Raw genomic sequence first — 144,179 nt, forward strand, 5'->3', positions numbered from 1 at the left:
CTATATCTCCTTTATTTGCCTTGTTTCTAGAAGGAAATTAGATTGCCTTGGTAGTTGTTAACCCGCTCAAGTAATTGTAGACTTATACACTACATGTATTTTTGTAGAAAAATTACTAGTTTGGTACACTGTTCTGTTTTCGGTAATTAGAAGACTAAAAAGATTCTTTAAGAAAAACAATGATTTCCATATACTATACATAGCATTGGTAAGACACAAGATCAAAGAAGGTGGACTGTTCTGGTCAAACTAGAGCAATGTCAAAGATATTTATTAAACGTACAAAACATCTAGATAATTTTCTTTATTTTTATTGAAATATTCTTTAGAATTGATGATGAGATCTAATAAGAACTGGAAAGAAAAGACTTTTGGGAAGCTCAGTGGAGGTTTTTAAAAATCATAGAATATCTGGAAGTTACAAATTTAAATTTTGGTGAAACAATCCCATATTTCTTTAAGTGGATTCAGTAGCTGAGACTAGACTGTAGAAGTGTTTTGAGAGGGGCAGCGCTTTAGATGCATGTATTCTGATTCTTATGTTTATATTCATTAGTTTTAGGAGAAATAATATAAAGTACAGCAGAACAAAACCACAGACAAAAATGGGACAGGAAGTTGTCCCTGGAGAAGACAGTAAGGTAAAATGATATGATAGTACAAGTGTAGTACTTTACCACAGAAAAACTGAAGTATCGACAGGTTTTCAAAAAGACTTTTTAGTATAATAATTTCTGTCAGATCTCAAAACAGATAGTATTTTTCTGAATTCCAGCAGAAATTAACTGCTTAAAGATATCAAAGCTTTTCTTAAAGGAGGGAGGCGAGGGGAAGAGAAGCACTCTAGCCCTTGGCATTGTTGGGAAAAATGAAATATAACCTTACTTCAGAGTAAGACCTGAGAATTCAGGATAATAAAATGAAAGTCTAAGAAAGCGGGATAGAAACCAAGATGGTGCTTGACCTACTAATCTCTGAGGGTATAGGGAGTTATAATACTGAAATGTACTGCTAAACCTAAACATATTGTATAAGGGTAGCAGCACAAAAAAGACCAGACCATAGAGAGCCATATAGCAAACTGATGATATATATAGACTGATTAAAGAGAAGGTAATGTGGTATTGATCACTAAAAACCTCGTCCAACAAATCTAACTCAATCCTACTTAAAGTAAAGGCATAAATATTAAGGAGAATAAAAATCTAGTGTATAATGGTAACAGACCAAGAAGTAATAAGCATTATGAGCTGATAATGGAGGAAAAATCATGACAGATAAACTTGATTAATATTTTGGAGATTGAATTACAGATGGTTGCAATGGAACAGATGTAATTTGTATGGCTGTCAGATCCTGCTCCTATTTTTACAGATGAAAATTGTGACTGACTGTTGACATCCATAGAGGAGTTTTTGCTGACTGAACTCAGAGAACAGAGAATAACACATTGCCAGTATTCCCTGAAACAACATTTTCATATCCATTCAAATATTGCTATGTGCATTTGGATAGTCAGGTAGAAAGTGGATAAATACATAGCTCTATGGTTCTAAGGGAAGTAGGAAATGAGCTGTGGGTAATATGGCAAGCTTGTTTTGAAGTGAAAACAAGATCTAAATGTGAAGTTCCAAATCGACAGTGTGTTTACTGAGAGGACACAGTGCACTTGAGGAGCTTGTACCACATGTTTTATGGTCTGGGATGTGGTATGATGGTACACCAGGAGTGACGGAGAATATAAACCATGGTGGGACAATGCCAGAGGATTGTAAAGGCTGGAAGGAGACAAGCTTGTAACCTCATTCATCTTGCAGGAAGTGATCCTTAGGAGTGATCTTCCCTCAAAGTACTCCCCAGTTTTGAAGGGCACTAGCTGGAACACCTCAGAACAGAGCTTGCCTGTTCAGCAAGAGAGATGCATCCTGAATTGCAGAGTAATCCAAGACAATTTACTGAATGAACTCATGTCATGCTCACAGTTCCAAAGTGTGTGTAGTTTCCTCTTTGCAGTGGGAATTAAGATCCCCAGACAAAGTCTGAACTGCTGATAAAGTACATACTCAGATTATGAAGGATATTAAGGTGGGAGGTAGTGACAGGACAGTAATATTGCAGAAACTGAACAGATTAAAGTAGAAATATGGCTAAAAAAAGAAAATTGCTTTATCTAAAAGTAATTTTTTAATGCTAAGAAATATTAGGATTATTTTGAAACTGGTTTGGATAATGCTGGATTTCCATTGCAGATTCAAGTGGAATGTATGAGAGAGCAGTCAGTGTATGAACACAGGTCTTGAAGTAAGTTTGGCTCACTGACTTCCCATGTTGCTGCTGCCAGCCATGGCATACAGCTCTCTCTACAAAATGGAAACACAAGAGCTGATAAGCTTCAAAGTTACGAAGTTAGTACAATGGGATAGAATAATTGGAATTTAATAGATTTTACCATATAGGGATAGTTTTAAGTATACTCAGTGTGCAGTGTGACAAATATTGGGGAAAATGTAGTAGGATGGAGAACACATAGTTGTTGCTGGAAGGAATTGCTTGATTGCTACATTACTGCTTACCCTGAGAATGCTGCTAATTTGATGTTTACACATCAAGAGGTAATATTTTGGTACAAAGCAATTAAAGTGGCAGGAATCTTTCTCTTAGTCATCTCTGTTCTACTCTTTTCTCAGTCAGGCTCCTGAATTTTCACATCACATAGTGATTAGAAAAGCCAAGTTTTAACACAATATCTCTTTAACTCAGAGGACCATGCAGCCTTTGTTTCTCACTGCTGGATACTTAGAATAAGTACCGAGCATACAGACTTTCGGTAATGCTAGCTCTGAGAAGAAACAAACATGCTGTGGGTGAGGGAAATGGAGGGCTAATGAGGCTTTTGTCAGATGTTTTCCCCAGTTGTTGTATAGATCCCTTTCTCTAGGTTGGTGTTTAGCCTACAAGCCTCAGGGAAACAGATTGTCACAATATAAGTTTTTACAGTGCCTTGCTGATCACAGGAGCCTAACATCACAGAGTATTTGCTTTACTGATGACTCAAATACAGTGGGATATGCCTTCTTTGCAGCTTTTCCTTTCTGGTCTCCAGCAATAGCATAAGCCTAAGCAGAGAGAGGGTTAGCTTTTCCCACGGAGCAGGGAATCCTGAAGGAAAACTCTGAGCCTGCAGCAGTAGGGCTGTCTATCCAAGTCACAAGGGACGACACTGTGTCTTATCCACATGCTTTGTAACTGTATGTGTAGTGAATGCAGTAGAAAACTTACACATAGCATGTTCAGGAACTCAATATTTTCATCCCTCGTCAGGAAAGGTACTTATTGAACTGAGTTGGAACAAACAAAGACAGGGAGAATATGCCATTCTCTGGTGCCCAGGTTGAGAGGCAGTGACACTGGCTGCAGGGGACAGTGAGAATAAATATCCCCTCCCCACTCAGCTCTGGCAATGGAGTTCTTTTTATGCCCAGTCCCTGCTTACAGGACACTAGCTGATCAGCAGGTATAGGAATTTGTGCTTTAAGTCTGCTTTTGTTTTTCTCTAGCTCATCTCATCCTTTTCTTTGTCCCATTGGAAGGACACCCATAGCAAAGGTTTCCCTGCCTATTGCTGTAATCCCGGGACAGTTTAGTTTAAGGTTTTAAGTCCCTTTAAACCTTGCCATCTGCCTTTTTTCCCAAGAGAGTAAAAGTTAAAGTATTTTTCAGTGCTAAAAATAGGTAGAATTGTAAAGGGAATTCATGTGGAGCCTGGTTTTATGTGGCTTCTTCTAGCTGATGTAGCTGCTGACAGTCTGACTTATTGCTCTTCCCTGATAGTTTCTCCACCACTATTATGTCTTTCACAAATGAGTCCTTAAATGTCCTTTTAAATGAACAATACAGTTTTGTCATTGTTTGACCAGTCAGAATATAAGAAGGTGAGATGTATCACAGAGAACATTTATTTCCAGACATTTTTACTGTAAGAAACTGACTCTGCGAGCATAGCTCTGAATAATAACCCTTATAGGATAAAAGGGACATCTGTTCAGGTCTTCCACAAAGTGACAGTAATATCACCTTAATGGACAAAATTTCCAACAGGAGATTATTAAGCTTTCTTTAATAAATTAATGTTATGCAGTTTTAATGGAGGTCTGAAATAGATACAAGAATTAAAGAGAATACAAAAACTAGCTGTTCTGTGGAGTTTTACTTGATATAAAATTTTCTCTTTCAGATGATTGCATAAAGTCAACTGTATTTTTCAAGCTGTCTTTAATGTTCTATGTCAACTGCACTGTACTGCAGTAGGAGAGTTTTTAAATTATGAGCTTAACTGATGAGCAAAAATATTAGCCGTTCTATGAGGATGTTGCATTCAGCTGGACCAAGTGATCACCAAAAAGACCAGGGCTGAAAAGAGTTGGGGCCAAGTGGGTTTAGGACTTGTTCCTTATTTGCCCCATCCCATTATAAATTAACCTTGGATTGAATTTATGCAGGCAGGTTGTGATCTCTAATGGGTCTGCAGGTTGGGATTGGATGCAGGTGCTTAATTCCTGCCCCAGATTTGTGCCTGGTAAAATCAAGACCACACCTGTAGGGAAAGGAAACAGGTATAAAGGATTTGGCTGCTCTAGTTCTGTGTTTGCTGAGGCGGGTATCAGGTTGTTTTTTTTTCTCTTTCGCTCTAGAGCAATGTTTATTAATTTAGGTTCTCCTTTTTGCTGCTATATCATTCTAAAACTTCAGTTTGTTGTAGCAGCTTCAATATATTGGTGAGTACTTACTTTCAAGATCTTTTAATGATCATTGAGTGTTTTTCATCTCTTTGGAATTTCTTTCCAAGTGCATTTCTATAGATGTGGAAATGTTCTACAAAATCTGGTTTTGTGTATCTTTGGGTTGACCCTGGTATAATCATCTTTGTGTGCACTTTGTGTGACTACCTGATGTATTGCATACTAAGTAATTTAAGGAAGCAATTATTTCAGGGATATGTGCATACATAAATGCATTATTTTTTTCTTGCAAAGAATTGGATAGAAAATATGTGTGTTTGGTCTCCCCCCCCCTTTTTTTTTTTAATTTAGGAAAGCCTGTTCCCATAGAGGAAAAGGGAACTTACTTTACTTGGCCCTGAACAAAAGATCTCTGTTTAGGTGGTTTATGTGATATTATTGCTGTAGCTAATTGTGTCCCTGGGCTTTCAATTTCAAAAATGAACACTTATGTCACTTTAAGTAGTTGCCATGGAAATCCTCACAGCATGAACCTCTTCAGTGAACACCTTATGGCAGATAAATTATGCCTGTTATTTCCCTAAACACATCAGAAACTAGAATGAAAGGGGTTTTGTGTGTCTTTACAGCACAGGCACAAGAACTGATACTTGTTTGTTCTAGCACATGTTTTCCAACCTAACTTCATGTCAGATAAATCAATGTCAGATTAGGATAGTGTGCATTTACTTCAGAAGCCAATACAATGAATTGAAGAAATCTCCTTTTAGCTCCTAATCCCCTAAAATATTTTCAGATGATTTTTTTTTTTCTTTTGGTGTTCTCATTGCTTTCCATTGCTGTTTTCTCCAGGTATCTAGATGTTAACATCAACATTGGGAAGCTGTTCCTTTTCTTTAGAATGCAGCTAATAATTTCTGGGGTTTTAGCATTTCTGTAAAGACTAACTCATCTGTAATAAGGGTGTTTAAAACACCAAAAGTTTTGTTCTATTATCTTGAATAAGGTACATTATTAGGGTTAAGCTATAACCTGCAGATTAGAAGTGTAATATTGGAGTATGCTGTGTGCTAAGCAACCTTCATATGCTGATAAACTTCTACCATTGTGTCAGGTTTTAGGTATAATGCCTGTGTAGACATCGAACCAAATTGTCCCCTGTTGTAGTGCTGTGAGATCAGGGCTATTCCATTAGCTGTGTATTTACACAAGTACTGCTGAGAATAGCATGTCTCAATATAGACATATAAAGAAATTAATAAAATGGGTTCACTGCAAAATGTTATGAAATAAAAATGGAAAATATCATTTAATGACAAAAAAATAGAGGTTGTATAAAATAATCAGTAACAGGAACTTTAAAAAATATTTTCTTCTGTTTCTATGTGCCTTGTTTCTAAGCAAGATGAATGTTACTACTTTGCACAAAGAGTATTTTTATTAGTCCTGTAGGGCAAGGAACTTGAAGACACCTGTTCCTACAAGCTGTATTTATCTCTGTCCAGTTCCCACTGCCCTCATGTTAATGTCCTGGAAGTAGCATCTGTGACTAGTTTGGTGTCAGCTGCAGCAAAGGCCGGTCTCAAATATGAGTGGAGATGGCACTTATGGTGGGTTAAAGCACACGGGCGAGCAAGAAGAGAAAAGAAGTTTGCTTTGCCACTTAACAGCTCCCCCCCAGTGAATAAAAGGAGTACATTCTCCTGAGCTTTCAGTCTGTCTCTCCATTCACTACGTTCCCTTTTAAAATTGAGTCTGTTTTGCTTCCAGTGCCAGACACTCTGGCACAGTTCCTCAAGCACTTAAATATCATTGCGGATTTGGGCTTCTGAGCCTACATCTTATTTCCCTCTGAGGGGGAGGAAGCTTTGCAAGCAGAGTTAATTCTGCTATAGAGGAAATAAATGCCATGAAACCTTTCTATTAGATTAAAATGGATAATAAAGAACAGCCTTTGGCTCTCCATGAGGAACGTCTGTGAGCTGCACAGCCTGGGATGTTGTGAAAAGGCTGGGTTAGGTGGAGCGTTTAGTGTAGCTGGCTTCCAATGGAGCCCAGGATAGTGCTTCCCTCTTGTATGATCTGCTTTTTCTGTCCTCCAGCAGTAGGTATGGAGTGGATCCAACTGACAGAGAGCACAGATGTAGCTGTTCCATAAAAGCTTCTGAAACATCCTCTGTCTGACATAAACAAAAATGACCTTTAGTATCTATCTCTCTGACTGCCAATAATGGGCTAGTTGTGTTACAAACCTCCAAGCACACATGATATGCTTGGCACAAATTTCACCAGTATGGGTAAGATACAACTAATTACTGCATAAAAATACTCAGAAGGCATACATATATGTATGTTTGTGTATAATGTGTATGTATACATGCAATATAAGCTATGCAACTATGCAATGGTATTTGGGGTGATGCAGTATGCAGCACAGCAACATTTGCATTATTTTAGTGTAGCAGTCTGATTCTGTTAACAAACTGGCATAAATCAGAGCAGCTGCATCTAAAATGGCAAGGATTGAGGTAGTGACAAATTACTTCAGTGAAGAATTGGGTGCAAATGGCCTCGCTTACATCCAAAAAATGGAAGAAATAGCTTTAGGCAGCTGAATATTGTCATCCATATTGGAAATAGAAGCCAGAGTTGGTTGATGAGGCCTGATAGCATATGGCAATCTGATTCCCCATTCCAGTGTTTGAATACAGTTTTCTGTCTTGATTTAATAGTAAGCTAGTCTGGTAGGTTTTGGTAGATAAATAATTAAATGTATTCTTGTCTTTTTTGTGATGCTTTTACTTGGTTTCATTCAATAGTTGCCATTTTCCTCTTGGAGAGAATAACAAGCTATTGTCTGATGAGCAGACCTGCTCATTGAACGTTTATTTGCCACCCAATAATAAAGCATACAAGGTTTGAACCATGTGGGTTATTAGTCACCAATATGAGGAAACAACCAGTAACTGTTAACACTCTTCTCAGGTTGGCATAAACAAAGCTGATCTATTTGTGGTTCAACAATCTGGTGCTGTTTTTTTCCCCTAGTCAAAATGCATTGTTCACCTTCTTTCTGTAATGTACGCCAAGACACTATAGACAGCTCAGGTCACAAGTGTTTTCAGGCAAATAATTGTCTCTGGAACAGCGGCTTTGTAATTATGTGTGCTTTCTGTCAGTACTTGCTTCTATTTTATAGAGTAATACTATCTGTAGCTGTATTTAGGGAGTAGGAATTATCCTCTGGCTCATTAGAAACACTGTCGTGCTTCTTGCATGGCTCAGTCGAGCTGTACTAAGCGGGGGTAGAAATTCCCCTAATAGCAAACCCTATGACTGGGATGTTCCTGCAGGACAGCAAAGATTTGACTTCCTTCCCCTGTGCACAGGTGGAGCTGTTCCTGGTGCTTCTGCTGTTTGTGAAACTGTGCTTTTGCTGGGACTACTGAGTAAAATGAGGCTGTAGATCTCTGGCCGTGATTTACATGAACAGAATGAGCTTTGCTTGGGTTTTGGAAAAAGTACAGGGCCCTGTGGCTCTTTGAGCACCTTGAGTGTATCAGGTTGGCATATAAATAACCCTCCAGGTACTTCCTTGTGGTTCAGCTGTGGACAGCTGCATTGTGTGTGCAGTTCTCTGCTCAGCCCAGCAATTATTGTGGAGCCTATTTGGAGGTGCCCAAATTTCCCTTCTGCATGGAATCTAGATGCTGCCCTGGGGTCTTTTTGGAAGAAGAGAGAGTTATCAAAAAGCTAGGTAAGGTGAGATGACTGTATTTCAATATCACACTCCAGTAATATTTGGAAATTGCATGTAGAAGATTTCAAGCTTCAGTTCTACACATCAGCATGTGTTTACTTGATTTACACATTTGCATTGTCAAGTTTGTTTTCAAATCATAAAGTCTATGGTTTGAACTTATGGGCAATATCATATAGAAAAGTTTGTCTGCTATGAGTGAAATACAAACTTCATCAACTACATGCCTTCTAAACAAACTAGTTTTCCTCAGGAGGAAAAACATTAAAACATGTTTAAATAATATTTTTGCTTTAGTTATACAGCACTGCAGAAGTTCTATTTTTCTCTGACATAATAAAGATGTACCCAAATTCCTCACTGAAGCTCCAAATGTGCTTATGCTTAGTCTACTTTGTCATAGTCATGGCATCTTTCTCTAGGGCTTGTAAGATTATATAATGTTTTTTTAGAACCCAAATATTTTTACTCCAGTATCTGTGTAATTTATGTCCAAAAAAAAAAGGGGACTTAATTTTTTATTTAGCACTGTAGTGGCCATGCATATGTGCCTATTTAGCAAATCTAAAAATACAAAGTAGTGTTCAAATCTTTCAATATGTGGTTCTGATGCAACTTATACTGAATTACCAGGCCAAGGGTCTTGGAGGTGTATTAGACCTAGAGCAACAGAAGTTCAGAAAAAATTGTAGTGTGATTTTTAGACCTCCAGCAGGGGAGCTGCCTGCAGAAGGGAATCTCATGTATGTGTTGGGATTGATTGTCCTAATGACTACACAATTTCAGGGCTTATTTCTGGATTACAAACTATCTGACTTTGTGTGCATGTAAACATCACCCTAGCTGTCAAGCTTCAATCAAAATTCTAATGACATAAAAAGGAAGAGGTTTTATGCACTTCCACATTTTCTGGACAATTACTGAATATATTACTGACTGGATCTAGCATAAGATCTTTCTGTATCACACAGTGCTAAGACCTCTAAGTCAAGTATTTACTTTGAGCTGAAGGGCTGATATTAACTTTGTCTTCTTCATTATTACATTTAAATCAACCATTTTACTTTAGGTCCAATCAGGTGTTATTCTGCACACTTTGATATTGAAGAGCAGCTCTACAAGTATGTATGTATTCAATTGGAAACAGAGCAGAAGGTGATGACCTTCATGAGTTTGAAGTGTTCATTCAAGTGCACTCTACATTATTAACTGAAAATAAAATAAATAAAAAAATCCAAAGCCCTGAAATGTCCATTATGAACACAAGCTGGTTATGTAGGAATTTGTTAAACAGCTTAAGTAATTTTTCTTTCTTTCCTTATATGCAATGATGGCGGGAAGGTTGCTTTTTCTGCATCTGTTCTATTAGATGTGGCTGGAGAGTTGAAATCAGTACAATAAATGTTTTAACAACACAGAATATTCTGAGTTGGAAAAGACCCACATGGGCCACTGAGTCCAGCCCATACAGGCGATTGAACATGTGACCTTGGTGTTATTAGCACCAAGTTTTAACCAACTAAGCTAATTTCAAGGTCACACTGCAAGCATTTATCTTCATGTGGTAAGATAAGATTGGTTTACAGGTGTGAGTAAATGCTGAGTGGGTCCAAGGAAAAAGCTTACTACGACAGAAGAAGGGTTCCTCTGCTGACTTTTATAAGCTGTCCATTTATGTATTGTGAACTGAAATGTAGTTACCATTCAATCATTGTTGTCTTAACTGTTCTGTGTTTTTTAGTTTGGTTTCTTGTTTTTTAATTGGACAATCTTGAGATCTACTGTTGATCTCAGATATGTTTACTACGTGATCTGTGAAGGTCAGTGTTTTCTTTTGTAGTTCTCTCATAACCACAAGCATACATGTTTTGCATGAACTTGCTTTTTGTAGGTCTTATTTCAGGATAATAGAAAGCGCTGGTGAAGACTGAAGCTTTATTTACTGTACCAGGATTATTTAATTTTTAAGTTACTTCAAGCAGTACTATTTGTTTTGAATGGGTGCTGATGTATAATGTAACCTTGCTAATCATGTTAAAATGGGAGACCATAATAAGGAGGAATACAGTGAAACATACCAATTTATTTCCATAATTCATGTAAGTCAGCATAGCTCAAAATAAGTACTCCATTGGGTCAAGCCTGCCTAGCCTAGTGGCAATAGGAGACTTCAAATATCTTTGATCTATATTGCTGATTTACATGAACTGAAAGACTGACTGCAAGATGTAAGTTACTTGCTCAATTTGAAATACTTATAATAATGCTTATATCACTCTTTTATATAATTTAAATGCTATAATAATAGAAACAAAAATCTATCCACAGCTGAAAAGGAGTCATTTAGCTTTCTCTTTACAGAGCTTACCAGTGATTTCATAAGGATTAAATATTTTAAAGGCATTGAAAAACCACAGCATCTCTTGCTACTTTAATCAACAACTGGCAGGATTGGGCTGCATCACCTTTTTCTGTTTAAAGTGAAGGGAAAAATTACTGCAACTTCTAGAATCAGTGAGATTCAGCCTTGGAATAACTGTGGATGCTTGTAGGTAGATTCAAACACCTTTGTATGCATTTTTAAGCTTCCAAGTCAGCTCGAGCTTGTGATTCTGGACAATCCTGCATGTGTTTAAAGGTAATAATTAATTTAAAAAGTATGGTGCAGGTATGGCTTCATATCTGTGTAGGCTTTATTGTAATACTTCTTAGAATATATGTTTTTATAAAGGTTTAGCTTTTGAGTCTTGGAGAAACAGCAGCAGATGGACTGTCTATGCAATACTGTGCTAGTAAGGTTAGCACAATCCTTACAAAATGTACTAAGTTTAAGTATGAGGTGTCCCAATATCTGTATGATTCAGATAGAAAATGAGTATCCAAAATAGGGTGCAGATGTACCTTATGTGGGAAGAACTGTAAAGAAAAACAGTCAAGTAGATGCATAAATCATATGAAGTGTGTTATGTGTAAGTCATATGAGGAGTGGCTGAGATTGTTGAGCCTGGAGAAAAGGAGGCTCGGAGAGTCCTTCCAAAGCTGCCTGAAAGGAGGTCATCCTCTTTTCCCAGGCAACTAGCAATAGGACAAGAGGACAAGCTGCTCCAGGCGAGATTCAGGTTGGACATCAGGCAAAAATTTCTTCAAAGAAAGGCTGCCCAAGGAGGTGGTGGAGTCACCATTCCTGGAGATGTTCAAGAAATGATTGGATGTGACACTAAGTGCCATGGTTGAGTTGACAAGGTGGTGATTGGTCAAAGGCTGGACTTTATAATCTTGGAGGTCTTTTCAACCATAAATGATTCTTTAGGGCGTGGTTTTGTGCAGGTGTGTTTCATGGACATGCGAGAACAAGCACAATATCAATAGCAGTGCATTAGGGTACTCTGCAAACAGCATGCCTAACTAAGCCTTTGCCACTGACCTTAGTGTGAAATCCTTCTTTGAGACAAGATTAGCAGTGGAGTCTCCAGACCTTGATCCCAGCAACTTTGGTGCTAAAGTCATCTACTGAGGTGACTGCACATACACAGAAAGAGCACCTAACAGCTAAAAGGATTCCAGAAATAAAACTTGCACATGGCCAACTTCCACGTAAGCAGAGGAGCATGGATACATCTATTTATAAATGTACCATTGTTGGGGCAGTTTACAACATACATAAAATTCAGGAAGCACCTGAAAAAGATGCAGTGACTGATGAGGAGCTCTCTGGACCTATCTGAAGACTTGGAAAAGGGAAGTTGCAGGTTTCTGAATCACAGTGGTTAAGCACCTTTAAAGGAGTAAATGACAAGTTTTATCTATGCTCTCATTTGTGCTCTGGCTACAAATAACTATTGAATCGGAGAAGTGAGGGTGGGTGGTGAGGGAATGGGACATGAAAACAACTGAAGTAGTCATCAAGAGATGCTAGAAGACAAAATTCTCTTCTCCCTGGTACTTCATGATGGTTTGATCCTGATTCTTTGGCATATTTATGGGGCTTAACACATCTTACCTAGTTTTTAGATGATAGCAGGCCCTCAATAGAAGTTAGTTCATGACATGCTCAGTCCTGGTTTCTGATGGCAGGCTGTGGCAAACTGTGGGTGATGGAGGTCTGACTTAATGCTCCTGCTCTGGTTCTTGCTATGATTTGGGACACCTACAATGGGACTTGAATAGACAAGCACAAGTTGTTATAAAAGGGCTTCATCACAAATACGCTTTGAATGGAGTCTTAATTTTATATCATGGGAGGTATCTAATCTAGAGGCGCTTTAATTTTTATTCTGAAAGTTCCACACTGCTCAGTGCTTCTGGATGGATGAAGAGCTGTTGATTATTCTGGATGTTGTTCTACATGTGGCTGTGTTTTATTCACTTATTCAGCGTGAAATATGGAAATAATTCTGTGGTTACCCTCTAATTGGTGGACTAAAAGTATAACACTTTGTTATCCTAGGTGCCTCAATCATAGATGATCACTTGAGGAGTAGTCAATTCTGCCTGCACTTAGGCACACCAATACCAATGGTAATCAGAAAAATTACTCCCTTGTTCAGAGGGAATGTAATAGCTCCCTTTTGTGTGTGATAGCTCACACCTATAATAGCCCTAAGACGAGGTTCAATTTCTCAAAGTAGGTCTCCTGTTATTAGGAGGATGTAGGAAATTTTTGCTGTATGCTTTGCTAGAAAAGCTACTGATATTAAGTATAAGCCAAACCATCTGAGTCTTTCTCATCAGAAGATGAACGCTTGAAAAAGACACATATGACGTTTCAGTTTAATGAGCTTTGTAGGTGATAAAGAACTATTTTTCTGAACTTAATTAGAATTAAAAAAAAATCAAGAAATGATAACTTTTTTACTTTCTCAAATGTGTAATTGATAAGCAACTTGTTTTCTGATCTTAATAATGTGAAGGACAATTAAAAAAATCCAAACCCCAAACCAAACAAAAACCCCTCTGGAGAGTTCCTGGAATAAAAGCAGGAAAAAATAATTTGATATTTATTATTTCTGCAAGAAGCCTCCTTGTTCAAAAAGCAGCGGCAGCAGTTAATGGAAATTGATTACAACAATTTTTCTGCTCTTTTATTCCCCTAACACACTTCTTAAGGCTACTTTGGCTTGAGATTTCTGCTGCACAGGAACATGACTCAGAAGCTCCAATGTTGGTCCTATTGCAGTGCTATGTTCTCGATAGTGTAGTGTATCCACAGCATCCAGTGGCATGGTATGTGTGGTGTGCTGCTGTGCTTGACACTGCATTGCTGGCTTTGGTAAACTGCTAATAAGTTCCACCTGAAGCAGTGATGGTCTAAGTAATGCCTGATGTTCCAGGTATTGCTTCCCCCTTCACTAATGCACCTTCCTCTCTTTCACAAAGCACTGAGATCCTCAAGCAGTGCAGCAGATAGGATCTTTAAAAAAATGAGCCAAACTTTTAGCAAAGGATCTCAGAAGATCTGTGAACTACTGTCAATTAAAGCTCCCCTACTGTAGGCTGGGTAACAAATCCTTGTAGCTAATCTATAACAAATGACAAAATGAAGACTTCTACCTAAGTAGGTATAATATTATCAATCCCATCTCCTTTTCTACATCTTGTGGCAGAGACTTGCATTTGAAAAGCCTCTAACTTCTTCTAGATAGCAGGATTACTTATCTAATAACATATATGATACTACTTGGACCTGTTTTAATTTCCTTTCAGATAAAACCCAACAGAACAGTAGTTCTTAAAAAAAACAGTGATTGTAAATTTTGCTAAAACTTTATTTGGGGGAAAAGGTTTTAACTGGGCACAGGACTTGACTCCACTTAATTCATTGTGTTAAACTTGAAATTTCTGCCTAAAAGATCTTTAAGACTAAAGTAGGCTAAAACTTAGTTATCATCAAAGTCAACTGACACAGGAGCTAGGTATAAGGCTGCTTGCGTTTTGGATCCTGAGCGATGCAGAGAGCAATGCATTCTTCTGTTCTTTTCCAGCTATACCTGCAAGAATGAAGAGAGAGATGACCCCATGTGTATGGAGGGGAACTACACAGTCAACCATCAACTAAAATGTTGATGCTACCGAAAAGGAGGGGAAAACAAGCAGGTTCTGTTCTGATTGCATTTGTTCTCATTCCATATTGGTATATCTTGTGATATTTCAGGGAATAACTCTTCCCCATCACTAATATAAGTTGAACATCATGAAATGGTGAGGAAGAATATTTATCTACTTATGGATGAACCAATGAGGAAGGCATCTCTAATCTCAGTGACATGATTGGAAGAGAATCACCTCAGTACCATTGTTATTGTAATGAGATTAGTGTCTACAAATTTAATAGGTTTTTTTTTCCTGTGGTCATCACTTGTATTAGCTGAATCTGTGCCAGTTACAGAGTGGGACAGAGATCAGTCAGTGTTCATGCAGTAAAAGGTGTCTGCTGTACAAGTCTGATAAACGTCTTAATGCCATGTGAACTGTGCATGTGCATTGTGCCATGACTTTGAAAACACATGCTCACTGATTGGACTGCAGGGCTGGGAATTAATTTAAGTGATTTTACTGAAGTGATGGAAGTAATGGTGAAGGGAAGATATGGTTGTAAGTTGGAATCACAGGTGCAGAGAATAGTTCTGTGTACTGTTGAATGGTCTCAGCTCTTTCAGCAAATGTTTTCAGGGCTTTACAAAAGGTGCAGAAGTCAGCACTACTATTTATTAGATTTTTCCTGTAGGAAAGAAGGCCATTTTTATCGTTTGCCTATGACCTGCTGCAGTGAGTATAAACCATCCTTCATCTTCATGCTGGGCACTTTATCAGCTTCTGCCACTTTCTACATCTTCCTTTCTGTTCTTTCGGGAAGCTATTTTCACTGTCTTTTCCCTTTATGTGTATCATGATTATAAAACAGCTGTATGCATCCTATTCCAGGAAGAGAGCTGTGTTCTTAGCCTGAACCCCAAATCTTCCTACACTGATGTTGATTAAGCCTGGTCTGATGCTGAAAGGATCTGCTGTGAGTGCCAATTTGTCTATTCATGCCATCTATGTTTATGCATGGTCTTTTGCATGCTGGTTTTCTTGGTAGTGCTTAGCTTTTTTATTTTCCCCAGCTTTAATCATAAGAGGTGAACTAGAATGAATGTCTGGCTTTTCCTCCTGAAAACACTTTTGCCCTGAGGAATAATGGAGGCTATTGCAAATCCTGCATTCACAGATTTCTGTGAATATTTCTGCACCAGTGATACCCAGCCTGGTGAGGGTTGAATACATAGATTTTATGTTGCTAGAAGCTGGGAAATCATGCATTAAACCACTGTTCATCTCTACTCACATAGACTGGGCACGAACAAGCAGGCTGTCACCAGCAGATAGAGTCAGGGTCTTACCATCCATGGTAACAGTTGAGGTGCCCTCCTGAAGAGAAAGAACAGGTAACCAGCTTTTAATTTTCCATGTCCTGTCACTAGCAGAAAGAAAATGCTGCAAGAATGGAAATCTTTCCCACTGAAAGAGCACCTCAAGCCTGCTCTGTTTCATGAGGCCTAGTTAAATATTCAGTTGACCTTCCCTGTCCAACACTATTAGCATCAATAAAAACATGCTTCATGGTTCACTGTTCCCCATTGTAAAGCAGCAACCTGTTGCCTGATTCTTGGGGTACACTGTTACCTATCTAACCTAGCAGCCTGCAGATTGGTACAGCCCCATATATCACAGAGAGAATCTTCTGGAGTACTTGAAGCTCCTCTTCTACTTTTCTGATATTTTTCTAAGTCTTAAAAAGTAGAGACCTGACTGAAATTGCTAATAGTTCATTCCAGTCTGGATGGACTCCTAGTTATTATCTTGTCAAACAGAGGAGCCAGGTACTTGCCAGTCACAAGGTCTTGACTGCATTGGCTGCTGTAAGGTGCAGTGTAAACAAATGTCTTTCAAGATTATTATGTCTTTAATTAGTATTTGATAGTCCCTGTGAATTTCAACAGAACAGGAACTGATAGAAATACCTGCCTCTCAAGCTAGCCTGACTTGCGTAAGCAAAAACTATCTTTTCTTTGTTTTTCCCTTGGGTTGCAAAAGTTTTCTAGAAGTCAGTTGAATGAAGGACATGTGGATCACCTACCACTGTGGTTTAGTATAAACAAGTTCTCAGATTTTTTTTATTAGCTTATTCTACTTGATTCCAGTTTGACTTCAGTATGAGGACAAAGGCTTCAAGGTAGAACTAATAGGTGATGTTGTCTTATCACCTAGAGGCATTCTGATATATTTACAGGACATATCCTAGGTAGGGTGTATTAAAATCCTCAACAAGGATAGATGCCAGTCCTCAATGTACAAGATGAGGAAAAAGAGGCTATTTTTATGGTGGCAGTACTTTACAGTTATTTTTCCTTACAGTTTAAAGCTGAAAGGCAGTGCCTATGGGTGATCTTATCTACAAGAAGGAAGGTAATTGTTCCAGTTTCTGTTGCTAGAAGGTTTTACTACTGTTCAGTCTGAACTGAAACATGAACTCATCAGTTAACAAGCATGAATTGCCACATACCAGCTGCCATATCCAGATATCTGAATTCTTTTTACTTTTCTCAGTTGTTCCTGGTCCATAAGCTATAACCTTTAAAAAAAAGGAAGAAAAGTAATGGATTTATCCCAGTGACCAAAGTGTCCATATTCATCGTCCAAGAGCATTTAATACATTCTATTTTTACAGGACAATATTCATAGAAGATGACGTTATTTTTACAGACATTAAAATTCACACTATGTTTGGTATTCTCATATTGATTCCTACTGATAAAAAGGGAACTGATCACACCTGCCACTCCTTATGCTCCTCTGCATCCTCGCTTATCTATTCCTTCTGCTTCCTCCTACTCTCAGTTTTGCATCTACATGGTTCCTGCTTCTGTTCTTGGAACAAGCACTTCCTCCTCATGAACTCTGGGCCCTGTCAAGAGCCTGTTGAAGTAGGAAAGTTTCCTCTGTTAAATAAAAAAAGCTGAAAACCAGACTTTATCTCTCTCATTATCTGCCCTTTCATGACAGTCCCACATTGTCACTTTGCTGTCATATGTATTGGATTCTTCAGCATGACTCCAAGTAATTCAGGGGAAGAATATGTTTTGTAAACAACATGCATACAGCACAGATATCAAATGGTGACAGCTTCATTTAGACTCACACTAGACTGTGTTTGACTAATCTGAGAAGTGCAATGTTTTAATGCAGCCCAGGCTCTCTGGTGCTTTCCAGTTTTCCTTGTTTCCACTTTAATGTAGATTGAGGGGGAGAAAAAAAGTGTGTTTACACACCTGTATTAGACTTTGGCACCATGAATGCTCTTCAAACACGTAGGGAAGCTGAACACACTTCAGTAATATTTGCATCATGCTGGTGCTTCTGATTTGGGAAATATGGGGGGGAGGGTGGGGAGGAATGGAGTAAAGGAGCTGTTTTAATCCCAAAGGAAATTATTAGAAACAAGATTCAGGTTGATTCTGTGAATGGAAGTAATGAGCTAGGAAGCCCTTGCCCTAAGCTAATCAAATCAATGGACAAAGGTATTTCTGAAGGGCAGGGCAGACTAAAACTGAGTTCTGTCAGGGTGCATAACTTTCTCTGCTGACTATATATTGTTCTCAGGCCTGGATTCACTTGGTCTGGACAGCAGGTATGTATTATCTGTACCTTTAAAAATATTCCTCTCTTTTTAGAGAAATTAGACCCCCCTACCTCTGTTTCAAAATTATCTCCAAACATACTCAAGGATTTCTTCTGTTTTATTTCACCACGATGATCTTTTAACCAGCCTGGGAAGGAAAATGGCTCCATAACGGAAGTGGAATTTAGTGGGAAAGGTGTTTCTTTCAGGAGTTCATCTGTAAGCAAGGCAGAGAGATATCAGCGATACTTACTTCCCTTGATTTTTGCAAACATTTTACTTGAAGGGTTCAATTTACAGCTACTATCTAGTCAAAAGTCAGTTGAAACAGTAACCAGGTCATTATCAGGACTTCTTATTTGAGATTCTAAGATGCATGTGTTACCTGTGTATCTTTACGGAGTGGTTTCTTCAAAGATATTTTCAGAACTGCATATTCAAACAGTATGCAATAGACTAGTTTTGGCTGCATATTCATCATTCTCTTTCAGATCAGCATTTGCACTGGAAAAATGTGGTGTATAATTTTTGAGCCTTTGCTCATATCATATCCCCATATAAGTGGAGTTCAGCCTTTAGAACCAACTTGCTCTAGATCTCTCACATAGTTAGTACTGGCTTCTCCCTTATATGTTTTTAAACACATTGACCACAGTGAAGCAAACGGGTTATCACAACCTAAAATATAATTTTTTTTGTGCTGTTCCTGGAGTTGTAGCTGGATTTGATTTCCAGTAATTCTCCTTCGTAAATAATTTGATTTAAAATAGCTGGAGGACTAAATGTTATTTCAGTGTAGCTGGCAAAATTCAAGATCTGTGCTGCATGTTGCTGGTATATGAAATGAGCTTTAGTTATTTACCAGCTCACAATGAAGTGCAGAGACAGTGCAATTGCTTCAGTGATTCTAAGTGGTTTGTTCCAAGATGCCATGGGGGAACACCTCAAATAATAATGCCAACTAGATACCAGAAGAACTCACTAGATGTAGTGTTTGCATGTTTTGAATGTATCATGTCAGTTTTTCATTAAAGACCATTTTCTATGAAGTTTTTGAACGATGTGGAAAGGTCAGTGCATCCAAAGGATAGCAGTGTACTGAAGATGCTACTGCTGTTTATGGCATCATAGTAAGCACCGAGTACACTCATCTCCTGATAATCTGTGTGGAATGCTAGCCCTTTTGTTGTAGAAATAGTTTTTGCCATTCAAATTTCTTTTTCATTATATTGGGAAGTTGGACCAGATGACCCACTGCAGTCCCATCCAGCCTCACTCATTCTGTGATATTAAAATAATTGGGAGAAGTCAATATGTTTCTTGAAATAATTTCTCTTGGCAATGTCTCTTTCAGGAAATACTGAAAGCCATCTGAAGAAATCTGCAGCAAAAGAAGAAATTTTTATTTAAAGGGGGTTTTTTTCTGGACTTTTAAACATGAAAAAGATCTAGTCTCAAACATTCTATATTCTATTGTTTGATAACACTAAAATGCAGTGTTAAGGTAATTGGTGATTTATTTTCCACATATGTCTGGTTCTCTTGAGGTTTTTTTGCTTAATTTTCACAGGTTCATCAAACGTTTTGGAGGTAATTAAGAACACTTAAACACCTTGTCCTTAAATAATGCATATGCTCAATGAAACCTGCATTGGAAAATTGGGTTTTTTTAAAGGAGATATACAAAATAAAGCTCTAAATGCTATGATATAGCCAAGGGGAAAAAGAATATTTATCAGAAATTTTATCAGAAGATATTCAGTGCAATTAGTATTCCAAAAGTCTTTAAAATATTTTGTTCCGTTAATAGTAGGAATCTTTATCAGCTGGGTTTTTTTGTTTGGTTGGTTTTGTTATCAAAATAAAACTCATCTCTCTTGAATTTAGAAAAGTTTCTTGTAGTTTTGAAGTACAAGAAGGTTACCCATTGGTAACTTTCTGACAGGGCTTTCTGTCATGCGTGTCCTTGTTGAGATAGGTGTGGAGGGGTTTGGTGGATTCTTTTTTTTTTTTATTTGACAAATACTGAGATGTCATGAGTATCCTGCTCAACTCAGGGGGGCTATGTTTTCTCCATAGGTCAAGAATTCTAGCATCAAACTAACAAGTACGTTCAGACTTGATATGCTGCAGAATGGATAGCAAAAAGCCAAGTCTTGAGGAATGGCACTGTGGTGTTTTAGGCAAGCAGAACTATGAATGCTCCCCATGAGTTGCAAGGAATCTGAGGTACAAAAAAGCCAAAGTACTTGTTTGTGTTCTGACCATGAAGCAACACAAATCTAACAATGACAAGTAACTATAAACTCCTAAGTTTGTAGCTTAACTTCTGTCAATTATTCTCCACAAACATAATTTTGTTAGTTTTCCTCTTTCTAGTGATCTCTGGGCCCAGCTGCCCTGACCAACATGGGACACCACCATATGGTGGCCTATGCATAGTTGGGGTCAGTGTAAAGTGTAATACATCCTGCACTTACCATGGTGCAGTCCTTTCTTGCTTGTGATATACAGGCAATTTCTAGCAGTTTCATTTACTTTCATGTAAAGGTGGACTTTTGTTTATTTGGACTTTAAGTTCCTCAATTCAAGAGCTGTTTTTTTGACATTTGTCTTGTCAGCAGACCCTGGCCTGTGATGGGGTTTTGGCTTAATGCTACTTTTGATATTAATGACACTTTCCCAGTGACAGCACAAAGGCCTTTGAAAACTGCATCTGTATGAAATTAATCTATAGTGCAGTCCAGCACAATGATTCAATTATCTGTTACTGCGGAACAAATAAGACAGTGCTATGGTGATGAGGTATGTGACATATATGTGACATTATCTTGACTACTTGACTGAGTTCTTATTTAACCCTGATACTGATTCCTTGCATGATGCTAAAAGCTGCGTCCTAGTGCTTGTGAACTTGAGCTAACAAGCTATAATGAAGACAATCCAATCTTTTTCAGTCCCACACATATCAGAGTTGAAGCCTGGTGCTTCCAAAGGAACTGAGTGTTTCCTATCAGGCTAATGGCTTATATTTAGATATTGTTGCATATATTTCCGCTTAGCCTGTACATTAGCTTTCAACAGTATCTCAGGAAGTGTAAGTCTGTGTTTCTGGAGCTCTGTTCTAGCAATACTGTGGGACAAGGAGACATGTTTAATGATTGTAAAAGTAAAAATATGCCAGCAAAATACAAGAAGATGGCACTTCTAAGCTAATCAGCTAAAAGTCTTGTGTATGTTTTTCTAAGTAATATAACACTAAGTGGAACATCAAATCCAGTATTTTCTTATGTGTTCAGGACAACCATTTAAATAGTTCAATATCAAAGTCCATTTTTGTAGATAATTACTATTAAAAATTCATATCACAGTGATGTGTTATTTATGAGGATTATAGCTCTTTTCAGGTTTAAATTAGAATGTGATGATATCATGTTAAACTGAAAAATACATCATGTTTACTGAATGAGTTTGTAAACATTTAAAAAAAGAAATCACAGGTTTTAGAGGAAGTTGATTTCAGTTAAACAATAGAGACTGTACTGAGACTGAGCATATTAAACCAGGCAAAAAGTAGAGAACTGCTTGCAAGACAACAGCAAGTGAATGTATGGGTATTTACAGCCTCCACAGACACCATCTAAGGAAGAGGTTGAGCTTGTTGGGAGTACTGTACTTCTGATAGCAATAGAGAGGACAGGTAAAGGAGGACTGACACTGACTTAGCAGGTATATGGGGCTGTATTTGCTTACCCCAAACTCATGTTACATGGAAGGTCTCCCACCCCTACCCCTGTGATGTGCCTAAGCTTTCTTGTAAAAAAAATCAACATCTCATTCTCTGAGTGTTTCTTGAGCCCTATTATTCTCAAGCTCTTCCATAGCTCTCTTACAAACCTTATTTCTTCAGGATTTGTGCAAAGGAAAAGAGCAAAAAAGCATGTGAAATATACTGAAATAAGGTCAACTGTCAAAGTGATTATGTTGGCTTTCTGAAAAACTGTATTTTTCAGTGATGTGCCATCCTTTACTTCTAGACAGCACACTCTAGATGGAACAATCTTCAAATCTTTAAATCTCCTTATATATTCTTATTAATTATAAAAGCCCCTCCATCCTAAGGCACTGTGCTGCCTCAGAAACAATCTGCCCCTGCATGTTGTGGCCCCATCTCTATGCAAGGATGTGAGACAGTCCATTACAAATGGTGTCTCCCTCTGTAAAAGTAGAAGACATCCTTATCCAAAGTGGAGCCATTGAACCCTCTTTATTTTTTCAATGGTCCAGACTACGGATAAAGAGCTCATGAGTTATTTTTAAATTATGTATTCATTTATTTCTGTGCACTTTCTAATTATGATTTGCATCTCTTAAACACTATATATCATAATGAATAATTCTAATGTGAGGGTTTTGCAGCATTTCACATTTAATTGCCAATGTCAGCAATAATACATACCCTGGGATGTTTTTCCCATATGTGCCTACCTAATTTCTATGGAAAAATCTGCTTTATTCTCCATGTTAACAGAAATGTCAATGAGACTAGTAGGATTTTAATACCTCTGCAAATAAAACCTGTGAAATTAGGGATGTAATTTCAGACATCAAGGTTTGAAAAAACAAGTAGTTAGCTCATTCCATATAAAAAGCCAGAGTGAAAGCACTGACAGTGACTGATTACTTTGGGGGTTGTTTGTTCATGTCACTGTTGTTGAGTATAGATGCAAAAACATTTAGCTGAAAATACAGCACTCACTTGGAATAATCATACATTCCCTGTGTAACTGTATTTGTTTTTGTAGCATGCCCTGAGAATTGGCATGACTGCTAATTTATGACTTGTCTCTGTAATTATTTCTAGGCACATTTTTCTTTGTGTCATTAAATCTATGCTGGAAACTGAGCAACAATTCTTTTTTTCCTAATTGAAACAAAGAAGTTTGATGAGGAAAGCCTTGAAAATATTTCTGTAATAAAGAAATATAGCCTTTTCAAAAGGAGATATCATCAGCCATAAGGGAGGAAAGAAATTAGAAGAAAAAAAAATGCAATATTTAAGCCATAATTCTGTTTAAAGGTTCTTCATGATCTAGCTAGGTTATTGTAATTAAGAATGATAAACTGTATTGAGAAATACTGACTGCTTTCCCAATCCTAAAATCAGGAATCTTAATGTTGTTTCTGCATCTGCCTTTTATAAGTGTGGACATTTCATTAATCCTCTTTGTGTGTAACTTCAGTTTCTATAGAGAAGGCTATTTCATTATAACAAGTGTTGAGACCTCACTACATTTGTGAGACGAAGATTTGTATGTATGTGTCACATATTTTTATGTGAGCTATTACTACTAAATAGCCTTAGAAATGCAGTGAAGATGTTGGACTGACTCCATTCGTGAGTTTTCTGTTTCAGATGTTGCTGTCTGGGGAGCATTTAAGAGGGTAAGAAAGAAAGAAGCTACTTTATTAGAGAAGACACACCTGCTGAGCTTTAGAGCTCTTAAATATTTTTTCTTTTATTTCACAAAAGTCTGAACAGAGAAGAAAACAAGCTCTTAAGGCATTTCTTCCTATTTCCCTGATAGGTTTATTATATACATTATGCACCAGAAGTGCATCATGGCTTGGTGAAGCATTAGGAGATCTCCCAGAGACAACAGTTTATGTTCTGCTTTTCTTTGAGGAGGTTCAACTGAGAATATTGTGGGAGAAGTAGACTTCTTATGGGAGACTCTCTTGGGTTTTTGTTTGGCAACTGTTGTCTTTAGCAGTTCTGGACTCCGGGAGCCTAATGAACGTCTTGGAGCATTCCTGGCTCCAGAGAATGTGCAGCCTGTTTTGGATGATACACTGTAGTTTGGGATTAAAATATTTAGTAGAAGCTTTTATATGGAATATTATAGCAGCCATGCTCCAGACATTGTAATCCTACTTTATTTGTGTATTAAATATTGCTGACTTTGGTTGGTCTGTCAGAGCAGTTCATCTCCAGTATAAGCTCTATACTCCTTAGGGACTGGTATGGAGTGGAAAGTTGTTAAATATGAGGGGAGAGAAAATGGATGAAGCCAGTGAGAGGACGCATGTTTATAAGGATTGGAGGGTTATATTAGATGATTCTATTCCCTTCTTCCACCTACATATCCTTTGCAGTTTAGGTGGGCTTCAGAAGCAATATAAACATGACTTGGAAGTTACTTAAAGGATATAGGTATGACAAGATAAAGATGAATAGTGTATTTATGTGAGCATCTTTGCCAGAAGAGAGCAATGAGGATAATAGAACGAGAGAAATATATGAAAAAATAGAAGATTCAAATTGTTGATAAAAGTTACAGAGAGGATGATTTGGAGAATTGTACAATTATGATGGGTCTAGACAGTTTAAAATGATTGACTTGCTATTGGTTGGAATACTGTTCTGTCCTGAAGACCTTCTGGTGGTTGTTTGCAAAATAAATTCCCTAGAGGAACAATTCTTAATATCTAAAAGCTCATATGCTGTTTCTTTTAATACAAATACTCAAAGAAGAAGTAATGTATAGAAAAGGAGTGATCTGTCTAGGTATGTTGGAGATCCTTAAAAGATGAAAGAAAAGGGAATCAAATAGTTAATTTTCTAAACAGATATATAGCAATTAAAACTTATTTCCGAAATTATCATTCTTATTTAACAAAAAAACCTGCACAGTGACAGTATCTTTGGAATTATTTCAATGTTCTTAAAACAGAAAGGCACAAATATTTATAGTTATTTTAAGTTCAAAAGCATGCCCCTGTATTTGCTCTAATGTAAATATAGACAGAATATCTTTTTCCATATTTTTAGTTTTCTGAGGTTGTTTTAATTGAATTAATATTTCCCACCAGCCAGTAAACTGAAAATAAGAAAAAGTTGAAGAATAAATATCTATTTGTTTTTATATACTAGTGAAACAAGACTGAACAGCAAATACTTTCTACAGAGGTTGCATTGGATTAGCTACAGAGGATGACAGTACCGAAACTGATTTTTATAGTGCTGAGCTGACCCTTATAAGTGGCTTAATAGCAGTACTAAAACCACAAGGCATTTACAGACCATGCCCTATGTTGTATGGCATCCCTGCTCCACTAACTGAAGAAAGCACCTAATTTTTCATATTCATTCAGTTCCTTAGTGCTTGTCTGCTCTGAATCATAAGCATAAAACTATGATGTATTCTAACCATGCTGACTAGATTCTAAGTTCAGATTGTAAATTACCCTGGGTACACTGAGAATCAATGAAAGTGTTGCTAGTGAAGTCACTACAGCACTTTTTGTATTATATATATGTATGTTCACTGACAATAAAGCTTTTATGTGAAATAAAATTTCATTGATAATTAGAAGTAGATTAATTTGGATAAATATAAACCTGACATTCTACCCATACCATTAATGTTCATGAAGTTCATTTCTAAACAAGTCTAACTTGGGGAAAGTTTTTTCTTGCATTTTTTTTCCCCATCAAATTTCACTTGAAAGAACCCGGATTATTTCAGTGAGCATGGCAAGATAAGCTTTTGAGCTTCTGGTTAGTCTTGCAAAGAATATTCAGACATCAGTGTTTATTAGAACTGAGGTTTCTCCGTCTGAACTGTCTCTTGTCCTCCTGACTAGAAAATTGGGACGAAATAGAAATATTGAGAGAATCTTGCTTTCAGTCTGATTCAACTGAAAGTAGCAAGAGTTGTTTAGAGAACTGTGACTTCTCATGTCAAAAAATATGTAAAGTAAATCAAACCAACCCATCTTGAGTGTTCCATGTATAGACTATATCCTAAATATATTCATTTTTATTGGCAGAAGGTGGTGAGAGTGCTCTCAAATTTTATTTCTACACATGGAAACAAAAGAGGTTAGGAATAGAGCACAAAACAGTTCCAGGGAAGATGCCTTAAGTATGGATTGGATGCAATATGTTTCTAATTATATTTAACCTGATGGTACTTGAGTCCTTCTTCTGCTGTATTTTCATATATTCTGATTACCCGGCTTTCAGAAGGACTTTCCCTGATACTGGCTAAGTGAGAAATCCTAAATAAATCAAGAAAAAGTCTGGTCTTAGGTTTGGGGTTTTTTATGTGATGTTTTTTTAAAGGCAATTGGAGCTTGATTGATTCTATTTATAGCTTTCTTCTATGAGTGAGCTGCAATCAAGGATTTCTTTCAAGATGTTTTTCTTCAACTTTATTCCACTTCTCTCTAAGAAGGTGAGGCACTAGTTCAGGCTTATGTGGAGAGGAACCTGAGAGCACTTCAGCTGATGCTTTTAAACTGAGGGGATTCTGGATTTTCAGAAGAGAAAGTGAAACAAAGGCTGATTCTCTGTCCTCTGCATAGGCTAGCTCAAATAATGTTAAAATTTGTCTTGAGTGAAACATCATGAGAAACTTGTGGTAGCTTAGTATATGCTACGAGTGTCATGCTGGTTGCTGAATTCTACTTCTTAGGGGAAAAAAAAAAAAAGAGCTGCTGAGGGAATAACTCCAATTATTTCCATGTCAGTTGAGTATATGCCTCCAGAGTGAACATATTACCAGCTTACTTGTATCTCAGTCAAACTCTTTTTTGATTTTTTTTTTTTTTTTTTTAACACAAGTCTGACAGTTACAGGAGCTACAAGCTAAAACTTCTGTGACTAAAAGTGTGGGGTATTTTCCTCATGTATAAGAGATCACTGAGATGTTGAGCTGCTTATTGAAAATTGGAAAAAGGGAGCTGTTCCCCAGGTCGAAAGCCTGCCAGGTAACTTTGTTGACTGCCTTTTGCTAACAGCAGGAATTAAGACAAGAGAATTTAAAATACTTGTTGTCTTGACATTGTAGCTAATCCAAGCAGCAAATCCATTTTCCTCAGAGAATGATATACCGAGCTATGAACAAAATAACTATGTTTACTTGCCCTTTTTCTTGTCTTGAAAAGATTTCTTTCCAGTTTCATGGAAGTCTCTCACACTTTTTTGCCTTTTTATAGCTTTTGAATAAATTACAAGGAAAGAGCTTCTGTACTGGATTTATCAATCCAGTACAGAAACACAGTTTCTCAGAATTCTGTGTTTAAAAATAGTGTCATGATATATCATAGTTTCTGATTGATTGTCAGGGTTTTTTTCAGCTCTAATCTTTCGCAAAAATATTAGCAATATAAATCTTTAATGTTATTTTGTTTATGCACTGATATAATTAATTTTTTACTGACATAAACTTAGCCTGGTGAGGGATGCTTATTGGAAATCGCTGTATTGAAAAAGGACAGTATGTGAAATATATCTTTTTTATTACAGCAGCATCTAGAGGATTCATCTGAAATTTTATTTCCTCTGCTAAACACTGTATGAACACACAGTGATATACAGTACCTGCCCACCCCCCATGCAAAAAATCCCAAAAAACCCAAACAAACCACCAATACCTGAATACAGGCAACATGCTCAAATTAAAATCAACACATTTTGGTGGTGCATAAAAATAAATGTAAGATTTGGAGACAACAACATTTTATTTATAAAAAACATAGAGCCTTTTTCTGAGAAGTATATTCACTATTCAGTCAAAGAACCAACGCCAAAAGCTGGTTCAGCTGCCAAGTTTTTCAGACAAGGTTTCTGACTGGTTTACCATTTCCGAATTGCAAGGGCTTTAAGGTTGCTATCTCATACAGAGCTTTTCATTTGGGCAACAATGTTTTAGTTAACTATTTTTAAGAACCATAATGTTCATGCAAAAAACAACTTTTCCCAACTTTAGGATTCGAGTAAGAGCTTTGTTCTGTTATCGGCTGAGACTGCAGGCAGTGACTATCGAGCTGATAAATTGGATAGATGTGGAAATAATGGTTCACTAGAACTTTTGTCTCTATTAGAGTAATTCATAAGAATCATCTTAAGACATTTGGGAATTAATGCGGAGATTAAGGACAGCTGGTTTCAAAAACTTCTTAGAGAGTGAAACTAAAATTTATCTTTACGTTGTAAAAAGAGCTATGGAATTAAATTATGTCATCCACCACTTGAATGGTGGATGACATTCAAGTTAGTCATGTAGTTGTAAGAGTAGCATAGCTGGGTATTAGAGCAGTGCATGTGTGTACATTCAGTGCACCTAAACCATAAATTTCTTGGTTGGTGCAGAATGTCCCTTAGTCATCTGTCTGCAGAGATGAGGAAGTAGACAGACTTGAAAGAACAAACCTAGCTGAGCAATGGAATTGAAAGAACTGGTTAGCATTTGGCTAACTGGTGTAGGAATCTCAGGTTCTCCTGGAGATCCCATAGGCAGCTTCTCCTATTCTTATGCTGATTTTCCATGTGTCAGTTAAGAACCTGGCAATGTCATGGAAGACTATTCAGGTAGTTCTTGCAGCAGAACTGAGCAGGTTGTGCCTACGTAAAATACTTTGAAATAGAAAGGGACATAGAAACTGTTCCTGCAGGTGTGAAAAGTTGTATAGTGCAGTCTTTTGTACATAGTGAAAACACGAGGGTGGTATTTTGTGCATCATTTATGTTAATCAATAGCAATGGATCATGCATATGCTGGATGCCCATGTAAAGCCACGGGCCAACAGTATTTTTCAGTAAGATTTCAGCAAAACAAGTTTCCCACTGAAGGTGCTGTTGCAAGTATCCGTACAACAGAGACCTTAGTTGCCAGGCAGAAAGCAGCCATCATGTTTGAGAGACTATATTCCTAAAGTCAAAACTAATAAATTGGTTTTCTTGAACAGTCACTCTCTCTGCTATATGTCTCTGTCCAACAGAATCAAGTAAAGTTACAACTGGAGTATCTGCTTCAGTGTGAAAGTTGCAATCATTATCCATAGAGGCAAAATAAAAAATTTGGAACAGCACAGAAAGAAAATGTTAAATGGATAAAACCCTACAGGAACTACAAACATTTGTCTTTCTCTAGGTTTCCCAAGAGTAGGTCACAGTGTATAGTTATAGGTAAAGGAGTAGAAGTATGTATTGAGTGTATAGATTCAATTTGCAAAAATCTCATTATGCATCATCAGAAATGAAATTTTGTTAGTTTAAGACTTGAAAGGGGTGCAAGGATAGAGATAAGACTTCACACTGTATAGTTACCCAATAGATTGTTGTGAGGGCATCACATGAACAACCAAGATGCTGTAGGTAATCACGTAGATGGATTTTATTTGTGATTGTGATAATGAAAGGAATTACTTCCCAATGTAATTTTAATTTACACATTCAGAAAGAAAAATAGAAACTTAATCATTTTATGTTGCGAGAAACATTACTGTTCAATTGGTAATTGTTCTAATTCTGAAATTAATTTGCATTACCTGGATTTGGTTTTCCAGTTTGATATTGCCTTGAATTGAAAAACCTGGAATTTAAACACACGTTAAAAAAGTCACGCTCTCTAGGTTAACAAAGACTAGGCAGTAATACTGGCCATCAGTTTTTGTGCTGAAAATGGATGTGCCAGATCCTCAGGTACATGTATGCAACAGGACTATACCTATTTTATTGACAGAGGGTTTGTCTGACAGTCCAACAAAATTCATGTCACTAAACAATTCCCTTGTTCATCTTTAGCAAACATTTAACAAACTGATTAGTTAACTGATGACATTCACATATTTCCCAAAAAGGACCTCTCTACCAAATTTGCCATAGTTCTGATTATTCATAAATAATATTGATTAAAATACTTAGATTAAAGTCAGAGTAAAAGAAGTCCTAAGGCAATTTAGTGTTTTACCTGATTAACCTAGTATTAATCAGGATTTATTTTTCATTCTTTTAGCACTTTAGGAGTGGTGTGCTTTTACTGGTTCAAAAAAGCATGTTCCTGATCAATGTGCAAAACATTTGATTTTTCTTTTTTTTCCTTTTTTTTTTAAAATCTGATTTAATGAGTTTGGGGCATACAAAAAAACTTGTAGAGCAGCAACTAACTTCTAACAAGTCCATGTAAAACGCAGCATAAACGGTAAATTAACTAAGTAAGTCACAGACTGATGAAGATCTACCAGGTAATTTTAACCATTTTTTAAAAAAATTACAAATAAAAAACCTTACTCTTTAATTATTGGTATAAGTTGAATGCCGAGATCTTCACAGTGAAACCATTTTTCAAAGAGGACATTAGTTGATTCTCCAACATAGTATCTGCCAAAGCAAACACATTAGTCAATCCTTTTATTAACTTAACTCATCAGGCAGTTTCAGTCTTTTGAAGAAAATAGTTACTTGATGTTATGTAAGAGCATGGGCTGATAAGAAAGCAAAGTGGCTTATGGACTTGTTTGTGATAAATAGGTGGTTTTCAGCTGCATAGATTTGGGAAGTGTTTAGCTCAGCCCTCTGAAGAGGAACTTAGTGCTTCACTTGTATTATTTTATGTCTTAACAAATAAATTGTGGTGAGATCAACAGGTCATCATATGTAATGTATGGCATGACAAATATATAATTTATATTCAGATTTTAAAAAGACTGCATGGGCTGGCAAGGAGTGATGGGCTCCAGTACTGTCACTCACATCATGACTGGTTTTAAAAAGGTCCTCTGTGTCTTTTGGGTTAAAGTTACTGCGATGAGTTTCCAAAGTGGGCAACAAGGCTTATAGAATTATGCTGTGCATATTTGTATGTTCATATATGTCTGTCTTATGTATCTATATACATATTGTCCAGAAATTCTCAAAGAGCTCCCTGGCTCCTCAAGTTTTGCAAGAACAGGGTATGCTGAAGAGAATAACATTATCTATGCCTCCAATATGGGGAAAAACTGTGCTACAAGCACAAATTTTGAACACACAGAATCTACAGAGAAGGGAGATACTACAAATGTCTTTTTTGGTAAAAAGCTTTACAGCTGGGAAGGTGCAAAGGATCCAACAATATGAGTAACATCAAATTTAGGGTTTTTTGTACTTGTTCGCCATGGGATTAAGATTAGCTAAATAATTTTTCTTATAGCACAAGGCACGGAATCATTACTTATGCTGAAACACTGGGGCAGGCTACTTATTCTTTACTTGTATAGTAATCAGCATGCTGAGGGCTCTGATTCATGACTTAGTCCTGAAGTATGATAAATAGTGGAACAGTAACGTAATATTAGACCTTGAGTCAGCATACTTCAAAGTTCATTATGACTTCCTCTTGTACAGTCTTAGCTTCAGGTGGCTGGGAGTGAAAAAAGTTTGAGAAGATTAGAGGTTCTGGTTGTAAACTTCCATCTCTCTCAGGAGCACACAGAGTCAATGTAGGTTTAAAAGCATAACAAGATCACTTCCAAAACTTCAGGTGTCTTTTTTTCATATCAGTGTAAAAACACAGGCACTGAAACCCTCGAAGTCATCTTTTTGCAGGCACGTGATTGATATTTTTAATTGAGAATGTGCTTTGTTAATTTCCACCTGCAAACCATATGGTAGCTTTTAGTTTAATATCTCCACAGGAGCATGCCTACATGGGAGTGCCAATCTCTAGATCTGCCTGGAATCCCTAAAAAGCTATTCAGCATTTCTCTAACTCATAAAATTCACAGACCTCATGTACACAGTAGATTGTTTTACTTAAAGTTACCTAAAGCTACTTACATTCCTTTATTACATTAATAATAAACATTGTTATCTGAATCACTGGCCAGTTGTTTCTGGCTCACAATATCTTTTTATAATCTAAGTCCTCACAATCCACAGATGCAATGAAAAGAAAAAAGGGACAACTGTATAGATAAACAATGTTTTAAATGAACTGGACTTGTATTTAGCTTGGAATTTAATAGGGTGAGGTTTTTTTTGAATGGTCTCTTAGTTTCTTATTTCTTTCTGTAACCTTTTTCATTTGAATGAAAAAGTATGTCTTTCTAGCCCTGCATATCTGCAATCTTCCTGCTGTGACACTACCTATGCAACAATCAAAACTGTAGGCGAAATGACAGAAACAGTTCATTACAGGTATCGCTGCAGTTTTAAATCTTTACAAATTACATGAACAGCTGTAAACTCTACTTGGTCAGTCATATCTGGTTAATACTGAAACAGCTTTTCTAGGTTGGCTAATGTTACTGCTAATGTTACTGCTGTGACTTCCCTTAGATTTGTGAATTCTCTATGACCAGAACGCTTAATCCTGCTCCTAACTAGAATACAAAGTAACCCACTCCCTTACATGGAGATTATGCTCTTGTAAGGCAATAAAAGCTAGGCAGATGTGTGTATAATGTAGAGGGATTAGTGTTAAGAAAACTGACTTTTGTTTCCAGCTTCCCACACAGGTGCCAAGAAAGCTGCTCTTCATCTTTTTGCTTTCAGTGCTTGCAAAGTAACTAATATTCTGCTTGCCAGAGTTAATAAAAAAATCTTTTTTCATTTGTGTTATTAGTGAGCTCTGAGATTTTTTTAAAAGCTAAGGTGATAGCAGTAGGCAGTACATAAGTCGATAGCTATAACCAGAACACACAATTAAGACATTTCAACATGTTCCTTGTTTAACTAAATCAAATGCTAAATAAGATCTCTGTTTACGTGTATACAGATAAATAGATGTGTGGATAGAATTAGTATAAAATTGTCGGGAGAATCTGATATATCATCAGGAAAGTAAAAGACAGTATTTTATTGACAGGGGAAATTAGTTTATATTATGAATCCTAACATATTAGTCAACAGTTTATACTTCACCTTAGCCCATCAATTTCTGTTTTTAGTCTTTCCCTTTCAATCACAAGACCCACAGTGTTTGCATATCTCTGAGGAGAATGAGGTATCCTGGCAGGTAGGAGGAACATCTGTTCAAAGAAATGGGAAAGAATCAGTACAGGAAATCTTTGTTTTTCGCATTGTCCTTCCCCTGCCCCCAAACCTGCAAAATCTTCTGCTCCTTGCCCCACTTCTTCTCCTCTACTCTTTGTTGATCTTGTGTTGCTCCTTTGCAGCTTTACACACTTTGGTACCCAAGCCCTGCAGACACTGTTTCTTGCTTTCTGTGTGAATGATGACACAGTGACTCTGCAATCAGCACTGCCTTTATGGCAGTCAAGTTCTCTCCTCCTGATTTGATCATCATTCTTAGTCACAATTGAAGTGAAAATCTAACCAACCACTCATCTGGAAATTATAAATTAGTGCAATTTCTGAGTAACTGAAATGGAAATAAAAAGCAAGTTTTTGTCTAAACTAATAATCCGTGTGTACCCTTCCAACACAGTGAGCACCTGTGATTGCCTGATGAGGAGTGTTATTCTCCCCAGAAATAATTAACAAACATGAGGACTATTTATTCATGCAAGTGACAAAGGGAATAGGCAACATGTGGTTAGAAGTCTATTACTGAAGCTTGAGAAGAAGTGCTTTTTTAGCAGCTGTCTGACTGTGTAGGAAGGTGGTAAGCCTACACAGTGTTCTTCAGTGCTACAGATGTCTTTGCCAAGGGTGGGCAAGTCATTACAGTTTCTCTGTCTACAAAACAGAGCTAATGACAGTCCCTCACCAGTACTAGCGTCGTCTTTCCAGTAAAGATATTGTGTGCTCCTTTTCAATAATGCTTATGCTACATGCCAAGATCTCAGCTGGGTGTGCTTCTTCAGTCTGAAGTATATTACCAGAATCTCACAGTTTGAAAATGTAGTTCTGTGTCTTAATTGAAAAAGTTGTAATACTTTTATGACCTCAAGCTGTTGGGTTTAATACATGCCTTCCATTTTAAGGGCTGTCCCGACTAGAACTAATAATCCTTTCAAAGACTCGAGTGCAGTTCGAACTTGTGTCAATAGCAATGAGCGGCAGTTGTAGTATGTCTTACTTGTAGTAACACCAAGGAAAGCATCTACTCATGCTCTCAGTAAAAGCACTACAATCTATGCTTTAGCAAGTTTACTACAAGGAAAAATTGGATACATTTTATCCATAAATGTCTCTTTTAAAACTATTTTCGTATTGTGATGGTTGTAAAGGCTAGCTGTGAGGACTAAAGGAGGCTGAAAACAGCTGAACCGTTTAAATTTCTAAGTTTAGGCATTTTGCTTACTGGCATGTGGGTGTGTGTGCAGTATGTACCTAGCATTGTGTAAATAAATACTGATCCGCTTGAATTCACATGGAAGATTACATGGCATGCAGGGGAATAAGAACTTCTCTCAGTATATTCCTGACTATCTGAATAGGTATTCCAGATACTTAGAAATATTTTTATCTGTTATTGAAATAGTGAAATGTTGAACGCAGTGTGTTGTAGTTTGCTGTTAATGACATGGAATTTTCTATGCGCCATTCAAATTTGTTTTGTTTTGTTTTTTTTTTTTAAATCCTGATGCCATCTCTTGCACTGCAGGGATAAACTGATTTCTAAATACTACATAAAATATTAATTTAGCATACTTATGTATAACTATAATAGAAAGACAATCCTATTTTACCTCCCCTTCTCGGATGATAACATCTTTTTGTTTCCCATTTTCAATTATCTTCAAACACATATCTCCTTGAACCTGGTAAAAAAGCTAAAGGAATAGAAAAATAATATTAAGGCATCTACTCCAAAACATTCTGTACTTCATATTCTGTAAATAAGAGATACACATATAAATAAATTAAATCTGTAATTGCAAATATTTGCAGATTTTATCTAACAAGAAATAACACACTACCAACATTCGTTACTTTTGCAAATGTTACTAAATATGTATTATGTCTGTTATCTTACTAACAACTGACAATCTATCCAAGAGGTCTGTAGCTGCATGAAGCTACATATATACTAGGTTCTGTGAACCTAGTGGAATTCCATTGAACTGATTTTACCCTTGGAATTACTTCTTGTAGAGGTTGATATTATGGTTCAGGCATTTGTTAATTACATGATACATAAAGCTTCGTTTCAGATGTAGCAGGGTCTTCATTTACTCAAATTAAATGTCACTTTTCCAAATAAGCCCCAGATATGAATGCACAGATTTTTTGGGATGCTTTTTCAATTTTTTTAATGGAGCTTTCTCATTTGGGAAGAAGTGCCCATTTGGAAGCTGTTCTGCTATTTTTGTGGATAACTTCGAAGCCCAGCAACAGCTCCTACTCTTCCCATTGTGTATGTGAAAGGGTTACATTCAAAGTATGTATAAGGACAGAACCACTGAACCCATAATTCTGTCTTCAGTGATCTTTCCACAGCTGTTTTCAGATTAAAACCAGCTCTGGTTTGTGGGGCCTCTAAGGTGCTCAGATCTAGCCTCATGTTTCATGACAGAACTGTGCTATGATCTGTAGGTGGGTATCTTTGACCTGACATTTTCCCCTAATTTTTATATAGTACAGAGCAATAATGCTTCCCGAAGTCAACTTTTCTGCCATGTTTCTGTCTGTTTTCCATGTATCATTTACTGTATCTAGAACCTAAACAGATTAAGTCATATAATTGCTAGTACAGCTGAAAAAGTCTGAAACTTGATTCAAAGTTAGAATTATAATAAGAAAAACCTTATTTATATTAATTCACTACAATTTTAACAAAAATATAAAATAGATGAGGGAAAGAAGAAACAGCTGAAATACACAAACACCCAGAACTGAACCTTTTCCAACACTAGAAAAGCTTAATCAATTTTTCAATTGTGTTTATTTCTACAAGAGTTTTGAAATATTAATACATGCTACCTGGAATTGAAGAAACACCTCTGTGAACATGAGAAAGAATGAATATGCTGCCAAGGGAAAGAAACAATAGAGAGAATTGAAGAGCTACTGGAAAAGAGCTCATGCTGAGAGCTCTTACACGAGTGAAAAGTTCACCTTGTGCCAGGGATGTCACCACAGATAAATTACAACTCTTGTCTAGATGGCCACAGTGCCAAGGTTACATATCCTCCTTGCACTCCATTTCTCTGTGTTCTCTTCCTGTCATTTTCTTTGGTGTTACCAAATGACAGTACAAAATGCTGTAGCAGCCCTTGTTACAGAGGTTTAGAGTGTTACCTTCCCTATAACAACTGAGGGAGCTATTGCTGAACACGTGTAGGACGTGTAGATGAGGGAAAGGACAACAGAAGCAGAGTCTATCCTGCTTGTAACATAAATCATGCAGCTGAGCAACTTTTCTGGAAACGAAAGACTTGAGAGGGGATAGGGGCTGTCCAGTTCAGAAATCAAGCATCACAGTTATAAGGAGAGATTACGAACACTAAATTATGAATTAAAATAAATGTTTTGCAGCGGGAAAAGAGGAATGATGTGGGCTATACATTTTCAATGAAAGTGTTTTTCTGACTGAATTTAAATACTACCTTTCACTGTAAAATATGGTCTATTATTCAAAACATTTTTTTTAAATTACCTGAGTGCTTCAGTCATCCATAAATCACATGATGTAACTGTGATTAATACAAGTGGCAATAATTACTGAATCTACTATGTTGCTTATAATATAACCTGACCCTTTTATCAAGAAAACTGTCAACTATGTAATATCTCAGTGAGTTACAGTCCATGCCCATTTCACAGGACAGTTTGGCAATACAGTACTGTCTTTTTGCTGGAAAGTTATGTTTTCTAAATACTGACTGAGCTTTGTCTTTTGGGCAAATCTAATGTTTTCCTAAGTCTCTCCTGGAAAAATGTCAAAGCCTGAGTAAAAACTTTCTGTTGTATATGTATGTATATAAACAAATATATATGTCTTTATAGATAGAATAGTAAATCAATAGGTTTATGCCACCTGAAAATATAAGCTTTTCCAATTGTTCTGTTCTTATGGGAATTGTGTAGTATCCACTCTCTGCAGTAGTACCAAAAAGTGAGAAAAAGTGCAATATTTCCACTCCATAAGCACCTTATTAATGACAAGATCTCTTGTAACATGAAATATATTAATATCCTCATAGAAAAACCCAGATTTGTATATTGCTACTGCACAATGGGTCATAACTGGGTATGTATTTGTCTTTCTGAGTGAAAAATATATTTTAAGAGAGAAACAAAGATTGTTCACTAGTCTTTTTATCCTTTTTATTACTAACTGTGCTTATTTATTATTACATCTTCTTCCTTTCTTCCTTTTATTTTCCAAGTTTTTTGCCTTTTGTTTAGTTTTCCTGCTTATTATGTGGTGCCTTCTCATTAAGATTACACCAAAAACACCTCCTCTTAATTCTCACCTTACCTCCAGAAGTTATGAGCTACCTCAACATGCTTAACTGTAAATGTAACATTATTTAATAATATTCCTCAATATGATTATTAAAGCTGCAGATATACCTATGAAAACTAAACTGAAAACACCTTAAGACTGAGAGTTTGTTTTTAGACTTATTTAATTTTCCTTAAATTCTCTTCCTTAGTCTGCTTCACCCTTCTTGATCATGCTTCAAACCTGATAATATTGTGTTAAGCTTGCAGGTGAAGGCAGCATGACCAGTGCTGAATCACTCTCAAGTCTGTACAGGAATATTTCATTCAATTATGAATACTCATAAAATAAATTATGCTGGCATTTCTGGAGACATCAGGGGGAGATGCACAAAGATGAGAGTTCACTGTTGGCTTCACTGAACCTGCTTGTCTTGGTAGGAATTAATTTCAACAGCATGGTAAAACATGTATACTACCTTAAAAAGAGCACTATTATCCCCACCATAGTAACGTGGTGAGAATTGCTCCTTCATCCAGATATGTGTGTCCTAGCAGAGTAAAGAAGGAAGCATCTAGTAGGGAAAGAATACAGTATTTATGATTGATCTGTGTTTGCTAATTTAAAAAAAAACAAAACCACAAACCCAAGTCTTTTTTTATGTACAGCAATGTATGTAATTTAATTTAGCTCCACCTTTGATATCAAACTCTGCCTAAGCACAGGAGCCCAGAGCTATGTGAGGGCTTTTGTAGCTGACAGCTTATTTACAGACCTCTAAAGAGACCTGCAATTTGCAGTGTACTCTGAGTACTGACTTCTGAAAGTGGACTTTGGGATTGCTCAACCACTTCTGGGATTAGGCACTGACTTGGCATATCCTGGCTTATATTGCTTGTCATATTGCTAAGTACTAAATTAATTTGCAGAGCAAATCAAATTCTGATGTGGGAGTAGAGCCTGGGTGTTCTCCAGACTTCAGTGGTGACTGATCTATTTAAGCACAGAAAAACAATTTTCTCCCTCTCTCATCACAAGGGTTTTTCAGCCATCAGAAGTCTGGAAGGCAAACAGATGAGGAAGGTAGAGAAAACTATTTTGGTGTGGGTTTTTTTCCCCTCTGCTAATTTACATGTCATCTGTGAAACCTGAATACTAGCCGAACCCCATCCCAACAATCTTACGCAGCAGACTTATTTTTGAAGACATAATCTCCTTCTGATGCAAAAGGATGATCACTCTTACTACCTTGTAATCTGTTTGTTTCTTATTCAAATAGTCCAAGAGTCTTCACCAGATAAATGTGGGATTTTGTAAGGTAAAGAAGCAAAAATATTTTTCTTGTTTTGTTGTGACTCATGTTTCAGATTTATTTGGGATATAATCACCACAAAACTACCCACTGGAATGCTCACCTAGACCCTCTTTCCCCTCGTTTTCAGACATCTACTCTCCTCATAAAATGCAAAGGGTGGACTGATCTGATAGGGAGGAGTTTCTCAGAAGCATTCAGATTAGAAAGCAGCATACACTAGAAGGGGTCAGGCTTCATTTAAGCAGATAATTTGTCAGAAACTGGAGCCAAATCTTACTTGTGGTGTGAGAGGGAGAAAAAGAGAAATCAAAACTCAGGTTAGAAAACTCAGATGAACTGTGGCAGATGTGACCTCAAATCTGTATCATGTTTCAGAGCATAATGCTATACTGTGTCTCAATCAGACCATGTAAGTATGCTAAGAGAAGGCGAAGAGATATTTCTGTTCTGACAGTCCTCTTCAGGACTGCAGTGTAAGGGCTCTGATCTCTGGGGTTCTGTCAATACTTAGGTGTTCTATCAATAGGAAACAGCTAGATGCTGAGAGAAGAAACTCAGGGTAAAATACAGCACAATGAGAAGCGGGACTTTTAAACCAATATGTGCCAATGCAAATGTGTTGCAGGCAGTAGATGAAAGGGTGATTTTAATTTCTCTGCATGGAGCTGCACTGTTTTATATAGACTCAACATCAGAACATAAATTGTTAAGAAATCAGTCAGGTACTTGAGATTGTGTTTAAGTGGTGGACTGAAGCGGGTAAAGAGACAGAAGCCTAACTACTTTTGTGATCCTATGTTTAGCTGTTAGCATATCTCACTTTCCCCCAGAGCAGCCCACATGATGCAGTAAATAAAATCTGAAATTCTTTTACTATAGCTAGGCTTTGTTATGATTGTGGGGTTTGTCTGTCATTAACTTCCTGCAAAATATATGGTCCCCTTCTGTTTTCACTTTCTTTATTTCTTTGGAAGCTATATGATGAGCTTAAAAGTTCAGAAAGGGTTTTGTTCCACCCTCAGGTTTTACAAGTAAGGAAAAATGCAGTAAATACACCATGAAGTCTGTGAGCTGTGTTAACACCAAAACTCTTCTTGTCATAAATCCTACTGTATGATGAAAAATTCAAGAGACAAAGAAAGGTATGTTGAGAACTCTTCTCTGGTACCTGGAATGCACCTGCTACCCCATAGCTGTGAGGGATTGAGCACAAGAGGACACAGCCTCAAGTTGTGCCAGAGGAGGCTCAAGTTGGACATCTGTCAGAATTTCTTCATGGAAAGGGTTGTCAAGCATTGAAATAGGCTGCCCAGGGAGATGATGGAGTCACCATCCCTGGAGGTGTTCAGAAAACATAGACATGGCACTTAGTGCCATGGTCTAGTTGACAAGGTTTGATTGGTCAAAGGCTGGACTCAGTGATCTTGGAGGTCTTTTCCAACATAATGATCCTGTTATTCTGTGATCATGTCAGGCTGCCACAGAAGCTTTTGGTGGCCTCATCAAGTTGACTACACAAGAATTGTAGTTACTAGTCCATGTAATCCAAAATTCTCTTAACAAGTGAGGAATAATAATTCATTTGAAAACCTCACACCACTAGCGATATAGCAAAAACCAAGAAAGTTTTGTCTGTATGAGCTATATAGATGCATTCTCACAGCACCTTTTTTCCCTGTTTCAACATAAGATGCATTTTCAAAAGCCACTCAGTTTCATTTTGAATGAGTCTGATTTAGAGGCAGAGAATGTCCAAGTAGATGTTTGCTGACTCTATCTCTGTTCTGATGGAGAAGGGAGCAAAAGGGAACTTAACACTCACAAATAAGAAAAAGACTGAATATGACCTAGTGGTAAAGTCCAGCCAAAGACTCTGAATGGTTTACCTCTTGTACGGTGCAGCTTGATTTAGCTCTTTATAAAACCTGTCCAATGGAAAGCAATCTCAGGTATGAGGCAGTACTTTTGTGCAGAAAGGTGGCAAAGAAGCAGTATACAGAAATTTAAGAAGGAAGTGAAGCAATACAGAGAAAACTAAGAAGGAAGAAAAGAGAACAGTTACTCATTTAGGAAATGCCTGCTTGTTGAGAGGAGGAAAAAAAATTGTGCTAGACTAGCTGTCATTTTAGCCTAAATGACTGTTCAGAAGACAATTCTATAAGGCTTTGAAGAAAGTCCAAATCAAGCCTCCATTTTTTCTCCTAATTAGCCAGTCAGAACTAATCTTCCTGCTACACCTGCATGTTAACAGCACCAGCAGAGAACAGCTCAGGAGTAGGAGGATGCTCCTCTGCCCTTATCTCTGCATGTGAGCCCCTTGCTGCTATGAACTGCAGGCTAACAAGCACAAGTTGTGCCACAGGATGCACCATAAACTCTGGGATAACAGGCATAAGATATCAAGTGGACAGATAAAAACAATCCTAAATTTAACTTTCTCTCCAAAGCAACCCTTCTTTGCTATCAGAATACTACTACAGAATAGCATCAGCTAAATTGGCCTAAAGGATTTGTGGGGTTTCACATTCGTGATAGGCCTGTTGACAATATGCCTGTATAATCTGTCTTCGAATTATCACACAGAACTATAAATGACCTTTTTCTGCCAAAATAATGAGCTGAACATGGTTCTGAATGGTGTTTTTTTTAAAATCCAAAGTCTAATTTAGGAATATGCCCTTTTACTAGGATACTCTCTACCTCACAATTCTTCTCTAACAAGAAACACGGTTCTGAATTAGATCACAGGAAGGTGTAAATGTGTCTGATTATAAACCTATGGTAAAATGCAAAGAATAAATATAATGTACCTCCATAAAAGTGAACAAAATTGGCCCATATGTTAAACTGCTATGTAACTGATAATGCTTCTGATGTGTGTATTGTCAATTTTCCTATGTAATAGGAATTTTATGTTTCCATCTTTGCTTGCTGAGTAATTGTGAAAAGTTTTCTATGTAAATAAGGATGTATTGATAACAAAAAAAAATCTTGTTTCCAGTTGGATTAGCAATAATATATCACTATGCAACAGTATAATAAAAATTATGCCTTTATAGATACGGCTAAATTTTCATATTGTTGTAAAGTCATATAAAGAGTTTATTAAAGCTAGGCCAAGTCATTTTCAAACAGAGGAACATCTTGCAACATAAAAAAAATGAGGTAAGTTAAATTAATCTAACTTCCTTTTTAAGGGAAGGGGAGGAGGAGATAAAGTAAAACAAAAAAAACAGAAACAGCACAGGAATGGGTGGGAAACCAAGGATAATTTAGTATAAACTGGAAGGTGCAGGGAGAGACAAGACTGTAAATAAAAGGACAAAAAAATAAAGTTTAAAACTGTTGCACCAGTTAAACTTCAGCTCATTTTTGTGTATTCCTCTCTTAGTGTATAGCTCTAATGTATTATTCAGAGCAAGAAAATGAGCTAATTGTATAAAACCAAAACGGTTAAGTTAAGTGAAAAAAAAAAATTTGATATCATTAACCTTCACATGGTAACTTCACATACGTTCATTTTATACTTTTCCAAACCTTGGTAACAAATTTCACCGATTCTTTTTTAATCCAACACATAATACTTTACGATATACAGTAACAGCAGGACACAGATTAGATATTCTCCTTGGTGTTTCCTTAGCAGTCATGCTACAGCTGTGATGCTCCTTTCCCAGGGATGTAACTCTGTTGACGAAGCCAGATTTTTTTTTTCCCACAGCTAAGTATCTCTGTAATTTCCTTGTAAATATAGGATGGATACATGGACTGCCCTGAGACCTGGCTTGCTTCCTCACCAGCCCAAGCAACCTGACAGCGTGATCCTGGGTCTTGCCAGAGCTCCCCCTGCCCAGCCCATGAGAAGGGACATAATGGAGCGTGTTGGGTGACCTGGTATGTGACGGACATGCCTGTGCCCACAGCCACATGTGGGCTGTTGGGACTGTGGTGGCAATCCAAAGCAGGCAGAAGTCAGACAGTGGTAACTTGGCACCTGGTCTTTTAGAGCCTTATGGTTATAATGACTACAAACACCTCCACAGCACAGTTATAACAGAAAATTAATGAAGGCTGTTGTGAAATGCTTGGGGGCTGGTTTTTGGAGAAATGATTTGATGATAAGTAAACTAATTTTTCTTTCTGTTTTTACGGATTTTTTGAATTTGACCCACTTTTACCTTGAACTATGTAGATGCATAGGTTTGGGTTTCCAAAGGTACTTAAAATTAGGTGGCCAAATTTTATTGGAATTACATGAAAATAAATTTTTCTGCCGGGAAGCAAGGGAAGTTGTTCCCCATCATGACATCCTCACTGCTTGGCCTCTAGTGATCGTTTTCCCTTAGGGTTCTTTCAGAGCCAATTGTGGATCCAGAGAAGTCCTCAGGCCAAACAGACAATTCCAAAAAAAAGGCAGTAAACAGGGTAGGTGTAAATTGTTACAATTTTGATAGGATTCTACTCTTTTTTTCCTGTATTCTGCATTTGGCACAATGGCTACTCCCAATTCAAAGCAGTGGGATGGCTTAGTCTTAATACAGAAGATGTGCAGCAAAGGGGACTGATTTGAAAAATATTTAAAGACTCTAACTTTCCAAGCCTGAATGAAAGCTGAAATGCCGATAATTTTCACGAAGTCTAGAAAAAATATAATTTCTAGTGAATTAAAATATTTAATTTTGATTTTTGAATGTCAAACTTACTTTTGAAATATAGATTGACCTTCTGCAACAAAATATCACTTTAAAAATATCAATACCTTTCCAAAGTTTTGTTCCAAACTGTTGATGTGAGACACTTTGATGAGTCAGAATACTTTCTCTAATTTCCTGTTGGAAATGAATTATAGCAAAACAGATCTGATCTCATGTGCTTGTTTCAAAGGAAATGCACAGATGGTGTATGGTTCTGGTGAATGATTCTGTTGAAGTCTATGAATACATCTAATAAATACAACATCACTAAGTCTAGCATTGCTAACTTGAAGCTGTACCTTCAAAAGTAGATGCATTTTAGTCATTACAGATCAATTAAATCAGAAAAATATAAACAACCTATATGTTACCTCTTCTCCTTCTTCAATATGATAATCCTTCCTTTCATTTGGCCCTCCAACAAACATCACATTTAATTGATAGCGATGCCTAGAAAAGAAAGTGACATTTTAAAGCTACCTCTATTCATGATGTTATTTTTTTAACTTATTTTTAAAAATTCTATTAGGACAGTGAGTCAAGGAAACAATGCTGAGTGAAAAGCAACATCCAGAATGAGAATTCAAAAGAGCTTGGATGCATCTCTCTACTCTGTTACTGTCCTGTTGGGTGATTTGAGGCCAGCTACCTCCCTGATGGTGTTTTAGTGCCTCCAGATATGAAAAGAGGACAACAACAGCTACCAACTGTGGAAAGGACTATGAAATGTAAAGATAAAGAATGCTACCTAAGAGACAGGAAAGAGGAAAATGGATCTTTGCCTTGAGCTGATTATGTAAAGACAAAACTCTTTTAGAAGTTAATAAAGTAAAAACACATTTTTCCCCCATAGCGGTAGAATTACCAGAGATACTGATGGTAGCAATTATCAGTTAATTTCTCTTCTATTTGTACTGATTTTGCTAACCTGGAACAATGTTACAATAGTTTCAGTGGGGTTGTGGCTAATTCAGAAAGGAGATTCCAGGCCCCTTCTTAACTCTACCTCTTTAAGAGCCCCAGTGAGCCCTTCTCTCAGCTGTCACAAAGAATAGCTATCACCCCAATTACCTATCAGACCATTTACACTAATAAAGAGGTAAGGTAACAGGTTTTCCTTTGCTAAGAAAAACTCTAAATCAGGACTGTTAGCTGGGATTCAAAATTTGTTCTTATGTCTTATTATGGTAAGCATCATATTCTGAATCCAGAAGAAGAGCTTTAGAAATACCTGTAAAAATCAACTATGTCAAAAGTTTTGATTTTACGCTAACTTCTCTTTGTTGAGGTTAAAAAGCATTTAAACTTGTAAGATTAGTACAAATAATTAAAATACAACATAAGAGCCGCAATTTAATTAGATGTATCCTTTTCTTGACTTTGGTAAAACTCTAAACAGGCAGTGCTTCAGGAATTGAAGTTTTTTTTTGAAAACCCAAATCAGCATTCAAAAATTTTGATTTTCTCGAGTGTATGGAACATAACTTAATAAAAGCTTGAAAGCCATAATAACTTTAGACACTCAACTTAAGACACACTAGTGATTTGCCGTGAGACCTAGTTTTTAACTTTTAATTCTTTCTTAAAACATAGGATTTTAAGTTACTTAAATGTTTTGAGGTGGTTGCCTTCCAGTGAGGCAGTAGGTGGCAGTGAGAAGGTTGCCTTGCAAATCTTTACTCAGCACATAAAGGATGAAGCCTTTAAAAAAATGTTGGAAATCTATTAATTTCTTCTTGGAAAATTGCCCAAAACTTTTTGGAAAATCCTGAAAATATTAGGTAGCACCAGAAGCAGGTGATGAGAGACTCAGAATCCATGCAGTAGATGGTTTTTCTCTCCTCCTATATAGGCTAAGGTTATATTGGAAAAATGGATTTTTTTTTTAAAGCTATGCAATTTTTATCACAAAAAATGTTTCTTGTTTCACTGTGGCTTCTTGCAGTGCTTCTGGGGAAGGCTATTGATAGATGTCACATTCCAAAGCTACTTAAGGATTACACAGAACTTCTGGTAGGTGCTACAGTGCAGTAATAACAAAAAAGGTTCAACCTACTGATAAAGAAAGAAATTAAAATACTAAAATTTTACCACTGTCATTGGTAAGCTTTAGAAATGGATACGCTTTACAAAATCCTTCTAATCCATTTTGAAAATGAAAGGAATGAAAACACCCATAACAAGAAGATAATTTCCTCATTCTCTCCAATTGTGAAACTATTGCAGTGATTCAAGTTTCACAATTTTTCAGTTCAACATACAACTGTAGTCTCAACACAGACATGACAGTAGGGATGTGCCCCGTACCTTTTCTTTGCCTTGCAACCATTGCTTTGAAAAGTAACCCTTGCACCTGTGAATGGAAATTAATATCATCGCTACAGAATTGCCCATTCAGCTTTTCATTAAAGATAGCACTTCAGGGTAGGGCAAGAGGCATATTCTTTGATATTTCTTTAATGGTTAAAATTATAAAGCAGGATTATTATTTTAATTAGAGTTAAGAAAAATCCTTTTTAATTTCTTTATAAAATCTGAGTCTATATTACTCTTTACAGAGGATACTTTCTAATGAAGCCTCTTGTATACAGAGTTTTAGACAAAAGATGCCCTCAGCTTCACTGAAAAAAGAAATCCTTCCTAATGTTTTGACTAGAAGGTGCAATACAATGGACAATTTACACTGGAATTTATGCACAAGCTTTGACATTGAGAATATGCATAGTGTACAAGTGTGTAATACTCACACTTTTTCTCTTATATTACCTATCTCATTCAGAATACAGTCCATAGCTTTTAAACTGCCTCTTCAGCCTCCCCTACCCTCCTGACATTGCTGGAAATGCCTTGGAAACCTGCTCCTCCAGTGCCCTTACTGTTCCTTTCTCCTTGTTTTCAGCGATATATACCGATGGTTATGATTACTCCTGCAGCTTTGGCTCCTCTGTGATGTTGGAATGATTCTCAGCAGCTCTATCAGGTTATAACTTAGTAGCACTAATCTGTTAGCTATATCTTATTGTTTGTTGGATGTGATGCCATCTCCTCTGATTTCTAGTTTACTGTCACAGAGCCTGACACAAATGCTCTTAACTCAGTCTCACTGCCTACGAGAGACTTCGAGTTGAGGCAAGTAGCTTGTATTGAAGTTGATCTTTGCAGCTTCTGCTGAGTCACTACAAAACAGACTTCAGCCACTATCAGTTCTTCAAAACAGCATTCTGACTGCAGTCTGATGAGGAACTATGGTTCCTTAATAATCTTTACCATGTTATGCATTTTTGCCGCTTCCTCTTATAGCTAGAAATATTTATATATCTAATAACTTAGTAAAAGAAATCTTCATTTACTTACATAAGCTTATTGCAAACAGGTGGCAAAAAGGCAGTTTTGTTTTCTTCTATCCATTTGTTCACATTCACAAGAAGCTCCATGGTCCACCAGCTATGAAACTTTTGACTGAGATATTAGAGTTTGCAGAATGCTCTTCCTGTGAGCAAACAGCATGTGATTCCACCCCCAGTGCTTAGGGATTGGCTGGCAGTAGAGGTGTCTTCAGGCTTCAGTGTCAAAGGGGACAGGTCCATCAGCCAAAGGTTATTTTGTAGAGTACTAATTCTCCAGCAGCTTAGCTAATAATTGACTAGTGTTTCTAAAATATGTATTTTCATTGGAGACTGTTTTTTGCCCACAGGAGGTTTCTTGATTGTCTTTACTGCATCAACTGGGGTGTGTATGTTACCTCTCTACAAAAATTGCCTTGTTACACAGTGAGAAAAATGTGCAAAGCTTGGACCTCCCTGGGATCTTCTGCCAAATAACCAAAGTACAGATGTCTCCTGCATTTTTAAGACCAAAGGCAGCTGTCCATAAATGCTCATTTTAATTTGATCGCTCTGTGCCAATGTTGTAGCAGGACTTGTTGGAGAGCTGAACCTGGTTCTGTGATGCCCTTTGGGAAAGTGCAGCATATTGCCATCAAATTGTAAAGGCAAACAAGAAACTGAGAAGTACTGGGCATCTCATATCTGTATTAGTCTTTATTCCCTCACTAGTTTCTGTTCAATGCCTACACAGTTGCTACAGGACTGCTCACTGTGTTCCCCACCACCCAGAATTTTTTTAATAAGCAAATGTATAAACATTTTTTTCAAACTCCAAACATGTGAAATGGGTGGTAAACAAAAAACCCCAAGACATTACAATATTGTAGCACTTTGGTCTTGACATAGCTTAGTCTTCTGCTTATATCTACACTGTGCGTAGTGGGTGAATGTGTCTGGGTATATGGCTGTAATACGATTTGGTTAAAAGTGAGTGGTGCATCCTCCGTGGTTTGCACATATGGGCAGTACAGCTATGGGACTGAAGAGTCAGCATGCTGAACAGTACGAATCTGGGAGATCTTTACCTTACACCATAGTAATTTTGCATGGAAAAAAGCAAGGGAGTATAAATTTGAATTAATATTATGCACTTATTCAAGTATGTGATTCTGTTTTACCTTCATCTCTACCACTTCTTTGCAGGTTAGTTTAAACTCATCTTGTAACTGATAAAAAATACATTAATTTTGGGATAAAAAGATCCACATGTGGATTACAGTTCAACTGTATTAGTACAATCACAATGGGACTGGCAATAATTTCCTCTGAAATAAGCCCAAAGTAATTATTATTTCATTCAATTATAAAACACCACCACCACATTATTTATTTAAAACAAGAAATTTCTACCAACAGAATGGCTGTGGTGAGACACCAGCATACAAGAAACTCGTTAGGCCTGTTTCTGGACTTACAGATAGGTATATTTTGATATTTTTTGTTCTGTAGGCTGCTGGCAAACTATTTAGCTGTGACAGAAAGAGAGCTTATATTTAAAATGCACTTTCACTTAAAGGATTATGACCCAGCCTCATGGGACTGGAGAACTGAAGACACTCTATCTTAACGATCACGGTTTTGTAAGGTTTTACCTCATCATTAGTAACAGGTATCACAGAGCAGGACTTCATTTGTTGGGCATGAAAGCCAAGGTACTGTACAAAGTCACAATACGAAAACCTACAGATCCTGGAATTGATTGAGCTAATCCTTTATCACCACACTATTACTGTGCCAGTTTTAATGGTGGGCTATTGTCCACAACCCCTACTTTAATCCCTAGTCTCCACTTTTTTTCCACCAGGCAGAATACAAGCTACTATTACCTGCAGAGAAAACTTTCTCAGTCACAGGCTGATAAATCCATTTTGTGGCTGGAGTGAGGTAGGAAAACCTAGACCTACTCAGGAAGGAAACAACATGGACTTACAAAATTCACCATTAGCATGATGCTGAGGCTATTATTACAGGGTAGTATTTTCTGCAACATTCTGAAATCAATAGGTTTTGAAAAATGCAGTTAATGGCCTCTTCATGCATGTAACAGTGGGGCTAAGAAATTATCTGCATGGCAGGAAAGTACTGGGCCATGAAATGCTACTTCTGTGAAGTGTATTGGAGAGCCAAAGAAAAGAACCAGTGTTGCATCTCTGTGAGACCCGGGTAAATACACCTCATACGCTGCATGAACTGACTGGGGCCTGGATTTTTCTTGCTAGTCTGCTTCACAATGACTCTTCACATCCATCAAAGCCTGTTTCAGCTGCTGGGGTTTCTGTTCTACCATTTGGCTCAGATCCTTCCCTTTCTGTAAAGGTAAGGACTCTATTTGTCAGCTTTCACTGCCAGAGAATTGCAACAGTACTGAAGCACAAAACTGCTACATCAAAATAATCCATCTTTTGCATTGAGGGTGCAGGAAAGAAATGTTAAGTGAAAAAAACCCTGAGTTTAAGACAACACCTACTTTATTTTTCTACTTTCCTCAAACACCAGACCTACTAGAGACTTAAATTTACAAGTTGGTGTCCAGCAAGCAGGATATGTTAATAAAAAGCAAAATTAAATATTGTGTTTCTAGTTAGAAGGAGTATTAAGGCCAGGGGTCACTGGCCAGGATTTTTATCTGTATTAAAGTGGTATCTGGTCATATACTTTTTTTAACTATACTCCCTATACTAATTTTTTTTTGTTCACCTAAAGAAGGTGCTAAAGACCTAGAATTGTTTAGAGCCCCTGGGAACAGGAGGGGGAAACAGACCATAAAGCCAGCAAGTGTGGATACTGCCTCCTCCACTCAGCCCATTCTACTCTTGAGCAAACAGCATTGCGAAAATTGGCTCTTAAACCTTGTTTTTTTTCACACTTAGTGCAAAGAAGTATTCTGAAAAATCTTCACCAGGGGAGGTTTACATTTGCCAGCAATTTGAAGATAAAAATCCTTTCAGTATCGTTTCAACTTGGCCGTTCTGTCCCTGTGCAATACCAAGACTGATTTATCTATGCTGGTGTTAAAAAAATGGAGCTACACTGAAGTGATAATCTGGACATTCTGCAAGCAGTAGGAAGCAAGCAACTTTCTTCACCATTAAGACAGCTTTAACTTCTGTTTTTTATCTTTATTTTTTTTCCTTCTGTTAGTATTGCAAAGAAATGAAAAAGGAAGACATTTATATGACTAAATAATTATTTTCAGCCAGTTGAATACACTTCCTATTTTTGGTCAATTCTGTGCTTTTTTTGTTTGATCTTTGAGAACAAACACAAATTAAGTACTTAAAAATAAAATTATTTATATTAAAAAAATCCTATATAGTTGCTGAAAACAAAAATTCCAGTCAATAACAAATTTATTACTTGAACCCCTGTCCAGTTATGTTCCCACAAAGTGATACGGCTAAATTTCACTGCTATATTTGTAAACATACTACCAAGGGCCTCAGTTTGTGGGGACAAACATAAGAAACAAGTGATTCACGTAGGACAACAGAATAATTAAAGATCCCAGTAAAACTACTAGAATCTTCACCATTATCACTGTTACTTTTATGGGAAAGCTGATTAGTATACAACAAGCAATAATTATCATCTCTATAAATACTAAAATTAGAGTCTTTCTTGCCTAAGGTTAAATCTGCAATAAAGAGCTTCTCTGTATGTTCACAGCTTCAGCTTTGAGTCTTTCTGGCATTCTTGTATTTGCCAAAAAAGCCCTTGTTTGGATGAAATTATGTTCACAGCAATCTTTGTGTGGTATAGAACATTTTGTTAGTATAGTGATGCACTGTTAAGGGCAATGAAAGCTGCTGCAGTTTTCTGGTATGCCAACTAAATGTGATGATGGAAAATGTCTTTAAGAAATGAACTGTCGGTTTTCTCTTTTCTCCATGCCAGCCACCTTCATCAAGGGCCAGATACAGTAATTGCATGCTACTTCACCTGTCAGTGGTGCATACCACCGAAATATTACAAATATATTTTAGGTAATGCCCACAGTAATACCAACAGCAAAACAACTTTCTTGACAAGTGAGATACAACTCCTCTCCATTCAAAGCAGTCTTAAAAAAGTGTCAGCTCATTTATGGATTGTGGAGGGGAGGAGTTAACGGAGTCACACAAAACTGCTCAGTCTGCCAAAAGTACCTGGGAGATCCATGAAATTTACTTAAACTGGCTGAGTGCCTGACACCTCCTGCTGGGCCACCAATAGTTCATTTTTAGAAGCCATGGAAATCCAAGCCCTGTGTAGCACTTTCTACAACCATCCATCCTGTAATGAAATTCCCAGAGCTTGTTCCTTTGCCCACGGTAAAGTCACTGCAGAAAGGAAAACACTATGTAGTGCTTAAGTCAGTAACACAACAGAGCAGTCTAGGGAAGTAAATATGGCAGCAACGTAAATGTTTCCACGAGTGCAAAGAAAAATATGTCTGTCTCAACTGTGTGTTGGAGCATTGCTTGGATTTAATTATCTTCTGGTGCCAATTGTGTTTACCATCTTCTTGCCACATAAAGCTAACATAGATCTGACTGTAAAATAAATTCATGTTATATGTATACTTTGACAATAAACGTGTAGGGTTGAATAAACACTTGTTTTGAAAGTGCCAGGCATCCTTGGTGCCGCACACAGCACGCAGGCTGCAGAGCCCCGGAGCGCGCAGGCAGCGATGCTACAGATATCGTCATTTAGCTCCCTGGCAGTAGCCGGATGTTTTTCTCAGCTGCCCGGGCCTCAGCACGACGGACGGTGCATTTTCTCCCCACGGCTGCAGATGAGCGCGAGGCTGAACTGGGCTGACCCAGCGGCCAGTGCCTTTTGCCCAAGGGCGTCAGGAGTCCCGGACTCGCACCACCCGGGGCAGCGGCCTGTCTGCCTCGCCTCCGGAGCGCGGCACTGCGTGGGAGCGCCAGCAGCCCGGGGCTGGCAGGGGTCGGCCAGGTCACTGCCGCTGCCCCCCCGACACCTGCTGCCGCCACGGCCGCGTCAACCCCGACGAAGGACACCGCGCTCCCCGCCCCGCCCCGCTCGGCGGCCCCGCCCGCGCGGCGCAGGGGGCCGGGCTGTGCCCGCCGGCCCTGGGGCCGCCCTGTCCGCCCAGCGCGGAGCTCGGGGCGGAGGTGTTTTTCCGGAGCTGCAGCTTGTCTCCTCCCTGTCGTGCTCGGCGGCGCCGCCTGCCCCGAGCGGCGCAGCGCCCGACAGCTCCTCGCTCAGCTTTCCCCGCCGCTGTTCGGCCCCTAAGGACAGGAGCGCAGCCCGGGCAGGGCAGAGAGGTGCCCCAAGGCCGCCCCCCAGAACAGGGTGCGGGCGCGTGTGCGCCCTTCCCCCGCCGGGGCCCGGGGAGCCCTTGATAAAGCGTTCGGGAGGCGATGGTGTCAGGGCTCCAGTGGCGCAATCGGTTAGCGCGCGGTACTTATACAGCAGTACAAAGCCGAGCAATGCCGAGGTTGTGAGTTCGAGCCTCACCTGGAGCACACAGCTTTTTGGGAGGGAAAGCGGGCTTTTTTGGGACTTGGCGGCGCTCCGGAGGGAGGAAGACAAAGGCGAAGGGAAAAATTATGCAGCCGTGGCGGCAGCGAAGACCCGCTGGAGAGGGGCACTCAGCACCCTGGGAAGTGGCTGGGGCTGGTCCCGCCGCGAGCGACGGCGGGGGGCGCGCAATGGCAGCTTGGGCACGGGTGTGTTTGGCTTCAGGAACACGGCCTCACTGAGGCTTGTAGGTTTGGCTTGTTCAGAGCAGCGTGTAAAAAACGTGTTCCTGGTAAGAGCTGCTTGGGAGTGAGAACTCGCAGGAAACAGGGGTTATTTTATACGGTGTTGTTTAATACGGAGCGCAAGTAAACACTTGACTGGTGCGATCACTACAGCTGAAGGGTGACAACACCTCCCCCTTTTGCCTGCTTTGTCGATGACAGATCTTTTCTCATTACCTCAGTAATGCTTTACAAATGTGTGGGCAACAACAGGAAGGAAAATAATTAAAATAATTTCTGATTTCACCATATAAGAAAGGCAGCAGGGCCGTGGGAGAAAGGGCAGCTTCCTGACAGAGGTTGGGGAAAGCTGCCTGAATGTTTAGGCCCAGATCTTGTGAAGTCACCTCTATGTTAACATCTAGTTTGCTGCTTTTGCAGTGCAATTTATATCAAAAAGTTCAGTGAGGTTCTCAAGATCATGCAGCCAGAGGTGCCTTGATTGCCCAAATCAGCCCTTTAGCATCTGTACTGCAGGCGTTAAGTCCCTGAAGTGCCACTTTCAGGTTTTTAACTACCACTTCTCTGTTCTAGTTACGGTTTTATCCCTTTTGAATTTTGCATTAACTTCTCTGATTTCAGTGCCGGCGCAGTGATGCCTGAAGCGTGCACCATATCAAGATAAGGAAGTCTAAGTCAACAACAGAGATCTGTAATGTATCAAAGAGTGAATAAAGTCCATCTTCTGCTTGCAGGGTTTCGCATTTTCTTCATCCTGCAGGATATCCATTTCCCAGTGCTGAGGAGTACAGACAGTACAGAGGAGTATTTGCAGAGGTACTGGAAGTACTAGAAAATGAAAATGCTGCTTCTGTGTACCTGGAGGAAAAAAGTCCACAAAAACCCTTAGTAGAGGGAAATAGATTCCATTTCCTGGACAGAGACCTCTCAGGAAACTTGAGTAGGGACAGTGCTGCTTGCTTTCCCCCTTCCCTGTTGTGTCTCCAGGAACACACAGCAGCTCCTGCACTCTCTCACAAGGAGGAACTGCAAGTTTAGCATTTGGGGTCTTGCTGTGGCATGCTAGGTGGGTGATTGTTTAATCTTTGCCACATTTAAGGTGCATGAAGCAGATGTTGCCTGTTCCCTCCACAGCTGTTTTGCAACGGGCCTCTGCAGTGCCAGAGAGCAGCCAGGACATGCAGTGGGAGCACATGGTGCTATGGCCTTCTCCACAAGATCTCCTTCATCACACTGGTCCTTACCTAGGCTTTTATCTGCCTTTTATCATCTGCCTGCAAGATGATTTTTGTCTTAACTCTGGAAAAAAAGTAAAAAGGGACAAAAATCCCTATGTGAGGTGACACTTGTTTGCATCCTGCCCCTACTGGTGGCCTGCTGTGCCTGACACCTGAGGGAAACATTTCAAGATGGGCATTTGACACTGGAAATCATGCTAAATCAGAGCAATTTATAGGGATTTACGAGAAATCCCTGTAAAATGAGAATGTTATTTGTCTAATAGGTGTTTACGATATGAAGTGAATCGATGCTAAAGCACGAGGGATTTGTGAGGGAGGTGGGGCTGTCAAGTAAGATGAGATAAGCCCTGTTGGAGTGGCACAGCTGGCAGTGGGTGCCTGGGCAGGGGTGTGCTGGGGTCTCCTCCTGCCCCAGCACATGGCAGTGCTGCTGTGGGGCTGGTGATGGGGAGGCTCCACAGATGCTGGGGAGGAAGGGTGTCGTGCTGGGTTGAGGTCAATGACTCTGCCTCATTTCCTTGGGAGCTGCTGTGGAGAGGGAGAGGATGTGAGCCCGGGTGCCCCTATGAGAGCAGCTGTGCTCAGGGAGGGCATGAGGCTTAGGCCTGGGCAGGATTTCTCCAGGGTGTGTGGGAAGCCTGTCCTTGTGCGGTGCTGAACTGGGCAGCCATGGTGCTGCTGGCATAACCTGAGCAGCTCTGATCGGGTGAAATGTGGAGTGACTGGGCCTGTTACTTGCATTTGCAACTTTTTCTCAAAAATTAGGTGTCTTACAGGCTTATGGAAAGAAAGTTTATGTCTTTATTATGCTAAATTGACTTTTTTATTGGGCTTTTTGGTCTTGCATTGTTGGTTATTGCTTTAATGCTAGTTGGTAGTGGCTTATATATACAAATGTGTGTGTATGTATGTATATCAAATACATGTATGCATAAAGACACCTATACAGCATTATGGGAGAGCTCTCAATTGTCTGTGTGTTAGTGCTCTCTTACTTTCTAAAGCTTTAATGGAGGCACATAGATTTGGAAAACACCTGTGTGTGAGGGATGCAAAGTGCCAGCTGCACTAGTGTGATCTACTGAGAGGTAATCTCTCCTTCCTCCTCTCTCGTCTTCCCCAGATAGTAAAGTTGTTCACCTGTGCCTCGTTTTAGCCAACTGCCAGAGCTTGTTCTCCCTGTGAGTCACTTCCCAGTGTTTATCACTGTCCTTGTAGATGGTAGCTGGGGGAGATGTGGCTTTAGTCTGGGGACTGCTGCCAACTGGCAAGGGGCTTGGATGGGCTGTGGCTGCTCCTGGAAGTGCATTCAGAAGGAAGGGCTTCCCCATGGTGAGTCTTCCATGCTGCCTGATTTATCTAGGGGCCTGCTTCTTCTAGCCTGTGCCATGGTCTCTATTTCTGTGTTAATTTGACTGGTGTGGATGGCATGCCCAAAGGCCTTTATCTCCCTAACTCCGCTGGAATCCCTCCAGAGTTCTTTTTAAAAAGTACTCTCTTCTTAAAATTTGTGTTGCTCTTCCTTTAATGTTGAACATGGACCATGTCTACTCTATAGGCTTTTTCTGGCTGCTCTGAGTTCCCACTGACTGTGGAAAGAAAGAGGGCCTGCTTGTAGACACAGAGAAACTTGATGTGCACTGCTTATTGATGGAAAGAGTATTTACAAAATGTAGCTATTACCTGATCTTGGAGAATTAATAACAATCAGGTTAGGTACCAGGGTTTGTGTTTATCCCTATATGATCTTGCTAAAACAGGGAGTCCCACTGGGTTGGGAGATATAGGAAAAGGAAAGACAGGCTCATACAGCATAGGCCTTCGACTTTCGTTTCCAGTAGTGGCAACTTTTGTTCTGGCATGTTAATACAGTTTTGGTGTTTGTGAGGCCCTTAAGGGTTTGCTTAACTTAAGTTTCTTTGACTGTAACAATCTGGAACTTTCCATAATGTTTGGGCTTGCATATCGTAACAAATGTCTATAAAAGCCTACGATAAGGACTTGGACCACCTAACTGTTACAAAACCGAAGTAATAAATTCTTCTAGTCCTTGCAAATAGTAAACAACCCAAAAGAGCCTGCTTTTACCAGCTTTTTCCAATAGATGGCACTGTGGTCCCACAGAGCAAGAAAGAAAACCCAAAGCAAAACATTCCCAGACATCCTAAAAATAGAAACCACTTGCCAAATGCTCCGTTGTGCAGAGAGCGAAGCAGAGAACAGCACAGAACAATAGGCCAAAATTCCAAGGGTTGCTTAGAAAACAAAGCGCACTGGAGGTATAGATTCATTTTAGTTTTGTTTTGGGTTCCACCATCACCTCTGTATGCAACATCTTGAGGACCTTTCTGAAGTTAAAGTCTGTTGATATTGCTTGGAATACCAGAGGTGAATGGCCTGTGTCCTGTGTTTTAAGTTTGTATGAATTCAGTAGTGTGCCAAAGTGCCAGTGTAGCAGGCCTGACTTAGATTCTCTTAAATGAATTTTTTGAAGAATAGCTGGTGTTAAAGGCTTTTGTGCAGGTCTCCCTAAAGTCCAGGTGGCTGCTTTCCACTGCGGGTGCCCCTGCTATGGAGGTATTAGGCTTGGAAACAGTAGCTGGCAGGAGAGGAATGAAGTGTAGGTGTTTGCAGATTGTGTGGAAGAGCACTTTGAAGCCAAACAGAAATACACTACTTCTGTGAGGAGAAAGATAAGATAAGAATGGGGAGGAAAGGGGGGAAAAAAAAAAAAAAGAAGTCAGATGTTCAGAAGGAAACCTCCTTGGGGAAGAGAAGGGCTGAGAGATAAAGGGGACAGTGGGGCTGATACAAGCCGGCAGAAGGAGGACAAGTGGGAAGAACTTGTAAGGGGAGTAGAAAAGCAAGCTCACAAAAAGAAAGTAAAGGAGGGGACAGAGAGAGAGACAGCTAGAAAAACATAGCTAAGGAAGCTTTAAAAAAATTTAAAGAATCATTCTCTCTGGTTGTAACTGTATGAATGTGCTATTTATGAGTAAGTGAAAAATAAATGAGTAAGTATTAGCTAGTCAAGCCATCCTAAGATGAAGTTGCTGTAGAAAGCAAATTGGCCTTTATGTTTTGCTTGAGCAAAGAGAGATCTCAAGAGGCAGGTTTTTCTTCTGTGTGTTTTGAGTGGTTACTTTAGTGTGGCAATATAAGAGACCCCTTGGTCTCTCTAGGGTTTGAAGCTGGTGTTGGGAGGGTTAGAGAGCTCAGCTTTCTGGTTTGGAAAAGGAAGGAAATGGACAATCAGTACTGCATTTTGTGCCTATTTAATTTTCTTGCTTATGCTGAGTTTGCTGTTTTAGTCTCTGCTTTTAAGGTGGAAAAAGACTCTTGGTTTCTTGAAATAGTTTTGGTACAGCCTAAATATTTGAGACCTTGGAAAAGTCTCAAAATACAGCAAAACAAACTAAACGAAACCCAAAGGAAGAACAAGCTGGGGAAGTGGCTGAAATGGAAGGAGATAGTCAGAGAGTCTGTAATTACAAATTTTGAGGAAGAGATGCTCACTTGAAGTAGGCAATTGAGCCTGTAGTGACTACTTTAGTTCAGAGATCTCTATACATGGGGTAGCAGATTTATGGTATTGTGAAGAAATACTTCTACTACTTTTACTATGTGTATAATAATATATGCATATGAAGACTGTGGAAGAGGATAAAGCAGTAGCTTTAAAACGTTTGTCTTCTGAAAATTTGGTGTCAAATTTTTAAGAGGCAGTTGTGCTGGAGGTCGTGTGGCTGTATGGTGGTTTTCTGGTTTCGTGAAGGAAGGCTGTCAATCCATAAACATGAGCATTCAAAATCACTTGCAAGGTTTCAGAGTCAGTTGACTTCACTGCTTGCATTTATTTTCCATTTATCTTACCTATTGAAATGGGGATGAAAGTTGGTTAGCTGTACATCTTAAGTTTAGGCACTTCTAAACATGCTGATGAAAAAAAAAGTTTAAAGAAGGATATACATTATCTTTATGGAAAGTCACCTCATAGTTATGCCAGAACATTTAAAAGCCATTTAATATTAAAAAACTGTTAATAATGAAAGTTTATGTAGCTTTGTCAGTGAGCTGTAATTTTTTCTTTTGTACATTGTTGCATCACATGGAAGTTAAAATATGTCCATCTCAGGCTTTAGGGGAGTTTTGAGGGTGCTTTCAGCCAAGATGAGGTAGAGGGTGTCTGTACTAAGTACCTGGATCCAGGGTTGGGAAGTTAATTTCTTGTGTGCTCTGGGCTGCTCTGCATTTCTCTCTACTGACCTTGCTTCTGCCCCACCTTCCACCTCAAAAGATATTTCAAAAGATAAAGGGTTGCCTTGAAGCTGGCACCATTTTAGGGAAGGTGGGAAGAACCCATTCAGATGCTTCCCTCCCCACCTGCATTTCCACATCCTTCCAGCTGCCTCCTGAGGGTTTCAGCTTGTCTCCACTTTGGTCAAGTGGTGCTAAGGGTTTTACACTGCAACACAAGGTCCGCACCAGTCACCTTGTTTCAATGCAGCTGTAACTGTGCTCCTGTAAATCCCTGTTGAGTGGCAGGAGGTTGTTGCACTTCCTGGGGTGACTCAGGAGGGGCTGTGTGGACCAGAATGGCTATTGGGTGATAGTGGCTTGAGCCAACTCAGTGGCCAAATCGTTTCTTGGCCCTAACACCCTTTTTCCTACGTGAGACCTGTGAAGTCAGTTAAGCTTGGTGGCTGTGTCCCATTGAAATCTGTGCCAGTAAAATTTGCCTACATTCAGACCTGTTGAGATTTATAGGTGCTTGTATATGTATTTAATATTCTAATAGCTTTTAAAATATGACTTCTATTGCTGAACTGTTTGCAAGGCCTATAGTAGCCTAAATATATTTAAAATACTGCTGTGACTGATGTGTGTATCTGATTGTGTGTGTCATTGTCATTTAGCTGTTCTGCACTTGCAGTGTAACCTAGCCAAAAAAAAATGCTTACTGCTATTTATTATAATAAAGGAAATGCTTGATGTGGTTGTATAGTTATTTCTCAAATTTTTAACATATAGTATCTTTGAAAATCCATTTTTTTTTTTGAGTTGGAGACTTGTGTTTCATTGAGAGTACTAGGAGTGCTATGGTGTGTCTTTGTGTTTGAAGGCACATATCTTTCGTAGAAAAATAGGGTACTTGCCCCATTGTCTGTAGGTTCGTAGTAACCTTAGCCCTTTGACAGGATTCTTACAACACTTGGACAAATTTTTAGAGCTGTTTAGGGATGCCTAGCCTGATGCTGATGTTTTGCTGCCTGATTCTAAGCATCTGGCTGTTGTAAGGGATATCTAGCAAACAGACCTCCTATTGCAAGTGTAATATATTCGAAGTATTCTTGTAGGAGCTCCTCTGTAATCTGATTAACTCTGAAGGTAGATGCCAAACTGTCAACGAAGCTAAATTGAGGTGACTGTTTTTCAAGTGTAGTATTAACGTATAATGCAAGTGGGTGCATTTTCACTGATGTCAGTGAATTTGCTTCATGTTCTGTAAGAGGATTGGCACAAAGTAATGTGAAGCTTATGTCTGGCTGCAAGGAAACCAGGAAATTCATGGGGCTTTAAAGTATGACCCACAGCAATATTCAGTATGTGTGATTTTTGGCGTGATTCAGCAGTAAATACTAGTTGAAAACAGAAGCTCAAATTATAGGCTAAATAATTCAGACCAAAATGGGGCCTGCTTATGCATACATGATAAAGGAAATGGAAGTAGAGCCACAATATACAATTGCTGGGAAGAACAGCATCAGTTTGGAACAGTCACTGTTAAAACTGTGGAAATGATCCTCCTGGATGACACCTGAATTCAGAAGGGCATAATGATCTCCTTTGTATATGTATCTGTGTACACTGACTAGTAAATCACATGAAGACTGATGGCCTGACAGGCATAATTTTGGAGGGGCCTTTATGTTCTGTGGTCCCTGGGTGGGAGGATATAATCAGTATAATGCTCTACTAAAAACGTCTGACTTGACTTTTAAAAACTTTTATTTTTTTTTTTGGTTGTTGATAGAGGCATCGCACACTGGAAGAAAAGTTTGTACTTAATTGTTCTTCTCATCTTTCACTTTGCGTTTTATTTATTATTTAAATAGATAGCTTTGACTGCTGATATAAGGCAGTGCTTGTCTCCTACTCTAAACATAGAGAGCCACCTAAGCAATGTTCTTACATGCCATTTCATATGATAACATTTTACCTTCTGGAAAAAAAAATGTAGCCAAGGTAGTCCCAACAGATGTGTTTTGCTGGCACTATGGCTGAGTGATCTGGCTTCCATTTACTTTATTTAGAATGAGGAATACCTTCAGAAGTCAAACAGACCCTTTCCACAAGTGAGATGCAAATAAAGGTAAATAGCAGAATGAACCATTAGCACAGTAAATTTCATTGCTCGCACATCTTTAAATTACTCTTAGAGCATATATTGCCTTGGCTTATTGTATACCAGGCTTTTTGCAACTCCGATGGGGTATTACTGTTGTGTGACCTCTGCAGAGCCAGGAGCTAAGGAGGACAGCCAGCAGCACTGATCAGGTGTGACCCATGGGGAGCTGTTGCTTCAAGATTGCTTCCTTCTGTAGTGGGATAATTAGAAAACTACAATTCCTTGATGTCTCCAGTGAATACTGGTTTGAAATACACATTGGACTGTATTTAATTTTTATATGGAATATTTCTGCTTATTAAGTTGTTTGTTTTCTCTGGAAGCTAATTCATGGGATAATGGGGTGAAAATTCCTGTAACTTACTCCATTAAATGACTGCTGGACAATATAAGAAAGTGGGGTTTAAGGGTCAGTTTGGAAAGTAACTTAGACCAGAAGTTTCCAATAACAATTGTGGCTTGGATACAGTTGAAATAAGAACAACACATCTAAATTCAATCATACTTGCATTGGGTAAGTAATAATTGCAGTGTGGATGTGAACAATATGCATTGGAGACTAACAAGTCATATCCTGAAAGAAACTTTTAACTGATACAGACAAACTGGGTAAAAAACTCGTAGTGATCACAAACTATGAAAGTGCTGGTCTTAGCTGTCTCACTCAATAAATAATCCTGAAGGGTTATTAGCAGCATTAGTAGTAGCAGCATTTAGCCATCTGGCTCGGCTTCTGTGGGAGGTTTAATAAAAATAAAATACCGCTATTAGTGGAACTGCATCTATTGAAATCATAGGAGAACTTGGCCCTGCCTTTTCACATTCCCATTCATTGTGTGCTCTACGTCCTGTGCTTGGATCTCTTGTCATCATTTGATTGGACAGATGTTTCCTTGATGTTCGTGGACCACCAATGGCCTGTGAAGTTCTGGTCTGTGGTCAGTTCAAGTAACCATGCATCAGTCTAACCATGCTGGCAGTTTACAAGAAGCCTTTAGGTGACCTCAGACCTACAAACCTTTGTCCTGTAGTACTGGTGGCTGCAGCTTCAAGCTTGTGTTGCCCATTGCACTGTGAACAAAAAAAAAAAAAAAAAGGCTGTTTCTGTCTCTTGTGTAATCAAGTCTTCTGACTTTACTGTTCCTTGGCTTGGAATTGTAAACATGAATGTTGATCTGGCAAAAATGCTTTTTGCTCATTCCTTACTGAGTGGGTATTTATGAGATACTCGGACTAAATGAGTCTTTGCTGTAGCTGTGTCCCTGTGACTGTGTTTCCCACGCATGCTGTTTGTGTCTTGTTTTACTGATAAACTCTACTCATCTTGTGTTGGTGTAAAATTCACAAATTTTCAACTAAAATGTAAAAGGTCACCGTACTACATCTAATTTTTTTGGCTGACATTCCTAAAATTTTACTTTCTTCATCCCATAAGAAAATGAAGCTAAAGATGAATGTTTCATTCTCCTAGAAAGGCTTTTTTGCCTCTTCTTAGTGCTACTGCTAGAACTAAAACCGTCTTGAAATACGTAGTTGAAAGTATTTCTTGGTATGTGATTCATACCATAATCAAACTGACAGACATCAATGGAGCACTTACAAGTTTATGCTTGAATTAAGTCCAGTAAAATGCTTCTGGAATCTCCTGGTAATTTCCTTTTATCAATGTAAGTGATGCAGCATGAATTCATCATAATTACTGTGGAGCTGCACCAAATTAGGTGGTATGATTGAAGCTGAATTTGTCCAGTGGATTTTTTTTAAGAAATGAGAGATAAAAAAGAGGGACGCTGTGTAGCATTCATCATTTGATGAGTTTGTTTATCCTCTTGTATATAGAAGAGACCTGTTTATTCTGTACAGTGTTCCCCATTAGATGGCTTATAATCTTTTCAAAATGATTATGAACCCCCGTTCTAACAGAGCAGTGATATAATTCTGTTCTTGCTCCAGTACAAAGCATAGACAAATCAGTCCTTGTACTGTTAAGCATCTGTATGTGGTAAAGCCATGGGGGACTGAACTTGGTGCGCTGGCTCACATAGTTAATTTGTTTATGCTGATAGAAATTGAGATCAGTGTCCACTCAGCTAAGCAGAGTTATTTCACATTTATACTGGTGAAATGGGAACAAAAATATCTGGCATGCACTTTAAAGAGCTTATCCTACTACAACACTTTGGCTTGTTTACCTGAGAAGTGCTAATCAAACAGCAGAGCACAGGGCATGAATGTCAAACTGCTTCCTGGGTAACAGTTGTGCAAGACAGACTGTGCTACGTGAGAGCTCTGTACACCTACCTAAATTTAGTTACCACAGCTAATCTAGGTCACAGTGAAAATGACATTGTGGTACATTCACATGAGTTCTTGTGGTTTTGGGTTTTTTTTCTGTTCAGTAACTTTTGCTAGGCGAACAACTTTGGTTTGGCCCACAGACGAAAAATCTTGTCTCTTGGCAAACTGGATATGAATTTTGGCAGTTACAGCAGGCCATATGCATCACTTCGGAGAGAGGACAACTTTTTATTCTGGGACTAGATGTTGAGAAGTAAAAAAAAAATTAAAAATGTGGACTCCAGAGTTTTCCAACAAGTCTACCACCTGTGATTGTAGCCCTGGAACACCAGCCCACGCTGCTAAAGGGAATGGTGTCCACCCTGATGTGCAGCTTTCCTTTGTGCATAACCAGAGGAACCTGCAGGCTTGGATGTCCTATTTGAGAGTTGTTGCTATGCATTAAACATGACTTTTGGGGCTTGCTGTTGAGAGGGGCAACCTTCTGCAAAGCTACGGTGCTGCATTGTGCACAACATGTGGAAACATCGATTTATTACCTGGGGCTGGGTGGCCAGCCCTTTAGAGGGAAATGTAGCTACTGTACTTGAATACAGTTGATCTTGTATCTGTATGCACAAATGCTTGATTCAAAAATATTGGTCACTCATCCTCAAATTGGTCAGATTAAACACATCTAAATAGCTTTGAGTGCTCAAAAGCTTGTATGTAAGTCAATCTTTGGAAATAGCGATTAAGCCATTAAGACAAGCAACTTTCAGCAGATGGCAGCATTGCACTCTGTAACTTCATTTTTCCGGCAGTGGTTTTGCAACGCCTTACTACTTGGGCTGGTTGGAGGCTGCCAGCTAAGTAGTAATACAAAACCACTTCTAAAATGTTTTGAAATACAGGTTTTTGTGGATTATGATAAGCGGGTATTGTTTCATATGGAAAATACCACTGTGCTGCATAAGAAAATATTATAGTAAAAAGCAATGCAAGTACACCTAAATATCTTCTGTTAACTCTTTAAATAACTGCTTTGAGACAGAGGAAGGATGTTTGATAGAAGTATTCTTATTTGTAAAAATTTTAACAAATCCCTTAAGGGTGCAGGAGTTCAAAGTGGAACCATGAGTGGTAAGCTTGTGAATGACTTCCTGCATATTGTGTCTTTAAAACTACAACAGTCTTCCTCATTCCTTCTTTAGAAAAAACATGCTGACTTTCCTAATACTTTTTGTACTGTACCTTTTAAACAACATGCAGCCTGATCATGAGTCCTGAACTAGACAGTAGATATACCCTCATTAGAAGTTATCAACTCTTTGGCAGTGTTCAAGGTTCAGATGCAATAGCTAATTTTTGTCTGTGATTACTTAGTTAAGAATATTGCATTGCGTACAAAGCACATGTTTGATTGTACATTCAATCTGGTTGATTGGAGAGGTTGTTTCCGCCTGCCTCACCTTCCCTGATTCATGGGAGTTCCAGTGAAACTGTGGAGGAAGTTAAAGCTGTTCCTTCTGTGAAAGGAAAGGGCTGTGTTCAGAGACCTCTTCAGAAAAAAATCTTGTACTTCAAGATAGGTATCTATCTGTGATGTGCTGTTCTATACATAATCATAAACTGCTTAAGAGATTTATTTTGTGTGTGTATTCTCTTAGGGAGAATATAATGCTATTCTTAGATTTGGCGCAAGATTCAGTTTGAGAGTGCTGCATTGCAACCAGCTAGCACTGATGTAAATGGCAACACTAAACACAAAGCTATAATAAATAGAAACTAGGTCAACCACTGACCATTGAGAAAGAGGTTAAAAAACATACTTCTCTTACCCTTGGAACTGTTGTGTGGAAAAAAGTATATTGATATCAATTGAGTTAGTAGTCTCTTCAGGAAACTATGCACCTACTTCAGAGTTTGGCTTCAGGGTAAATGAAGAAACCTTTGTCCTTTCTCTCTCATTTCTTTTTTTTCCCCTGTAGAACAAAATAATAGTATAAGGAAGCAAAAGTTCAAATTGGCTCATTTGGGTTACACTCCAATAGAGTTCTGCCTTTTGTCATACCAGTTAACCACAATGATGATCTTGAATTATTCTGGTTTTTTTTTTTTGGGTTTTTTTTTTTAGTCAAAGTAGAATACTACAGGTACCAGAGTATTTTGCCAAACTGAATGTTTTTTTTCAGCTATGTGCTGTCTGGATGTGACTATCTCAGTATTCTGGAAGAAATTAAGCATATGCAAATCTCACTTGCTTGGGAGAACAGCATCATGGGAACTGGTATTTTGAAGTTAGGGGGCTCCTCATACTAATCACATCCTCAAAACATGATCTGGTGATCAGAATCAGCCTAATGCGCACTTGTTTTTTCCCCTCAAACAACATAAAGGCATTAGTGAACAAAGGTTTTGTGTTATGTACTAGAAATGTGTGGCAGGGGACTTTTTGGCCTACCTGGACTCCTGTTGCAACTTAAGCAGAGTAATAAGAGTTGGATTTAGTTTCCTGTATTCATCAACAGTTAAGTGGAGCTTGCAAAAGCCTGTTTAAAACAAAAAGTAAAACAAACAAACAAAAGCTATTAGTGAATGTAATATTTTATCTTTTAAGGTGCATTGAGATACTGGGATTCATTGTCATCTATGTATATACTGTGAAAGGGTATCACTAGTTACCTTTCATCTCGGTCACACTTTAAAGCTTTGGCATGACAATTTGGGATACTTTGAATAGAGTCATGCATTACTTTCTGCTCTCTACAGTTAAAGACATAGAATTGTTGTATTCAAGTGCAAGGGAGCAATGTGTGCTTTGTAAAAAGCAGTCAGTATTGTTTCTCTGGTGTAGTAACATCCCCCTCTCCAAAATGGGGAGGGGAGAGAGGTTCTTGACTATATCTGCCCTTCTAAAGGTCTTGCAGAAAGGCAAATAAATGTCAGGAGTTTTTTTGGTCTTGGTATTAAATCAGACAATCTGTCTCCTACATCTCTTTGGATATTAAGTTTGTGAGATAAGTCACTCTATGACAGCATTCACAGGTCACTTAAGAGTGTTGTATGATATTTTTTTTTTTAAATGAGACACAAAGACTTAAAAAAACAAACAAAATGGCAAACCCCACTAGCCACAGAAGTGAGGTCTCACTTTGACAGGATTGTCCTTCCAGCTGTGTGTTGCTGTGTTAGGACGAGCAGTTCTGGGGAAGGTTTCTACTCCTGGAATTTTATCTGTAAGAATGTCTTTCACTGTGTGCTGCTCTGGTTTTGCAACAGCATTTTATGTCATGAAAAGTTGCACCACAGTAAGAGTGGGCTTAATGTGCATTAATTTCTGGTGTCTCTTCAGTAACGCTATGGAGCTTATCCTGAATTTGAGATAAAAGCTTAAAGATTAAAATAATCTTCCTCATCTGTAATATGCACTTATATGTGCTTTTTCAGGATTGAATGACCATATTTTCATATTTAAAGGAAATGCTAGATTTTGTGACTCTGGTCTTAGAGAGGTTATTATAAATGGCTTAAATAATCTTGTTTGTCGTTGAGATAGTGTGCAACACTGACTGTGCAAATGAATAGAATGTGTGGATATCGAGAAGTTGATGTGGTTGATGTAGTAATCAAGGACTTATCCAGGTGATTTAGATGATATTTATCGTACCATGGTGGAAGTTCTGGGTGTGTAACTGAATGGGGAACTTGAATTCTGTGTGGAATGCTCAGCATTCAGGCATTATATCTGGAGGTGTCACCAGTTTCCTTCTCAATAGTCCTAATGAATTAATTTGTGGTCTTGGTGCCTGCAGTATTTTAGGTAACGAATTTGATGTTTGTTTGCCAAATACCTTATTTCTTAGTTGATTATGTCATTGTCGCCTGCATTTCTTGAGTACAAAGTAAGTGTTTTTCATTTACATGTTTGGCAAAACAGAATAAAAGATGGTTTTCTGTGTGTTACAGCTCTGTAATAGTTATTTGCATATTGTATACTTTGCACATTGTATATTTTAGAAGCAACCTATTCAAATAGATATCTAAACAATTCAGAAAGATTCTTTTGGGTTCTGTTTGCTTTTATATGCAGATAACTTAGGAATTGTTTCTTTTTAAAAGATTAACATCTTTAAGTACATGCTTTCTAAAGAGTTGCTTTTGTTTTCAAAGTGGGACAAAGTCGACTGGCAGAACGGGCTTTCAAAGCATCTCAGTTCTGGTGTACTTTGGAACATGCCTAAAGAAATGATTTCCTGACCTGTATAGCCAACATTTCTTCAAAATAAGACTTCTAAAAGCCTGCTAGGAAAACTCTCTCCAGTGTTTGGAAAAAGGAGAGAGCTTTATAGCTGCTAAAAGAGAGAACTGGGCTGGTAACTTTAAATATGATTAACATGCAGAAATTGGACAAAGTATCACAAAACTTAGAATGTGTTTTATCTTTCCAGAGAGAGTAAATTATAGTATTCTGGGATCTTTTTTTGTTGTGTATTTGTGTGCTGGTTTTGGCTGGGTTAGAGTTAATTGTCTTCACAGTGGCTGGTATGGGGCTATGCTTCGTTTTGGAAAAAATTAACAATTTAATTAATTTAACAAAAATTTAACCCAAAAAAATATGTTTTGGATAAAATAAATAGGTTTTTTGCAAAAAGTGTTTAAGGACACGAGGAGGAAAGACAAGGTTTGTGGACAGAGGTTATGTCCCAATAGTTGGATTGGTACAGCTGGTAAAAGCAGCCGAGTTTTCAGGTGCACAAGGCTGAGCATCCCACACCTGCATGTGCGTGGGAAGCGTAGGGTTACTAAGATAAATAGAAGGGGGAAGATGACTGGTTAGATCTTCTCTGTAAGGGGACCATCTCATAGATCTGGAGCAGGAATGACACTTGAGATAGAGTGGTGGCAGTGGGGTAGCTCTTTTGGTGTGGGAAAGTGTTCCAACACATGGAAAGGTGTTCGGTTTCTGTTTGTGAATGGGGCTGTAAAGCTGAGGAGACATACAGCACCTTAATTGAGTGGGATGTGTAGTATCCAGTCCAGCTGTGACTTTCACTTTCCAGGATTGCTGTTCAGTGGAATAGCATGAAATTGTGATGTAATATAATATATGAATCAATGTTATTTATATATTACAGAATGAGGAAATCTAAAGGTTTTTAAAAAATCTATATTCTACTCAGGTCTGATGGAATCAAGGAAATGACTTATTCTGTTTCGTCTGCACCAAGAAAACTATAATAATCGCTGATGGACAGGTCTCGTTGGGACTCTGGCACCATGTACAGGAATGATTTCTGTTTCACTCTCAATGAGAGATGAAGTATAGGAGTGTTTCATTTTTCAAACAGGAAAAACGATAACCACATGGAGAGGATCAACCTTCAAGTGTTAGCTTTCAACCAAAGCTGTAGGTCAAGCTTTTTTCTGTAGTCCTTCTCATCTTATCTGCAGACATTTTATGTGTGTTGGCTGTGTTAGCTCTCTGCTGTAACATCCCACAAATATTTCACAGATTTAGCTTATAGCATCCCTTCAAAATAATGACATAATATTCCTCTCTTGCTGATGGGGGTGAAAAAGCAAAGGGATCTTTGTTTCTTTGGAGTCAGATATTTAGCATAATAAACTCTTCTTGTTAAGAACAGAACAAGCATAAAACACAGTATTTGCCTTAATGCAGGATTTTTTTTTAATTACAGTTTAAAAATTAGTTTCATTATGCTGTAGTCTACAGTTATAAATAAAACTTGCAGTGGGAATAACAAGAGTAGAATTTATCATTCTAGAAATATAGGTTTTTAAAGTTGTACTTGGACAACTGTTTGTATCTTCTGAAAAATACTGGTTACCTGCAGGAAAGCGTCTTTATGGCAAACACTCAGCTTCTCAATGAGAAAATGGAGCACTCTGCTATCTCAGTTGTGTAGTACGAAAGCAAGGAGCGTGCATTTAAAGTCAGTTGCTATGGAATCTGTTTAGGCCTGTATTTTAATGTGGTGTTTTTAATATCTAGACTGTTTGTTTTAAAGTCTTAATAAAGCCACATGTCTCATGTCTAAATTCAGGCAATCTGAAACTCTTATCATTAGGACTCTGTAGAAATATGAGGCGATGCCTACACTGTTATCCTTTCAGGATATGAAAAATCAAAAGCTTAATAGTGAAATTGTAAATTGGGATAATGAATTTGTAATATTAGATACTAGTATGTGGCTGATTTTTCTTTTTTTTTTTCCTTTCCCTCCATTTTGTAGTTGCATCAGAGTAAATTGTTGCATATAGAACCTTATTATTATTATTGTACTACTTTCAATCCTCATTGCAATTCAAACCTATATTCCTTTGTCATTGAAATTTTAAACCATGGCCATCTGATCTTGGGGTAGGACCAATTTTACCCTTTCCTTTAACTGAAAACAACAAAACCCCTCCATAAACCTGAAGGAATATGTTTCCTGACAGAAAAAAGAGCATTATGCTGCCCCCAGGACTGTCTTAATATTTAACTCTGACATTTAATTCAGGAAGGGATGAGGGGAAGTGCTACTATGGAAAGTTATGCAGATCTGAAGACCCAACAAATCTTGTGGCTGCCCACAAGAACAGAGCCAAGGGTTTCTTGGAAATAAGAGTGGGGACTCTCTTCTGTTTAATAAACCTGGTGGATTCAGCTGGCCTTCGGGGAAGCTGTGGATTTGTTCTGTTCTGTGTTTTACTCTTTTCTCCCTCCCTGCAGTTAGAAATCAAAGTGGACACAACAGTGATTGCTGTGTAACTTCTGCATTTGCCACAGGCCTCTGCTGTAGATGGGGGAATGTATATAGGGGCTAACCTACTTCTTTGCTTTACAATATGTCTTCAGGAAGATAATTAGATCTTTATATTTGACTGGCATTATTGTTTTGCTTTTTTTCCCCAATAGAACTAAAGCAACAACCCAAGATTCCATTATTCTCTTGTTTCCAATTCATGTTTTTCCCTTCTTCTAGTAGAGAAAACAGAAAAGAACCCTTTTTATACTGTCAGTGCAGCTACTGGATGTGTCAAATCATGTGTTCTGCAACCTGGTGCATGGTGGTCTTAAGCCATGTCTCTTCTGTGTGCTTGCTTTGTTTTTTGGCCTTTTATTTTTAGTAATCCAGTTCAGGTATATTGATACATGGTTTGAAAATTCAGAAAATTCATAGAGCTGATGATTTAAATTCTATCGTCCCGTTTAATTTTAGTCTAAATCAGTAGGGGTGCAATATATATTTAATTCATATAGATTTCTCTGTGTGTGTGTGTGCCAGTCACCTTAGCAAAGAGCAGAATCCAACTGAAAAGTGAAACTCAATATTACACAGTTTTATTATTGTCAGTAACCCATAATATAGCTTTAGTAAATCTAATAGTTGCTCATCTATTCTATGAGCAGTGGTAACTCATTGCAATACTTATTACTCTACAATATTTAGTTTTATATTGCGATTTCATCAGTGTAAAAAGCTCTTAAAAAGCTAATAAATCACGATTTGAGGTAATGGTCTGTCCAAAAGATTAGAAGCGAAGTTCTCTGAGAACTGATAACCATTTATTTGACGCTATCTTGTATGCACTAGAAGATAATCTTTCAAAGGTCAGTTATCCTCTGGCAGAGGAGTTGATAAGATATAAAAATAGGCTAACATAAGCCAGGGCTGGCAGTGATTTAGGCTTGTGGTAGGTAATATTTATGAGAGTTCACAAATGTCTAAGCACCCCTGCCAACATATTACTTATCCTTTCAGTCTTTGCAAAATTAAAGTTGTTTCTTCAATGTTCTGGCATTTATGGCCTATACTGAAATGTTCATTTCTGTTTATTTTTACAGAAAGCAATTTCTCCTGCTTCTATGAGAGGGTAATCATGATGGGATTAGAATTTCTTTTCCAAATTGTTTTCTTTCCAGAATCCTCCAGTTACAATTACAGAATGTCCTGGTTTTTAGTCTTTTGGTTCCCCCCCTCCCTCTTCCCTTATATGACTCCAAGAAAAACTTATTTTTGCACTTCTGTTTCATGGTAATACCAATACTGTACAGTCTTTCTGGCGAGTATCTTTTCAGTAATGAGCCTAGTGATGTCTAAACCCAAATTCATGGAAAATTCTACTGGAAAGCCTGAGAAAGGTCATGTTTCTGCTTTCTGCATCCACTGGAGGTATTCTGTGGAAAGCTCGGCAGAGCATCTAAGCAGCTGCTTTTCTGAGATGAAGTAGAGGTAATAGGATGTTGGCCTTGCTAATAACAGTGTTTTCTTTATTTCCCTAAGCTATTAATTTGGATTTTATAAACTCTGCAAGCTAGTTAATGGTCCTGTGTTGAAGGCCTAAAGGTTGGCGAGAACTGCCACATGGCCACTTATACTGGCTTTGTGTTTCAATCCCCAGTGTTCCTACAAAACTGGTTTCCCTAGTATTGTATGTTTCAACAGCAGGGTTAAGTGTAACGTACTGATGATGTGCTGGTGGGTCTATGACCTACCAGTCAGATACCCTTAGACTGAGACCCAGTGGCTTAGGTGAATGCACATGGTTAACATTCTCAGCACCAGCTGGCTGCAAAGGGTGCTCCTTTGGTTTGTATTCTCCCTTTAGAATAGTCAAAGAGCAGTGGCACGCCTGGCGCAAGTCACCTCCCCAGACGTGAGGTGCTAGATCTTGCAAGTGAACCATCTTGTAGAGAATGGTCTGATACTGTGTTTTGATGCAATAAGGTAGTGAGTAACACCTCTGTACTTATTAAATACTTGTGTGTGTGTGTGTATATAAAAATAAAACCTGTAATGATACAGGCAAGAAAGAACTTTCTAACTTGAAGTGTTTCTCACCATGTTAGCTGTGTGTTGGATTAAGTTTCCAGTAATGCTGTACTGTATCTTTCTAGGGCTGGGAAGAAATGGAAGTGATGGTCTTTACAGACAACTTGGTCTAATCAAAAGAGAACAAGCTGTTTTAAGTTTTACTTCCTTATCTTCTTTCAGGGCATCATGTTCTGAAATAGACTGTATTTGTGCAAAACTGGTGCTTCTCTTTCTCTGGCAAAATCCCAATGACCATAATGCAGTTATCCCAGAGAAATTATGGACAATGCAGACTCTTTAACTCAGTCAGACTTACTGCTAATCTTGATGGAAAGCAGAAGGACAGACAATAAGCCCTTTCTTGGCCTGTAAGTTTAATTTTTGTATGTGTTTCAAAATAAAGAAAAGCTTTTCATTGGAGTGACTGGCTTTGCTACGAGAGTCAGACAAATTTGCAGTTATGTCTCTGTTTTACTTTAGAAAGTGTTGAAAATAAAGTTTTGCATTAATTTATGTCACAAGCACTACGTAAGTTTCTTTTGTAACATTTCTCTATATTGCATGCAGACCATAAAAGAGGAAGCAAAGTAGGGATCAAATATTTTAGCAACTTAGACATAGGATTGATGTAAGGAGGAGACTGGTCTGAGGTATTAGACCTGGGGGAATTAGAAGAAACAAAGTGACATCTAGTCAAAACTAAATGCTCAGATTAACTCCAGTGTTTGTTGTGATCAAACCAAAGGGAAATTAAATAATACAGGTATTTCTCAAGTCTTAGGCAAAGGGAGAAAACCCAGAATGTATTATTGGATTCTTCATTTTGCGATGCGTACACGCGCAAACGTCTCCTTAAATTTATTATACAGGAGGGTCACGAGTGGCACTTGAGCTGGATAGGAAGCAGTTTTCCTACTTCATGAAATTTTGAATCTGTAAATATTTAAATGTTTTGGTCTACTTCACTTACTCCCAAGTCCTTCTGTTTCAGTTAGTGATTTTTATCACTTAGATGTGTAAACTTAGAAGTTGTGTAAATGAGGATTTGTTTGAAGATTACATCAATTGCCAGAATTTTTTCCCAGTTTGATAAGGGAAACTTTTCACGTGCAGACTCTCTGGATGAAAATTATTTTATTCTACCTTGTAATAAATCAGCAGTTTGGGGAAGCGGAGAAAGAACCTTGTATTCACCTTAAACTATTAGATCTAATTTGGATAGTAGAGAACATTATTTAACACATCTATGAATTACAGGTTTCATTAGATTCCTTTTTTTTTCTTTCTTCCTTCTTGGCTGTAAAGTCATAATGACAAAGTGTTATTTCCCTTCTCGGCATATGCCACATGCTGCTGGAAAATATGCAACAAAATGTAACATTAACCTTTTCCTGAGACTTCTAAAATTAAACAAAACCTTCAGGGAAAGGAAGCTTCATGTTAATTTATGTATTCCTCAGCTCTCAGGCTAGGGAGTGAGGGTGGACGCCACCCATAGCCACTTCTTAAGCCAAAGTTATTTCTAGTTTACAGGTACAAAGTCAAATCTCATGAGCAGGAGACTTGAATGGTGATTTTTAAAATGTGGTGGACATGCATTTGTCTCCATGTATTGACCGTGTTCTGCAGGATTCTGTACTTTTAATATTGAGCTTCTCAAATTAGTGCTTTAAATGCTAGTAGTCTATGGATTATGAAGCATAAATCTCATCTGTACTTCCTCATGGGAACAACTGCCGGTGACTTTCTGGATACTCCTCAGCTACTTAGGCAACTTAAAGTTTCTAATTTTCTTTGTTCAGTTGGGGTGACTGTTTTGTATTTCCTCAGCCTCGGAGAGTGGAATTCCAGGTTTGCATCCTGCAGAGACATATAGTAGGTCAGCTTGAAAGTAGCCAGGAGAAAGTCTCAGAGCAGTTTGATCGGTGGTGTGGGGTTTTTTTTTAGTTTTGTTGGTTGTTTTGGGTTTTTGTTTTGGTTTTGTTTCAGGGTTTTTTTTGTGGTTTTTTTGTTTGTTTGTTTTTCCTGGGGTTTTTGTTTGGTTTGGTTTGGTTTAGTTTTTTGGGAGTTTTGTTTGTTTGTTTTTTTGCTTGTTGGGTTTTGGTTTTGGGTTTGTTTATTTTTTTTTTGGTGGAGGTATGTTGTCCGTTGCTGGAGTAGGTCTGTCCAGAAATTGATCTGCAGTTCATCTTGTACTTAGACCTTTTTACATGTTTGGACCAAAGGGCACGACAGAGCTGAAGCTTCATTTTCAAGATACTAGATAGGTGGAGAAAAGTAGTCATTTGACATAATAAATGTATGATTAGACTAATGGTAAACCCTTGGCTTTCATGTTTCACTCTGAGAAATATGCTGCTGTTTCAGTCCTTTGTACCAACCTCTACTGACATACATTCATTTCAAATGAAATTTAATGTTTTAGTGTGTCTTTTACATTAGCTGAAGACAGACTGGTGCATGAGCAAAAGTCAGGCTATGTCAGAATGCTGTTAATGTTCTTTCGTGATCTCTTCAGTTGAGGCCTGCTCTTTCTTGTGGTCTCAAACACTGACGTAATGGTGGTTGCAAGGTTTTCTGAAGAAGTGGTACTTCTCACTAGAATAGAACAAATATATCTTACCCCGCCCCTCCAGTAGCGTGTAGCTGCAAGAAACTAGGCTGTCTTGAGGGTAGAGAGGCTGTCCCCTGGATATACAGGCCAGTCACCATGGCAGAGTACAGGAATTTATAGACTTTGAGCAGCCCAGTTATTTGAAGTACTTTCAGATTTTACTCCTGTGAAATCTGTTAGCCTAAATGTTCTCTATAAGGAAAAAACTCCATGCTGCATACATTTCTTTGAGAACTTGGCACAAAGTTCCTCTGAGGATTTTACTACCATGTGCAGTAACATGACATCTGTATTCCCATTCTCTGACTTCTAATCCCCTTTCCAATGATTTTTCCCTTTTTTTTGATGTTGTGGTAGTCTTTAAATATATACTGCATGAAGGTAAGATCTAAAATATTTATTTTTGCTTCTCATGGCCAAACACATTTAGAAGGACCACCTTGAACTTCAAGTTTCTTCAAGTCTGCAGAGACATTCAAGGTAGTTTGTGTCACAGGTAGTATTCGTGTTTCATCTTTTCCTGCAGAATAAATTTAGTTTAGGCTGCACGTGTGTCTAGCATACTCTCCTTTAGGCATGGATTTCTTTGAAGATACAATCACAAGGTTTTGGGTACTCTTTGTGTAGAGATCATACCTAGTTGATGAGACGTTTAAATCTTCTGTGTTCTTCATAGTGCATGAAGGGAACCTTTGGCTTGTGAGATGGATAACCTAATGGTATATTTTGTGTCCTTAATTTCAGTTTTTCTACGGAGACTTATGATTCTTGGCTATTTCATAGCTTGTTCATTAACTCATTCATAAATTACCTCAGAGGAATCACAGAGCGTCATGGTACATCAAACTAATTTTCAGTTAACTGTCTCTTAGCACAAGTAATAATGGGTGTTTCCGGGATACTTTGTTCTAAATTTAGGGATATATTCTGTAATTGGTGTATGTGGAAATTTTTCATGTCATTTCTGTTAATGTTAACAGATGTCGTGTGGGGACTAGTAATTCTATGGCACAACTAAGAAAGAATAGATCCTTTTCAGATTCCTTATTTGGATTTTAGCAAAAGTCATTGCACACAGTGTCAGCCAGTTTCAGTGCCAATGTCACAGGTTTTCAGCCAAAGAGGTAGCCTTGAAGATGATTTTTCTGAAGTTCAAAGCTCCAGAAGTGTTGAAAGCAAATTTCCAAGCAAATTATAAGGTAATGGCAGCATTCCACTATCTCTTGTGTCATTTGCTAGTTACCCAAATGAAAGAGGAAGAGGGTGGCATAGAGACAACCACAGTCCTATAGCAGCACATGATGTGTCTTCCCATAACTTTCCCATCCTGAGTGGGAGTTTGCAATGTGCTAACAGTATGTGCTTCTGGCCTGGCATGCTTCATGAAGGGATGTGGCAGACGACCTCAGGGGAAGATTATTCTTTCTGCTAGAACTATTTGTGCCTTATGGGCTGCCAGGGAAGCAACTTGTGAAAGCAAGCCTCTGGTGAATGGGTACTGAGTCACGTAATGGCAGAATGCTCATGTGCCTCGTGATTCAGGTGTTTCAGGCAGACACGGGGAATGTCTGGCTGGCTCACTGAAATATGTGACAGTCCAGATACAGAGGTAGTCACATTTGGGAAAATTGGGGTTTGTGATGTTTAATATATTTGGGCAGTTGTCTAACATAAATGTGCTGCTCTAAGCTGCTCCATATCTCAGGAAGAGCGGTAGCGTGTGTGAATTTGCTCTATATCTAGGCCAGCAGTGCTGCTAAGGCTGTAAGAGCTCACCAAGTGCCATCACCATGGAATAAAAACACCAGAACAGTGTATACGCATGGGGAGGGACTTTCTGTTCTGTTTGTGAAAACCAGGCCCCTGTCCTCCCTATGCTGCATAAATGTGAACCTTTGAAGACAAGAATTAGGAAATGAATTCTAGAGAAGAAGAGAGACAGTAGTCAATGACTAAATTAACATAAGCCTCAGGGCTGTAAGAGATAGCATATGGAAAATCTGCCCATCAACTTTGCAAGAGCAAGCATAATTAAAAGGAGAGCGTTTGGTATGTTGCCCAAGCTTGATACAAAACTTTGGAAGAGGCTGCTACTGAACAGGGTGGATAGAGCAGTTAAATCTATATGTAGTAATAATTTTTTAACATATAATTCTGCAATTTACAGTGCAGATGTTCAATGTATTCAATTAAAGGACGAAGAAGAGGGTTAGTAGAACCAAATGAATGGGAAGAGCTGTGAAACAACTTCTGCAAAACATGCAAATAGCTTAAAAAATGAAGCACACAATCATGATGAAACATCTTCAGAATGTAGCCAGCGTATCTTTAAGTCTTGACATAAATACAAGATTTCTAACTGTAAATTTGCATAACTTGTATCATTTTAAAAGTGTTTACAGGCTGTCTGTGGCTCTAATTATTAACTTCAGTGTGAAATTAGCTTGTTTTTAATACTATATCATGGTCTAGACTAGGTCTTATATCAGCACACAGCAAATACTGTGGAGATCTTGATAAAATGGACCTTCAAAGTTACTCAGATATTATAATATTCATTTGTGTCTACAAATGAAAACTGAGTTTGGCTTGTGTAAGATTTGCTGAAGGCTTGCATGTTGGCACTCTCTCGGTACATTAACGTAAATACGTTTGCTGCCGTATTTTCAGTGTAAGATTACGGTTGCACAAATTATTTACAGACTCTGTGTCTACTGCAGGCAGTGTGTACATGAAAACCAGCAGTTGACAGTTTCAGTGTTCTTGCTCATGAGGCTTCATGTCATCAAGAGTATGATTTAATATGACTCCCACTGTAGCAATGTAGAATAAGATTAGAGACCCACACAAAACATGCTCAACATTATTGTTTTCACTTGAAAAGATGTTTTCCATGAGCTTGATCATACTTGTATGCAAAGTAATGAGGATGTTTCTGTTTTGTACCTGTGAACAATGCTTGGATTTCAGGGACTGCTTCGAGTTTTAAAATTAGTTAAAATTTAAATTAAATATTGACAGTGAAGGGAAGAATGACCTTTTATTAATGTAACTTCACTGACTTTGGGTCGGTCTCTTAGGAAATCTCTTATTCCTGCTGAAGTAATTACAATTTTGTTGGATAAATTTTTTGTTTCATATAAACCTATTAATAAGTCCCCTTGCTCACTCCACCTCCTGGAAACAAAGCACAGCTCAAACTGTAAGGCACACAATGAGCACCTGAAGATTTCTTTACTGAGTTGAATCTAATGTGGTTTTCAGTCTGTTTTTTTGCCAGTGTGCATGTGAGACAAGGACTTGACAAAAAGCCATTCTACAATAGGAGACTTTCAATAAAAATGTTTGATTACTGAAAGCAATGTGGTATTTAGAGATGCTGGCGAATACGGAGGTGAGAGAAATGCTGAAAGAAGGTTACAAAAGGGAGACAAAAATTTGGTGTGATGATGAAATCCTAGATACAGTCTTCAGTGGCTTCAACTGGGAAGGAGCACATTCAAATCTGACAGGTCAGGAAACTTGAAGGCTTCCAATGCTCATAGCATAGCTTTCCACCCTCCTCTTCCATTTCTAAGCCCTTTTCAATTCTATAGAAGGAAATTTCAAATGAGAGCACAAGGAATATTTTGCTCTGAAGCATGGTTGGGTTAGAGATTTCCATCTTAAACATGTCTTATGAGGAACAGCTGAGGAAGCTGAGTTTGTTTAGTCTAGAGAAGAGGAGGCTTGGGGGGAACCTCATTGCTCTCTACAGCTACCTGAAAGGAGGTTGAAGCGACGTGGGGGCTGGTCTCTTCTGCTGTGCCTGCAGTGAGAGTACAAAATGAAATGGCCTTAATCTGAGACAGGGGAGATTCAGATTAGATATTAGAATTTTTTTTTCAACTCTTAGTGTGACCAGGCATTGGGATAAGATGCCAAGGAAGGTGGTGATATGTCACCATCCCTGGAGGTGTTTAAAATGTGTTTAGATCTGGTGCTGGGTGATGTGGTTTAGGGGTTACAGTGCTAGTGCTGGGTGGACAGTTGGACTGGATGATCTTGTAGGTCTCTTCCAACCTTGATGATTCTGTGATCTTGTAGATCTTTTTGTGGAACTCGAATGGACATTTCTTTACCAGCTTGTCTGATCAAACTGAGAAGTTTCGTTCAGCTGAGGAATAGTTTGGAGCAATTATAAAATAATATTCTTTTTAAATGCAATAAGGAATTGGTTTGGTTTGGTTTGGTTTTTTTCTGTGTAGTTTTCCATAAGAGTGGCAGCTGGATTGTAGAGGGCATGTGCTTAGACTTAAGCAAGAGAAAAATCTGTATTTACCTGAGTACTTTGTGTTCATAAAGGCATATTTACCACACTTGAATTTTTTCATAGAGAGTGAACCAAGTACACAGATCAAACACTAATACTTAGGGGTGACCTGCAACACTATCTACATCTTCCATCTAACAATGAAAAGAGGTGGATGTGAAGTGTATAGGCATACCATGATTATAAGTAGGTTTAAGAATGAACTTAGTGGAAGCTGTGCAAATACATAACTGTATGATAGGTTTTTTTCTATTAAAAGAAATCAATTTACTGCTGTGTATTTAAACCAAGGTTCAATAGGATTTGTAAAGATACTTAACACTATAAAATCAGCAGCCTTTATAATTAGGGTCCTTAAAATGAAGTTGTTAATTCCTTTAGTTAATCTTCAATAGCATGAAATCTTTTGATGCTTGAAGGCATCCATCATCATGTTAGAGAAAAAATGGAAAGAAGTCGTCGTTTGTGAAATGTCCAACAAATCACTGCATTTGGAACTGATGGAGAAGGATAAATTTTAGGGTTTGAATTCTGACTGGGTTGTGTGCAATCTAAATTTCTGCGTATGGCTAGAATGGGATCAAACCTCTAGTTTTATACCTCTTCTACTGGAAATATTTACAAAAGGCATATGCTGCAAATTCATGACAGTTTAAAAACAAAGAAGCCTACTTATTATAGCTGTCTGAGTCATGTAATATTTGCAGAATATTTGGGTTACACTGAGAACTTTTAAAAAGGAAAAAAAATAAAAAATATTTACCACCTTTTTTGGTCAGAATTAAATTTCTGAGCTATCCTTGTGCACCAGGAAGTGTTATAAATCTTCCACTGATTGCTGACCAGTGTATCAAAGTTCTGCTGCTTTGGTAATTAATTACTTGCAAATATTTGTCTCGTATCAGTCTTTTTTGAGAGCAGGAGTGTTTTAAGGACTCTTTGAATAGCTGTGTTTCAGTTTGGATTGTGTGGTTCTAATATAGCAGACCTTTAAATCTAAATATAAGAAAAGCTGAAATGGAAACAGACTCCTCTACCTTTGCACCTCTTCTGTTGGAAATGTTTGAGATGCACTCCCCACCTTTTTTCTTTTTTTCCTTTGGCTAAAATTAGTCATGATATTTGTACTTCACTTTTTCAGCTCTTGTAACAAGGGAGATGGAGTAAAAAGATGGTGTAGTAGAGTAGGGAATTGATACAATAAATTTCTTTTAAAATAAAGTTTGGAAAAAGTATGCTTCCTAATTCACTGGGTAGAAACTGGTAAACAGTGATGATACTTGATTTTGTCTCCCTCTTTATTCTGAACAAGTGCACTTTGCAGAGTTCTTTGCGTCTTTCTGATTCTGTTCCAAAGTCCATCTAATGATTTCTTGCCAATATGGAAGCAAAACACCAGCTTTCAGTTTTGTTTCTTATGTAGAGTCCCAGTAATATAGAATTTTTACAAACAATAGGGGAAAGGCAAACACAGAGAGAAAGGAGTGCTGAACATGTGCTGAACTGTTCAGCAGGGAGTTACTTTGCTGTACAGACAGTGTGGCGCATCAGATGCGCTGTATGTGCCATCTAGGCTTGGTTTGCACGTTTACTGATGACTAACATGCACAATGAAATCTGTACAAAGCCTAACTAGAAGGAGCATATGGTGGGCACTCCCTGGCTGGCACCTTGTTTGTGACCTCTGCCCGGTCGTGTATTTTATTTGGAGGAAAGTGCTCTCTCTCTCTTTCTCTCCTCTTTCACGGTGGCCCTGAATCAGTTAATTATCCACTGAGAGGAAACAACCTAAGAAACTGAGATAAGAAGGTGTTCCAGGGAGTACCCTAGAGCAGATACTGAATACTACCATTTTGTTCTAATTTGCAGAATATGCAGAACCATTTCTAACTTTCTCCCAGTGGCCAGTGACTTGTTCTTGCCCGATTTAAAGTGCTTGTTAGCAAATCAGCCTGTATTAAGAATTTTCTGAAATTTGTTGAAGAGGAAGAAATGGCTCTGACTGTCACTTCTTAAGATGACAAAAGATGAATTGAAAGTTGTGCTTGGATTCTGAAGACTAACAAGATTATGTAGGGGGAAGGTGGCTCTCAGTTTCACCGTCCTGTAAAGCCATAATGCAGTATGTTAGTAAGGCAAAGGTATTACTATTTCTTAGCATCCTTGGAAAAAAGCACACCCATCTGTTAGACACGCATTAGTAGGTCTTGCTTGTGTGTCGAAGTAGGATGTTTTACAACTGATTTTAAATTGCAGTAATCGGCAGAGATCTGACTCGGTGGTAGGAAAGGTATCTAAGATGACAAAATTTTTTATGATAGGTGAGAGAATTCAATGATTGCTGGGAAACTCCCATGCAAAAAAAAAAAAAAAAAAAAAAAAAGAGTGAAACAGGAACAAAAAAATCCTCTTGGCATAATGAAATCTGTATTCTAAACACAGCTGAAACTAATTAAATAAAAAAACGAGCTAGGCAAGATTGATCAAGTTGGTCTGGAAAAGCTGTTACCTGTTTTATTGCAGGCTGTGATTCCCTAGAAGATTAAAATAGCAATAAAGTTTGAGGTGATAGATGAATTTTGTTTTCATTTTCTAGAGAAAAATTATTAAATTACTCTTAACTTTTTTTAAGATTTGGAAATTACTAGTTCTGTACTCAGTATAGTCACCCACACATGAATATAAAGATATATCATGAAATATATATGTGCTTTTAAATATGTTTTAAAAACTTCTTTATAAAGGAACAATTTGAGAACATTCCAAACACAACTTGTAACTAGTACACTACTTAAATTAGAAAGTAGACCAGACTTCATTTTTTTTTTTTAAATTTTATGTTTCTAGATACATCAAGAGTAACAAAACTGCTAGAGAAATTTCCCAGGTCATGGGCTTCCCCAATTTTTATCTGTACACTGTGGTATTAAAAACAAGTCAATTGTTGTGGAAAGGCACCATGCCTTGAAATCGATATGGGGATGGGAGTTTGAATAGTGGAGAAACAAAACACAATTACTTTTCATTTGGTATGTACATGTGTGGCTGCCAAGAGAAGTTTAGAAGGAGGAGCCCTTATGCTTTTATGAGCAAGATGGAAATTCCCTTGGTGTAAGAGTGTTATTGTTCAAATAAAATAGACCAAGTCATGTCAATATCGCCACCCGCTGTAGAGCATCTCGATTGAGAATTCATGAGTGATACAAAATAAAGGGGCTGTATTAGTGGGTCTGACACTCCCATAGCATGAACACACTGATTTCGTAAGATTTTTCTGATCTGTGGATTTATTGGGAACTCTTGTCATTTTGAGTCACTGAAGGAAGGAAGAGGTCAGTTCCCTAGGTTGAAAATGCTAATTTATCACAAAGTGTCCCCAACCCTCTGACATCTGAAGCATGGACAGGCATACAGAATGGCCCATGCTTTCTGGCAGGGGTTAAGGACCCTGTGATAAATCATTGTTCTTCATCTACTGAAATGATAGAACCAACCTCCTAATCATTTGTGCTGGTCTTTTAATAAGTATGTTAAAGAACCAAGTTCTGAAGAAAACAGCATTCCCTTCTAAATGTATTTATGTGTCTGTCTTTTTACATCTTCATTTCTTGTACTGGAATAAAGCTGTGACTGGGAATAGAGTTTAGATTGCAGAGTGTTGCAAGTATGCATACAATATATTCTTTTGAGTTGAAACCAAACTAGATCTTTTCTGTCTGCACAGATTGAGTATACGGGGGTCCAGATCAATGCATGGAATCCAACCAGGTAGAGTCCTGCAGCTTATCCTAAAAGTATTCACAAAGACAAGTTACTGATTTCATGTGACAACCTGAGAAGGCTACTTACGGTGTTAAAGGAGCCAAATGACATGGCAACTTCATACTTGCTATCAAATGACAGTCTTCTAGCAGCAGTTCTGCTGGTTTTTACATGTCTATAGTTTCACCTTTTATTTTTACTCTCACCTCCTGTTGTCCTTGCCCCTTGCCAAATCTTCTGAACCTTCTGTCTCAGGAATAGACAATTTTTAATTGTTCCCATTTCTGATTGTCCACTCAGGTCTTCAACATCTGGGCTTCCCAGAAAATCAACTGAGGGCACTGCTGCTCATCAACTTGTGCCATGAGAGGGACTGGAGCTGCTCTGGATAGGGTAGCGCAGCAGCAGGATCAGGAGGCTGCCAACCTCATTGGTACTCTGGGGTGTGAAGAGAGCAGCAATTAATGTGCATGATATTCAAGATGATGAACAGTATCTCCTTGAAGACCCAGAAACTGGGGAACACACAGAAGCTGTGTCCTCAGTGTAAAGATCCCAAACAAATCCTTGAACAGCCATACTTAAGGCTCCAGAGATATAGCATGTATGAGTTTTGAAGAGTGCTGGCTCAGCTGTGTTCCAGGATTCCTATTCTTGAAAAAAGATACTAAGGAGGCCACACTGACATCCAAGGATACCTATATTCAGTCTGAAAAAGTGCAGTGGTGAGAGCACATTAGTTACGCCTTCCCTGGTGGTTTTGTTTTGTATGGTTGATAATTGAGCTCAGCACTGGAGTGAGATTCAGTGTGGTGTCACTGCTTGATGTGCTGACACACAAGATGGTTTCACTCCTGAGTGAACAGGAGCAGGGATATGGTTTCCTTCCACAAAGGAAAGCAGTAATGTGCCGCGGGTTTTTTGCACGTGACAGCTGCCAAGATAGTGTGACACTGCAGAGTGCTCTGCTGAGGTCCCGGCAAAGCAGACAGCAAAGGCTTTTTGGATAGCTTTCCTTCAGACAGATTCAAAATGCAAATGCAGTCAGGATGCTAGGTTCAAGGAATCAAAATAAACCAAAATAGAAATCCAGGAAGCGTGTACAGTACAACATAGCCTACAGAACCAGCTGCTCTAAGCTGCTGATCTGCTACAGGGTGGTACCAGACCAAAATTGCCATTTCTCCTTGAAAATGAATGTGCTGAATTTGTGCTTGAGCTGTGTAAGAGTGTTTCTCTATCACTTGGGGTTTTTCGTTTAACTTTAACAGATTTTTTTGGCAAGTAAAGCTATTGTGCTTTTCAGAATAGTAGTCTGTCAGTTTGGTTTTCGAGTAATTAATTTTGTAATCAATGACAAAAGGGATAGGGGAACCTGAGGGAAGGGCTGCAACTGTAACCGATGGGCAAGGATTTTTATCCTTACCTGGCATTCCAACAAACTTCTTATATTGGAAATGATTTTACATGGAGGGAGAACTGGGTTCCTAAGGGCCTAACCAAGACTGTACTTCTATAGGTTACCTTGTGATATGTAGGTAGCTCATAACACTTCAAGGTGTGGTGCCTGGCTAGTGGAAAATTGGGCGTCTGAGAAGATCCTTTACCCAAAACAATAGTAAAATTCACAGTTACAAAAAGGTTGCGCATAAGTGCCTGCTGTTGGAACAGAAAAATTGTTCAGCAGCAGCTGCTGGTTTCTATAAGTTCCAAAATACACGGAGCTGGATCTTTAGGGCTGAATATCTCTGTGGTTTGTTTTTCATTGTGTGTGTGAGAGATAAGGTTTCATTATTCATTTTCTTTAAATGTTTATCCAGTATTATAACTCGTTCAGGTATTTTAGGGAATCTTGTAAACCGATGGTTTGTTTCATTGATTAAGTAAGAGTTCTGTGTAGGAAAGACTTTGTCATGACAATTGAAACTATACACATAATTGCATAGTTTCCACTCTATAAAAAGTGATATGCAAAGCTGGAAGATATCATTAGACTTGTGTTTATAACTCAGGATGGTCTCATTTCAGCAGCTTTTCTTGCAAATTAGTTCCCAGATGTCAGATATATTGTCTGGTTGCCAGCTATTGCGTAAGCTCCTGAAGTGTGAGATATGACTTACTGCTCTTGCACTGGCCTCAACTGTCAACAGGAAAATAAATTATCATGAAATAGATTGGATGAAGCAAGATTCAGAAAAGCAAACTTAATATCTAATTTTAAGTGGCCTTTGATTGCACAACTATCACAATTGTATCTGAAATACAAAATTTTAACATTTCTCAACTATGTTAGCAAAAAGCCTTGTATTCTTGGATTACCAGAAAACCTTTATACTGGTTGGCAGCTGTGTTTAAATCTCTAACTGTCTTCTGGCAGCATGTGTGTGTAGTGCAGAAATGAAAACCAATACTTTTAAAGTTGCCCTTGGGTGGAGAACTGGTTCCTAAGCCTGTGTCCCAGCTTGTTTGTGTTGTCTTTCTAAAATCACATGCTTCAGTTTGTGTCCCATGTGTTTTCTTACACAGTGTTATAGAGTACAAACTGTCTCAATGTCACAAGTAGCATCTCTGCCCCACATTGTGTGGCAGTGTGAGTCTCCAGAAATGACCTCTTGGAAAGGTCAGCTCCTCATTGCTGGACTTCCTTGGGACCTTGCTGGATTCAAGAAGATTGGGATACTCTTTATGGTACTAGTTTTCTGTTGGCCCTGGAGATATGGATGTTCAAGTGTAGATCCTATCATATAGTGGCCGCCCTCCTCGTTCCCAGAGTAGCCCAGAAATCTCTTGGATTAAACCATACCTGGGGAAGGCCTTCACATCTTGAAGAAGCGAGATTCTTATAATGTCTCATGTTTCTAGAAACATAAATGCATGATATAATGAACTTGAAGGTAGTATCATTTATGCTTGCTGTGTAATAACTCTCTTGCTTATTCCATGTGTTTGTAAATCTGAAGGTTGTTCATAGCTAGCTATAGCTGTCCTACAGTTTGGCACCTGTGGTACTTGTGACTATCTGTGATTGTCCATACACACATGGATGAAGTTATGGCTGATTAATCAGCTGGTGAGAGAAGCAACATATTTATAAAGACATAAAATAACCCCCAAACAAACAAAACCAAACCCTTTCTGCACTGACTGGACTTGAAAACTAGTCAGATGGACTCAGTCTTGTGCCTTTGGCTGTGACTTTGTTTTCAGCTATCAAGGTCATTTTCCTAAATAAGAGTGCCTTGCTGTGTTACATGGGAAAAATGCAAGGGAGTCAACTGTAGCTTGCTACAGCATTGCCTTATTCCAAATTTGCAGACTAAAATGATTAATATTGGGCAGATGGCAGACAGTTTACTGTAAATCATGCAGAGTTGTCAACTCACCAGTCATTGAATCTAAGCTCTAAAAAGTGACACTGGGTTAATGATCTAATTCAGTATAGGGAGAATTGCATTCACAAAGTAATTTTTCACTCAAATAGGTTTCTAAAATGACTTCACTGTACACTTTCTTAGGCTATTGTTATTTCTTCATTTAACTGAATTTGTTTTCTCTGTGCAGAGTCATTAGATGGCTTCGTAATCAAATTGCAAGGTTGGCCATAATTATGCAGTCAAAAGTGGCTAATGGATCAATTCAACTGTAAGTTCTAGCTGAAAGACCAGGGAGAGGGTAATTCTGGAGAGTTTTTTTAAAGAAAATTAGCTTAAATTGATTTTTTTCAGTTCAGAACTAAAAAGATGTGTTCTAATCAGAACTTCAGTCACTGTACTCCTTTTAAAAATTGCAAATGTTACTAGAGTTGTAATGCTAAAATGGTATATATAAGCTACATCCTGTGTTTTCATTTTAACAAAAAAAATTGCATATCTCAGTGCACCAATTCTTAGTGGCTTTTTAATCCAGATGCACAAATAAATCTAAACATTGGTTGGTAGTTTACACTGACCTGGTGTCTTTCCATGTCGTTCAGACTCATCTGATTTGGGCAGAGGAAGGGATGTTCTTAGTTTGTTTTCAGTGAACTTTTTAGCATATCTAATCTGAAATGCTTGTATTTTGCAAAAATGCCATAGTGACTTCCTCTGAAACTCTTCCAGAAAATGCCAAATGTGTAGATTTCCTCTGCCAGTCAGTTGAAGAATAATAAATGTTTCCTGTGGGGTAGGAGAATCATTTTGGTATATTTCTTTAGAAAAATAAGGAGTTTAAATGAAATCACAATTATTTTGTTTTTACTTCATTTACTAGGCTAGTACCTAGAAAAAACACACTTTCTTCTACATGGCATGCTGTAGTTCATGAAATACCTTAAGATCTATTGTTGATGTTTTGAATATATAAAATGCTTATTTATTTGTTATATGTATGGATTCATGTATAAACAGCTTTGACAATTTTGTAGATATCTGCTCTAAAGCTTGATAAAAAAAAAGTTTTTCTTAAACGCAGAAATGCTCTACTGGGAAAAGTTTCCCTTCTAAAACAGATTTTTGTTCTCATGAAATGCAGTCACTTTCATAAACTATAAAGAGAGAGAACATGAAAAGTTAAGCTTCACTTCTGAATAACTACAACTCAAGTAGGGGATTTCCTTCAATTTATAAGGAATTTCTTCTGTCCTTTGAATTATTTTTATATCTGGAAATTTTGAGGTCATTCTTTCATAAAACTTTGCTTGCACTGATTTTTCAGCTATGATTAAATTATTTTCCTAAGTGTTAAGGTAGTTTGTGCATGTAGTGACATTTTGACAGAGTAGGTAATGGTGGTGAAAGATGCCTCAAAGGATGCTCAAGATGGAGTTACCACTGTCTGCATTTAAATTCCAAAACAAGCACAGAGCTGGCCTCTTTTCCTTCTGTCTTTGTTAATATAACAGGCCTTGAAAAAGGAGAGACTTGCATTCTTTTTGTTAATGCCCACTACTCTCCTCCCCCAGTTTCCCTTAAATAGCACCCATTTGAAGTGTGCCAGTGCTCTTCGATCACTCTGCTTTTACTCTGTCTAGTCCAGAAGGAGTGGAAAATGCCTGCTGCCATCTCTAGAGCTGCACTTGGCAGCAGCCTCACAAACTCATTGGTTTACAGCAGAATGAGATTAATAGCAACAAGAACAGCAGGTCATGAAGAAATTGAGCTACTTTGTGGGGTTAGGGCCATGGAAAAGTTATTTTAAGCAAGAAAATAGTCTTAATATTTCTGTGATAATACCTATATGGCTAAGTGGGCTTTGTCCTAAATCAGAATTTCCTAAGACTGGGTTATTGGGAAGGATTAGGTGATCCAGCTGGCTTAAAGAGCAGGGAGACTACAGGATGTTGATTATGCCACAGTTTTCTGCAAGGTTTCATGAAACCGCTTAAAATATTTAATGGATCTTCCTAATTTCACATTTCCTATAAGCAGTTTATGTGGCTATCATAAAAATGCTCATGGGCAATAGGAAAAGTACAGTTATATGTCTTGCAGTGATAATAGATTCTGTGTAAACTCTTTTGAGGATGCTTCTCTAAAGGGGTTTGTACTTTGGCAGTCAGATACTTATGTGAGAAGATTTTAGGCATTTGTTGAAAATTGCTGTGAAGAGAAACTAGAAGAAACCTGTAATCTAAGCACTTTCCAATGTATTGAAGATTCTAATATAAGAGAAAGATATTCAGTTATCACAGATTCCAGTACCGAAGGCTAAACTGGAAGACAAGTGTGAGGAACTATAATTAAATGCAAGGTAGCTCTGTCTACAGTTTAATGATGGTATGATTTGATGCAGAAAAACTTCTAGGTTTATGCCAAAACACATTGTGAGTGGTGAGGGCTTTGGTGTTTGAGTTTTTTTCTAATTTTTTGTCGGCCTCACAAATTAGAATTTTAAAGTTCTTTTTTAAAATCTCTATCTATATGCGCCTTAAAGCATGTCAGAGACATTTGACTTATTAAGGAAATAATTGTAAGTCTGTAGGAGTTTTGTGTCAGTTGTGCGCTCACATTCTCTACATAGTATAGTATTCTAGCAGAATTTATGGGCTTTACTGGATCTTTCTTTGTGCAAATAACTTAATACCACATTTACATTTAATCTATTACTTAAATTTTACTAAAAAACCAATCCTAAGAAGGAGCACTCTTCTTAAGAGGCTGAACATCTTGGAGCTGTTGAATGTTCTCACAAAAAGATGTGACTGTGATCATTCTTCTAAGATGGTTTTTCTCTTTCAGTTGTATTCTAAGTCTTCACCCAAAAATGTGAGTGTGGAGGTGTGCCTTTGTCGCACCTTTAAAAATATTTTTTAGTTAAAATCTATTTTAAAAAACGTTTGATTTCTAAATATATTTGGATGGCCCAGTTGAAACCTAGAGCTGCTTACTGATGTCATTGTAGCCTAAAAAATCATCTCCATGCTCTCAGTACTTTTATACTTTTGCTATGAGGCACTTGTGTACATTAACATCTGAAAGAAGAATGTCAGGTTTTGCTCTGATTTGTTTGTACTTACAGGTAACATTTTCTAAAGTCACCTCCAAATGAATTGTAAGTAAACATTATGAAATGACAGACTCTGTAATTATTCTGTCTTGAAGAAGTTGATATGACATAAAAGAAGACACATTTCCTGCATTAAAATTTTTGGTTGTAAAATATCAATAGGAAAATTTGAAAACGCTCCATTTATCTTCAGGGTCTCAAGAATAATAGGAAAATTTTACTTTTGCCTTTACAATTACCACTTAAAGAAATTTCAGTAATAAGAGACCATAAAATGCAATGATGAACAGAAACTTCAACAGTAGAGTCTGTCTAGTTCAGTATAAAGACTAACTTATATTCATGATGAAGTGTTAAAGTTATATTTATAGTGGAATACCACTTCCTATGTATCATTTATCCTGTGCCATCATATTCTTTTTCTCTTTTTTTTTTTTTTTAATCCCCCCACTCTTTTTTGTTTTTGTTTGGTTTTTTTTGAAAGAATGTGTTTTTCTATTTCTGTGTGAAAGTTGGTGGGCAAAGAAGACAAAGAGTATTACCAAGAGCATCAGACACTTGGACTCAGAGACTAATTGTTAATCCTGAAGAGTATATATTTGAATAGTAATATGTTCATACTCTCTGTAGGCTTCAAAATGAACACAGGAGAGCTGGAAAGAAGGTAAAAGTGCATCTTGTGGATTTTCTGTGCATTACATCAAGAAAGAAGAAGAATGAAACTGGCTGTTGTGAGGCCGAATGTGACTTTTAAAAGGCTTTTAAAGCATAGTCATGGATATGCAATAGTACCTTGGGGAAGAGTTGCACATACATTGCAAGCACCCATGCAGGGCACTGTGACTTAGTTGTTTTGGGAGTTAAAAGTGCCTAAAATTCCAAGGGCTGCTCATGGGACTTCCCTACACTTCTGTTTTTTCCTGTCAGAATTGGCTTTCAGCATAAATGGCTACACTTTCAGTTAGAGAGCTTGGTGTTGCTGAAAGGTTTTGGATGACATGGCCTCTAAATCCATACTGTTAATGTTAGCTCCTGTAATCCAAGTGGTTGGTGACTTCCTGGTGTCTGCACTAGATAACTACTCAGTACCATGAGCACCAGGTTGGTTTGCTGCTGTCTGGATGAATCAAGTTGGTTGTGACATCTCAGAAAGGGATGGTTGAAGAAATTATCGTTCTTCCCTGCCTTATTGTTCAGTAGTACATCACTATTAAAATATCACTATTGTTACGCTTAAAACTACAATGTAGTTATTTAGCACTACTAATCTCAAACTGATGGAGCTAATGATGCATCACTAAGGTCATATTTGAACAACTTTAGCCATGTCACTTGTTAATATAATTATTGGCCTCAAACTAAATTTACTTCAGCAGTGACTTTACCAGATATAGTAGAACTACAATGTAAGTTACTTTCCTCCTTTATTAAACATTCTTGAAGGGTTTCTGTGTTTATATATGTCTCTGTCCAGTATTGTGTTTACCTTTTGTAAAACTTACCTGCCTTGGACACTTTACTTGTATTTCTAAAGCTTTAGTTTGCATTTAAAAAAAGAAAAAAAGAATCATCAATAAATATCTAAACCATCAATCTATTTAAGTTACACTTGCTGACTCCACATTGGCTGTAGTTACCCGCAGAACAAACTGCTCCATTTTGTTATTGTAATTGTGTTGGATTGTAATTTTGCAATATGTAGCTGCAACAAGAAAAGAAAATAACTTTTTTATTTCAATAATAAATGTGGTCAAAAGCAGATGTAAATATCTTTGAAATCAGCTTTCTGTGACTGGGCTTATTCCCCTTGCGACTGAGCCTGGAAAATGCCAGCATTGATTTTACATTACTTTTATACCTTGGTTTTTATCTATGTGATGAAAAGTGACAGTAGTTTTGTGTTTTCAACCCTCTTCTTTAGTAGGAACTCTGTGATTTCTATTTTCTGCTCTTAATCTTACCTAACTGACCTGATTGTTCCTGCCACAACTGAAACAGCTGCTGAAGACAGAGGAATAACAACAGAGGAAGCTCACTGTGGTTGTGTCTAATGGGAAGAGAATTTTCTTTGTTAGGGTTAAGTTCAGACAGAGCAGTGTTAGTTAACTGGTTTCTTAAGTATCCACAGCTGTGTACTTTTATAAGATATTTTACAGTTGTTTAATTTTATAGTTTGCACTGTACTATTGTTTAGTTTTGAAAAAGCAGCTCTCTTTCTCTTCAAATGTTTGCATAGTGGGTCACAGGAGTTGCTTCTGCTAAGTCAAGAGAGTCTCTGAGCAATTTCCTCCTCTGTACCTCTGGTTCTTCGACCTCTTGCTTGGTAGCATTGGTTTGGCTGCTTGTTTGGCTGGGAGCAGGAGAGGAAGAGATAAGGAGTCTAAGGGAAGAGAGTACAACTAACTTTTAAGCCCTCTGAATAACAGGCTAGACATAAAAACAGTACTTCAAAGTATCAGTTAAATCTATATGGGCTAGAGATTTATAGTTTTTTGATGATTAGTCCCTTGTTTTCTGGGCTTCATGGGGATCTCTACAGAAGGCAGACTCAGAGAATAAGACCGTGATACTCTGCTTTGTAAAGAGTAACTTACTTAAATTCTCTACATCAAAGTAAATGTAGCTAATTACACACAGTGTAAGCTTATCCAGATCTAATATATCAAAAGTAAGGTCTTCAGATGCTTCTGTTGAACAGAAAAGCTGCTACCTTGTGACTCACTGCCCTCTTACTGCAGGGTGCCTGGGAGCATGGACTGGAGCATAGAGTTGGGCTCAGCCAGTAGCTGCTCAGAGACATCTCAGACAATGCCAGAGTTGCTCAAAATCTTCCACTAATATTCTCTGAGGTAATTTCTGTGATAGTGTTATTAACCCACAGTATGCTCTATAACTCAAGTAAGAACAACAGCAAAAAACAAGTAGAGTGTCATATGTCCAGTCAAAAGTACAGTGTAAATACAATGAGTATAAAATTGCCTCCTGTGGACTGCAGAGCCAAGAACACAGTAGTAATCTTCCAGGATAATTATAATTCTTCTCACATTGATTTATTCTTTACAAGATGCTTGTAGTATATTTTGAAAAGAGAAAAAGGCATAGTTCAGTTGAACAAACCAACATCAATTTTCCTTCCCAAACTGAGCGTTCCATATGATTCCTTAGTTTATCATCTTCCAAATTTTGATTTATCAATGGTGTTTGTCACTGAAAAAAAACCCTCCTGTTGCTTCTGCATTCCAACTTACCTTATTTCCTATTGTACTTATTGTCCCTTCCATTTCTTTCCCTGAGATCCAGGATTATTTATTTGAAGAAAAAAAAAAAGTATGGTATTCTTCTCAAGCTCTTGGTACCCTCTTTCAGCATCTTAAACTTTTCATGGGTAGATGAAGATAGTTCAAATTCCAGATGCCACCCAAAATTTAAATCTCTTGAGTTGAGTAGCTTGCTTTGATCCTAACAAATACCTGAGGGGGAACAAGTTTTTGCTTACATAAGTACCTATTGGGAGGAATGGAACAGTAGAAACTTCTTGTCTCCCCCATTTTGCCTCTTGAAGATGGATGGACATATGTGGTTATGTGACGTGCACTCATTGTAGGTGCTGGAAAACTGAGGGAAGGCTGGGGTTGCTGGTGTGATGCTTTTGGAGGAGATTGGGCAGGAATACTTTATCCCCAATCACTTTGTACAAATACTTGGGTAAATTCAAGTTTGGTAATAGGAGAAATCATTTGCTGCATGTATTGTGTGTCTCCCCTCTCTCCCCTCTGCCTTATTTTTAGGTCTAGTATTTTACATAAAACTTGAAAGCCTGTGTTATGCAAACTCTAACCTTTTTGAAATGGTGACAGTATCTTTGACAGACACATCCCACTTCAGTATTTTATGCTTATGCTGGGACAATACCTAGTGTATGTTCAATGAAACATAGATTTGCAGCAGTAATTCTCTGTAAGAAGGCTATTTGGCCTGCAACCTTGAAAATAGAAATTGAAGGTAAACAACAGAAGTGAAATATTAAGATTTTATGGCCTGTGCATGTTGGATTGAGTAGTACTGGAACAGTGGAGCACCGATGAAATGAAAATCTTCAGTAGATATCCTCTCTTGTGCTCTGGTGCTATGTACTGTAAAGCAGTTACAGATCACTTTGGAAATGACAGAGTTTCAGTGATGAGTGTAAAATTTCTAATAAATTCTGCCATGTCTGTTCTCTAGAATTTTTAAGGAAAAAGTTTACTTTTTCCTTTAAAAAGTCTCTTATGACAGGAGATGACTCAGTTGTGACTATAACATCACAGAAGGCAGCTTTCTTATGTCTGTTTTCTGTGCTAAAAGCATGTTATGCTCTTGCTTATAAGCAAGTCTCCCAGGATAAGGATGGAAGACAATAAGGTTCTTTTGTGCATACCAGCTTCAACAGCAGGACAGTTTTCTCTTTGAGATGCTTATTTAACTGTTGATCACGATGACGCTGTAATCCCAAGTGATGTATCAGCACTGCCACAGTACAAAATGTGTACTTTTAATCTCATCATATTTTTCTACTTCTTCCTAATTTCTGTCTGCCCAGCCTCCCAAGTCATCAAAAACACCAGAAGTAAGCTACATTGCTCAAATGAATGCTTCTTTTCCCCTCCCATGTTTGCATATAAAGTCTAGAAAGAGGTTGTATTTCTTGACACAAATTTTATCTTTAAGCTTTCCAAATATGAAACATAAAAGAAATAGATACTATTAATCTTCTAACAATTGGTTTTATAATTTGCAAATTGCATGACTGTATATCATGACTATATGCTTAGTAAGGCTATGTTTCTATCATGTATATTTTCATCTATGTTAGCACAGTATCTTGTGACTTGCCTTGTTGAAATTTCTTTTCACCTTTTGTAGGGACATTCACTCCCCCATTCACTCTTATTTTTTTAGCTATATATTTTCTCTCCATTTGTTTAATATAGTTAGACTACCATATGCATGTCAGAGCAAAAGACTATTAGTCAAACATGTTTTCCTAAGCTAGTATTTACTCATTCTGTGATCTGGAGCATTCAACAGGAAGTTGCCTGAGTAATTTCAGTCACAAAAGAAAAAAATTCTTGTGTGGGCCTTATTTTAACTGAAAACATTGGAATTCATAATGAAGTGTCATTGCAAATTTCCACATCATAGGCTTGGAAGTCAACCATGCAATATATCTGACAGAAAGGAAACTGGAATCAGGAGTTTGGTGCCACCTCCTCTTAATGCCAGTGTTAGTTGTAAAATAAATTAATATACCCACATAACTATCTTTGCAGTGGTTTCACTTTTAATGAGAACAGAAGGCACTTGTTGCTTGGCAGACATCATGTCCTGTGATGCCACAGAATTGCCTAGGATGCTCTTCCCCTTCATCAGCTCTGATGCTTGGTGCTTCTGCACTAAGGGAGAAACTGGATTTCTAGTATTGATAGAATAGGAGACAGAGCAAAAAAAAAAAAAAGTTTCTAATATCTTTCATGTCCACCTCTCCAAATAAGACTATTTATCCATCTGTCTAATTTGCATGGCGTATCCATGCTCAAGCCATTAGAAATGGTTCGAGCTTGTGTGTTTCAAACACTAGCTTTGATAATATACGACCTCACAAAATACAAAATACTGAACAGACCCTTTCCAGCCTGGAGCCAGAGCAAGAGCAGAGTGGTCTGTCTGATACCCATGAGTCAGAACTCCCTGTGCCCTAACAAACCAAAGGCTGGATGGTTTCACTTTTCCAGCACAGGAACTTGGTAGGCTTTCTCTGGTTTCATCTAAGCTGGCCATTTCTGGTTCTGCTCTTATCACCACTGTCTACTGTGCTTCTAGTACAGTCGCACTGTCTGTCCAGTCTCTGCAGCAGAACTGCATCGTCGTCATCTCTGGCTGCAAAGGATCAGATCTGGAAAGGAGTAATAGAGATGTGTTAGTATGTCTGGTAAAAGAAAACTGAGTCCAATTAAATTACTGATGATCTTCTAAATGTGCAAAAATTTATGACTGAATAACTCAGTCTCAAACCTCATCAGTATGCTCCCTGCAAGAATGGCCAAGTAATTTTTTTAAACATTTGCAACTGGTTTTTCTTATTCGGATGCAACTATGTTAATTGTAACACAACCCCACAATCTGCCCTCTTGAAAAAACTGAAGCACCAGGGTACAGCTGATTTTGCTGTTAGCTGTGGATGTAGTAGAGACAGGCATCTCACTGGTTATTGTTATCTGTGATATGACAGTTTTGAATGGCAGACTATGAGTTGCAAGTCATTTGGATGTACATGTGCAGCCTTGTAATGATCCTTACTTCCAACTGCAGCTAGGATTACAGTCTATCCTTTTCCCCCACTCCCTTTTGGTAAACAATCAAAGCTTAGATTGCTTCAAATAGTGTCAAAATCCAGTGTACTGAGCTTTTTCAGTAACTTACCTATGATATAATTTCATTCATATCAAAGTAGGAGGTGAGCTGTTGTTATTCCTGGTGGATTCTACTTATAGACACCTAAACTGAATGCAATTCCAACAGCAGCCATGGCAGTGGAGGGCTACACATTGGATAACTTCCCTGAGAATATTATTCCAAGTTGCTCCTGATTCCTTGAGCCCAATGCTACAGATTTCACATGAATACTTTCTTCCTTGCTTTTCAATAACAGTATTGGCATTAGTGTACATGGATAAGATGGAAATCCTTTGACAAAAATATCTATCTATCATAAAACCAGACAGACTTCTGGAAGGCTACTCTCCCATTCTCAGAAAGAATATTTACTCATATTAGCTATCTTTTGTGGGGGTGCAGCTCCCACCCTTTTCAGCATACTGAGACTTGATGTTTTCAGATTAAATTGTGTGAATGGATAATTTGAGATCTGTGGCAAGCACCTGATTATTTTTTTTTCTTCTCTGTTGAAAATTGGGATAGGGTAGAGGTAAGGCTTTGGATGTTCCTATTATGTCTTTGCATTCTCACATTGTTGCCTCCTTTGTATAGAGTGAATTACTACTGATTTTGTTGTAGCTTTCATGAACTTTGGGCACCTGCAGAAATTTTACACAAATCCCGTTCTCATATGAATTCTATACAGTCAAACCTGTTTTCCTAAAAGCTTAAAAGAGGGCTTTCCCCCCTCCCCTCCCAACATCCATTTTTTCTGTCTTAAGGGGTTTGGGTTTGTGTGTGATGATTGAAGACAGTGGCAAATGAGTTCTATGTCTCTAATGGTTGTCTCTGGTTTTGCTTATGATAAAATTATTCCTTTTTAATAAGGAACAGACTCAAAATAAGGGAAATGCTGTGTTTGGCCATAGCCTCCCTACAGTACCATGCCTCTTAATACATTACAGGGTATTGAAGTGGAGAGTGGTGTTTGACACTTGTGTTCCACTTCTGCATTAATAATGTATTGAGCTAATAAATAGGCCTGCTCATAATTTTGGTAGATCTAATAAGGGTATCATATCATCTTTGGCCTGACAAGCTTAGCAAAACCTAGCATATTTCATGAAAGCTTAAACTTTGCAGAAATGCAAAAGTTACTCTTCTGAGGGCCAAACCAATTTGGTATCTCCTTTAGATGGGTGGTAAAGCTATGCAGGAGGTTGAATCTTATGCTCTGAAGTTCATCTCTTTGAAATCCTTAATGATCATATAAAAATTCATCTTCCACAACTGAACGTGACTATAATGTCTGGGATAGGTGGTTTCTTTTGTTGATCGAGAAGTTCTTCCCACAATGTCATGACTTGTCCCTTCAGCTCTTGTGTCCTGACACAGCTCTTGTGTGCTGCAGAATGCATCACCAAAGCCTTTTGTTTTCAGGATGGTGGTTGCAAACAACTGCAGGAGATAACTGACGTTTAAGTCCTTCTCCCTCTATGTCTTGCTGGATGTTTTGGTAACTGAGTGGAGGCGGTGAGTCAGAAGATGCTCATGCAGCCATGTCCCTTCTGTGTCAAAGCACATGTGTTCTGTAAGCAGTAATGACTGGAGATGTCCGGGAGTCACCTCATTGCTTCCTTTTAGATGCCAGGAGGATTTCCAAATAATCGCAAACTTGTAATGCAACTATGTGTATAATTTAGGCCATACAATGTAATAATCAGCCTGTAAACTGTGTCCAGTTGTGTACATCCCTTTTGTGTTAAAAGATAAGCTTATGCTCTAATACCTATTAAAAAGTTTTGCTGCTTTATTGGCTTATCTAAACACTATACGTTTACTTTGATATTGGGATCAATTCTGCATGCAGTGCAGGGCATGTGAAATCAAAACCTGGCTTTTGTGTTAAACTGTTTCCTCTTTTCTAGTTCTCCAAAGGATTTTTCTTGAAATTACTACAAGTTTGTCTTTGTTTACAGGGTTTTTTTGTTTGGTTGTTTTTTTAAAGTTATTTTACTCTTTGAGCTTTTAGAGTCTTTTCAAGTCTGTTAGTATTTATAATAAGCTTCTGCCAAGTCTTTAAGTGTCTTTACTTCCTACTAGGTGCTTGAAGTGTTGAACTCAAGATACCAAACAGAACTGCCAAGACAAGCCGCTTAGGACCCATTATCTTTTCCTTAACTTAACTGGAACCCCTCAGGGAGCACACTGCCTTATGCTGTGTGTGCAACATTTTCATTTTATAGATAATAGAAAAATAGCTTAGGAATAAGAGAGAATCTTTCCATTCGGAAGACACAAGCCAGTCAAGCAACTGATGGTGCTTTGAAAGCTGCCATTGTTTCAGGGCTGCCCTTGCATTGTTGCATCCTGTTTTTGTTGCCAGTTCCACACTGGAGGTTCTGCCAGGTTTTTATTTCTGCTCTTCCCGTGCTGTACTGCTGCCTTTTGAGGAACAAGCTTGAATATAAGAAATAAGCAGGAATTGCAAATGCATACTGCAGTTCAAAGTCATCTAATGTGGCAGAACTCCTCTGCAGTTTTGTCCTTTTGAAGCCCAGTTACTTAAATTTTGTTGAATGTGACACTGTATTTTTAAATAGCATTTTAAAATTTCAATTTCTATTTGAAGAAATGGGACCATTTCTGCAGGTTACTTAAGAGCTTTAACCTGATAACCTGCTGTAAGGCAATAAAATTACTGATTTTTAAAGCCAATTCAGGTATTTATTTCATAATGTATCTCGGAATAGATTGAAGCCTGTGTTAATCCTAAGTAATTACTGCAACACTTTGCACAATTAGCTTCAAACTCTCAGGTCAACAAAATAATTACATAAAAAGATGAACCTGTTTCTCTTCCAACACCTATATAAGTAGAAGAATAAATTAGACTAAACAGATGCCATAGATTTTATTTGATTGAGAGAAGATTTATGGCCTAATATTTTGTTAAATCACAATTTCATATGCACCAGTTTTAAAAGAATGCAGAGGTTGATTTGTAGTTTTTTTTGCACCGACTTTTAGTAAATGATTACATTAAAAAAAAAAGCCACTTGAAATCCAGAAAATGTAAGCTCAAATCTGTATGGCCAGACAGAATGGTATTGAAATGGAAGACAGAGAACATCCTTCTATTCCATAGCGGGAGATGTTTTGTTAAATTGTGCTTGAGTTTATTCTGATTTGTTTTGGTTCAGATTTCCAATGTACATTTAGTTTAGGAATCAACATGTATTTCCAAATGTCATCCTGTTGCCATTATAAGTGTCCAAAGCCTGATTTGGTGTCAGCGTGGAAGGTACTTTAAAACTTTTAAGAATTTTTATTTTTTTAAAACTAATTTTCTGTTTAGACTTGTGTTTCTTTCAAAAGTGAGGATGTGTGGTGTTATGGGTGGGGTTTTTTTGTGGAGAGGGGGTGGGACTAGTGGTTCTGCTTGAAAAAGTCCCTCTCCGTCCTTCTTGTAGGTTCCCTTCAGGTAGTGGAAGGATTGCAATTAGCTTACCCTGAAGCCTTCTCTTTTCTAGGCTGAACAATCCCAATTCTCTTAGCCTTTGTCTGTGCGAGGGGTGCTCCATCCCTCTAATCATCTTGGTGGCCTCCTATGGACTTGCTCCAACAGATCAATGTGCTTCTTGTGCTGGGGACCCCAGAGCTGGATGTAGCACTCCAGGTGGGGTCTCACCAGAGCAGAGTAGAGGGGTAAAATCAATTCCCTTGACCTGTTGGCCACACTGCTTTTGATCCAGCCCAGGATACAATTGACTTTCTGGGCTGCCAGAGCACATTGTTGGGTTATGTCCAGCCTCTCATTCGCCAGCACCCCCAAGTTCTTCTTGGCAGGGCTGTTCTTGATCTGTTCATCCTCCAGTCTGTATTGGTATCAGGGGTTACCCTGACCAAGGTACAGCAGCTTGCACTTGGTCTTATTAAACTTCATGAGATTCTCAGCTTGGTGTCATCTGCAAAGTTGCTGAGGGTGCACTTGATCCCTTCATCTTTGTCATTAATGAAGATATTAAATAATAGTAGTCTCAATACAGACCCCTGAGGGACACCACTTTTCACTGATATCCATTGGGAGTCTGAACCATTGACCACTACCCTCTCGTTGTGACTGTCCAAACAGTTTCTTATCTATCAAATCCATCTCTCTCCAATTTAGAGAGAAGGATGCTGTGGGGGACCATGTCAAAGGCTTTACGGAAGTCCAGATAAATGACACCTGTAGCCCTCCCCTTGTCCACTGATGTAGTCACCCCACCATAGAAGGCCACTAGATTGGTTAGACAGGACTTGCCTTTGGTGAAGCCATGCTGGCTGTCTTGAATCACTTCCCTGATCTCCATGTGCCTTGGCATATCTTCTAGGATATGTCAGTCGTTCCCAGGGTCATCCTTTCTCCCCTTTATAAAGATGGGTACAGTGTTACCTGTCATAGAATCATTTAGATTGAAAGGAAACTTTAAGATCATCAAGTTCAGCTGTAAAAAGAAGGTCCGGTGTTGCCCATTCTTTGCTTTATTCTTACAGAGGAATTTTTCTTGACCCATTTTAGTGTATCCACCTTCACTAATTTCAACCTTCTTCCCTTACTTCAAGAAACAATGTGGAACTACATTGTAGTTTTATGTTAACACACTGAGAATTGTTTCTTTCCAGTGATTAGAATCTGCTCCTGGTAGTGCAGAATTAGCTAATGAATTTCTAATGACACCAAGGCTAGTACTATGAGAAGAATCATTTCATGTTATTTTCTCTAAACACATTCAGCACTGGAATTAAAAAAAAATTACAGTCCTATGGAAAGACCCCTAAATCTTCCCAATGACTGCCACATATGAGCAGAATGAAGGCCAAACCTTCACTGTCTTTGAAGGTTTGACAGAAATCTTTCAGGTTGCTTTCACAGACCTTTTAATTTGGTGGTTTGGTATATTAAATGCCAGCTTTACACATTTTAAAGTTAGGAAAAGCATCTGGTTCAGTATATTAGGTTGATTCAGCCTGGACACACCTTTGTTTGGTCAGGTGCTGGTAGACTAATTAAATTAAAGCTTATATGCATCTTGCCAGCACTGTCTGACATCATTAGAAATGCCTTCACATCGCCTCTGGTAATCTAGAGTAGAACTACATATTTAAAAAGCTATTACCAAATACAGTGCTTTGTAGTTTATTGTAATGGGATGCTGGTGTTTCCCTATAAAATCTCATCTTTGCAAATTTCTGGGCAGTCAGTGCCAGGTGCAGCAACAGTAAATATTTTCTGAGTACAGTTAACCATCAGGCCTTTACGTCTATTTTAGTGCTAGTAAACCTAGTTCTTCATTTATTTTCAGAAGTATTTATAGGTGTTACAAGACTTTGCTTATTTATTTTCCCTGCCATTTTCCCTCCCTATGTGGAGAACAAGAACAGTGTTTATACTGCATTTAGTGAAGAATTTCCTGCTTTAGTGGTTGCATGGGATGTGCTAGCTAGCTGTTAATGTATTAAAAAGTGCTGCTAATTCTACTGCAGCTCTTTTTAAAAGTTAATTTATGTAATTCTGATTAGAACTATCCAGAAAATTGAAAGTATAAACAGACTTCTTGATTATTTATTGTTTTCCCTCCCCTAACTACTGCTAGCTATTCTGGTTGTCAGTTCACTACTTTTCACCTGTAAGATCATTAGGTCATTTGCTACATGATGTATATGCTACTGTTTTGATTCTTTCTTTTCTTAATGAAAAGAACTGAAAGTTTGTTAGAGGAAAGTTTGTTATGGAGAAAAAACAGGTCCCTAAAAATGCAATTAGAGTTCAGGTATGAATGATAGGAAAATATCTCAAAATGTTTTCTCCTGTTTTCTTAAATTCCTGTGTTGCCTGCATATGTAAACTTAAGGTATCAACATGATGAATGCACTTATGATTAAAAACTTTTTCATTTGACTTTTTTTTAGTATAAGAATTTCCTTCCTAGGTTGTTGGCTTAGCTCATAATACAAATACTGTACTATACAAATAGTGTATTAGTTTTTACATATTTTCACAATTACTTCATCTGAGAGGCAGCATGCTTTCCTTTCTTGAAAGGGTGTGATTTACAAAATATTCTTAGTACCTGTGAGTCTAATCCCTGACAGCACCGATATTTCTGTCTTCTATCTGTCTTCCTCCAGATGATTTGCTTCAGCCCCTACCACTCTCAGTTCAGCTATTTCTGTGCCATTGAACTTGTTTGGGTTAAAAAGAAAGCAAAAGCAATGAGCCAGCAGGGCTAGGTCTTCCTGCGTTGGCTCTGATGCCAGTTCAAACATTTTGGAAACTGAGGATGTTGAATAACAGACCTCCAGGAGCCTCTCTTTCTGAGTGCTGCTGGAGTGGGATTCATTTGACGGTGGTAATTAATGGCCTGTTGGAAATGGGTCAGCTTTCACAGTTTGAATTGTGGAGCCACAAAGGTAGAAGCAGAGGAAGTGTGTGCTTGCTCTTAAGAAACCAAAACCCTTTCTGGTGATTAAGCGGAACAGTTTACCTTATGCTTCTGTTCCTTCTTTTCTCTTCTTGAAGAACATTTCTTCTTACTTTGCTGTAACTACTGATTGCGGAATTTTACTAAAAGAATATAGGTAATCAACCTTTTCTAAGGGAGCATACAACAGTTACTGAAGAGATAATTATGCTAGTGAAGTTCAAACTGCTCAAGGAACCTGCATTTGACTATCTGAAGTGCAAAACCAAAAGAGGAAGAAATAAAATAAATAAGACACTGAAGTGCTTGATTTCAAGCCTCACTGGTGTTTCTCACTGAAAAACCCTGCTTTGTTGTGTACTTTTAGTACTCTAGAGAAGAAAACCAAGCAAACCTTTCTTCACCTTTATCATGCCCATTTGCAAGTTAACACTTGTACTGTAATCCCAGGCAGTTTGGTTTGTCTGCAGTTAGCAATCATGCCTTGCATGAGTTCCTGCCTGTGTCAAAAACCAAAACAGAGCCCTGTTGGAAATGGAAGCTCCTCACCAAGCTGCAACTTGTACAACTGCCGCGATCACCTGGCATTGGAGTGAGACAGAGCCTGGGAGTAGCACATTACAAGGGTTGATTTTGTAAAAACAACACCACAGTTGCTAAGGAGAGGATAATTAAATCAGTCTATTAATCTTGAAGTGCCTACAGCTAGATCTGTTCAAAGGCAGTAGCCTTTTGAAGTTGGTACTTCAAATTGCATTGCAAAGGTGGGCAATTGGAAGTCACATGTGACCAAAGCTGCTCTTACCCCTTGTCTTGGGGCTGTTATTCAGCAAAAAAGTTGTTTGTCTCACTGTCTAGGGCAAATGTGAAGAGTCATCCTTAAACCAAGGTGAGTGATGGCAGGAAGATAGCAGCAACAGTGCTGTGCTAAACTTCAAACTATGTGATTGAGAATATACATGAAAAAGTAGTTGAAATGTACTGTCTGTATTTCTGAAGTCCAAGTAATAGTGAACCACCTAGCAGTACAGATGTAGTCTGACTGGGCTTGAGATGCGATTAATTCTTATCAAATTAGCCACAGGAAACAAAATTAGTTTTATATAAATGTCATTTTTTTTTTTTTTGTTAGTTATGGGAAGAAACATAATATCTAATCTCACTAACTTTTTAACATCAATAAGGCTTAGTCTCTCTTCTCATTACTGCACTGAATTCACGTAAACATGGTCTAATTGGCATGTCTTTTATTAGAATACCTTTTACCAGAATCTCTACAATCCATCTTTTTTTTGCTAAACCATGGCTTTCCTGTATTTTCCCGCTTCATATAACCTGTGGCAAGGAAGGACTCTTGTGGTGCTGTTAGTCTGGGTTTAAGGAGCTGTTTATCAACATGCTGTGACAATTACTTAAGTATGTCTGTGTGTTAAAATAATATCAGCCAGAAGAGCTGATTTCATTAGCCTAGGGGCTATCTATGTAGTAGATCAGTGATGCAAGACTGATCACAATCTAATCACGCTGGCTGTGGGATCATTTGATGATAGAGAATGAAGGTTGTGTTTAAAAATAAATAAATAAATCCCTGGAAGCCATATATAAAGAGTCTTTAAAGAAAACTACATATAATAAAGTTGTTCTGTATGATATGTTACTTTGAAATTTGGTCAATTTAATATGCCTGATTCAGAAAATGCTCTACTATTAAGGAAAGTAAAGAAAAAAAATGTATAGACTGGGTTAAAAAAAATTTCATTTCTGGAAATTAGTCACACCAAGAACTCTTTTTAGTCACCATGTCTTTGGAGAGGTAGACTTCAGTTTTGATTTTCTACTGGTGGAGTGTTAAGATAGTGCTTAAGGAAAGTATTCAGGTAATTGTGAACCCTAAATCAGCAGCAGTTGCTTTGTCCCACTTCAGCTAAGAAGTAAAAAATCTTTTCCTCTTCCCTCTCCCCCATTGACAAAAACTTAAGAGCATAGAGCCATGCAGTGGGAACAGAGCATGGTAGTCTGGCAGCCTTGAGGAGCGGTAGTTGAGTAAAATAATGTAAATTTTTCAAAGCCTGAGACCTAAATCCATAAATAGTATAGCTTCTTGGTTTGTGTCATGTGCAGTCTGATTTTTTTTTTTTCTTTCAAAATGAGGAAATGCATAAATTAAGGTTACCAGGACTTGCGTATTAAAAATCTGTACCTATGAACAAATAACATGTCCTGCCACTGGAAGTCAAGCCCGTATCCAACAGTTTATAAAAAATAATGTTTGGATCAACTCAGTCAATTACCTCAAACAAATAAGTGAGGGGAAAATTATATAGAGTTGATGGCATTTACCCTTCAAAGATCATATTCAAAGCAGCAGATTATATTTCTAAAAAAAATTTTGCATGCATTTGTGTTAGCCTACTGTGTCTTAGGAATGTTACTCCCCAGTTTAGTGCTCCCACTCTGCCTCTCTAAACTGTCTACTGCTGTCTCACTCCCCCATCCTCCTCTCAGTGGGATGGAGAGAATAATTGGAGGCACAAAAGGTAAAGTTCACAGGTCGAGATAAGAAAAAAATTTACTGGAAACAGCAACGAGGTAAGAAAATGAACAGTAACAGCGACAATACTAATGACAGAGGGTAAAAGAAAGGAACGATTTGCACAGAGTTCTCACTGATGCCAATACCAAACTGCTCCATCTGCCACGCTACCCGACCCAGAAGCGCCTCCTTCCCCCATCCCTGGAAAATGAGGTGAGGTGGCATAGAATAACCTCCAGGTACTAGCCATGGCCCCTCCTGGCTACTGCAAAAATTACCCCTGTCCTGGCTGGAACCAGGACATAGCCTTATTATTTGTTCAAAACAATCACCATTGTCTGTATTCCCAATGCCCCATGAAGCAGACACTTATTGTAAGTACAGTGCAGTTATTTTCTGTTGCTTCTGAATACCCTATAAGCCATCTATACATATAGGTAGATGTCTCACAGATGTGAGACAAATATGTCTGGAAACCCTGAGTCATTTTCAAATAAACACAGGGGAAGAAAGAACAATGCTCTGTGAAAATGTAAGTTGTAACTTATATTTGTATGTAGTAATAAGTGTGGTGCTGTAGCAAGCATGAAGTGAGAATTGCAGCTGATTTCATGGAGGGTGTGAAATCATCCATTTTCTGTCTGTTTATAATTGCTAGTTGGAACTATCGCTGCACTGATTTTTAGCTCAGCCTTACTGTAGTGAGTGAACCTACAAAACAGAACAAACACTGCTTTGTGGCCTTAAATAAAATAAATCAGTAATTGCATCTGATTTTTTTTCTTGTTTTCAATCTCACCTCCTGGGCAAGTAATGAATCTCCAGCTACTCTTGTCAAACAGGATGCTGAGATCAATCCCTTCCTCAGTCATTTGTGTATCTACATTTGTTTGTTGTTTATCGCGTCAGTTCTCTATGAGGATTCCTTACAACAAAAAATATTCAAATTCCAATATAAAGTATGCATTAAAGTAGTGACACAATGAAGCAATTGTTAATTTAGAAATGGAAACAAAGCCCTGGGATCTAAAACTCTGATCTTTTCTTGATTTATGCTTGAAATCAAACATTCAGAGAGCTTTTGTTTTCTAAGTACGATCAGACATATTCCCTGACATTTGTTCTCAGCTTGCTGCTGGCTAAGTAAAGACTGACTTTTTAGCCAAAGAAGAAATACTTCATCATGAGGAGTTCATCCTAGGCTTTGGAAAAACTCTGTAGTTTGTTGGTCAAGACACTTGTCAAGTTCCATTTTTCTTTTGCATTTAAAGAAGGTCTCAAGGCTGACCTCATCAAACACGTGTCCAAAAGCCTTATGACTGACACAGTAAGAGACAGTAACAGAAGACATGACTGTTTTCAGTGGAAAAAGATGACTAATGTTGTGGTCTCTTACAGGAAAAAAAGTGATTTAATTCCCTGGTGAAAATCAATTCGTTATTCCTTGGTTTTTCTTTTGTTTTTGTTTTTCAATATCATGAACATGAATGTTGCAGTTAAATAGCAATTAGGCAGATGAGTTGTGAAGAAAAAGAGGACATAAACAAACCAGAGCATTCTCAAACATGACTCTCAATACTCTGATTAGAAATGTGTTAAACGTGCTAAAACGTTCTTTCATTTATGAAAACTGTAATATGGTTAGCAAGAAGAAAATTAAATATTAATTATCAGCTGTCTTCTTTCTCCACAGCAATGCTGGTTCAATATTGTGGTTATACAGTGAAAGAAAATTAGGGAACTGATTTGGCTGTAAAAAGACTTGCTTGTTTTTTTCTTTTTTTCAAACAGATCAGTGACCCAAGTTACCTTGAGGCATTATTTCACAGCTTTGCAGGAGAACGCGAGGAGGGCAGAGTAAGCAACTTCACCAGAAACAGAAGTGTCTTCATTACTGCTGCTGCTGGATTTTTAAACCTTGTTTTGAGCTTCCCATGTTTTTATACCAGTCTGGAGAGTGGTACTTCCCTTTGCCTTATAGAGTCATTGCCACATTCCACATGCTTCTGCTGCGTGCTAATATGGAAACATCTGTTTTATCATCTGAGTGGTTTTGAGTTTGACCTGTGGACATTCATCTTAAGCAAAAAAAGGATTTTACCTCTTTTTTATGGGAAATGTAGACTTGCAGCACATTCCTGATGCTTTAGGAAGCAAGTGAAACATGAGTGTGCTTCTGAGATATAAGGTCAAAAAGAAATACATAAGTGAAGAAACTTATTGTGTAAGACAAACTGAACAGGGAGAGACCAGCGTGTTGCAAAACTGACACTGGCAGCCACTAAAGATAAGCAGTGAAGAAAAAAAAGACGAGGACAAATTTTATGGAGGGAGAAAAACTAGTGTTAAAGGAAGTATATATTTTTCCATATGAGAAAATGTCTAGAGGCAGTTTATGTAGCTGAAAATCAAGTGGCAAATAGTTGTACTGGGACTAATATAAAGGTAGTCTCAGATGATAATTTATTGTGCCATAGTACTACTGTTTACTGTTTGATTCATTCTGTATCCCCCTCAGGAAGTTCATAGGAGGTAGAAGAATGATTTTACTCCTTAGGAAAATGTTAAACAAAGCATCTCATGTTGTACTCATTAGCGGAAGAAAAAAAAGAAGTCAAACAAGCTATAAGCCATGCTGGGAATGGTTCAGATGTCTGCAATCTTTCTTCACAATAATTTGAATTTCTTCCCACTGATATCCTGCTTTTTAATAGCTACATGAATAGTGTCTTCATTTTTTTCTAGTTGTTGATTTATATTTGTATGTACAAAATCATGTTTATTGCAAAAACCAGTTGATTGCCAGTGGAAATGTGGATGACACACTAGTAAACTGCTCCACAAGATGTTTAGTAGAGAGCAAAGGACAAATGTGAATTAGGTCTGTTTGCCGTGTCTTGGACTGTCTTGATGGTGATGTAACTTGCTTTCTAGATTGATGAAGAGATTGAGTGAAGGTGTGTTTGTGACAGTTGATCGTTCTGGCAGTGAGTATTTTATGTTTGTTGGGTTTTTTTTTAAAATATAGTTATCTTAAAATCTTGTAGTTCCGCAACTATTTTTTGGGCTGTTGGCCTCAAAAGGATTCATAAGGGAACTTTGCTAGGCCCACAGTCATCCATACTGGCTTTCAAAATTGTGCCTTTTTATTTCATGAGTGTGTTCAACTTCAGTTCTGACCTAAGAGAATCTAGTTTGGAGGTACCAAGTCTGGAGGAGTTTTTTTAACAGTATTTCAGTGATCATGACATTTTTTGTGGCATGGGCCAGAGCTGAGAGGCTGAGGTCTCTGAATCCATAAACATGGCAGAAGGTCAAATAGGGAGTGCTGAGTTAATCCACAAAGTGTTAGTAAATCATTCTGCTCATCTTGAAATATCCTCATCTGGAGGAGGTAATTATTACAAATGAAGTATAGTGTTTGGTGTAGGAAATTAAACTCAAGTTGTTCTTTTGTTACTCTTTCGTCTAGCTTGAAAGAAACAGTTGTATCCAAAAGACAGGCTGACTTTGTTGTATAAGTAACCATGACTGAAAAGTTACCATTTTTGCCTTCTAAAAGTTAGTTCAAGAAGAAACCTTCAACTGAAAATTTATTCAACTATAAAGTGTGCTTTCTGCTCCCAGACTTTATTTAAAAATTCAAGGTCTAGTCTTTTTTTAATCCCATATTTTTCTGAGGGTTGACTTAGATGTAAGTAGTGCTTCTAAATGAAGAGGAAATGGAATGATTTAACTAAGAATAAAAACAACAACAACAACCCAAACCAAACAAACAAAAAACCAAACCAAAACAAAACAAAAAAAACCCCAAAAAAACCCAACCAAAAACCAAACAGGAACTCTGACAGTGGTTCAAGTACTTTGCCAAGTGACCTAGCTTGAAAGAATACATTGTTATTGCCAAGGAAAAAGCAGCTCATTTATGAAGTCTAAATGAAAAGGTTTAAAAATGTTGAAGTATTAGAATATATGTGCCAAGTGCAATTTTGGGCAGCATGTAAATAACACCCTGAAATCTGGTTTGAAATCAGTTTTCAGGTTTCGGTGCTGTCATTTGCTACTTTGATCATAAACTGTATTTTTTGGATTTTTTTCCCCCCTGCTTGTTCCATTCTCCTCCTTTTCTCTAGCACCCTTACCCACACTCCCCCAGGAAAAAAGTACTTGTGTACATTTTTATTAATTTTATATGTATATTGCTGGATAGCCAAATTTACTTTTGTATTACATCTAGAAGGTGGAAAACTAGGGATGAAAAAAAATTATTTTGAATTTATTTTAATTATTCTGTAGATTTTATATCTGTTTAAGACTGATTTTGTTATCTGGAGAGTATCTCTAACAGTTAGCAACAATGATTAAGAAATATAAGTAATTTTGGGGTCATTTTATTTACATTCTCACTTGGGTACCTAAACTACCCTTTTTCAATAGCAAGACTGAAAAGCTAATTTTGAAGGCTTCAGAAGCAGGAATTGTAATAGTCCACACATGAAAAGTTTTAAGGCGGAGATTTTGTTGACTTAAGATATCCCAGGAATTCATCTTAAGAATATATGCAGTGTGTACATGTATCCTTGAGACTTAAATATAAATGTGCAAGCTTAGGTGTTTGGAGCAAAAATGCTTTTACTCAAAACTTGCCCAAACTATAATGGGGAAAAATAAAATCTTTTCTTTAAAATGATGTATTTAATCTCTAGTGGGACCAGAATGTAGCAGAGATGTAAATCCACTTGACCGCAAACCAGTGTTTCTCTGAAGCCAGGCACTTCTATATATTTGCATGTAGAGTTAGATACAGTCTGTGTCTGTGTGTCTCAGGTGAAAAATCAAGGCATGATGATATAATAATAACTTTTTTTCTTTTTCCAAATACTACAGATGATAGGGGATTGTTAAAAAAAATAAATCCAAAAAACAACAACAACTAAAAAACACCCTAAAAAACAGTAATCTGGAGGCAAAGACTTGAAACCCAGGGTTTATCTCATTAAAGTTAGACATAAATTCATCACCATGATGAGTAAGTAGTTACTCAAAAAATAATCTCATATCAAGGCTCTGGGTTCAGTTTAACATTTGGTATTAAAAACTGATGTTGAATTAAAAAAACCCCACAGCAACACTTTGTTTCAGATCAAAACATGTTTTTACTCATTGTAAAGGACATGCCATGTCTTCTTTGAAATGAAATTTTTTATACAGCGCGAGTCAGTTGTTTCAAGTCAAGGATGCAGGAGTTGGAACTCATGATGGGAGAGAGTGCTGACTGTATTGATTGGCTGGGTGGTGACTCCACTAGGACAAAATAGAGGAAAGAATGATGCTTCAGGCACTTTCATCTACCAGTCTTACTCTTGCCTTCTGTATTGCCTAATTTGGTATAATTAGTTGTCTTCACTGAAATGAATTAAAAGTAGTAAAGGAAAAGGCCAGTTAGGACAGACTGGGAATTTGGATTTTTTTTCTGAGGGAGGCTAAAATAACCTACTGTTTACTAAAACAAAGTGTTCCTTGAGAGGTTTGCTTTATGTAGGAAGATGCTTGCAGGAGTAGATAATGTTTATTTAGAGGATACCAGTTGAAAGGGGTAAATTTAAAACAGAAACTAGAAGAGGGCAGCTCCTCCAGGAAATGAAATTCTACTATACCATTCCCAATAATTGAAATATGGGCACTTTGGTAGAATGGGTTATATAACAGAATTTGAGTCATTTTAGGCTTCAAAATGTGGGAGGGCATTAGGAATATTCCCAGCAAGCCACCGAATTCATTGTAATTTTCTTATCTATGGCAATTTGATTCTGTGCTTTCAAGTACTTTGCTGATCACCCAAGGGGACCAAGAAGAAACATCCCCTGCTCTTCTTTGATGTTTGGTCTGAATTTTATTCCCATTTTTTTAGTCTGGTGAGCTTTTTTTGGTCTTTCTCTAAGCATGGACTGGATTTGGAATTTCAGCAGAGTATCTAGTGAGCAACATTCTGTGATGCCTGGCTGAGACTGAGAAAGAAAGTGATAAGCTGTCTAAATTACAGAATTGTCTTTGAACTCAGGCTGCAGTTTTACATCTTGTATTTTCCTTCCCCTCTGTGGACTATGGTGAAGTAACCCCTTCCTTGGACTATATGTGTATGTCCTGTCCACAGATTTGTGCCAGTTTCCAGGATCCTAGAAATAGCAATGTTTTCGATTTGTCATTTTGCTTAAAGTCACTGGTTTAGGTGTTTTTTTTTTTCCATGCAGAAGGTCATAAGTTTTGGTGGATTTTCTTTTCTTTCCTTTTCCTTTTTTTTTTTTTTTAATCAATGATTAAAGGAGCCTGTGGCGGTTTTGGGATTGTTACTGAGGACTTGCTTGGAATAATGCCCATGGATATTTGTACCACAGGTGTTTGGATGGACCCAACACTTCTGACTTCTTTTTAATTGAAAATCTCTCACCGGTCAGGCTAAAGTAAATTAGAATTGGAGACTCTCATTTTGCAGTGTTCTGGCCATTGAACTAGCAATATGTCTAATTCTCATAAAAGTGTTGTGATTCATAGGAAACACTCAAAATTGTCAATAAGATGAACTGAGAATTACTTACTAATGAACAATAATTTGAATACTTACCTGAGAGTAACCTTTAATTTCATTACCACAAGACAGTGGATCTCAAGATACTAATTTAAAATAATTAAAATTGAAATAGTTTTTTTTATTCTCTGTGTCATGGTTTGAGATAGCCCCAAAATCCAATTCCCGAGCTCCATTCCCCCTCCCACATCTCAACCTAATGTGAGATGGGTTTTTCCAGACAAAACACACCAGACTCAAAGTGGGGAAAAGGGAATATATTACAATGACTGTACAAATAAATACCATATCACATTATACACATGATCACAAACTATCTCTACCATGACATATAGTATTTACAATGGATCAGATCTCTTCTCCCCTCCAAATAAAAGTCCAGGAGGGAAAGAAGGACAGATCCCTTCCAGTCCTTAAGCAGCAGGATCTTCTAATGCAGCAGGTTTCTCCTCATCTCATGCATGCAGCAGCTGATAGCTGGCTTTCTGCCAGCACTCCACGAGGGAGGTATCCAAGCCTCTCTCTCGGCCCCATCGCCTCACAACCGAGGGGTCTTCCGTGGGCTTCGTAACCCCAGACAAGGTCGTTTCACCACGTCATATCACGAAGACACAGGGGGGTCTTCGTGACGGTCTGGTATCTCTTGCAGGGCCTCTGTGCCCTGTCTCTCAGGCTGCCACCGTGGCAGCAGTGCAAGGGGGGAGAGCCAAGGTCAACTCCCCCCGCATTCCATCTGGCCGTCCCGGTCCAGCTCCGGGACGCTCTGAGCTTCTCAGCTCCTCTCTCTCCGGTGCTGCATGTCCAAAACTGCTCTCCAAAATAGGAGTCCATGTCCCTCTTCTCCAAGAGGGGTCTCAAGGGAGTTTTGGGGGAGTGTGGTATCAGTCTTACCCCCAAGAACTCTGTAGCTCTCAGCTGCTGGCTCTCCTTTCCTCGGCTCTCCTTCCAGGAGTCCTTTCTTTGGTGCTGCATGTTGCTTCTGCTGCTCCTTCAGTTCAGGTCTTATCTCTGGCTCTCTGCCACCGTTTCTCTGGTCAGTGTCGGCTGCTGCTCTGTGCCCATGGAGAAAACATCTCCCGGCATAACTACAGGCACCTAGCCCAGCTTTATGCTGTTCCAGGTCCCTGCAACCCCCCAGCCAGGGGCTGGGAGGGGGCCAGAGGCCCCAAGGGGCTCAGAGCCCCTTTCTCGTGGCTCTACAACATGGCCACCTCTCCCACAACAACCACACTACAACTCTTCTTTTCCGGTCTGGTTGTGATATGTTTACATTTCTGCAGGAGCGTCCATTGGGCAGAATTTCAAAACTTCCAGGGGTTTCCACCTCTTGGGGTCTACCACTTCTCTTAGCCTCTGGGGAAAACAAGGTTCAAACCACTACACTCTGACATAAACAAATACCTACCTCAAATTTATTTTTTGCAACTCAGAAGTTAAAAGTTTTCATCAAAGTATCTGATCATTTGTCTTTTGTAAGATTTGGTCATTTGTTATTTATTGTTACTCTTTGTATAGCATTGGACCATAGAGAGACCATGTTTTATTTTGTCTATAACTTCTGTAGACAATGTAAAATAAAAAATAGCCTATTTTTATAGCTATTGTTGTAATGAAGTTGTTTATTGAGAAAATAAAGACTTCTGTTGCTGACAATTTTCTAAAACACTTTCAGTGGGAGAAATAATAACTAATCATAGTTAAGCCTAGACCTTTTAAACCAAGTCTAATTCTTGAGTAACATCCTCATCTCCATGCTTACTGCTTTTTGGTTTGATTTGATTTTTTTCGTATGAGTGAGTGGCTTCATGTTTGAAATGGGCTTCTTTAAAATGACTTGTGGCTTAATAAGAAATTTAAGAAATTTAAATAGGAATTAATTGCACTGAAGTCTGAAGATGTCAGTATCACTTATATATTCTATTCAGACCTTTTTTAATAGGATTGTAAAGTGGTTCTTATAATGATTTTTGAGTCTGTAAAACCAACTGACCACAAACTGCTTTTACAAATGTTGTTTTTACTACCTGATGACCATATTTGAAAAATGTTGAATTCTTTTAAAACAGAGCATTTGAATTGTCCGGCAGGCATATGGCTGAAGTTATGGGTAATTCAGAAAACCTACTGAAAGCGTGATTTTGCAAACTAATAGGAAGCAAGTTGGTTTTATTCCCACCCTTATGATGGAGGAGTCAACAACCTAACTGATCCATCTGACTCAGCAGTCTGCACTTGAAAAGGCAGTGTAAGCCATTGAGCTGTGCACAGGCAACAAAAGAGCTGTGTTGTGGGGAGAGGTTTTGAAGTCTGGTGTCAGAGCTGAGGGTGGCAGATGACTGTGGACCAACTGAGAGTGTGCAGCCTGAGGCAGCAGCCGGCCATCCTGGAGCGGCATGGCCGGGACAGGGGCTTCCATCCTGCAGCTCCACAGCTGCTCTTGCATCCTTGGACTTGCAGGTGTTCCCTTTTGGTACCTGTCAGCAGGAGACTAACAGTTTGTGAGACTGAAATCTTCATTGATGCTTGCAGGCTCTGTGTCAAGGCACTTGGGTACTGACATGTGGCCACAGCAGACTGGTAATTGCTGTGCTTTTTATTGCTGTTTGAAGCTGCTGAGAAGTCCTCAGAAGTTGACCAAAAGCTGTCAGCTTTTTTTCTGGTCGCTTGAGTTTGATGTCTGGTACAGCAAATGCTCCCTGTGATACTTTCCTACGAGAACAATAGAGTTGGTGTGTATGTGCTACTTAATTTGTCCTCCTCCAAAAGCCAGAGATCTGTTGTTGCAGCTTCTCTTGTGCTATAATTTCCCTGTGGCCAAACTCCCCCTCGTGCTTAGGAGCCATGTAAATGGGCCATTTGGAGAAAGTTGTATAAGGATTTAACTGCTGTGAAATCCTGCCCATTAAGCAAGAGCAAGACTTTGGAACATAATGCATTTGTTCTATTGTGGATATTTATGGAACCTTAGTTGTACTTGGTAAGTAGGTTTAAATCTGCATGAGTGCAATGGCTTTAGAAAGTTCCTTACCTTTGCTGGGGACCATTCCACCAGTGTTCTGGCAGCCTCCTGCCATTTTTGGAATGTCCTTCAGAAGGAATCCAATATTTGCCCTGTGTAATACAAAGTGTAAAAAGGGGGGTACCCTCTTTTCTGTAAAAGCAAGTATAAGTCTACTCCATGACATTCTTCAAATCATAGAAATATGTACATTGAGTAACAGCCACAACTTTTTCAGGTATTGTGCCTCAGTTAATAATTAACAAAGAAAAATATAATGGGGTGGAGAATATTTTCTAAACCTAAACTTTTTGAGAGTGTTTAATCAAAAGGGCTTTAAAATAACTTTCTGAGTAGACAGATTTATTGTAACAGGCTTAAAGCTGAAAGTTGCACCCATGGCAATACAGGGATAGAAGTGGTCAGCACTGTTGATATGGACATTTATAGAAATTTATAACACGCTTTTGAGTGTACCATGCATAAAGGTTTTATTCTGCCTCCCAGTATACCACTTATAGTTCCAACTTTTGGCTTGTGGAACTTTGTATGAAGTCAGATTTTCCCTGGAACAGCACAGCTTCTTTCACTCTTGCTGATCTTAAAAGCCTGCTTTAAGCACAGGACAAGACCCAGACCATTTGGGATGATGATATCAGGTCTCCCTCATGCCTCCATCTTTTGAATCCAAATGACATAGTCATTTGGCAGCTAAACTCAAAGGATCAAAATGAGCCAGATGTTGAGTGGACAGATCTTTGTTTGCCAGTAATCAAGTCTCTGCTGAGTGTGCCGTTACGGCTCAGATTTCCATGTCTGTGACCATTTACTTCATTTTGGCTCATTAAATTGACAGCTTTTAAAATGAGAAAAAGGAGAGAGAAGGAAAGAGCAAAAGATAACATAGAAAGCTATCATCGTAATCTCCATCCACATTGATTATTAATGTTTGTTTGTTAAGCCTGATAGTTGAGAGATGCAGTCAACAAATTCATAATTGTTTTTAGTATGAAGCAATGGATCCAGTCATACTATCAAATCTGATGCTTACTGACCCATTAAAAAAAGATCTCTGATATAAACTTAAGCATGCTGGCCCATATAGTGTGCTGTTCCTTTGCCTCACTTGATTTCAGAGAGCTTCAGAGTCATGAGATGTGACATGTTGTCGCTGTCTGACACAGTCTGGCACTAGCCAGCTGTACTGAGCGTAGGGGGGTTATGATGAGCTGTGGCTCCTAAGGGGTAAAACCTGAGAAAACGAGGAGATTGACAGTAGCTAACTTTTGGTACTGTTTCAGAAGGCATCTGGGTACAAGAAGTAGGTGAGCTCTGTTAAAATTCAGGACCTTCAGCTAATCTAAGTGGCTGAAGCCAAAGGGGTATGGGAACCTAAGTAATTCCCTTCAGCAGCAGGTTGAGTCTTGATAATGCAGATCCTGTGTCGTACTGTTGGAAATGGTTGTCTAGGCAAAGTAGGGTCTGGGGCTGCTGGTTTAAGTGCCTGTGCACCATGACTGCATCAACACAGCTGACAGAGAAACAAACAAAGAAATCATAAAATGTGTGAAGTAATACATGAATATTTGCTGAGCAATGCTTGGGTCATCCTCTTATCTTTGCTAGAATTCATGTTTTTGCCTTGCCTATTCATAATTAAGATGGAGAATCTTTACCATATGCATTTTTACACAAAAAGTTTAGGGGTTGTAGTAATTTTCTGAAAAAGAAGAAACTGAACACAAAAAAAGGATGTCTTTGTCCTTTTTTTAAATGGTTTAATGCTGAAGGAACCATTGGTGATGGAAAGAATTTGACTTGATGTCATGGCTTGGTACACTCCAGTCTTTTGCTCTGACTTGAAAGCAAAACTAAGAACTGTTATTTATAATAGTTGTTATAAAAGCATAAAAGCCAACACAGGTGAAGTTTTAAATATCATCCAATTACCTGAAAACTATGAAGAGGAATACTCCTGTTGCTCTACACAACTAAAATCACAGGATTTTCAAAAGAAGATAAATTCCAGAATTTCCTATTTTGACAGTCTTCCAAATGACTTAAACTGTGTTGCTGTGGATGGAGTGAATTACATTCTATTTCTGTTGGCTTCTGTTGAATTCTTTAAAGGGAACAGTGACTTGTTGGTGCAAGCATTTTTACAATGTCCTCTGATACTGAAGAACATCTCGTTGTAAAGTAAGACAATAAATAGAGAAAAACATGAGAAAAGTGAGAGTTATTGATACCAATTTTTACTGGAAAAGTGAAAAAGAGGTGGGTGCTAGTGATGGATTGAAATGCTCTGCTACCACAGGCATTCTTTGTATAATTTTGTCAAAATGTTAGGGAATGATTTGTGTCTGCTGGTGGACATTTTCTGTGGCATTTGGAAAATGGAAGGGGGAAGGTAAACAAGGGAAAGAAGAAAGGGAACTGGAAAAACTTGGGAGAGTTGCTTCCTATAATCTCAACTTCCTGGGTGTACATGTAGTCTGATGCAGAAAATTATATGTGTGTAGTCCCAGTTGCATGTGATAACGTGTATGTAAACAAAGCTTGACACAAGTAATCACTCTGTTGTTGAACTGCTCTCCTGTCTGAGGCCCTTTCCCCCAAAATCTATGTTTTCTTCATTTTCCGAATCTTCGAACATAAGGTTTCTAAACTTCTGACATTTTATAACATAGATACTGTGTAAGCAACACATCTCTGGATCACTTTTTACAATGTCCCTACTATACTGTTTCTCACAGCAGTCATAAACTATTCCCATGCAAAGGCAGGTTGTCAGGAATATTCTGACACTACAATCCTCTCAACCATCACACCTTCGTAACATGTCACCCAAATGCCTCATCTCTGTTTTGATGCTGTTTCTCTTAGGAGGGATGGACTCAGTGAATAACAGGTTGGCTTTTTTTTTTCCTTCACTGGAAAATGTGAAGAAATTTGTCTTCCCAAATGTCTTCAGCAAGTGGAAAACAAAATAGCAAAAGTAAAGCCTCTGTGGGAGAGCACAGAATATTGAAATACGGATTGAAATAGTAATTGAATGGTAGCTTTCTGTTCTACTTTGAGATTTACTGTAAGAAATTCCATGAAATTCCTACCCATATAGGAGAGTTAGTTAGTGAAAAGCCAGGACAGGCTGTTACTACACCTCTTGCAGACCAGCGTATTATGGTAAAAGAAAGCTAGAGGGCAAGGAATTTCTTATTCCAGCTTTTCTGCAAAAAGGTTCATTATGTTTTCTGTGGGTGCAGTAGAGATGGTAACGAGCTGATTTGTAGGTGTTCTCTGGTAGGAAACCTGAAGACGATTTTTCTCCAGGAACATCAATTGGTGGGAAAATTGCTTTGGAGAAAGTCAACTGTTTCAACAGAAAGGTAAAATAAGTGCAGAAGCTCCTCCTTATGTACAGTGGCAATGACTCTGGATTGTCTGGGATCTTTTGAAAAAAAAGGGTCGTATTGTATGCTGCTGGAAAAGCTGCTTGGAATGCTGCAGATTTTAAATGAAGTGCACACTTTGTTTAGCATGTATCCTCAAAACATGACTCAATTTCCTGTACTACTGAGCTTCTAGGAGCAAAACAGCTTAAGCTGTCCATACTTGGATGCTAGAAGTGTGGCCAGCAGGACAGGGCAGTGATCATCCCTCTGTACTTGGCACTGGTGAGGCCACACCTCAAATCCTGTGTTCAGTTTTACGCCCCTCACCATAAAAAAGGACATTGAGTTGCTGTAGTGTGTCCAGAGAAGGGCACCTGAGCTGGTGAAGGGCCTGGAGCACAAGTCTTATGAGGAAGAGTGGCTGAGGGCTGGGATTGTTTAGCTTGCAGAAAATTGGGCTCAGGGGGAATCTTGTTGCTCTCCGCTACTGCCTGAAATGAGTTTGTAGCAAGGTGTGGGCTGGTCTCTTCTCCTGCCGAGTAAGAAGTGATAGGACAAGAGGAAATGGCCTCAAGTTGCATCAGGGGAAGTTTAGGTTGGATATTAGGAAAAAATTCTTCACCAAAAGAGTTGTCAAGTGCTGGAACTGGCAGCACAGGGAAGCGGTGGAATCATCATCCCTGGAGGGATTTAAGACCTGTAGATGTGGCACCTAGGGACATGGTTTAGTGGCAGACTCATCAGTGTTGGGTTAGTGACTGGGCTTGATTATCCTAAAGGTCTTTTTTAACCTAAAGGGTTCTGTGATTTTAAGTGTCTTAGAATTTAAAATATTTTGTTCCTATTTCTTCATGAGGAATATTCTATGTGTCACAACAGTAATTATATACCTTCTGGTTTTTACACTGGTTTAGTAACAGATCAGAGAATTCCCCCTGGTTTGGATATGTAGTGCTTTCTAGCAGCTTGCATCTGCATGGCATTTGACTAGAAATTCTTTGTTTTGTTTTTTTTTCTTGTATTAATCCTTTTTTTACTTGCTTCTAGAGGCATTTTTTATGCAGACAGATGATATGAGGTTGGCTTAACAGAAGAAAGTCTGAAAGTACTGCTCTCTATGCTGAAATATAAAGTAATTATTTTTCTTTTTTTGAAAAGCATGTATTCTTGACATGTTCCTGTTTTTCTTTTTTTTTCTCCGACAGTTTCTGTCTCTTTGAAGGATTAGGCATCAGTAGCTAGACTTCTAGCTATCTGCAATCACAGAATCACAGAATGGTTTAGGTCAAAAGGGACCTTAAAGTTCATTCAGTTCCAACCCCAGTCAGTTCTGCCCTCAGCGTGTGTGTGTCCTGTTACCACTTTGCTCTCCACTACAGTTGTTCCCATGTTATCTTGTCAGCAGAAAGCACTGAAGCTGCCTCAATTCCCATTCAGAGCTTTGCAGGGCCTAATTAGAAGTGTAATGAGGTGAACTGGAAAACCTTGCTGTGGGAGGTGGCCAGGCCCCCTGAAAGCAGGATTAGTGTTAAATCCTGTCTTGTTTTAGCTGGTTTCATTGCAGAAACTGAGGAACTCCAGGATGCAACAGCATCATGAACATCAGTATAGTAATTTCAGAGGTGCATTCTGGACTCTGGTTACTGTTCCCTTTGTCACATTGAGCAAGGAACTCTGAAAACCATGTTATCTTTTGTTTTTTGAAGATTGAAAGCTGTGCCAGGGGAAGTGTATAAGCAGTTTAAACTGAATCAGTTTTATGTTGTATTTCTTATGGCTTTAGTGGAGTTATTCCTCCCTTAGTGACCATTGTAAAACTTTATGCCAAGCAGCATATGTTTTACAGAGAAAAAAGCTGCAACAGAACATGTTTAAATGTGGTACTGCAGAGGCTATAATGATAAAAAGAGCTGTGCAATAGAGTAAACATGAAACTTAGAGTTGTATCAGCATTTGCTTTTAGAGGACTTGCTTTCTTGCCTTTTATATAAATCACATTTCAAAAAAAATCTGTTATTTAAATGATAGGATATTTTAGAATTTTCTAAGACTTCTCACTTATTTCATCATATAGTGTTTTTTTTTCTACCCTGTCAAAATAAATTGTTAAAGCTAGAAGTCTCAAGATCTTCAAAGTGAATATAGAAAAACAAACCCATTCAGCCAACCCTTCTTTCTTTCCTCCCTAAAATCCCAAAGACAACAGAGTTAGTTTTTTCAAAAGGCAGAGGATGTTTCTGGAAATATACCATAGAAGCATATTATAAATATATGCGTATTTTCCATATTTCTCTCTTTCTGAAGTTTTTGTAACACATTCTTGGAACATAATCAGTCTCAAGAATGACCTTTAGTTTTACTGGAATAAAATTACTCTTAAGAGCAATTAACAAAAGCACATGAATTCAAGCATTTCAGCATGGATGGAAAGAAAAAAGTTTTTTTAAGTCATTTTAGTGCAGCCTCAGAGCATGTCATGATCAGTCATTTGTGCAGGAATAGGATTGCCTTGTCTGCCATCTTTTTAAACCATTAGTCTCAGAACTTTTAGTTTGTTTAATGCTGTTTATTTTTTTGTCTCTGTGTTTGTATTCAAGATTGCAGCGCATTATGAAATATGGAAAGTGCTCTGATGTTTTCATTTAACACTTATCAACAAGTCTTCACATGAAAGTAAACCTAAGTCTTTCAAATTCAGAGGTTGTGGCTTCCCATTCAAGGGATCCTATTATTTTAGCATTGTGTTCATAATTCCTTGGATAACTTTGTGCCAACACCTCCATTGTAACCTGCTCCACCCACCATTTATTTTTTAACTCAGCTTTTAAATTCTCCTCCTAGTTGAAACTTGTCCTAATAAATGTCAACTCAAGAGCAGATTTTCTTTGTCATATTTTCTCATTAAAGGATTCTTTCAATTTTTTTGTTTGTTTGTTTGTTTGTTTTTGATTATTTTTTTTTACAGGAAGGCTTTTTCAGGAATAATAAGCAGTTTAGCAACTGTAAGATCTGGTTTAGTCTGAAAATGATCTAAAGCAACTCTGAAGAGCCCAATTTTGCCACCTACAATTTAGCAGTGTCCTGGAGCATTTTGGTTAGAAGTTGGAGAATGCCTTTAGCTTATTGTTGCCTACGAAATCCTTTAAAAATTTGTAGTATGAGTGTTTGGGACTCTTAAGAGAGGAAATATCCACTTTTCTAACATGCATGGTAGTTACGCTACCAGCACTTCCCTGAACAGAGGGAAGTGTTCAGAACAGAGAAATGTTCTTCTCTTGAACTGGATTTACAGAGTGCAGAAAAATACCATCAGAGCATGGTTGGCTTATGGGCATTTTGATGACCTCTTACCCACTTGGCATCCGTAGGCAGTTCAATGTTATCTCCCACATCTCAGTGCCACAAATCTGTAAATACAGATTTGCATGTGGATTGGAGATGCAAAATTTGGGAATTCCCACACGTATACAGTTTTGAATCTGCTACAGGAATGCAGAATCTGAATGAGTTTGATTATTTGCTTTTGGTCCTGTTTCAACTGTAACCATCTGTTCTGATACCTCATTGCAGTTTTCTGCTGTGCCTTTTAAATGAACTGTACCTACTGTCTGAAGTTTAAACTAATCAGATAATTTGCCCTCCAGCTCTGCCTCCACGTGCAGTACCTCGGTGAAGCTTTTAAAGGTTTTTACATGTTTTTGTACTGTGCAGCTCTCAGCAGCTTATTAGAAATTTAAAATTGCCTAGAGCATATAAAAGGGAAAGCTTAGGAGAGTCTGGAAGGAAAAGGCATATAGTCTGGTGTGTAACTTACAAACAGATGTGTGTTTCAAGTGTTAAAAAGAGAGAAATGCTATTTCCATGCTCCAGCTGAAGAAACATATAGTACAAGGGCCACGTTGACCTAAATTCTTTTCTTTTCACGTGAGCTGATTCTTCCTGAATGGGTAGAGATTTGAGTGAGGCTGTAATGTGAGGATGTGGTTTCTGAAATGCTTCTTCTGCAGGGCTGACTGATGGAATAAGTGTTTCACTAAAGTTGTAGAATGGTTCATTGTGATTTGGTTTTGGTTTTTTTTCCCTTGCATGAACTAGTAGCTTTATATCTAGGTACTGCTGAAGTGTGCTCTAGAAATAGAAACTGACTTTAGTTTTTCAAAAGTTGTGCATGCACAGATATGTCCGTTTGTAGCTTTGTCTCTTTTTTCTTTTTCTTTCCTTTTTTTTTTTTTTCTTCTTTTGAAGGTAAAACCTACACAGTAGCAGAAGCAGAGCTTTGCTGTTCTGAGAAGGGTAGAAACCTGGTTGGCATCAGAAAGTTACTCCAACATCCTGTTTATTGGAAACTAAATATGTCTCTAATGCATACACAGCTCTGGGCCTGTATACCTTGTTTTACAGGTCCAAACATACCCACTGAACATACCCACTGCAACTGAACAAACCCACTGATGAATGGAAAGAGCGTGGAGTAGCCATACATACTTTACAGGAAAAAGGCAAAAAGGCACAAAATGTACCAATGCCTTTGAAAGAATCTCTCTACAGTGTACCATCTCTTTGCGAATGGTGGCACAGAGGACCAAAACACATGGCATCAAGTGAACTTTGATCTCTATTCATCAATTTTCCTTTTCCCTTCTACCCTTCTTCCCCTAGCCCCAGCTTAAAGTACTGTAAGCGAGAGAGGGGGTCATGAAAATGGACTACATTGTCTCAAGAGGGCAAAAACTTGTGCTGTTATACTTTTGAAGTCCGTTTCCTATTCCCAGTATCACCTGCACTGAGGTCACCTTGCATGGTGAATTAGTAGAAGTACGTGCCATGTCTATTTGTCTGCCAAAATAACAAATGATGAACTAGCTTAGATATTGTAACTTACCAAAAATGATGAACTAGCTTAGATATTGTAACAAAGGTATCTGATATTTATTAGACTAACTAATCGTCCTTTGGTGCCTCTGCTAAGTATTTGTCAGGACATGATATGTGAAATGATGATGTGGTTCTATTCTAGCACAAATAATTCTAAAGTTTTTTCCTCTATCTGAAAATATAATTATTCAGACCAGAGAGCCACCTGTCCCGGTTCCTTGTAACCTACAGTTCCTAGAAATGGATTCCCTGGAAAATTAGGGCAAGGCAAGTGTATAATATTTCTTTCTAAAATACTCTTTAAGCCTTCAACTTCAGTTTTAGTTTTTTTGGGTTTCTTTGGTTTTTTTTTCTAAAACTGATCTGGTTTATCTGATTAGTAAATCCATGGTCATCTTTTCCATGAATCTGTGCAGCCTGTCATTTAATCTATGTAAACTGTGGACACAGCAGCTTTTGGCAGGGAATTACTGAGGTCTGTCACTTCTTGCCTATACAACCACTTGTGTTTTTCAGTCTGATACTTGTTTGGCTTCATTTGACACATCCCAGTTTATATATTAGACTAAAAGTAAATTCTTAGTACTTTTTTCAGCCTTCTCATAACACTAATGATTTTATGGCCTTCTATTGTATCTCCCTGTTAGTTACACCTGCTCCAAGCTGCAGAAGCCAAGGCTACTTGTTTCTTTCTCTGTGGAACCAGTTTCAATCTTGTTATCCTTCTCTGAACCTTTTCCAGTAGTTCTACATTGTGAGATTTGACTGAATGCTCCTTATGCCAGCTGTGGGCAAACTGTCCATCTACGCAATACCATGAAAATGAGATTTTAAGTATTTTTCCTCTCTTCCTCTGTCAAATGTTCTAAGTTTTCTAAAACACAAGAATTTCAACATCAACATGGGGAAGAACTTCTTTACATTGAGGGTGGCAGAGCATTGGAACAGGCTGCCCAGGGAGGTCAAGGAATCTTCTCTCTGGAGACATTCAAAATCCAGCTGGATGAATTCCTGTGTAACCTGCTCTAAGTGACCCTGCCTTGGCTGGGAAGTTGGACTAGATATTCTCCAGAGTTGTCTTCCAACCCTAATGATTTTGTGATTCTGTAAAACATTTCATTCTCCATTTTGATTGCTGTTGTAAGTATCGAGTTGATGTCAATGTCAAAATATCTACTATAACCCCAGCGTTTGGGAGCCTATCTGATAGTTAATATGTGGATTGTTTTATTTCATGCAAAACACTTTATTTTACAGTTCTAGTGCCATTTTATTGTCCAGACACCTTAAGGTCCTTCTGCAGTTACTCAGTTTTTCATTCCTCCTTACCTATTTGAATACCTTTGTTTGATCAGCAAATTTGTTCACCTCATTGCTTACTTCCTTTTCCAGGTCACCTAAGAGTATGTTAAAGAGCACAGTCCCTACAACACAGTCCTCTAATTCTTCTGCGCTGTTTCTTTTCTGTAGTCAGTCTTGTACTCCTACACCTTGTCTGTTTAATTGCTTCAAAAGACTTTGTATAAAATCTTGTTAAATGTCTTTTGGAAATTTAAGTTGACAGGTACTCTTAAATGATAATTTATTGAATTTTTCATTTTATCAGCTGTGTGATAACCCTTGCAGTCAGCTTCAGGAGGTTTCCAAAGCAGGCATTCTCTTTATAGAAACTATGACAGCTTTTCTCTGAATAGAGAGAGTTAGCGGACACTGGAATGAAGGCTGTGCTTTGTAACTTCTCTCTACATACCCTAATACTAATATGTGCCTAAATACTAGCTCTTTTCCTTGTGTGAGGTTTACAGACCTGTAGCTGTCACTTTCATCATAAGCCATTTTAAATTCACATTTATGTTTACACAGTAGTTAGAGATTGAGGTGGGATTTAAAAACTAGGGGTATGCATAGATTCATATTTTTGTCAAAGGAGAAGATTAAAATAAATTACTTCCTTGGTTTACCAGAAACCAAAGTTCAATATGCAAAAAAATTTATCATTTTGATGTTGAAAGTTTTCATGTCGTGTCCAGAAATGCAAATATCTTTGTTCTTTTCTCTTACTGTCTTTATCACCAGAAGGTTTTTAAGCTGATATTGCAAACATTTGTATTTAGTCACACTTGTGTAAAGTACTGATAACTTAAAGTTTAGATATCCTGTGAGCACTAATATGTAAATGACTTTAAGAGAACCAGTCAAAGATTACAAATGAATGAAAGCAGTTCTTAATCTTCTCTAAAAAAATGGGTTTTGTGGAATTCTCAGGTTTTCCCCTCAAAGATTCTCCTTTATTATGTTTATTTTCCTGTTTTCAAAGTCCATTCTGTAGCAAGGCAAAGTAGCACTTGCACCAACATGTAAACTTTGGTAAGGCTGTAAACATTACTTCACTTCAGCTGATGAGATAAAAGGATGTGCTTTACAAATAGCTGGACTGGTAATTGCCTCTAGTAATTGAAGCTGCTCCTTGTGCAAGTGCACAGACTGTACTACTTCAGAAATTAGGTTACTATTTTGTTCCATTCACAGAAGCAAGAAGGTGAATTTTCCACTTAATGAAGTAATATGTGACAGAAGGGAAACAAGGATAGTCTGGTAGTCTGGATATATTCTTTACTGGTAATCTGGTAGAACTCTTTGAATATTTGTCTTATTGCACCAACCAATGTAGAATATAGAAACAAATATTATAGTTGGTTATACGAAAATCTCTTTTGAAGTATAGGGGCATTGCAATAGCAGTTATACAAAAAGTGAACAAGATTGGCACGTGACTATAGTAGTTCAAATTTGTAGTGTAAGAAAATAAAAAATCACAGTAGGTTTCACAACTTGAAACTTTTCTTGAAGAAAGCCAAGAAAGGACAAACATGAAGGAAAGAATGCCAACACAATGGATTTTTATTTTCAATATGGCTTTAACAAAAAAGGCTGAATGAGAGATGAGATTTGGCTGCTATCACTTAATTTCATTAAGGCCAGAATGGTTGTGAGTAATAAGGGGGATACATGGAGCGTGGATGGACTGAAGAACTGAATTAACTGAATTAAGTCAAAAGTCAATTTTTTTTCTTTTTCCTCAAAGAAGCAGCAGTAGCAGCACGAAATGTGAGGAAAGAGAGGGAGATTGGTGCAATTGTGTCTAACAGATGACTGTGGGAACAATTTTTTTTAATTTGTAAGATAATAGTAAAAATATATTACATTAGTTTGATATAACTTTTTTGACAGATCTGGTTTTTTTTTTTTTCCTTTGGCCAGAATATCATGTATGTCTAATGCATTGTCACAATGTCTAAAGTAAAGCCATTGTGAAATACCACTGTGAATTTAACAAGGCTTTAAATACTCTCCTAAGAGGCAGTGTTCTCCCAACCAAATAAAGGAAATATGTATTGTAGTGTACTCTGGTTGGAAAAAATATAGCTTTTTGTGATTACGCTATCAACACAAGAGAGGATGTTAGGTGAGGTCGTACTCAGCAGCATTCTGAACTCTCTGTTGCTTTCATTGATTTGAGCTGATGGTACAGAGCAGGCGCTATCAGATGTGATAACTTTATTTGGAAGAAATTGCAATTCTTGGGAAAACAAAATTAGTGGGGTCTAGACAAATCAGAGCAGTGATCTGAAATCAGAAGATGAATCTGAAATACAGACACAAAGTTTTCTGCTTAAAATGCAGGAGAGTACAAAATAAGAAATAGGAGGTGCAGAATACTTAGTTTTCCCAGTAATAACAGTAGTATGAAATTACATACGTTTGCAAAAAGGATCTGGGGCTTATGCTACATTTTAAAACGTGATAAATAAACACGACACAAAAAAGTGAGACAAGAAACTGACTATTCCTCCTCTTCTGGTGGTGACTCTGAAGTCTCAACTGAAAATCGTGTTTTCAGAAATGTAGGCCAATTGATAAGAGTCCAGAGAGGAGCTTCCCTAAAGAAAACATCAGAAAACATGAGCTACGAGGAAAGACTGAAACTTAGTGAAGACTAAGACTAAACAAATTGACAGGGATGGATTAGCATTCCGCTTAAGTGGAAGAGCTGGAGTAGATGGGTTTTTCTTAGTCCTGCACTTCAACAGTGGTAGTTCTGGATTCGGCACTAGACGTGCTCTTTCAGCAGTAGATACTTGAATGAGAGACTATGTAAAAAGAGAGAGGAGGGGAGACAAAGTAATCACCACTGATTTTGTTATGCAACCTTGAATAACAAGTGGATAAAAACCCCTCATTTTTCTTAACTTCTCAGGTACCAAAGGAATTGCTAAACCTCTCTAAATGTGGGATGGTAATGCTCTGTCTCTTAGATTTGGTAGCTGTTACAAAAAAAATAGCAACTTGAAAACACAGAGATACTGTGCAGGAAACACCCCTAAAACTGGCTGCTAGTGTTAGTTTCCTCAATCAACTCTTTTTTTGGATCCATCCATTATTATTTTGACCTTCATTTTTAAGGAATTTATTGCCTTTGTTGATGCACTGAGAAAGTGCAAAAATTGTGCAGTAATTGTGTAAAATAGAGAAAAACTTTAAAGCTTCTAAGTAGAACACTGTGGAGAATCAGTAACTTTTGTATTCTGAGACTAGTTTTTGTAGACTGGGTTAGGGATTTCCTGAAATGTTCCTGGAATGTAATTTTTCTGGTGTTTAGTGCTTAGAATAAATACCACATCAGTGAGCTGCAGTAGAAGTGTATCTCTAGTTCCTAAGGTATGCGTGGTTAAGAGCTGTGTGAGAATTCAGCCATTTGCCAAGCATTGTGGAAAGAAATTGTAGTAAAAGAGAAAAAAAGAAAAAGAGAAATGTATGTTAGATGAATGTCTGTAGATGTAAATCAACAACAGGAAGAACCTGAAATCCTGGAGACAGACCATTGCTGATTTTGCCTACATTCAGATGTTCCCTGCTACATCTGCATCTGTCTCCCTAAAGCAAGTGGCACCTGCGTACTGAGGCAGGTGGGACGCCTGAAATGTGAGGTGCTGAATGCAGTCAGGAACTGTGGCACTGTCCTCCAGCAATGACAAGGGGCTGGTGGCAAATGTATACAAGATCTAGCAGATGCAATTAAGTTCCTCAAAACAGCAACCAAAAATTTGGGATATGTGTCAACTGCAAATCAGAGAGGAATAATTGTAAAGTTTAGATGAGGAAATGTAATGCTTGGGAAAAGCATATTGCTCATTTCACCAAGCAAATGTGTGTTCAATGAAAAGGAATTCAGACAAGAAACTGATTTGAATCAACTCAGCAAATTGCTTTTAAGTTGTCATAGTGTCCAACTGAAGTCTCACCAGCTTTTCCTACAGAAGAGTGGAGAAAATTTTTTAGAGCTTCATTTTACGTGATGAAACTTGTCGATTAAAAAAGGCAGTTAGAGGAAGAGATTAGCTGAAAAAAACCATATTTCTGAAATTCATTTAGATTTGCTTTATTGTTAATTTTTAGTGTCATTCTCTTGTGGCAAAAATTTAGTAAAGGTGATGAAATTTGATGACTATTCTATTTTTCATGATAATTAAATTACAGAGGGAAAAAAAAAAAAAGCACTCTTACAGGATTTATTTTATTTCCTGAAATTTTATCAGGAAATGGAAGCCTAGTGGCTTGAATACATTTCAATTTTTTTCCTTACTAAATTAACAGTAATTTGCACATAAATTCAAATAAGTATCATAGAATTGTACAATGGTATGTGTTGGAAGGGACCTTAAAGATCATTTAGTTCCAAACTGCATGCCTTAGACAGGGACACCTTCCACTAGACCAGGCTGCTTAAAGCTCCTTCCAAGCTGGCTTTAAATAGTTCCAGGGATGGGGCATCCACAGCTTCTCTGGACAACATGTTCTGGTGTCTCACCACTCTCATAGTAAAGAATTTCTTTCTAGTATCTAATCTAAACCTACTCTCAGTTTCAAACCATTGCCTCTCATCCTATCACTTCATTCACTTTCTAAAAGTCCCTCTCCATCTTTTCCTCTTTTTGCAGGCTCCCTTTATCTACCATAAGGGTGCTATAAAGTGTCCCTGCATCCTTCTCTTCTCTCAGCCTGTCTTCATGGGAGAGGTGCTCCAGTCCTCTGATCATCTTCATGGCCCTTCTCTAGACTTGCTCCAAGAGGTCAATGTCTTTCTTGTTTCAGAAGCCCCAGAGCTGAACACAGTACTCTACGTAGGTTCTCACAAGAGAAGAGTAGATGGGTAGAATCACCTCCTTTGACCTGCTGGTCATGCCTCTTTTGAATGTTCTTTTTTTTTTTTAAATTAATTTACTTTTGATTTAAATTTCATTCAGTACTGTGTCGCCTCTTAATTTAGAGAATTATTTTTCCTGATTCCTGTGTGCTGAAGATAAGATGATTATTTACCCTTCTGTAAAGATATCCCTGAAAGTGATTCTTTTTTTTCCAACATTGTTAAGAGATGAAGTACTTAAAGCATAAACAACTGCCAGTCTGTGCAGAAAATTCCTTACAAACCTAGTCCAAATATTGATGTTTTTCAAATCTGTACTGTCCAGTTCCCATGCCTCAGTTTAAAGAGCTTGCTGTTTACGTGTCCAAATCCTTTTTAGATTTTTTTCTTCATTACTGTTGAGGATATGGGCAGAACTTCTGAGGAATCCAAAGTCTCAGTTATTAGGAAGGTTTTGTTTATTTCTGCATTATTCATTTAATTCTGGGATCATAATTTTTGACGTGAACTGTCCATCATTGACTAGTCTTCAAAATTGACTACCAACTTGCTCAGAAATACTTAATTTTTGAGAAATGTTTTAATAAAGCAGCTATGGTGAGACCATATGATGACTTTTTGCCATCAAATCCTATTTTACATCAGTGATGACATCTAGAAATGACAGAATCTGTTGTGACATGATGTCTTCCTGAAATGGATATCTTATTGTATTAGTGGCTATAAAAACATCTCATCAAACATGCTGTGGGCTGCCAGGCTCATATATAAGAACTTCAGGAGAAGAGGAGGAAAACTACCTCTACATTTCTGATGGGTAACTTGAAAACCAAAGAGCAACTGTTCCTGCATTTCATGTACTGGAAAAAAATAGATAGAAGTTATCAGAAAGTTTTGGAGCTCTCAAACCCATCTCATTGAAAAAGGTGATGTAAGGGTTTGATGATTCACCCTTAAGGAGAAGACTTCTCTGAGTCTCTACAGAAGAGATGCCTTCTGCTGGCTGGTGGAGACTGTCAACACTGGTGTCTAATTAGGTACCAGTTTTCCCCACACATGGCATGTGGAGAATCACACATCCAAGAAGCCAGCCTGTTGAATGGGGAACTGCTCGTGCAGCTTTCACTAGACAAGTCTAGACTGTTTCATTCCACTTGGTAAAGGCTTTTACCATCTGGGCTCTTTGAGGTTGCCCTCTGACTGAGGGCAGTAGAAAGTTTAATCTGTTTCCTTCATTGGAAGCAAAAATTGGTAAATTAGTTACTGTTTTGCAGCTTTGTTTTGCGTCTCCCAAATTTTTAGAACTAAACCACATAAATGGGGATGTCACAGAATCACAGAATATGCTGAGTTGGAAAGGACCCACAAGGATCATGGAGTCCGTGCTTATGCCACATGGCTCTTGAGGTCTTGGTGCCTCTCAATACAAATGACCTACCTCTGGCCCTTCCTTGAACGAGCTGACACAGATGTCCAGAACAAGTCTAAGGAATGAGATGTCCAGAACAAGTCTAAGGAATGGGACTCAAGCTCCTCAGCTCAAGAAAAATACTGTACTTCTGGAGTTTTGCCTCAGTATTTCTGACCAAAGCAATTGAAATCTGAGGTAACATTAATGTTGAACACTAGATAGCAGAGCATTTAAATGCCTGAAGTGATAGTGTTTGAGCTGTAGCCTTAAGCAGCTGTAATTACATGTAGCCCCAGCTTCTGTTTGCCCTTACTGGGCTGCCCAAGCATGTGAAAGAGGATCTTAATTTGTAAAAGCTTCTCAAAATGTGGCTGTGTTTTTTCCAGCACTAATTCTCTAGTCTAATGTAATCTTTGATCTCTAGAAACAGAGTTCCCTGAGAATTTTTCACCAATGGTAAATAGTTTCAATGATTCAGGCTTTCTCCTCCTAGTTCATAAAATTACTATTAAGATATGCCTAAGCGTATAACATTGATGTATTTAATAAAACGTATTATTTATGTAGCCTAAATGGTTGATATTTGTGCCTGTAATGCATTTTCTTTTTTTCCCGCCACTGTGTCCTTACTGTGATTTACAAATCAGATTAGGTTTTTACTCTGCCTCTCTGAAGCATATAGTGAAACAGTTGGATGTGTTTTGTATACATTTTTTACCTGTTTATTAAACAAGCTCACTAAGCTTTTTATTTGTTGGTGGGGAAGTGTTTGATATCATACTGTCAGACGGATATTAAAGAAATCCATGTGTGGAACCCTGTGAATTCACCTGTTGCAACTGTGTGCTGTATCTAGATATGATCTGTGGCTGTTTTTGCCAGATACCCATAATCAATCTGCGCTGTGTATGCTGGCAGAGAACTGCTTTGTAAATCAAAATCATTGCTGTTACATGCTGATTTGTGCAGTGCACGGGCTAGCACGTAAATAATCATCTTGCATGAGATTATACATATAGTCTCATGAAGTATTTTTCTTTTTGTTATCTTAACTTTTATTTAGAGAATGTTTGGGGGTTTGTCATAGAAATAATTTCCTGTCTTTCCCTGTACTGTTTGCACATACTTGTATGAGTGCTAAAGACATTGGAACTGAAACATGGGGATTTTTGTTGTTTTGTTTTAAATACTCTGCAGGAACATGAGGAAATTCCTTAATGACTTCAAACGCCTCTCTAAGTTGATGTGTGTAGGCTTTCTTCTACTGGGATTACTTTAACTGAACTGAAACAAAGTGAAGTGCTGCAGCAATGTATCAGAAACAGCTATATGTGGTTTTAATAATAAGTGCTCTTTGGAATAGTTAGAGGAGTTTCAGGGATCTTAACATCCTTTGAGTGTAATAATAATAAAGTGTTTGATTATGAACTAAATACTTTTAATGTACATGCTACTTTAGGAATTGCTTTGTAAAATTAGACTGTGAAATAAATATAAAAGGCCACGTTTTCTTAGGGTGCTAATTATAAGTTCTAACTGTGGTACTTTTCAGTATTACCTTTCTTCATCTACAAAGTTCAGTATGGCAATTTTTTTCCAACAAATTTTGCTTCTGACTTTTCTACACATATTTATTTTGCGTTTGTCCTCTTCAAAGTCTTTTTTTCATTACAATCATCTCTTGATTCTCTGGATATCAGCCAGTTTACATCCATTTATGCACTAGATCTATGCACAAGAGCTAGTTAATTTTCATTATGATGCTGGGCATCCTGCATTTTTGACCTGCTTTCTCAGATTGGTATTAAAGCTGAAAAAGCAAGCGCATTCCTGTAAAAATGGAGAAATGAAACTTTCCATGTCTGTCATGCAGTGTAAACAAACATTTTTCTGCTTAGGTGGTACATTTGTTGTCTCTTGGTAAATAGCTGCTATGTTAATGACTGCCAAAACAGACAAACGTATGAGTCTGTTGGTTTTAACGGCAGGAGTTAGTTCTCCCCTTCCTTTCTGTACCTCTGCCTTGTAACCTGAACACTGGCTTAAAACCCTGTTAAGTGCAGTAATTTTTGTGTTAAAATAGAGTGTTCTTAATTTAGAGGATATCATTCATTGTGTATCATAGTGGCTAAAGAGAAGATTTGTTCTCATCTCAGTGCTATTTGGGTATGGCAGTTTATTTGGTATGTGACCCAATCTTACATGTTCATAAGGCTTTCGTTTAGGCTTAAGAAATCCCTCTGTTAAACATATTGTTTACTCTGTATGAGCATTTCAAGTGTATTAGGTGAGACCAAGCATGTTAGGTGAGACTGGTTTGTAGATCTATATTCATCTGGCACATTATAGCTCTCATAACATGTTTCTAACGTAAAATGCTGTAGGCACATTTGCTGACTTAATTGCTGTCTGATATATTATTAAGTACCATATAGCTTTTACAGAAAACAGACTGTGGATCTTTCTTAACTAGTGAAATCAATAAAACTACAAAGAATTTTTATAACTTTAGATTAGAAGTTGCCTCAAGGTTATTCAATTTTGTTCCCCCTTTTCCCTTCTCCCTGTGTCTCACCTTTGTGACTCGTGTTTTTATAAATTTTTGACTCCTTATATTTGCACTTTTGAATATAAGCATAGGTACAAAGTCTTACTTCTTTGAAAGCCCATGAAGTTTGCACTGTGTTTAAAACTAGGACAGTGGATGAAGAATGAAAGAACAAAATTCAGGTTTGGCAGTAATGGTATTTTAATGATAGTATTTATGTTTGCTCTTAGACCACTTGGGGAATTGCATGTTGTGATTTATGACTAAACCACGCAAACCTCATTTCCTAGAGCAAGACACAAATGTGCGTAAACATAGAAATGCCTAACAGATGAAACTGCACCAAATGTAGTCAGGGATATGGATTTCTTTTGGCCAAAAATCTGGTCTGAATAACTTGGAGGTTTGAAGGACACATTGTGCTTACCTTTTGGTGCCAGCATATCTCTGATAGCGAGGTATCTCTTCAGTTTGATGTGCATCACTGATCTTTTTGTAAATACTTGGCAAAGACAAACCAACAAAGACACGGTTGTCCTGAACAAGAAATGATGGTGGAGAGACAGCCCAGAGGTGAATGATGCTTAAATAGGGCTGAAGGGTAACTTGGGGCTCTAGTAAGGGACCACTGCTGCTGGGCAGTAAAGCTGTAGTTGTTACTCTTGAGAATCTGTTATAAAGTCCATGTAGAAAAGCAGGGAGTCAGGTCTTCTCTTAACCAGCAAGAGGAACCTAAAATGCAGGGTGCCTCAGACACTGAAATGGGAAATTTATCATAAGTATCCATGATATTGCTAACTTGAGCACTGACTTTGTGAGGATTATGTTCTTCTTTCCTCCTCTGACTTTAATTGCCTCCTAAGTTATCTTCCTAAAATGGACTCGTTGCTTGCATGTATTGTCTAGCACTGGTGGCACAGGAGGTATATACAAGTATCAAATGCAAGCTGAAATTGAATTTTCAGAAAGCTTTTCTACAGAAATGCAAACATCACCTATTTGCTACTAAATCCTCAGTCTCTTGCACCTGGGTAATCTATGCTTACCAGCTTGGTGTTAATCAATGTTTGCCACCCAGCTCTGTGGGAACATCTGATGTTATGATTTAATCAACATGAGTGAGGTAACCAACTTGCAGAACATGTTTTATTTAGTAGAATGACTATTATAAAGAAAAGACTGTGATCCAAATAAAAACTAAAAGTTGTCATAAAATTACTTTTACCTCATGGATGTGAAGAATGGTTGTAATTTCCATTTTGTGCAACCCTACCTTACTGAGTATGCCAAATTTCACAATTCTACCATTTTAAAAGCAAGAACTTACTAGGTATAAATCTGTGTTCCCTTACCAAAACAAGTTTTTAAATTTTTTTTTCCCCTAAAATTTATTCAAATCATACCTGAGTTGAAACCCCTGGTATGAAAGGACTTGTTACTTTGAATGAGAAAGGAAACTCATTAGAAAACTAGCAGTAGAACTGTGATGAAGAATGAAAACTGTGGCATACAATCTATGTCTTAGTGTAGTAGAAGGGAGAAATTTTCTTGTGTTGGAAACTATGCACCACATAAACTGTGTTAACCTCTCACTGTAGAAAAATAAAATCCTTAAATTTTATGCCTCAGTGAAAAAAATTGTGTAAATAAAGTTTGAGTATACTTTGTCTAGAAGTATTTCAGAAGTAAGGGCAGGCCTGCCCAGGGAACAGGCTGCCCAGGGAAGTGGATGAATCAACCTCCCTGGAGGTATTTAAAATATGTGTAGATGTGGTGCTTAGAGACACGGTTTTGTGGTGGATTTGTCAGTGCTAGGTTAACAGTTGGACTCAATGATCTTGGAGGTCTTTTCCAACCTAAATTATTCTATGATTTAGATGTAACATAGTTCTGGAGCAGTGAGCAAGGCAGTAAAGGTAAAATGGTGGCTGTTGGATATCTACAGTATCTGTTTGGGCCAAGCTACTTGTCAAGATTGAACGCTCAGCGGCTCTTACTTGGCACAAACTAAACTTCTTTTAGGTCATGCCAACGGCTTCAGCCTCAGAGACTTGGAATAAGCAGGCAGAGATCTGAAAATCCAAGAGGCACATTAACTAAGTCCTTTTTCCCATGCCTCTCCCCACAGCTTTTGTATGAAGTTTACAGGAAGTTCTCTCACAGTTTGGTGTGAGGAGAGTATAATTGTTGCAATGTTCTCGGGACAGTGCAAGCTCCTTTTCATGATCCAACTTATACTAGTGGTTCAATGGAAAACCTGTGCAGATGGAGCTGGAGATAGGGACTAGTTTTTCTAAGGAAACTAGGAAGTCCTTTTTCCACATAAAAATGTTTTAGTGATGATGATGGGGGGAATAAATGAAAAGTTACCCAGTATCTAAGTTCTTTTGCTTACCTACTTTTCTCTGAAAATGTGAGTTTTAATTAGAAAATTCAGCAATCTGACTATTAGGCATTGTAATTTGATTATTTCATATCCTCATTCTTTTATATGTGGGCATGATCAATAGCTGGAATAATGTTTCATTCTTCAAATGAAACACAGTCATCCCTTTCTGCAGAACTGACCACAGTAAATTCATTCCTTTTGAGGAAACAGATGGTCTGATATCACCAGGTGAGAACTTCATGAAGGCTTCAATATTTAGAAGCTGGAGTTGGAATATATAATTTTTCTCTGTGAATTAGTTATGTTGGTTGATTTTTATTTTTTTGTCTTTTAAGGGAGAACGAGATGTGAGGAGGCAAATATGTATGAGGTTTTTCACTGAAAACTCAATTTGAAACTTATCCTTCTCCAACTACAACCCATGGAAAACTCTCTTAAGATCTGCCTTTGTTCTAGTTAGTCTAATAAAGCTTTGCTTTGAATTTTCTGTGGTGTAGCAGTGCACATTTGCTTTGCATACATTTATCAAAGAACATTGTACTGCAAGGTTTCCACTTGCTCTTTACTTGGGGAGAATTAGTCCTGGGGTTCCCATTGAATAGCAACTAATAGCAATTGTGACTACTGACTCAGGAATGTGGAAGATGGTGTAGTCACACTGGAAAAGCATCCTCAGGAAATGCAGACTCTTCTCTAAGGAGCTGTCAAAATTCTGTCAACCTTCAGTAGATGGTGGAGACTGTCATGTATAGCAGATCCTTTGGTTGTTGGTAGTACACATATTCTAGGGCTATTAATATAGTAATAAATTATTCTAGGTGCTAAAGAGGAAGATAAGCTGTAAAAGGGTGTTATCCAAGGGGATCACTTATTTTAGGGTTATCTTGAATATGTATGTGGTAGAATGACACGGAGAGAAAATGAAAAGGCGGAGTTGGAAGTTAAATAAGAAGAAGAAGGTGAGATGAAGGAGAGATGAAGCTACAGAGACAGACACTGCAGCATAAGAATAGCAGAAGACACTCATTATTTTAGTGATGATATTAAAAGAAAAAAGTAAAGTAGAAAAGTGGGAAAGGCAAGGCTGCATACAGGAAGCTGAGAAAGCACTAAAATATGTGAAAAGGATTCAGTGAGATAGAAATAGATTCCTGAAGAAGCAACTGAATGGCCTGAGACTGAATCAATATTTTTCCTTAAAATTCTGCTGAGATGAATTTTGGCTTAAACTTTTTGCAAGGGAGGAGGTGAGAGATGGACCCAGAGAGGGTCTTGATTTTCATGTCCACACAGAATCTTTTTTTTTTATTTTTGTTTGTTGAAGGTATTAAAAAACACTGCTGGCAGGTTTTCCATTTCCTTTGGCTTTCTTGTCTAAAGAAATATTCAAACTGGGACAGGGGATGGGAAGCTGAGCCAGGTGGCAAGCCTATTCATCACCTATTCAGTGGTGAAAAATATTGAACGATCAAATGAAAGTGTCTTAAAATAACATTAGCACAGAGACATAAAAAACTACCAAGGGAAGGAATTTATGTTAAGAGAAAACTTACAGTTTCCCTGTTTTAATGAAAGACTTAAACATTCAGTGAAAGGAAGTGTATGTACCATCTGCAGCTATAGTTTTTACTGTTGTTATTTTTAAGAGTAGTTAGAAAATCATAAAGAAATGCTTTTATCTGAAAGGAATTCAATTTGAATACTTTTATGAAAAATACCTTTTGTATGTTTATGTACGTGAGTATGACCTGTATGCCATAGGTCAACATCTCTAAATTTAATTCTAAAGAAGAAAAACATCTTTTTTCAGATTTTTGTAAAGAAAAATTATTTCTGTAAATTACTGAATAAGCTGTGAGTTGGTTTGGTACATCTGACTGCTTTAGAATGTAAACTAAAACAACAGGAGGAAAAGTTGTGTTTGAAATAAAGAAGCTTCAGATCTTGAACTGTAACTGTATATGACATATCATCCACAAATCACCAGTGTACACAATTTAAGGGGACATTTTTTATAACCCCTTGCCTATCCCTTATTTTTCACAATTTGAAAAAAGTCACTTGGTGGCAAAACCTATGTCTAACCTTGCTTTGTCTACTTTGTGTTCATGAACTGGAGAACAGTGTCTGCTAATAAAGACCACAGTGTTTCAAAACCATTCAGGGGTTTTGAATTCTTCAAATGTATCTGCTGGGACCCTCTAATATTTTGCTGACAGCTGATATCTTTAATTATTTTTACTGTATTCAACTAAATTTAAAGGGTTTAGGTAGCCATGAATTTTTAGTCACTACCTACTGAGGGGTCCCTTTCTTAATACCCAGCCATCTTAATCAAAATCATGCAGGAGATGAGAGCTGTGTAACAACACTACTTCAAAATCAAGTCATTGCTTTGTATTCCTAAAATAAAACTTGGAATGAATTTAATTAATGTTTATATGTTGGTAAACTAACACTGACCCCAGCAAATGCTGCTAGACTTCAGGTAATCTGAAAGACTATACTGGACACATTCTGCCATAGAGAGAAGAGGAGTTTAAAGTATAAGATCTGCAATTTAGACAAGGCTTAGCCTAGAAAATGCTGTTGTAAACATCTTTATGCTACCTAAATTCTGTGTTAATTGGGTCCAGACTTTAGATTGTTGTTTAATATCTCAAATGCAAAATATTGTAGTTGATTGGCCGGTGTAGAAATGCGTGAGAAGAAATTAAGTGCTTCAAAGTCTTGGAAGAATGGAAAGGAAATACTTTTGAAACACAGATTTGGGTTGATATATTTTATCTAAAGCAAAAATCTGATATGTTTCTCCATCTTTTTTAAAGAAAAAAGGCACCTTGAGCAAACATTTTGTCAAAATATTTGGAAGATTTCTCACTCAATTCCACCCCCCTGCCCTATTTGTGAATGCATATGAAGATTGAGCTGTAAAAACTTTAAAGACAATTTAAAAGAACTGTTCTCCATCCAGTTCTCAAAATAAATAATGTCCCATTTTTAACATCACTGTCTAACAGTTTGTTAGATCTGCAGAAGTGGGCAGAAATAATGTCATATTAGCATTTATTAATTGTACAGATGCCATTCATCAACCAACACTATTTACAAAAAAGTAAGTAAGATGGATTTCTAAGATCCACACTGCTTAAATTAAAACCGTATTTCTTTATGTAGCAGATTCTATTTTTGAAGATTTGTTTCTCTGCACTTGAGTGCTTGGAAACATGATCTATCCTAGTCAGTATTGTTCAAAGCTGCCCTGCTTGGTGACAGGGTTCTTGGGTGCTGCTGTTCTGCAAAAATCACTGATGAACTAGAAATATTTTGGCATACACTTAGAGAAACAGAGGTGTAAACTGTCTCTAAAGGCACAGGTTCTAGTGTAAGAAGGTCTGAGTGGCCATTGGAAAACAAAGAGATTAGAAATTAACTTTATTCAGATGTCCTTTACTGGTTTTAAAATCCAGTGCTGCATTTATATTCTGAATCTGGAGTTTAACAGAGCTTGTACTCAAATGATTGAATCAATTTAATTGTTTTATGTCAAGTAGCTCTTAGATATCTCCCTGCTTGAGTGCTGGCTTACTGTTCAGCCACCTGGGGGTCTTAGAAAATTCTCAGACTTGTATCCCAAATGTATTTTTGAATTACATGCCGTTTTTAATGAAAAGCAGAGAGTTGATTGGAACAAGCAATATAGGAAATTAGTTTTCTGCATATATGAGGGAGAGATTTATAGTTCCTGTAGTATATTTTATGTCTTTGTAGGCTGGAAGGCAGCACCTTGCAGCATGAGAAAGCAGGCATGAAAGAACATGCTGGGTGATAAAGGAAAAAACGAAGAACTTTCTTGTCCCAGAGTTTGTGGGTTTGGATCCTGACACAATTGTGTTTCATGTAATTAGTGGTAAATGTGTTTTTTTTTTTTAAAAAAAAGGTAATTTCCATCATGACTCACTATGAATAGAAATATATTATATATAAACACATTGTTTGGTACCAATAGAGTGAGTTTTATTTTGTGGTTCAAGTAGTACTATACTGAGCGTGATTTTCTGGAAGTAGAATACCTTGATTCCAGCTCTGCTGGTTGCATATTTATGAACAATCTCTATACCTTCTTTATTTACAGCTGACATCTTGCATTTATTTACACAGAAAGCTTTTTAGATTGAGATATCCTCTTCCTACGTGCAAATGACACGGCACAACGGCAAAAAGTTGGCCTATCACTATACAAATACCTCATAATCAGTATTGTAGATTAATTAATTGATATTCCAACTAGGAAACTTTGATTTTCATTTTTTATCTGAATTTTGGCCCTAAAAATTGAGAAAATTATGAACTTCAAGGTGTTAGCTTTAAAGCCTGTCTGTGTAGAAATCTGCAGAATCACAAAGACTACCCTGGCAGTTTCATCCACATACTGCAATCTTATACCAGTTCCTGTATTTTAGCAATGACATAAAAGTAGGTAGGTTGACAAATAGGTACACATCTTTGGAGCTGTGAAAAATGTGAAGACACGTTTTCTATCTTTTTTTTTTGACTGGATTTCCATTGAGAAAATATTCAGGAGTGGATTCAATGAGAAGAATTCTAAAACAGACCAGTCTCAATAGAATTACATCTTTGTATGCTTAATAACTACCTAAACAAAGGTTGAAGGCTGGGGGTAAATCCAATAAATGCAAGTTAAATGCTACTGTCTGACCCTTATTTGAACTGCAAGGTTGGATCCATCATAACCTAATTGGTTTATCCCCTTGTGTCTAAGGTACTCTGTAGTAAATAGAGTATTTTTACGTCCTGAAGAGCTTAGATTACAAATGAAAACTTTACTGAGCCTTGTAGATTTGATTAATAGAGGCTAAATAATTTGTGTGGCTAAAGATGCTCTGTTAGCATTTTGGAAATTCACACTGATTCTGTATGTAAAACAAACCTCTGTTTAAACTGCAGCATCAGAGCTATCACAGTATAATTGGGTTATCATCTTATGTCTGAGGTGCTCTGTAGTAAACAGACTGTTCTTATGTCCTGGAAAGCTTAAGCCTGCCCACTGGGAAGAATGGTGATTGTTCATTCTCTGTTAATATTGAATATACTAGTAATGTTATACAACTTCAAAAAATTTTTTTCAGGCTGGAAAAGGGAGTCCAAGTCTATGTAATCATTTCTTATGAGTAAGTTGTTCTCTATGGTTGTGCAGGTAGCCCTCCTCTGTACTTTTGGTAGCTATACTATACCTGCTCTGGAAAGGAAGAAACAAAAAATGTGTTTTTCTGGAGTACCTGCAAAATACCATCACTCTGGTGTTACGGTAATGCAATAGCAAGTAAGATGTCTAAGCTGAATCTATTAGTTTTTCTTATTAGAATATGATTTAAAAAAAACCCAACATTTCATTAGTTCAGACCACTGATCTTAAGTTTAAGTGAAAACCACTATGTTTAACAGGAAGCATGGATCCTACGTTTGAAAACTTTTTGTGGGGTGAGATACTGACAGAAGGGTAAACTCTGAAGTAATCTGTACCTCAGATTAAGTCTTCTGCTTCCCCAACTCCCATAAATAGTTCAAGCACAACGCAACTATTTCTCCTAGGATGCATGCATACATGAGGCAAGGCTTGGGAACATATCTGTGTAAATATTTGTACAATATGTTCTGGGGATCCAGTCTTGTTGACACACTTAATATGCAAGAAAAACTCAATAAACTTGGGAGAGGGAACCCACCTTCAATAAACTTTCTCAGTGAGATTTTTTTTTTTAATTAATGACAAGATTCTACAGAATCTGCAAATAAATTTGAAATATATCATGAGGCCTTCTATCAGTAAGCACTTAATATAAAGGGAAATGAGAAAGTCATGTATTTCATATCTAGATGTAGGCAACACTTGGGACAGCATGAAAAAGTTACCTCTTTGTCTGGAGCTAAGCAGATTTTTATGTATGTGCTGGTGATCTCAGTTTTTTCATCCTCTCTCAAATTATCTGTAATTGTTCATTACTCTTCTTGCCTATGAACTACACTGGGGAGAACACCTTAATAGTTCTTCATATGAATAGCGTAGGTGATCATACAGGTGTTGTCCTTCTACAGGTACTGTAGAAACAGGGGAATTGGCATAGCAAGCAACAGCACAGTCTGTGACTGCAGATTTGTCTTGTATTCAATTTAACTGCATAGCAGAGCTACAAAGTGTATCTTGGGCTGTACTCAAAATTGTGCCATTTATCTCGTCTTCAAAGAAAACTGAGTGTTGGAAAAGTTAACAGTGAGGAATTTATTCAAGTATAGTGTGTATAAGCAACAGGATGTAACTATATGATGTTTTTACAATCCTTTATGCTGTTGCCATTGATTCTACAAACTTTTCCTTATGTAGCAGAATTAGGTTTTATATCCCAAATTCAGAAAAAAACTGTGTTTTCTGAAATCAATCTGAGCTGTCACTAGAAATTGACACACAGACTAACTTTATTCTAGATGTTGGTGTGTTGAAGTGAAATTGTGTTTCCATTGAAGTGGAAGGTTATTTAAGTTAGCACTTCCAAATAAGAGGACTGGATGTCATGTTGTAGTTTGGCTTTGGAATATGACAAATATTCCTAACAGAGGTTCTAAAATTTCTGTCTTGCAAAATCAACCTATGTGTCCCCTTCTCCTTCCTCCATTTAAGACAGTGGATATTTCATATTGTCAGGATTCAGTTCCCAGAAGGACATGTTATTTTCCTTATACTTAAATAATGTGCATGTATCATGTGACAGAGATGGTGGAGAGCTAAGCAGAATTTTGTTGGTTCTGCAGTTCTCTGCAGCTCTGGTTTGGAATGAATGAGATTTTGCAAAGGACTCATGGACTTCATTTAACTTTCTAGAAAGTTAGTGGGTATAGCTCAGGTTGGTTGACTGGGCTCTCCCTTTAATTGGTTTAAGAATAGGTAACTCCAGAGAACAGTTGATGATGCTTGTTTAAGACATGAAAAGCTCTCATTTTCAAGATGATCTTATTAACCACATTTAATAATTCTACTTTGTGTGTTCATATGTGGATCTGTTGGTAGAAATGAGCCATTAAGACATTATCTAATGCAGAGTATACTTAAATCACAGTACTATCATGGATCCATATCCCTATTTGGTGATAGGAAGCACGAGAGCATTTGCTTCTGGGAAATCTGTATATAAGATTTGTAAAATTTGTGTATAATTGCCCTTAGAGAGATGCAATAGCTTCAGTGTAATAGCTGCAGGAAATTCCCTCGGTGTTATCATGTATGTTATATGACTAAAATGTGCATGTATGATTACAAAGCGCTTTAAGAAACTTACCGCCTGAAAACTTTTCAAAGTGATTCCAAATCGATTCCTTATAAACCAAGCTCATGAAAATTAAAATCAACTTTCTTATATAGCTGATAACCCCTTCTTATGACCAAAACCCTTACTTGGTTTCTATTACTTAAAATTGGAAAATAGGTAAGCATATTGGATTGTATCCATAAAGAAATGACACATGTACTGCAAGCTTACAATAAGATGCTGTGATTTTTTTTTTTTTTTATTTGCAGATATCCTGTTTTTCCTCAGTTTACAAAGACAACTCAGTGTTGAGGGAACTGAAGACTGGGGTGTGCTGGGCTAACACAAATTTAACTGAAGCCAAAAATGCCCTAGTTTGGCTCTGGAAAGAGTACTAAGCAGCCAAGGACATTTGGAAGGCCAAATTTAAACCAGTACGCTGAGTTTCCTGTATTGTACTGGATACAACCATAATTATATATTAGAATTTTATTCTGTCTATCCTGTCTTCATATCTCGTTTTAACAGAGGATAGTCTGCTTTGTATATGCCAGAGCAGGATGACAATAGCTTCATGAGTGGCGCAAACTATATGTCCTCCTTTTCTTGAAACAGCTTTAATTTCTTGTCACTAATTCCCTGTTTTTTAGGCAGAATTGACTATATGGCTCATGTTTGTCCTGGTCAGGATGTGGGGAAAGCTAAATCCAACATACAGACTGACCTAAAAAAGTTGTATTGGCACTGAGAGAGATTCAATAAGTAATTTATTTTGCAACATAAGTAGAAACCAGGGTGGTGGTTAAAAAATAAAAATAAATTGCAACAATTGTTTATCTGCTTGTGTAATAAGAGAGCAGACCTGGATTTCTTCAGAGGATTATTACTTGCTCCTGATCCTGTGCTTCAGTAATATCTCTTAACAGACCCTTCCTCTAGACCTATTTTCACAGAAAATGTCTAGCTAAATATTTGTGTTAAAACACTCTCCCTTTCTGATGTTATATTCTGTTAGGAGCTAGAGTTATACTCCCTATCACTTTGAAAATTCTTTAAATATCTAAACCAAAATAAAATACTTTAGTCTGAATGAAATATAAGATCCCCTAAGTGGTATCATTCTTTAATTTAGTTGATGATCCGTATTTTCATGAATGTATATTAATGTGGAAATGAGTATTTAGCTTATTCATAGATATCCCTGTTTTATGTTTTCACCAAACTAATTATCCCATCTAATTTAAATTATTTTCATCTTGTTTTCTAGAGGCTCCATGTGCTCTTACTAATTTAAAGCTTTCTGTCCTTCTCTTCCCCATTTTTCTCTCATCTTGCTTGTTATGCCTGAATTGAAAACATCTGGATTAAAAATGTTGAGGTTTTGATAACAAGTCTGTCTCTCATTTATTTTTCTTGTAAAATGCCACAGCATCCTTTCTATACTTAGAATCCAAGAAGAGTTGAGATGTATTGAAAGTTTTATCTAGCAAATATTTTTTTATAGAAAATCAGTGTTTTGATCAAGTTTTTTTTTTTTTTTTTTTTAATATGAAGTTTTTACTTTATTTGGGGAGATAATTTTTCATTATACCCCAGGGAAAGAAAACTGCATTTTTTGAGTTTCAGCATCTGAGACCAAAAAAAATTAAAAATCACATGTATATTTAATGATTACAGTTGTAATTACTATGCTGTTCTGCTTGCATGTATTTTGCCAGCAAATCTCGAAGGACAAAGAGTGTGTGTGCACACACACACACACACAAAAATAGATGAGGTGTTTAAAGTAGATGAAAAAACCTATGCAAGAATAACATGCATTAGCAAGCCATTTTTGTCAGGTACAGCAAAAGCTATGCAGAAATCTTGCATGTTACTATGTACCAGGAAGCAAATTCCATACTTCCAAAGCAAGGTGTGACTGAAGGAAAACGAATGCTAGTACAGCAGTCTAGCCAAGGATCTCCCCATCTGTGTGTGTGTGGGGGAGGGTTTATTTTATTTTATTTCTAACCAATCTAACTATGCTGTGACCTGCCCAGAAACAAGGACAAAGAGTATAGACTGGGTAATGAGCTTGTTATCATAGGTCCAGTGTTACCACTTAAAAATGGATTATGCAGATGAGTAACCTCAATCTCTTGACACAATTTCCAAGAGTGAGATTGGAAATTCAAGTCAGTGCAAATGCTATTCAAGCTGGAACAGTTGCTATTGCAAAAATGGAATGGGTAAAACCAGGTATGAATGGCAGACTTGGGGAGTTGGCAGTTTGTTTACTGAGTATCACGTGCTCAAATCTAAGGGAAATTGTTTTTCAGAAGTTGCTTAATTACGGATTCAGTCACGGCCACTGAAGAATAACACTTAGTGATTCTGAAAATCTGATTATCAACATGGGGTCCTGTGTCTTCACAAATGTTCTCTGTTCTGCTATTGGGCTATAATGCAACTGCGGAACTGATTTTTCTGCACATTCTGAGACAGTTTAACTGCAGCCTGAACTTTACAAGTCAGATGTAGTGTGTAATTAGAGTATTTGTTATGGAGTGAAAAAATTTTGAGCTGTGATATTGATTCATGAACAATGAAATAAATATTAGATGATCAGGAGTAGTATCCATTCATATAATAACAGGAAGAATATCCATTCATATCACATCCATTTCTTTTAGTTCATACTGAACTCATGTGGAACTGTAGAACTAAAAAAT

The 144,179-nt window shown here is 37.8% G+C and overlaps 2 protein-coding genes and 1 non-coding gene across 3 annotated transcripts; 2 read left to right on the forward strand and 1 right to left on the reverse strand.

Annotated features, from left to right (window-relative positions):
- Positions 1–14,246: 14,246 nt before the first annotated feature.
- HAAO (3-hydroxyanthranilate 3,4-dioxygenase) lies at positions 14,247–46,906 on the reverse strand. The gene is made up of 10 exons (XM_027750303.2): positions 46,648–46,906; positions 43,665–43,743; positions 34,583–34,666; positions 32,850–32,956; positions 30,237–30,326; positions 29,495–29,538; positions 18,229–18,374; positions 17,042–17,110; positions 15,824–15,906; positions 14,247–14,486 (listed from the first exon to the last, which is right to left on the reverse strand). Exons 1-10 carry the CDS (start codon positions 46,725–46,727, stop codon positions 14,408–14,410), a joined length of 861 nt encoding a protein of 286 aa, XP_027606104.1. The 5' UTR covers positions 46,728–46,906; the 3' UTR covers positions 14,247–14,407.
- Positions 46,907–51,351: 4,445 nt separating this feature from the next.
- On the forward strand, positions 51,352–53,122 carry LOC114003374 (nascent polypeptide-associated complex subunit alpha, muscle-specific form). Its single transcript, XM_027750309.2, has 2 exons — positions 51,352–52,443; positions 53,018–53,122. Exons 1-2 carry the CDS (start codon positions 51,352–51,354, stop codon positions 53,036–53,038), a joined length of 1,113 nt encoding a protein of 370 aa, XP_027606110.2. The 3' UTR covers positions 53,039–53,122.
- TRNAI-UAU lies at positions 52,063–52,156 on the forward strand. Its single transcript has 2 exons — positions 52,063–52,100; positions 52,121–52,156. It is a non-coding gene; the product is annotated as a tRNA-Ile (tRNA).
- Positions 53,123–144,179: the final 91,057 nt, after the last annotated feature.

This window comes from Pipra filicauda, unplaced genomic scaffold (assembly GCF_003945595.2).
Source record: "Pipra filicauda isolate LSUMZ 115617 unplaced genomic scaffold, ASM394559v2 scaffold51_size4534324_pilon, whole genome shotgun sequence".
Classification (NCBI taxonomy): Eukaryota; Metazoa; Chordata; class Aves; order Passeriformes; family Pipridae; genus Pipra; species Pipra filicauda.

Bases quoted from the DNA above. Each gene is read 5' to 3' on its own strand.
- HAAO (XM_027750303.2), bottom strand. From the start codon at position 46,727: ATGGAGCTTCTTGTGAATGTGAACAAATGGATAGAAGAAAACAAAACT. The intron at 15,907-17,041 runs GTATGTGGCAAT...CTTTCTCTTCAG, and splicing joins ATATCTGGATATGGCAGCTG to GAGGGCACCTCAACTGTTAC. The intron at 14,487-15,823 runs GTGAGTAGAGAT...TCATTCTTGCAG, and splicing joins CTTGTTCGTGCCCAGTCTAT to GTATAGCTGGAAAAGAACAG.
- LOC114003374 (XM_027750309.2), top strand. From the start codon at position 51,352: ATGCTACAGATATCGTCATTTAGCTCCCTGGCAGTAGCCGGATGTTTT. The intron at 52,444-53,017 runs GTAAGAGCTGCT...CTCTGATTTCAG, and splicing joins GTGTAAAAAACGTGTTCCTG to TGCCGGCGCAGTGATGCCTG.